The 144,179-nt window shown below is 40.3% G+C and overlaps 3 protein-coding genes and 2 non-coding genes across 6 annotated transcripts; 3 read left to right on the plus strand and 2 right to left on the minus strand.

The window, feature by feature from the left end:
* Positions 1-27,360: 27,360 nt before the first annotated feature.
* On the minus strand, positions 27,361-44,168 carry snapc2 (small nuclear RNA activating complex, polypeptide 2). 2 transcript variants are annotated; one of them, XM_076725294.1, is made up of 7 exons: positions 43,758-44,157; positions 41,775-41,948; positions 39,773-39,911; positions 38,710-39,312; positions 37,702-37,790; positions 33,177-33,272; positions 28,581-28,702 (listed from the first exon to the last, which is right to left on the minus strand). In XM_076725294.1, the coding sequence occupies exons 1-6, from the start codon at positions 43,971-43,973 to the stop codon at positions 33,186-33,188; spliced, it is 1,308 nt and encodes a 435-aa protein (XP_076581409.1). In that variant the 5' UTR covers positions 43,974-44,157; the 3' UTR covers positions 28,581-28,702; positions 33,177-33,185. The 2 variants fall into 2 exon arrangements, with proteins under 2 accessions (XP_076581408.1, XP_076581409.1); XM_076725293.1 differs by lacking the exon at positions 33,177-33,272 and having other exon boundaries at positions 27,361-28,702; positions 43,758-44,168.
* Positions 44,169-55,337: 11,169 nt separating this feature from the next.
* On the minus strand, positions 55,338-84,160 carry senp3b (SUMO specific peptidase 3b). Its single transcript, XM_076724862.1, has 12 exons — positions 83,811-84,160; positions 82,101-82,226; positions 79,169-79,873; positions 71,604-71,717; positions 69,012-69,123; positions 67,620-67,767; positions 65,965-66,012; positions 62,748-62,825; positions 60,389-60,526; positions 58,433-58,516; positions 58,166-58,216; positions 55,338-57,170 (listed from the first exon to the last, which is right to left on the minus strand). The coding sequence occupies exons 2-12, from the start codon at positions 82,186-82,188 to the stop codon at positions 57,060-57,062; spliced, it is 1,677 nt and encodes a 558-aa protein (XP_076580977.1). The 5' UTR covers positions 82,189-82,226; positions 83,811-84,160; the 3' UTR covers positions 55,338-57,059.
* An 18,177-nt stretch (positions 84,161-102,337) lies between these two features.
* eif4a1a (eukaryotic translation initiation factor 4A1A) lies at positions 102,338-111,552 on the plus strand. The gene is made up of 11 exons (XM_076724639.1): positions 102,338-102,423; positions 103,791-103,833; positions 103,955-104,087; positions 104,544-104,683; positions 105,737-105,905; positions 107,369-107,478; positions 107,766-107,909; positions 108,261-108,398; positions 108,719-108,808; positions 109,391-109,470; positions 110,025-111,552. Exons 1-11 carry the CDS (start codon positions 102,401-102,403, stop codon positions 110,167-110,169), a joined length of 1,215 nt encoding a protein of 404 aa, XP_076580754.1. The 5' UTR covers positions 102,338-102,400; the 3' UTR covers positions 110,170-111,552.
* LOC143317537 (small nucleolar RNA SNORD10) lies at positions 105,096-105,235 on the plus strand. Its single transcript, XR_013076682.1, has one exon. It is a non-coding gene; the product is annotated as a small nucleolar RNA SNORD10 (small nucleolar RNA).
* Positions 106,185-106,320, plus strand: LOC143317538 (small nucleolar RNA SNORD10). Its single transcript, XR_013076683.1, has one exon. It is a non-coding gene; the product is annotated as a small nucleolar RNA SNORD10 (small nucleolar RNA).
* Positions 111,553-144,179: the final 32,627 nt, after the last annotated feature.

Consider the following 144,179-nt stretch of genomic DNA (forward strand, 5'->3'; position numbering starts at 1 on the left):
ATGAAGTCGAAATTTCAATGAGTTATGATTTTAATTGTGTATACATGTTTGCTACATTCCCCTCCAGTACAGCAGGTGGCAGTATGTAGAACATGAGCTTTAACTGTATCTAGTGATGAGGAATCATTCACTCAAATGGCACCTGCCAGTAAAACTAGAAAAAGAAGAAGAAAGATGAAGCGAGAGGTATGGAGACTTACCCATACTTGATGAAGAGCAACATCGGTCAAACTCCTTTTTTTTCTAAAATATGTCACATGGATTTCAGTGTATCACAAGGAGAGAAAATCAATACGAGCTAGCAGAACAAATCTGATAAGTGCAAAGAGGTGCAGAAACAGGCTGCACCAATGACTGTATTTTGCTGTACCACTATCTGGTGGTCTTAAAAGTAAGGAGGACTGCAGAGTTTGTTACTTCTCCGTGAGTTAATCACTATGAGGGACACCTTTCGCATCATCATCATCCTCATCCTCATTCAAAATATTCTTCAGCTAGTTTCATCGGCATATGACAGAAAAGCTTGTGAATTGAATCCAGTCAATAGAAGTCAGTTCTACAAGTAGGCTAATAATTGACCCACTGTGATGAAGAAACTAGAAAGGTTACTGTCTTCATATGTGGCCTTTCCTGTGAGCTTGGAGGAGTCTGGCTATTCTCCTCTTGCCTTTGGTTAGCAAGGTTAGTGTATTGCACCATTCTCTAAAAAAGGACAAGGATGAGGAAAGTAGAGGAAAGGAGAAGAGGAAAGGAAAGGATAGATGAGGAGGAGAGAGAAGGCATTGAGTAGAGGTGGTACTGCAGCAGAGAGAGATTTTAATCAATTTAAGTGCCTTATATCTGACGTATCCTACTTCTTTCCTCTCCTCAGGGTACATTAAAACACACACACACACACCACACACACACACACACACACACACACACACACACACACACACACACACATTTACTCTCTTTCCGTGTGACACTCAACACTCATTGACATAATGCAGTCCTTAGCTCCTTATCCTAAACTTAACCTAACCATCATACCTAAATGCCTATCCCACCTCTTACCGTTACCCCCTTAAAAAACAGCTGATATTTACATTAACTATATATTTTATATTTTCATACATGCCAAAATGGACAAAGTAAGCAGTAAAATGGAAATCACCATGCAATTTTGTCCACTAAAATTGGTGTATGACAGCTCATTTAAGATGGTTGTCATAGGAATTCCATGGAATTCAGATGGTTGTCCAGGAATTCCACTCCATGAGTGATCATCCATCCAGTCACTAATCCATCCATATTTTTACAGTTCCCCAGTTATATTCAGATTGCCATAAAACATCTTTTTTAAACAGCTTTTTTGGTATAGTCAAAATGTAGTCTGAAGCCCTACATTCGTGATGCCCATGATCTGTCAGTGAATTAATACCTTGACTAAATTGCTGCCCCATAGAGTCAAATGTGGTAAGTTGCTATCGACAAGCGTGTATCTGTGGGCACTGAAATGCATAAAAAAACATCAGACAGAGCACAGTCTCGATTGGATTTAACCCACTGGGCATATGCACCCCGTGATTTCAGTCATAGCTGTTCTTGCCTGATTAAGGCTATATTAAAACTGGAGGAAAAAGGAGGAATATTTGATAATGTGCACGCACGCACGCACACACACACACACACACACACACACACACACACAAATTTGCAGCCAGTTCATCCTCCCCTGTCGAATTAATTTCGTACTGTCTTCTTCTCTTTTATCCCCATCCCTCTCACCCTCTCTTTCTCTCTCCATTACAGTGTCTGTCTCAGCATAATGGCAAACAGCTCTCAGAAAAATAAGGAGTCATTGCAGCACTGCTGCAGGTATATTACATAATCAATATGGTCTGCCCAAGAAGTGCAGGCACTGTTCACTTCCATCAACACTGCTGCATACTCCAACCATCTGCTAAATAGCCTAACCATACATTTATATATCTGTTGATTACAGAGTAGAAACCTGATGTATGCATTTTATTCCTTGAATTTTGATTAAAAACATACTGTAAAACCTTATTCTGGTGTTTAGACTGAATGAGAAATATATGAAACATACTGGAAGCTACAAGGACACAGTAGTTACACTGTTGTATAGGCCAAAAAACAAACAAAAAAACAAGCAAAAAATAGATCATGCTGAGGTGCTGTGAGTATTTCTCACTTTCAGATAAATTGAAAGACACATTAGGTAAGTAGTTAAAATCAGACATTTTACTGTTTATGTAGGTTGTAACATGTTATAAGTTACACACTGAGATGCTGCATAGAATGATAGTTGCTCAAGATCTTGGCATAACTGTAACGCTATCTATAGTTGACTTTATTTTGCATCTTTTTATTGTCTGTTTGTTCTTTGTTCTTTTTGTCTCCTTTTCATTCCTCCTGTTGTTACAAGTAGAATTTCCCTTGTGTGGGATCTATAAAGTCTTATGTTATGTTATGTTATCTACAAGGATAAGAGTGCCATCCACTGGCTGTTTACTGTACTGTACTGTCAGAAGAACTGCTGAGCCAACACTAAATGAACTACACACTGAATCAGGTTCAAAACAAGAAATGTTGCAGTATACAGTGAGATGCAAAGGTAGGCTAATGTTGTTTCATTTTGCTAGATACAGCTAGATTAGATAGATAGATTAATTATGCAAGCCAATGTTTTGTCACCATTCAGTCAGCATAACATTAGCTAAACTTATCCCAGTCACTAACTTCAGTTATGTAATGTATTGCTCCTTTGCCTTCATCCAGAGTGTTTTTCATCTGTCTTCCATGCATACTTTATGCGTTTCTGATGATAAACAATTGACAGATGACAGAGGACAAATGACTTGCGACAGTGACAGATAATAACAGCTAGTATGCTATCCTACAAAAATGGCAGCGCCTCCCCAGGATGATTCGCAATTCCCAGTCCTTCTAGAAAAAAGGACTACAACTAAAAAGTGGGAAAAAAATGACATTAGAAGAGAGTGTTGAACATACAGGTATGGGTAAGGTATAAGTACCCATGCTGCCAAGCTAATAAACTTTCCTGGGAGCTGTGAATTCTTGTTTTAATTTCTAATAGCAAACATAGTGCCGATTGTCTTAATATATATATGTGATATATTTATATTAATATATTAATAATATGGATAGGAAAACTCAGGCTGCGGAGACACCACTGCATTTTATGGGACAGCTGTGGCTCAGGAGGCAGAACTATGTGGATCGGTGGTTCGATCCCCAGCCCCTCCAGTTTGCATGTTGTCCTTGGGCAAGAAACTGAACCCCACATTGCTCCTGAAGGCTTTGCAATTGGTGTGTGAGTGTGTTTGTGAATGGGTGAACATTGTGGGTTGCTTTGGATAGAAAGCACTGCATTGCACCTGATTAGTAGGTTAACTCCTTGCATGGCACCGTCTGCCATCAGTGCATGAATGTGTGTGTAAATGGGTCAGTGTGATGTGTTATAAAGCACTTTGAGATGTCAGTAGACTAGAAAATTGCTGTATAAATGCAGTCCATTTACAATTGAGCTAGACAGGTAGTTCAGACATTAAGACGTAATCTCTTTATGAACACAACAGCACAGCACAAAACCTGTTTGAATCACTGAACAAATCAGAGATGTGGTTTCAGACCTTTGAATAAAAGGACTGAAACCAAGCTTCTTTTTTGTACTTTTCTTTCTTTTTTGTTTGCTGCAGTCCTTTTAGCCTTTTGGTACTACTGTGCTAAGCTCAACCATTATTACCACTTTCCAGGTGTAGGCTGACCATCGTGAATTTCCAAGATACTTCATGATTGTAGCTACTTAGGCGTTACTGCACTTTGGAATTAATATTAAGCACTTGTTAAATTATATGGGGCATCACTTCAGTAGATGAATTAATGAATCAAGTAATCAATAAATGAATTGTCACATTGTGGACAACGGGGCACAAAGAGGTAGCAATCTTAAACTGCTTGCTTAGGGTCAAAAAAATATTTTCTATTAATTCACAGAAGATAACCCTCAAGCTACTAAATCTGGAAACCACAGACTTGTGTGTCAAAAATTCGTGAGGTGATCATTTTCTGTAGACTCTTCAGTGTAATAAACAAGAGATTCAACAGACTCCAGATTAGACATAAGTAGTTGGACAATATATTATAGTTCAAGTACTTCACCAGCATCCAAAGAGGGGAGGAGCATAATTGTTGTCCTCATAATTATACATATTTAGTAGGTCATAATTTTATTACCTTTGTTGTCTCTCTGTCTACTTGTTGTAGAAATCCACTGTTTGACATTCTGCATATGCTGCCACAGCTGCAAGACTTTCCAATCACCCCGTTGAAGTTGAGGATACAGGAAATTTTCTAGGTTGTTTTTTTAATAATACTGAAAACAATGTTAAATTTTCAACATAGCAATCACAATAACAATTGACTAAATGTTAAAGGATATCATAGTGTTACACTTTATCCTGAACAGAAAAGTTAGCCACAATCAATAAACTCTAAGTGCTCAAACAGACCATGCTCAAAATCACCTATCACCATGCCAGTAACAGATTGGTTGTGAGAAAGAGGGTTTTCAGTAGACAATTACCTATGAAATAGGTAATCTCAATAGGATAAGAGAGATTAACTTCCTCTTTGCTGATTTTGAAGTTTTGTGCTTTTATCAATACATGAGTAGATATTTTGGTCTTATGCATCCACATGATCTGACCATGTCTGTGTTGTTGTGTGACTGAAATTAACAGACACTTTATAGAGGATGTAATGAGTCGAGGTCTTTCCCTATGTCTGTGTGTCCTGGAAAAGTTGCTAATATATCTGCACAACAACGGAACCAATGTGTGGAGGGGCTTAAAGAGGGGATCGTGTATACCCAAATGTATGGGACACTGGTTTGAGTGCTAGGATCATGTATTACACAGGTGCTCCACTGTTACACAGTTCTGAAAATGAAGGTTTTTAAGTTATTCTATGTTAAATGATTAATTAGTATTGCAAGTGTGTCCCGCTGGTTTTCACAATATGTTACATTGATGACAGAACACGTTAATATCCAATTGCAAGTGCGTAGCCTTCAAATATCACCCTTTAAAGTTGGAGGTCAGTTCTTTTCTCCACACAAAGGAAGTAATTAGTTATTAATGCAGTCTCTCAAAAGAGCACCAAGGAGTGACTTTCTTCCAAACATGCCTCCCACTCTTAAAGTGCTTGTTGGTGTCTCTTCAGTTTCAGTCATCCCTTCTGTTTTTTGTCTCCCCATGCTTTTTTTCTCTGCTCCTTTTGGGCTTTTATGCTTTTCTTTGTTCCTTGCAGCCTTAGCAGCCATTGGCCTGTTTTTGGCCATTTACTTTTCCACTTTAACTGAGAACTGAAAGCGTCAGACAGGAATACTACACTAAGAACGACTGCAAATATGCCAAGCCAAGTAGCATTAGTAAGTGCCATTGCATGAGGTTTGCCATACAAATAATCTATTATTTTGTAGTCTATAACCTTTGTGTGGTTGACAGTGTGGTTAAACTTTCTGGCTTTTCAAGACTTCTTGCTCAGAGCTCCAGCATCTATGCTCTGCAGCTTGCCACTTGCCGCAACAGGACCTGAACACGCTGTTTGGTTTTTGTGCAAGAATACGGACCCAATTGCTGAATGTCAGACAAAGAGAAAAGAGCTGATGAGAAATCATTAAGTTCAACGTTTTGTTTTTTTTTTCAATAAAGATTAGCAGACCAATTTTCAATTCACTTTTATTTGTATAGCGCCAAATCACAACAGAAGTTGTCTCAAGACACTTTCCATATAGAGCTGGTACAGACCAAGTTCATGAGCAAACACTTGGCGACAGTGGCAAGGAAAAACTTCCTTTTAACAGGCAGAAACCTCAGGCAGAACCAGGCTCTGGGTGGGCCGCCATCTGCCTCAACCCGTTGGGTGAGAGAGAGAGAGAGCAAGAAAGAGAGAGTGAGACAGACAGAGAGAGACAGACAGAAATGCAATCACAGTAACAATGACAGGGGATGTAATAATAGTAGTAGAAGTTGCAGTGGATGTCAGGCAGGGCCATGGCAGGAGACGTAGCTGTAATCCACAATCCAGATTCAGCCACTATCCATGGGAACCTGCGAGATCACAAAGCACAAAGACTCTGGGGAGGAAGCTAAGTTAGCAACACACTGTGGTAGGACATGAAAACGTGCAGGTGGAGAGGGAGAGAAGGACAGAGGAGCTTGGTGTATTTTTGGAGGTCCCCCGACAGTCCAAGGCTATAGCAGCATAACTAGGGTCTGGTCCAGGGCAAGCCTGAGCCAGCCCTAACTATAAGCTTTATTAAAAAGGAAAGTTTTAAGCCTACTCTTAAATGTAGAGACAGTTGCTGCCTCCTGGACAAAGACTGGAAGATGGTTCCACAGGAGAGGAGTGTCACAGGGTGTGTGTGTGTGTGTGTGTGTGTGTGTATGTGTGTGCCTGTGTTTGGGTTGTGGGTCTGCCCCCCCCCCTTGTGGCACGAGAGAGAGAGGAGGCGCCGTGAGGATGGTGGAGGAGTGAGGCGCGCTTCGCTCTTCCTCTCAGCTAAGTAACCTCTCCTTACCTTCATGACGTCAGATGCTATAATTTCCACAACTTATCCCAGTTGCCCCCCCCCCCCCCCCCTTTTTATAGTCCCCCCCCTTTTTATAGTCAATTTAATTGCTCTTCCTTTATTAGTTTGGTTTGGTGTGAACATTTGTTTGTTAAGAGTGTTTTTTTTGTTTGAAATTCCTTTTGATGCTTTTTTTTGGGGGGGGGGGCACTATGACTGTGCCTCGGAATTTAGTTATTGGATGAACATACTGTTAGAAGTCATCTACAGTCGGTTACAGCCGTCAGACTCTGAAGTAATGCAGTCCTTTTATATGCTCCCTACCGCCATACTTCTGGATGCAGCCAGGGCCAGCTGTTTTGCAAGAAGAGGCTGGCGAACTGTGTTTTTCTTAGACTTTAGTCCTGGACTATTTTAGCAAACATTTCATGTGTTTTAATTTAAATAAATCCTCTTATAAAGATTCTCTAGGCGTGCTGATTGGCAGACTGCTCCCTAGTAGAACTACAAAGAGAACAAGCAGGGGTTTCAACCCCGTTGCAGGAGTTTGATAGCTAAATGCTCTGGCTCCTGTTATGCTACAAAATGAGAGGTCCAATCACAAGAAACAGACGAGCAGGCTAGAGAGAGCAGGTCCGAGAAGGTATTCAGATCTAGAAATGAGGCCGACAGATAGGGTATAGGCTGGAGCACGAGGCCCAGAGAACAAGGACGGACACACAGACACACATACACACATACACACAAGACAGACAGGGGAGAGACAGACAAGAGACAGAAGGGAAGGGAAACACCAGAGCACACTATGTAGAAGAAAGGAGGTAAACTGCAAATCCCAACACACACACTGTGTGCCTGCTGTTTGGCCTCAGCAGTGTTAATTTTTAAACAAAAATTCCGACGATAAATATTCATTGACATCATTTTATTGCATGACTAAATTGTAACGACATAACGTAAATGAAAAAAATATTGATAACAAAAACACAGTGAAATATCTGTTCATCATGCCCTGACGACTAAAGACGAGACGAAAAAGTTGTCTGTGTTCGGGCACACAACCTGGTTGTTGTTTTCATTTTTAACCAATCACTTCTGCAAGTGCAAGTGAAATTCTCTCACTGCCCCATCTCATTGGATGTTTTTTCCCCCCTGCTTGGTTCATGCCAGGTGCATGTCAGGTGCCCACTGATAGATAATGACAAGGCAAGCTAACGTTCACATGTCATCTAAGCTAGCTAGCTTAAAGCCGAAAGAAACAATTTTAGCTGCAGCTGGCCTCTCAAAGATGAGTGCCTCATCTTCACGAGCAGGTGGGAAGCAAGAGGAGAAACAACCTCTCCAGTCAATGAGTAGGAATATAAGTTGGACCAAATCATTTCACAGTATTTGTATTTCTCAAGGTTGTCTGCAAATGAAGAGGGCAGTGTGCCATGTTTACAGGGTCTGCTTCACTGTTACTGTACATCCAGTCACAGCGACATGTATGCAGAAAAAAATAGGATGACCTGTGAGGAAACATAATTGTTTTATTGTACTTTATCTAGTACACTTTAGGCATTCATTTTTATATGATTTATAAAAGTATGGTAAGTCAGTAACACATTCTCAGCCTACTGACTCAAAATTCATTACAGTATCATGAAACTGTCTGAGAAAATCATGGCTAAAACATTTGACTAAAATTAAACAAAAACTGGATTCCACAGACTAAACCTTGAGGAAAACAAAATAAAAGACTAAAATGTGACTAAGGCTAAACCATCCATCCATCCATCCATTCCCACCCGCTTATCCGGGGCCGGGTCGCGGGGGCAGCAGTCTGAGCAGGGACGCCCAAACTTCCCTCTCCCCGGACACTTCCTCCAGCTCCTCCGGGGGGACCCCGAGGCGTTCCCAGGCCAGCCGAGCGACATAGTCATTCCAGCGTGTCCTGGGTCTTCCCCGGGGCCTCCTCCCGGTGGGGCATGCCTGGAACACCTCCCTAGGGAGGCGTCCAGGGGGCATCCGGAACAGATGCCCGAGCCACCTCAGCTGACTCCTCTCGATGTGGAGGAGCAGCGACTCTACTCTGAGCTCCTCCCGGGTGACAGAGCTCCTCACCCTATCTCTAAGGGAGTGCCCCGCCACCCTGCGGAGGAAACTCATTTCAGCCGCTTGTATCCGGGACCTCGTTCTTTCGGTCATGACCCAAAGTTCATGACCATAGGTGAGGGTAGGAACGTAGATTGACCGGTAAATCGAGAGCTTCGCCTTTCGGCTCAGCTCCTTCTTCACCACGACGGACCGATACAGCGACCGCATTACTGCTGCCGCTGCACCGATCCGCCTGTCAATCTCACGCTCCATTCTACCCTCACTCGTGAACAAGATCCCAAGATACTTAAACTCCTCCACTTGAGGCAGGATCTCTCCCCCAACCCGGAGGGAGCAAGCCACCTTTTTCCGGTCGAGAACCATGGCCTCGGACTTGGAGGTGCTGACTCTCATCCCAGCTGTTTCACACTCGGCTGCGAACCGTCCCAGTGCACGCTGAAGGTCCTGGCTCGATGGAGCCAACAAGACAACATCATCTGCAAAAAGCAGAGACGAAATCTGCCGGCTCCCGAACCGAACCCCCTCCGGTCCCTGGCTGCGCCTAGAAATTCTGTCCATAAAAATAATGAACAGAACCGGTGACAAAGGGCAGCCCTGGCGGAGTCCAACATGCACCGGGAACAGGTCCGACTTACTGCCGGCAATGCGGACCAAGCTCCTGCTCCGGTTGTACAGGGACTGCACAGCCCTCAACAGAGGGCCTGCAACCCCATACTCCCGGAGCACCTCCCACAGAATGACGCGAGGGACACGGTCGAATGCCTTCTCCAAGTCCACAAAACACATGTGGACTGGTTGGGCAAACTCCCATGAACCCTTAAGCACCCTGTGGAGGGTATAGAGCTGGTCCAGTGTTCCACGGCCGGGACGAAAACCGCATTGTTCCTCCTGAATCCGAGGTTCGACTATCGGCCGGATTCTCCTCTCCAGTACCCTGGAATAGACTTTCCCAGGGAGGCTGAGGAGTGTGATCCCCCGATAGTTGGAACACACCCTCCGGTCCCCCTTTTTAAACAGAGGGACCACCACCCCGGTCTGCCAGTCCAAAGGCACCGTCCCCGACTGCCATGCGATGTTGCAGAGGCGTGTCAACCAGGACAGCCCTGCAACATCCAGTGACTTCAGGTACTCAGGGCGGATCTCGTCCACCCCCGGAGCTTTGCCACCGAGGAGCTTGCAGACTACCTCAGTGACTTCAGCCCGGGTGATGCACGAATCGACCTCCAAGTCCCCAGTCTCTGCTTCCTCTGCAGAAGACATGACAGTGGGATTGAGGAGATCCTTGAAGTATTCCTTCCACCGCCCGACAATATCCCCAGTCGAGGTCAGCAGCTCCCCACCTCCACTGTAAACAGTATTAATGAAGAGCTGCTTCCCCCTCCTGAGGCGCCGAACGGTTTGCCAGAATTTCTTCGAGGCCGACCGGTAGTCCTCCTCCATGGCCTCCCCGAACTCCTCCCAGACCCGAGTTTTTGCTTCTACAACCGCCCAAGCTGCTGCCCGCTTAGCCTGCCGGTACCCGTCAGCTGCGTCAGGAGTCCTATGAGCCAACCAAGCCCGATAGGACTCCTTCTTCAGCTTGACGGCATCCCTTACTTCCGGTGTCCACCACCGGGTTCGGGGATTGCCGCCACGACAGGCACCGGCGACTTTACGGCCACAGCTATGGACGGCTGCATCAACAATGGAAGTGGAGAACATGGTCCATTCAGACTCAATGTCTCCAACCTCCCTCGGAATCTGGTCGAAGCTCTCCCGGAGGTGGGAGTTGAAGACCTCCCTGACAGCGGGTTCCGCCAGACGTTCCCAACAGACCCTCACAATACGTTTGGGTCTGCCAAGTCTGTCCCGCTTCCTCCCCTGCCAGCGGATCCAACTCACCACCAGGTGGTGATCAGTTGACAGCTCAGCCCCTCTCTTCACCCGAGTGTCCAAGACATACCGCCGAAGGTCAGATGATACGACTACAAAGTCGATCATTGACCTCCGACCTAGGGTGTCCTGGTGCCACGTGCACTGATGGACACCCTTATGCTTGAACATGGTGTTCGTTATTGACAAACTATGACTAGCACAGAAGTCTAACAACAGAACACCACTCGGGTTCAGATCGGGGAGGCCGTTCCTCCCAATCACGCCCCTCCAGGTATCACTGTCGCTACCCACGTGGGCATTGAAGTCCCCCAGCAGAACGATGGAGTCCCCGGTTGGAGCACTTTCCAGTACCCCTCCCAAGGACTCCAAAAAGGCCGGGTACTCTGCACTGCTGTTTGGCCCATAGGCCGAAACAACAGTGAGAGACCTATCCCCGACCCGAAGGCGCAGGGAAGCGACCCTCTCGCTCAGCGGGGAGAACTCCAACACATGATGGCTGAGCTGGGGGGCTATAAGCAAGCCCACACCAGCTCGCCGCCTCTCACCGCGGGCAACTCCAGAGTAGAAGAGAGTCCAGCCTCTCTCAAGGAGTTGGGTTCCAGAGCCCGAACTGTGCATGGAGGTGAGTCCGACTATCTCTAGTCGGTACCGCTCAACCTCCCGCACTAGCTCCGGCTCCTTCCCCCCCAGCGAGGTGACATTCCATGTCCCCATAGCCAGAGTCGTTGTCCAGGGTTTGGGTCGTCGGGGCCCCCGCCCACGACTGCCACCCAAAACACAAAGCACCGGCCCCTTCTGGTCCTTCCTGCGGGTGGTGGGCCTACGGGAAGGCGGGCCCACGTCGCTCCTTCGGGCTGAGCCCGGCCGGGTCCCGTGGGCAAAGACCCGGCCACCAGGCGCTCGCCTGCGAGCCCCAACCCCAGGCCTGGCTCCAGGGTGGGGCCCCAGTGACGCCAATCCGGGCGACGTGAACGTCCTTGTTTTATTTCTATCCATAAGGGCTTTTTGAACCGCTCTTAGTCTGACCCGTCACCTAGAACCTGTTTGCCTTGGGAGACCCTACCAGGGGCATTAAGCCCCGGACAACATAGCCTCTAGGATCATTCGGGTACTCAAACTCCTCCACCACGATAAGGTGGCGGTTCAAGGAGGAGATTATTTTCAGTAAGCAACTAAGACTAAACCTAAATTTAATATTATTTTTAGTAAGCGACTAAGACTAAAACTAAATTTGAAATTCTTGTCAAAATAACACTGGGCCTCAGCTAGTCTGAGAATGGATTCATTCTACTGGGGAAGCACTGAACCAGCTGCTTCATTAAACCTGCAGTGGTTCACATCTGGTTGCTGGTTGGCTTTCTGGGAAGTCTGTCTCATCATTAGCCTTCATAACCAAAGAAACAGTAGGAATTATCCAACTTCCATGCATTCTTTTTGAGAGTTGATGCAGATTTAACTCAGAAAAAAAAAAAAAAAAAAAGATTTTGTTTTTAGTGGTTTTAATGATGATTCATTCACTCATTCATCCATTCTAGTTGTATATGTGTATATATGGTTAGTGGTCCTTATTCATCTCTATGCTTAGCTAGTTGATAATTAAATTGATTTTTCGCCAAGTTGTTGTATTTTTGTGTTTCTTTATAACAAAGATGGAGATCATTCTAATCACACTTTACAACTTTCAGATATTAGAGACTTATTCATTTGATGTAATTATTTTTTCTCCTAATTAATCAATTAATTAAATTGATTATGAATTATCTCATACACAGCCAAAGTGTGTGCCAAATCCCAATACATCAAAAGATGCAGTCTTAAAGATATGAGCTGGAACTAAGAGAAGAGAGAGAGTCTCTTTCTAAAAATATTATGTGTATATGTGCCTTCCTACACAAGATCATTAGTTATATGTGGATACACACTACAGTCAACAGTGGGGTTGCTGTACATTAAGCTGATATGTAAACTTTTTACATCAGCTATTAGCCATTAGCTATACCAGCTTTTCCTTTACTGGGAATATGCAATTTCAATCCAAATCAGTCACATAAACTGCAACCACACTACAAAACAGTAGTTGAATTCCATTGAATCTCAGCTGATACATACAGCCTCCCTACCATTTGCTACAATAAGGCCTAAAATACGGACAGATGCCAACTAATCCAGCAGGAGGTCCTGTGGGTCAGCATAAATGAGGCATGCACCCCTAGAATGGTATGTATGTATGCATCTAAGTGTTCAACAGAATGGTGCATGGACTAAGTGTTCATGTTTGAGCTTACTGTGACCTGGGAATATCAGATTGAGGAGCCCCTGACAAAAAAGCCAACTATCAGATGCTTACCCACAAGGATGAAATGTAGAGGCCTTGCTTTCCACTTGCCTTGCACAGAATTCACACTGCTGGGCCTCACAGATCCAGCAAAGAGGAGAGCCAACCAAACCACATGGGAGACTGCTGAAAGAGACTCTGGATGGCTACAAATCAGAATGAGTGATCTTTTGTGTTTTACTATTCATATAAAATGCCAAATTAGCAACCCATGCAGGATCATTTGTGACTCCATATAAAAAGTGCTTGCAAATCGGTTTTTTGAAAAGAAATCCTGCATGGGTGAGGCTGTCTGAGGCTGCCCAGTGTAGGACCAAAACTGTGAAGCTAATAGAGCAGTGTCATAGGGAATGGTTGAGAGCTCAATGCTGATCCAAGAGTCTTTGCTGACGGCTTGGTCTCATCTTCTCAATTTTGGCACATTTCACTAACCAAAACAAACACCAGTATAGCAACACACGTAATCATTTGTGAAGAACGGTTAGAAAACGTTTTGCAACCTGCAAGGAAGCAGTGCTTGAAAATTGCTTTTTTTTGTAAACAGCTTCTGGTTGCAGACATGAAACAACCAAAGACCTGAAATTATATGACTAACGGTGTGTCCCAGTGTGTCACACGGTGTATTTAAGAGCTATCTCTTTTTTTCAGTATGCCAGTGAAAAGTGTTTCTCTGGCTAATTGTAGATGTATCTTTTTTAAAGTCTACAGCGTGAGACAGGTGTACAGATGAGATCCTTTTAGTTTAGTGGTCATGAACAGGTTTACATCCAGCAGGCAGTAAAGCAGCTTTCTCAGGGTAATTTCTAATAGTGTTGAGCAGGCTGTGTGTGCTGCTGATCCAAACCTATTATCTAATTGCTACTGCAGCAGCACTGACTCGGCATGACACATCAATCTCTCCCTCCCTCTTTCTCTCTCTCCATCCTGCCCATATCTGCTGTGTAATTAGTTTTTTCTCTATCCATCACTCACTGCTTACTAAGATACCCTCTCTGTACACACAGTATGGGCTTTGTGCACATTACCAGGATTTGTCATACATTTAACTGTTCTTTCAGTCACGATTTTCTTATTCATTTAGTATTTTACATGTTAATAATTTCATAATCCTTCCACCATTTGGAACGAATTACTGCCAAATGGTCTGTCAGGACTTGCACAGCTCACAAGGAAATGAGGAGGAGAACTCAATACTTAGAACCTGTTTCATGTTAACCCACTCGATAATATTTAAAATAAAATGAAAATAAGGATGAATACAGAAAATGCACAATGTAAGATGGAAAATAAAACTCACTGAGTAATAATAATGAAATAAAGTTGAGAGTAGAGTTCATAGAATTCATAAAATCAAGAAAAATACAACATTTCAAATGTGAGGCAAAGCGCAAGCAATAGTATCAGGCCTGTATTGGGAAAGTCAAGGCTAAATTGAAGAGATATGTTTTCAGCTTTATTTTAAAAACACCTGTCTGATATCTATACGTATTGTGTTCCATAGCTTTGGGGCATAATTGACAGAGGCTGCATCTCTGATTATCTTCAGCTGTTGCTGGGAACCTTCAATAAACCAGCGGCAGATAGAGCTGGTTTACTGAAGCCAAATAGTGAACAAGAGAGTTATCAATACTTGATCCTAGCAAGTTAATGGTTTTGAATACAAGAAGAGAGGCCTCAAAATCAATTCTAAATGTTACAGGAACCCAGTGCAGAGCAGGTAAAACTGGATGAATGTGCTCTGTCTCTATGCTCTTGGTTCTTGTCAATATCCCAGACACAGAATTTTGAATCAGCTGAAGTCTCTCAGTGGTGTTTGACGAGAGACCAGTAAACAGTGCATTAGAGTGATTAGGTCGGTTTGGAATTAAGGCATGAATCATTTATCAGCATCTTTTTGATTTATAAATGGTTGTACTTCAGCAATGTTTCTAAGGTGGAAAAATTAAGTGTTCATCACCTTGTTGATGTGGGACTTGAATATTAGATAAGAATCTTGGATTACAACAAGATTTGCAAACTCAAATTTAATCCAGGGATTTAATTATCGCAGATTGTCATAAATCATTTCTCTTTTTGTTTTAGTTTGTTTCACTTATGCCCTTGTTTAACTTTAAGAAATTATTGCTCATCCATTTAGTTATTGCTAAAAGGCAGCAATGGAATCTAATATTTGCAGCACCATTTGGTTCATCAGAGATGTAGAGTTTCATGTCATCCACATAACTGTGGAAACATACATTGTGCTCTTTGTCAACAAGTGTCAACATATAAGATGAGAATAATAGCTGCCTTGTGCACCCCCCAAATAGATGTCATGTTTCTCAGACACATGATCTCCAAGAGTGACATAAACCTTTTTTCCCCTCTTGATTTATGTTTTGAACCAGTTTAACACAAAGTCAGACAGACCAACCAACTTTTTAAGATGATTGATTAAGAGCTCAGTCGTATCAAATGCTGAACTTTGGTCTAAAGGAACAAGAATTGAGATCTTACTTTCATCTGAATTTTTATTTTATTTTAGTAAGATCAATTTCAGTGGTATGGTATGTTCCAAAGCCTGACTGAAATTTACACAGGATGTTATTTTAATTAAGAAAGCACAAAGAAATATGACAGGATAGTGGCATATTCATGTTCTTCTTCACTCACTCTACTACAACCAGGATGGTTTTCCATTCCAGAGCAGGAGGGGAAAGGTTATACTGGCCAGAGGACCAATCTCCCTCCTTCACTTCAGATTAGATTAATTTAGCATCAGCATTTTATCAAAGCCATTATTATTATTATTATTATTATTATTATTATTATTATTATTATTATTATTATTATTATCCATTCATTTTCTATACCGACTATCCCTTTCGGGGTTGCGGGGGGGGGGGGGGGGGGCCTCAACGGGCGAGAGGCGGGGTACACCCTGAACCGGTCGCCAGTCGATTGCAGGGCAACATATGGAGACTGACAACCGTTCATGCTCACACTCACACCTGAGGACAATTTTTAGAGTCACCAATTAACCTAATGAGCATGTTTTTGGTCTGTGGGAGGAAGCCGGAGTACCCGGAGAGAACCCACGCATGCATGGGAAGAACATGCAAATTTCACACAGAAAGGCCCTGCCCGACCCGGGGATTGAACCGGTGACCTTCTTGCTGTGAGGCACGCGCACACACACATATATATATATATATATACACACACACACATATAGTATATATGTGCATATTAGTCACTATATTTTATCATAGTACCATACCAAAAGCCCAGATCATTTGGGGGAGGGCTCAAGGGCTATCTGGTCAGGTGCAGTGTCAGAGGATGCAGGGTAGGCATCTGGACGTAGGCGGTTAGAAGTTAGTCATGTCTCCTCATCACCAGCTTAAACAGTCCTCAGTTGTAACTTATTAGGTTAAGACTCTGTAGGTCTGAGGATTGTACCCTTTAAATGGAGAGCTGGTCCAGTACTACCTGTGCAAGGGTGAAGCGGGATCTTAACAAATTCCAACAGGAGGCACAATAAACACCAACAGTAGACAACCGATTTTAAAATTGGCACAACATTAAGGTAATGATTTATGTCTCTCAGTGATCCACAGATCGATAATACTCCAACAAAAAATGTCTGGTAACATAGCAAAGGTCCAGATGATCCACTGCAGTAAAAATATTTAGTCCAAAACAGGATAATTCACAGAAAGATTCAATTTCAAATTAGCAGGTGATGTGCTCGTCTTCCACTTGTCTTCAGTTTTTCCCATTACAACTTAAGGAAATTTATCTCAATAAATATATTGTAAATTATCTTTTTTTTTTTTTAAGAGGACACCTTGATATGCTATCAGAGAAAACATGAAAATATTCAGTTTCTGTGGTATTGTTATCAGTTTTTATTGAACTTTGACCAAGGTAGGGCTTCATGGTCCCATTGTGTTTTAGTCACACATATAGTCATCTGCAGGCATCTATTTGCAAAAACAAAATTCAGGTGGAACAAAAACACTTCTACTTCAGTGTGTTCAATCTTCTATTACTAAATGGCAGTCACACATACAGTCATTCTGACTTTGACAAACCTTGCATGTACTCCAAATGGTTCAAGAACAGCAATCAATTTACTTTGTGTATGCCTTGGATAGGCATTTCATGCACATTTTTACTGGGCTGGTAAAGGGTTGACTCTACAAACTCTCCCGGGAATCTAATTTGGACCAAAGCAGTGTGTGCAATGCTTTTATTCTTTGAATATGGCTTTAGACCCCGAAGATATGAGGATGTCACATAATGCCCCATATCTTTGATATCTTTATTTAGTTATATGTCTAGATTTGTGTCTTCCTGTTTGTCCTCAGGCCTGTATATATAAAAATTGCAAGCCACAGAGTCAAAGTCATTGTTTGTGTCAACATATTTGGCCAGTTAAATTGAATTCAGATTCAGATGGAAATGGGATTTTAACATGATTAAGGATACTGATATGTGAACAATTAGTAGATAACAAAAACATCTAAAGTTCATGGGAGCCTGAGACCAAAACCTCTCTCTGTGGCTCATCAAATGATCTTTTGATATCTTTTCAAATAATCAGTTAACTTCATTTTAAACACATGTAGAAAAACTACCAAAAAAAATCAACACAAAGCAGCAAAAGATAGAGTGGTATTAAAATAAATGAATGTGCTAAATATATCAGCTTCACAGTTGTGCCTTTCAGTCACACAGACATTTTTAGCACCCATTCAAACCACCAGAGAGAAATGTACTCCCCCCTTCCAGTTCAAAGTGTTTTAGAAGCTCTGTATTATAGTTCTTCAGTCATGTGGACAGACAGCATCTGCAGCCTGACTGCAAGGCCCACAGACTGTATCTTTATCTTCACAATGGAAACATTCCCACACACATAGTGTATGTTTAAAGTACTGTGAAAGGCTGAGTGTAACAAATGACATTTACTGTTGTTACTTCCCAACATTTTGTTTTATGATGCCAGTTTTGATTTTATTGTAACATACAGTAAGTGGCCTTTTTACTTATGATAGCATTGCACATACTTGTTGGCATGTTTTAGCTCATACAATAGCTTTTCTTTCTTTCTTTATTTACATGAGTCTTTCTTACTTTCAACTGGATTACAGACAATAGTTAACATTCATTTTAACGGCATATGAAAACAGATGGCAATGACTTGTCTGTTATTTGAGGTACACAATGAATCACAATGGAGAATGTATCAGCTGTTAGCCTTTTCAGTTTTATAACTCTTGTGTAATAATGCAGTGTAGATTTCTGAAATTAGTCTGCGTTTAATTGCAATACTATGACATGATGACATAAACATAAACAGACATTACTGTGAAACCAGTAGTTGCATGAAAACCATGGAATACCCATTCAAAAATCGGAAATACTGCAGTATGCAAATGACACCATAAGTTGTAATATATTGCCTGAAACACATTTAATGGTCCTTATACTCATAAACTTGAATACTTTCCACAGAAATAGGAAAAATGGCAGATGAAAACAATAAATGAGGCACATCTTCAGAAAGAAACTTGGGAAAAGAAGTCATATTCTCCTATAATTAACCCCTCTGCACTGATTCCCCATAAAATCTAGAATTAAAAGCCTTCTCCTTACCTACAAAGCCCTAAATGGTCAGGCACCATCATATCTCAAAAATCTCATAGCATGCTATTACCCCACTAGAACACTGCACTCCCAGACTGCAGTCTTACTTATGGTTCCTACAATCTCCAAAAGTACAATGGGAGCCAGAGCCTTTAGCTACCAAGCTCCTCTCCTGTGGAACCATTTATCCAGTCTCAGTCCAGAGGACAGACACCCTCTCTAAATAGTAGGCTTAAAATTTTGGTTTTTAATAAATCTTACTGTTAGGGATGATTCAGGCTTGCCTTGGACCAGCACGTAGTTACAATGCCATAGGCTTAGACTGCTGGGGGACCATGATACATTGAAATCCTCTCCCTCCTCATCTGTATGCATTCATATCCCATTAATGCATTTTACTAACCTGGCTTCTTCCCTGGAGTCTTTGTGCCTTCTCATGTTGCGGGTTCCATGGATCGTGACTGTGCCTGGATTGTGGATCATGGTTGCGCCTACTGCCTTGACCCTGTGTGACTGCTGCTGTTACTTTATTAGTCATATTGCTATTATTATTAGATGCATGTTATTGTTATTATATTCATATAATATCATATCATATATTAATATATGCATATACTATCACACATGTACTGTATAGATGTAGTAATATTTCTATTATATACATAAATATACATATACAGTCATCATATATTAATATATACATATACTATTCTAAACTATTTTATTATTAATCGTATTTCTATTGTTATTATAGCTGCTGTTATTATCATTATTGTCCTTGCTGTGCATTTCACATGCTCTCTTCTCTCTCTTTCTCCATCTAAAGCTACCCAAAGTCTGCTTCTGCTCGAGGTTTCTGCCTTTTTAAGGAAATTTTTCCTCTCTGCCATCATAAGGTGCTTTGCTGATAGGGGGAAGAATATGGTCTAGACCTGAAAAATGTCATCAGATATCTTTTGTTGTGCTTTGGTGGTATAATAATAAAACTGAATTGAGCTTAACTGAAATGAAAATAGAAATGAAAAATGTATAAAACTTACATATAGAGCAACTGTACAGTAATATTAAATGTTAAAATGTGCCCAGTAGCTAACATCCATCCCAGCCACATTGTGCCACAACAGATTCTCTACATCCAAAGCCCCAGAGCACATGGACAAGTCCATGTTTTGTCTAGACATGGTCTTTATGGACATGTTCACAGCAGTATTAAATTTTTAAATTTGGTTAAATGTCTCATTTTGGGCACATTTACTTAAATATTTGTGTCAGTGTGTGTGTGAATCATGTGTGTGACGCAGCAGATTATGCTAAAATGAAACCACAGGGTCAGCCTGGAGGTGGGGTTATCATAAGTTAGTGTGGCTTAATATGATACAGGTTCACAACTACATAGCAGCAGACTAGGAAAGTAGCAACAACTTTCTGTTAACGATTAAATATTAAACATAAAACATCCATAAATTCACGTCGCACTGCTCAATGAAAAAAATAATTCAAACAATTCTATATGTACAGTTATTCTTAAACTACAATTTAGTTTAAATTTAAATATGGAATTGCCAAAATGTGGTCAAATGGAATGAGGCATTAAATGAGACATTAGTGACCCTCAGTGGTGCCACACTGAAAGTACACACTGTACATGACATGCTTCAGCAAATTTATCTCCACTGAGAGCAGTAAGAGTAAGGGTGGAGGCATAGCGATTTTTGTGAACAACAGATGATTTTGCTCAGGACCCCTCCTCCTCCCCTGGAGAATCCCTGACACCAACAGCTCCTTCCCCAGACCACTTAACCCTCCTCCACTCCACATCAGAGACTTCATACCTCCCACCAGTCCAACCCCCTGGTCCCACACTCCAGCCACTGGCCTCTGATAATGATCTTCCAGCCACACTTCTGGCCTCCTGCCCAAGAGGGGTTACGCCTTCACTGCTGGCCTCCTGTCTGACCTCCAAATGGGTTGCATCTTCGCCGCTGGCTTCCTGTCTAGCCCTCAGAGAAGTCAATTTCCTGACCTTTTTCTTTTCCTTGAGTAAATCCTTTATGTCAGGAGTAATCCAGAGTTTATTGTTGGAAAAACACTGGACAGTCCTGGTAGGTATGGCATTCTCCACACAGAAATTGATATCATCCATGACACAGTGTGTCAAAAAAGCTTCTCTCTAGAATCTCTAGATTTGTATCCACTCTCTGAAATCTCCTCTGCTGCCTCTGAGATCTCCTCTAAAGTCTTGACTTGTCCTTAAGAGGACTTGAACTAAAAAAAAAAACACCTGACCTATGAATGAGGTCAAGGTACAATTACCTTTTTGCTAACTCCATGAGCATTCTACATCATAGGGTAAAGTTGATCAAATCAACTTAATGCTCTAATTCACAAATTTGTGTTGTACAACATACGTAGTTCATATCGGTTTCATATTCATGATTTTTTTCAAAACCAACCATAATGATTAAAAATCAATTGCAGTTAAGGTGCATAATAGAAAACATAAATGCAAAAATGTTATCACTTATGTGCCTCTACAGTAAGCTTAATTTCTTGTGAACTATAAACTAAACATAGATAATCAACAATCAACATCAACAAATGCATGGATGATGTCAGCGTCATGAAGAACATCATCACCTGGGCCAACCAAAAACCCTGGATGACTGATGATGTACACAAAAGGCAAGGAACTCAGCCTTCAAGTGTGGTGATGAGGAGGCACTGTGAACAGCAAGAGCCAACTTGAACTGTGCCATCAGACTAGCAAAGCATGCCCACGGCCAAAAAATCCAGGATTTTTTCCATGACACCACCAATACCAGGAATATGTGGCAAGGCATATGGGCTATCATAAGCTACATGGTAGCCCCTCCTGTGTGTGATGATGACGCAGACTTCCTCAACGATCTCAATAACTTCTTTGGGAGGTTTGATGCACTAAATAGCACTCCTAGAGAAAGCCATTCCCCAGCAGGATGAAGAGGCACTTTGTCTTGACACAGCTGATGTGTGGAGGTCTCTGAGGAGAGTTAATTCACGGAAGGCCCCGTGCCCTGATAATATACATCATCATCATCATTCAATGACTACCAGCCTGTCGCTCTCACTCCCATTGTGATGAAGTGCTTTGAGAGGTAAAGGAGGCTGGTAAAGGAGCACATCATCTCCAGACTCCCTCTCATGTTCGACCCCTTCCAGTTTGCCTACTAACCAAACCACTCCATTGTGGATGTCATCTCCTCCACTCTCTACCTGTGCCTTGCAAACCTGGAGCAGAACACTCATGTGCAGATGCCATTTCTGGACCTCAGTTCAGCGTTTAATACTATCATTTCACAGCATCTGGTAGACAAACTGGGACCCCTGGGCTTCAGCACCCCCCTGTGCAACTGGCTGCTTGATTTCCTCACTGAAAGATCACTGTCAGTGCAGGTTGGACAGAACACCTACTGTGTCATCACCCTCAGCACAGGCTCCCCTCAGAGCTGTGTCCTGAGCCCTCTGCTGTTACTCTGATGACACATGACTGCGCTGTGGTGGTGGTTGTGAATGCAAACAGAGATGAGAAAACAGCTCTCTCCTTTGTCTGGTTCAGTTTGGGGGGAAGCTCAGGCTTGTTTGCCCCGATGGTCCATACCAGGGCCTCTTTTTTCCTCAGTAAGTGTGATACCCTTGAGCCCCTCAGTCATGTCCAGGATGACTCGCTTTCCCTGGCCTATTTCTGGAGCTTCGCCAGCAGCTTTTTCAGTATATACCTGGCAACTCCAGGCATATGCTGTGGCGACACCTGTGGTGACCCAGATTTTCAGCATGTGCTTCGTTGGCTTGCCGGGCATGTACTGCGAGAATTTGCAGCCAGGAGTGAAGAAAAGGTCAAAAGAGGATGCCACATTGTGGATTCTTGATATGGCATATCTTGTGGGTCCTGGCATCATGCCGGTGGGTGCCTGAATGTAGAGCAGCATCTCGGTATGAGATGGAGACTCAGTGTCCTCTCCACTTTCAGAGGAAGGGTCAGAGGCACTCACAGAAGTGGAGGACTCCAGTGAGCATTCTGTGTCAGACTCCCCCTTTTTCAGATGAGTCCTGCAGCTTGCTTGCAGATAAAGGCTGCATGACAATTTCTAAAGCCTCTTCTTTACTGAAACGCCACTTAATTTTTGCTCCTTCTCTTTGCTCCAGGTCTTTCTCCTTTTCCGCCCACTAATGAAATGACCCCCCAGCCAAGCTGCATGTTTATCTTTGGGTGTGAAAGCAGCCAGGTGCATAAACACACTAACAGGTGTTTTTGTTTTTGAGTACAGCAAAGGCAGGAGGCCATGTTTTTACTCAAGCACCTCTTCAAAGACACATGAAACACATCCCTCAAAAGATGTCCTTTTTTCTCCCCTGAAATGATCAGCGCGTGCGTACAGATTCACACACTAGTAAGGCTAGTAAAGCTCACACAAGCACTTTGGGGGCAGCTAAGTGGTCTTTTGGGTAAGATGACAGAGGGCACAGGTGTTATTCTATAGACCTAAGCAGCCTGCAAAATTTAGTCACATTACATTGATGTACTTGTGTTTCTGTGTTTCTAGGTGAGCAAATGTTGTGAAAAGTAGCGACACATGTATAATTCATGTGTAAGTTTAATGGACTATTGGTAATGCAAATATGAGATTTATATAGGAGTTTGCAAGTGAAATTAAACGAAAGAGAAAATGGAATTAAAGAAACCATTTTAAACTTTCCCTTTTGTGTCCAAGTGCTCAACAAATATTGAAGGCACTGCTGGGATGATTAACATTTTGCTTAGTGTGACTAGTGGAGTGTGTGGCCAGTGGGGCATGACTCTTCACATAATGGATCTGGAGGAGTTGGTGAGGACTTTGTCTCAGAGACTATGGTTGATGAATGATGAAGAAGGGGATGTTGCAATGTGTTATCTAATGACAATGTTGAGATCAGTGGAGCAAATAGCAAAAAATACTGACAACACTGATCCTGACAAACAGACAACAAGCACATCACAAAACAGCTGAGGGAATGGGTTTAGCAGAAACATATTCATAGCCCCACTTAGACAGTCAAGCTCTGTGGGATGAAGTTAGGGGCCTGAGTGAAAAAGTGAAATGTGTGTCTTCAACTCAAGCATATCACTGGACATGGGCTGATTGACTTGACCACAGCTTCCAAGACGTCAGCCTCACTGTCTCCCTTGTGTTTGAGGGTCTGTCCCTCTGTCCCTTCTCCCCAATCTGACCACAGATCGTGAATTCTCTCCTTTTCCAGATGAGATGTCTGTGCACAGACATTGACAATACATTTTGTGGAGCTGTAAATGTGGAAGCTGTGGTCAACTCAATCAGCCCATTCCCAGTGATATGCTGGAGATAAAACATGACTTGATCCTTCCACAGTAGAAAGCAAAGTGGACGGTGTTTCAGATATATACCACAGACTAGTAAATGTAGCACAAAAAGGTCATGAGTCTCCCCATAATGCCTTCTTTTGAGTGACTGAAGGAGAGGCTCTTACTTGCTTCAAGATAAGAAGAACATTACAGTTCGAAGCTTATGCAGAAGAAATTCTTGAGGTCAGATGGTACTGGGCTGTTAAGTGACCATACTGAGTTTCATCTTAGGCTTTACATTGATGATCAGCAAGTCACAGATGAAAAACTGATCTAAAGGATGAATGAGGAAGCAAAGGAGGAACACAAGTAGCAAAGTCCCAAAAGTAAATGAGCTATGGACAGAAATGCAAACCAGTCCACAGGGCAAAGGTGCAGCCAAGGCCAGGGTTCAAGAGCCATCAGCTGAAGTTGCAAAGCCTAAAAGCCATAAAGCACCAGCTGTCGGCAGTTCAAGAGACTCAGCTTTAGGAAACAGTAAGGCTGCTGAGAGATGAAATGGCTGAATCCCTAGGGGCCCACCTGTCAATTAAGACAGTGATATAAGAGGATGTAAAGTGTCAGGAGCAGAGTATGCATGACCAGTGCAAACACTAATTCAAGTGTGGTCAGTCAGGGCACTTTCAAGAAGCTGTAGAGGACAAAGGAGGCTTGCAGAGAAAGGGTCATTTATCCTTCAAAGGTATAATGGTACAGCAACTCTGACATTTGGCTCTTGTTTTTGTGTACTTTTGTTTATGTATACCCATAACAAATGTTAATAAATAATTTAACTTTTTGCAAAAAAAAAAAAAAAAAGAGCTTCAGATCAAGCTTTCTCTCTCCAACCCTCAACCTCCCCTGGTGATACCTCCCTTGGACTCACTGGACTCAACTCTCACATCCCCCACAGCACCCCCTCCACTAGCACCATCCCCTGCCTGACTGCGGGCCAGGTAAGAAGACAGCTGGAGATGCTGCACCTGGGCGAGGCTGCTGGCCCTGATGGCATTAGTTCCAGAATACTGACAACTTGGGCCAGCCAGCTGTCTGTGATCCTGGGAGACCTCTTCAACCTGAGCCTGGGCCTGCCGAATGTCCCGTTGCTGTGGAAGACATCCTGCGTGGTTCCTGTTCTGAAGAAGAAGTCTCCATCTGGCCTTAACAACTACCGACCAGTTGCTCTTACATCACTCATGATGGAGGTGCTGGAAAGGCTGATACTGGACCCTCTACAGTTCACCCACCAACCTCATCTGGGTGTGAACGATGCCATCATACACCTGCTGCAGCATGCTTACTCCAGTGCATTTAATACCATGCAGCCACTGCTCCTGGGTGAGAAGCTGCGAGTGATGGGAGTCGACGTGTCCACAATCTCCTGGATTACTGACTACCTGACAGACAGACCACAGTTTGTCCGACTGGGCAACGTTCTGTCTGAGACCGTGGAAAGTAGTACAGGAGTGCCACAGGGGACTGTTGTATCTCCTTTTCTTACACCTCAGACTTTCAGTACAACTCTTCATTGTGCCACCTACAGAAGTTTTCAGACAACTCAGTGGTGGTGGGGTGTATAAAGGATGGACGAGAGGAGGAATACAGAGCAGTGGTCAACGATTTTGTGGAATGGTCTGGTAGAAATCACCTGCTGCTTAACGTGGCCAAGATCAAGGAGATGGTGATTGATTTCAGAAGGAAGAGGACGACCACATAACCACTGTGTATTCTGGTGGAGGATGTCACAGTGATTGAGGATTACAAATACCTCAGAATGCACCTCGATAACAGACTGAACTGGAAAACTAACATCAACGCTGTTGACAAGAAGGGGATAAGCAGACTCTATTTCCTGAGGAAATCTATTTCCTGAATGTGTGTAGCAAGATGTTGAAGATCTTTTACCAGTCTGTTGTTGCCAGTGCACTCTTCTTTGCTGCAGTGTGCTGGGGGAGCAGGGTCGGAGCCGGTGACACCAACAGACTGAACAAACTGATCAGGAAGGCCAGCTCCGTTATTGGCGGCAAACTAGACACTTTTGAGGAAGTGGTGGAGAGGAGGACACTGGACAGACTGTTATCCGTCATGGATAACCCTGAACATCCTCTTCACCACCTCGTGGACAGACAGCAGAGCTCCTTCTCTAATAGACTGCTCCAGCTCCGCTGTCACAAGGACCGCTTCAGGAAATCATTCCTGCCATGAGCCATCACACTGTACAACTGTAACTTGAACAGCTAATCCACCAACCTCACAAACTCCTGTGTTTTATATATTACTTTTACATATTATCTGCACTACTGCAATATTGCACTCTTTATTATCTGAAACCGCACAAACTTTTTACTGTTTTTTGCTGTAAATACTGTTTATATACTTAGTTATATTGTATTTTTTTATTTATTATTATATAATACGTATTATACATTATAATACGTATTATATAACTATATATTTAGTTTTACTTAGTTATATTTTAATTATTATTCCTGTCAATAGTTTTTGTTCAACTTCATTTCTGGCCTTGAATAGAGCATTTGATAGAACTGATCAATTTTACAAATGTGGTTTGCACTGTATACTCCTTGTTGTGGTCAAGAGAGACCTCCTGTGGACATTGGAGTACTGCTTATAATACTGTGTAGCCAGCTCTTTTCAGCAGAAGTTGCTATTATTGTAGTAATTTCCTTGATTATTATTATTTTTTAACTAAATATATATTTTGTATGTATTTTGTTTTGTTCATATTACTTCAGATAACCATAATTTCACAAATTGATAACTGGCTGTCTATTCATACTGGAAATAGTATGTTCAATGTACACATCTACTCCTGCAAGGCATTACTAAGGATTGTTGACTGAGCTCCTGGACTGCTGCAGTTGTCTGGCAAAAGACTTTGGCCAGACTTGTGTATGTCAACATCTCTGCATAGATATTTCACACCAACAGTATATAAAGTAGTTGCAACGAGTGAGCTCCACCTGGATAAGCTGCAATATCACAATAATGCCAACATGTTCTCAGTGTTAATAATCTAATAGTATGGTAAACTATATGGCAATTAGGATGTACTTGTCTACATACTTGAAATCTGGAGCTGTTTTTCATTGTTTGAGACCCTTCGCTCTGATGAAGGAAACTCTAAATCTACAGCATGCAGTAATATTTTAGATAATGTGATTTGTTCTTTGTGGCACAGTAAAGGGAAGGCCTTTTCATGTGCCACTTTATTTCATGGCTCTGTAATTTGACAGAATTTCCATTAACTTCACTGGAAACAACATAATATGGTACTAATTATGGGGAAATATGAAATTCAGAAAGTACAGTTCCAGTGAAGTAGTTCCAGTTTCATTGTTATGAGTTTGCTGAACATGAAAAGCTCTAAAATGTGTCTATATCCTGTGTATAATTCAAGATACACAGAGGGTAGCACTTCCAGAAATTTGAATCAAATTTAATTTTACATTACACAGATCATTCCAAGAAACTACTAGGAAATTATTGATACAATATGAAAATTCTTATGTGTAAACTGTCAACTTTGCTAACCTTTAGTACATTAAAACAAAACCAATCACAATCACAAGGTAAAGAATTGAAAATTCTATCATGAGAACTCAGATTAGATCAGATCAGCCTGACAAGGCAATGTGATATCTGTGAGATGTCCTCTATGTTTCTGTTTACCAGCAAGGTGAATGCCAAGAACACTTGCTTCCTTATTGTCATCTGATCATGGAGGCTTAGAATTTGCACCAGAGAAGGTGCAACAGAGTAGAAAAAATAACCTGCACTCAGAAAAGTCAAATAAATCCCCTTCAACAACAAACGGAAAGAAGACTATGATGATGCTTTGTTGCCATCAAAACAATATCCACAGTATATTACTGGCCCTCATAGTTTGAGTCCACTTACCACAGAGTCAGTAGACTCTTAGAGTCTCTAAGAGTCTTCAGACTACAGAAAATGCATGTGATTTAAAGCAGCTTGAAAGAACTTTTTTTCATCAACACAGTAAAATTACTACTACTTAAACAAGAAACATATATGACAATGCAATGTGCATTGTATTTTTTATTTCTGTATTTTTTATTTTAGGCATTTTAAATCTTCCTTGCTAAAAGTGTATTTTTTCTATTTAAATCAGGAGCTCTCTGATCTGATCTGAATCTGACCACACTCAATGCCAGTTTTCGGTACTGTGCAGTTTCTGCTACATGTCCTCATACCTTAATGACAGAATAAGTTGTTTGCCAGTCTCAAAAAAAGCATTCAGCTTTGACACCTTCAGAACCAGACACCCACTTTGTGTTACTTTATTTTTTTGGTATGGTAACTGTGGCAAAAGGAACAAACTAGTAACCAATGTTCTATTAAGGACTTGGTCCTACAATGCCACTGAACTACTGCTCACATCTCCATAACATTAACTTAACTCTAAATTTGGAACCCTGACCTATCGGCGCATCAACAGTTTCAGTGGAATCATAAAAGGATTAAGGGGGAGACTGAGTTCCGTCACATCTATGTCCCTTGATTGACTAGATATGTTATTGTTCCCTGATGACTGGTTCTCAGCTTCATCTAGCTGAAAGTTCTTTCCTCCAGTGTCTGTGGCATCACTATTGTCAGCAGTCCCAGCAGTGCTCTGCTGACTGTTTGTTCTGTTGCTGTCTTGATCAGTTGGTACTTCTTTCTGAGCACAGAGTCCATCTTTCAGGTCTTTAAACATTTCTCTTGCAATTCTGGAGTCAGCAGGGGATGACAGCCATTGGTATACCTGCAGACATGGAAAGGAGGGCTGTGAGATTAATCCAGGGATAATGCTGCAAAAAATTAAACATATTTTTAGCCTACACTTTTGCAAGTTTATTACGTTCCAGTACATACTGCTTCCAGGAAATGCTGAAATTAACTAACATGCTAGTGATACCAGCTCCTCTTCATACTCACTTGCCTCAAAATTTTCTATACATATTACACTGTGCCCTGGACTGGCGCGTCAGATTGTTATCTGTACCATAAGCAGACATTATACTTGTGCTTGTTAATCTTTTGGTGCTATTCTTGTGGGCTGTGGAGCAATGGCAGACTCACTGCTGCAGTATAGTCGATAACTAATCTCCTCTGTCTGTGTGTGTTAGTGTTAATAACAGGCTCTTTCTCTCAAGCAATTCAACCAATTAATTTTACAAAATTTATGAGGGCGTAGAGGTCTTCCTGTTCTGGATCCTGTTGTTTATCAATTTTGTGAGTCAGTATTTGTTGATTTCACAAGAAGAGCTTGATGAACCTGTAAAGTCTTGGTTTGAGGTTCTACTTTACTTATTTCAACCTCGTTTTACAAACCAGATAATTTTGGTTATATGTCATTTAAAGTTTACACAGTTCCAGACATCAGGACAAATAGTCATTTTCATATAAGATATACTTTATTCCCCCCACAATGGGGGAAATTCAAACGTTGCGAGGTAGTTAAGAAGATGCATGATTTCCATAACTGGAAAATGTACATAAACTAGTACTGAACCAAGACAGTAGTATTGTTTGATGTAAACCCAACAACACTACCAAACAAAAGTAAGCCAATATGTAGAGATTTTTCAAATTGCATTCTGGCTTGTTGTCTTCTAATTAAGATAATTACATTATGATTTGGCAAAAGTAAATCATGTGCATGTTATCATGACTGTTATGTCAAAAAGTAACTATGAAGAGTGTCAATATGTTTGAGTTAAAGGACTGTTAACTAGGCTAGAGTTGCTCCCCATGCTGTGCCATTGTGTTGTGAGTGTGCGAATGGTTAATGCATGAAATGAGTATGAATGTGTGTGTGAATGGGTGAATGCAGACTTGTGCTGTAAAAAGCACTTTGAGTGGCACTAAATAAATGCAGCCCATTTACCATTACCATTCCTTAATCTTTGCTCATTCCAATATAGATGTCCCAAGTCCCAGTTCCCATCACAGACAGCAGATAAGTGTAAGCCGGCACATCCAGGTGGCTCCAATCACATTAAGAGAATAAGGTTAAAGAAGGATCCAAATGAGTCACTTGTCTTTCTGAAAATATCTCATATCAGATGACTCATTTCGTGATAATCAGGAATTAATGCTGTGATGTTTCATTATAATTGCCTAAATGGTACATGGATGCATTTGAAAAGCACTTTTCAAGTCTATTTTGACCACTCAATGTGTTTTACAACACAAGCCACATTCACCCATTCACGGATGGAATGGCACCAGGCACAATTTGAGGTTAAGTATCTTGCCCAAGGACACTTTAACTATATAGACTGGAGGAGTCAGGGATCAAACCACCAACCTCCTGATTGGTGGTGGACACCTCTATCTCCTGAGCCACAGCCAGGCCTAGCATATTAATACAGGTGTGTTCACTTTTAACTGAGGAAGACCATCTGCGGTTGAAATGTTACATCAATCATGTTTGTATTAATCTGTTTTTTTTTTTCATGTGCATAATTTGGTCTCCTACTTTTCTCTAACACTTCCTGCTCTCTGTCTGCTTAGTGTCAGCACAGTTCCTTGATCTACTGACTTCAGACCACTGTTCAAAATCACCCACTGCACTGTGTCATTAATATTTGTTGCTTGCACTATTTGAAAGCCTCCTGCTGTAGCTTCAGTCGCTATGATGGTATGAACAGATGCATATGGAGGAGTGGCTGCAGTAGGATAACAGAGTGCCAGAAGACCTGGGACCTGGGAAGACCAGGACTTTCCTCGTAACGGAATGTGCATGAATGCACTGAATAATAAAGTAGTGCAATGAATATATAAATATATAAAAGTAGTAAAAGTAATGATTATTCTCAAGCAAGAGTAAAAATTATGCTACATTAAAACTACACCAACAAGTAGAATTTACTCAAAGAAAAAAACAAAAAAAACTTAAGAACACATAACAGAGTAAATGTAACTCATTACTACCCACATTTGGTTACTCAAAAATCCCAAAAGTGAGTGCATATGCATCAGGTGCCAGCTTATTCACTGAAACTACTGCAATGTGCTCAAAATAACTCACATCAAAATAGATCATGCCTACTGGAATTACCACAAATACTACAACACAATAAAAAATCATTAGGCTACATCAACTCTGGCTGTGATCCTTCTAGAAAGTGAAATAAAGACGAAAAATATTTAAATACCAGTAACTACGGTCAAATCACCAAGAAACAAAAAACATAATATGCTCTAAAAAAACAGATTCATGAATTAAACAGTAACAATGGATGAGTCTCATCAGGCATGTTGTCATTTTGGTTTTCTCTTGTCATACTGTCATCAACTTGACATTAATACTGTAATTACCATGCACCTACATGCTTCTTCATTCAAGACCAAATTTAGCGTTGCTGTACATAGTTGGCCCTGATCAGTATAATCAGCAAATTACATGTATGTGATTCGATTAATTCAAACCATTTCAAGATACAATCATAACAGCAGGTAACATATGATTACAAAATTGAGGCAACTTTCCTATGAAGCCTCACAGTCAACCACTGATCAATAACACTCTGACAAAAATGCTCTTGACAAAGGTACAAATGATCCTATTCATTAAAATATTTAGTTCAAAACACAATAATGCACAGGAAGCATTATTTCAAATTAGTCAGCAGACATGTGCTAATGTACCACATTGTCTCGATTCTGACTCCAGTGAGCATGTATGCATGGGCATTATTGGTATCAAAATGGATGCTGCACTCTTTCAATTGACACCTCACTTGACCAAATTGGGTCTCCTATCTCCTGTCCACACCCGACAATAGCCAATGAGAGTCAGCACTGAAAAGAAGTGCTTGCCCCTCTTCTTTTGTGTACAGACTGTGGCAATTGTAACCGATTGTACAGATGACTGGTGCTTCATGGTGCCAAATAAATTAATTAACATTAAAGCCAAAACAAGGGACATTACAAATAGGGATTTTATATAGGTCTTGAAATGATAAATATAGTAAATGTCCAAAATATAAAGTTGGATAGCCTAAATTTATGCATAGACGGCCTAAATATAGATGGCTTAAATTCTTAAAGCGGAATTCTTTTACTTGTAATTCTCTGCACTTTGGTGTCTTGCTTAATAATTGCTTAGGATGCAGCACAGATTCCTTTAAACAAATGACAATGCATTACACTTTACTAATCACCAACAATGAAATATATATATATATATATATGATATGGATGAATGATAAAGCATGTATTATTATACATGTATCAATATATTTATCAATTTACCTAACAGATACAATGGTATTGTATCATACTACATGGACTATTATACCATATTATTTATAATAAAATTACTAATAAGAACAGGGCACCACCCTGAGATCAGGGACCAGTAACCAAATGGTGGTTGCAGTCTGACAAAAGGCCTGTTCATTCAATATGCCAATGTTTAAAATACCATATTAGCATTTTATATTTGTCAGGTGAACAGTGAATGGTTGAATTCGAGTACTGACCCTCACAACTAACACATATACACAAATAATCATAGGCAATTGCTCTTTAAATGTACACTAGCATTGATTTAACCTCAGCAATACTAATCAACAATCAATAATCCTTCAATCAATAAATATCTATTGTTCAACTACAACTAAAGGGTGTGTGTGAGCAAGCGAGCAAGCATGTGAGGGTGCGGGGGAGAAGGCAGAGAGAGAAGGCAAGGCGGCGGACGTGACTGTCAGTAGCTACGTCACATGAGGTTCAATACCACAAGGGTTTACAAAGAGATATGAGAAGCAAAATGGAGGACGTGCTTACATGTCTCTCTGACAACAAGATGGCGGTGAGCAGAGCTGAGTGTATGACTATGCTATCCTATGCTATGCCTGCAAGGTGTGTGAGTGGATGCCTGTAAAGGCACATGGTTGTGTTTGTGTATGGGTTGGTGAAAGAGAGAGGGAAAAGCACTCAAAGCAAAGCAGAGGGGATCCTAATGACTGTGGACAGAAACAACGACCATGTCTTTATTACACAGAAACCCAGTGTGTGAACTCAGCTCAGGGTTTGTCATCCATCCTTGAAGTGCAACACAAAAAAAAAGCCTGATGGCGTGGGACACACAATCAACCTAATATATTTAGCACACAGACACAAGCAGCAAACACAATGATTGAGGTATCTCAAACAGCAGCAACAGGACTCGGTTGTCCACTCATTTTACAAGAAGTGAAGTGTAAAATAATGACAACAATGAAGCTTACAGTTGCCACCTAGTAGGTTCGGCGGTGCTTCTTCAAGCACAGGCGATGACGGGGGCTGATGTGTTGCTTTGTTGGTGGCTGAATGGGTGGCTGGTCCTTGTAAGCAGCAGAAAAAAGAGTGGAAAGTGGACTTCATTTAGTGGGGTTACCTATGCTTTTCTTTCTCTAAGAAAACGGGTGATCCATGTCTTCCTTCTGCAAGCAGTGAGATTGCTGGATACACATACAGCTGATTGCTTTGACAGAGAGAATGGCGTGGAAGTTATCCTTGTCTTTCTTGAAGAAAAAAGGTGGCTGTGGTGGTCTCTTTCTTCTGCAAGCAAAATGTGATCACTGACTATATACACAGCTCATCTCTTCCACGATCCAAATGTGAACTCAAACAGCCTGCTACTCATCCAGTGAGTTATAAGACTGTTGCCAAGGCTAATTCAAGTACAAACATTTGATTAGGCATGACACACCTTCTATAGCAACTTGACGTCACAGTGGAAAGACAAGGTAGAGCGGGGTGCGTTGATTCTTGATTGTGGTGATGTCATGGCCATGTCTTGGGGATTCTCCTGAGTCCTGGTGGGTCACATCCAATGGGAAACCAGGATTTGGATTCAAATCGCATCTTGCACTCAGGTGAGATTTGCGAGGCCTGACAGGATTTTCAGCTTTGTTCTTCATCCCAAGTTGTTTGTCATGCTTGAGTTTTACATATAGGCCTTTCTTTGTTTGGGCTTTTAGTTTTACATGCTCTTTGTTTATCCATGTGGTGAGGTCCCGACAAAGTCACATCAATAATGCTGATACAGCGCATCAGAAAGCACTGTGTATTTAAAGCATAAAGCATTATGAATGCATTATAATTCACTATGAATTCCCAGATAATACACTATAGATAACAATTGACATAACCCTAGAAAAGCATATGTAAAATATAGATTTTTGTGGTACTTGAACTTGGTCATGGGTTAGGCTTCATGCTGTGGTTGTATTGTGTTTTGCACCTATTAAAGGCCAGATATAGTCCTCTGCAGGCATCTATTTGCAAAAAACAGCAGGCACTATTAGCATCCTGGTGTCCAATAATGTTATTTACATCCAAACCATGATCCTTTCCTAATCCTAACCTAGTAGTTTTGTTGCATAAGCTGTACCAAGTAGCTGTCTTGCCTTAACTTAAGCAAGTGAGTTTGGTTGTCTAAACCTAACCAAACTGCGACCAAAAAGATTTCACCATTGAACTCTAATAGCAATATCCCCAGACTCCCTTACAAAAATTGTGCAGTTACAAGAGTTGTAGGGTGAGGAGAAACTTAATTAACTTTGCAAAATGGCAACAGCAAATTCTTAATCTTTTGTGGCTTCTTGTAAATTCGGCATTAAATGCAATGCACTGTTTTGTTCCTGGTAAAAAACGAAGTTTTTCGCAAAATCATAATCAACCTGCCTGTTACTTGTAGACAGTTATTATGTCTGAAAGTGTGTCTTAACTGCCAGCTGTTTGAACACACTCTTTCAAGTGATTTCACCATTTACACTTAATTTACGAATGAAGACAATTTATTGATGGTAAATGTCCCATCTTAGTAACCAATATAGGCTTTGCTTTTGTCACGCATGGAGAAGGTCTACAGACTTAGAAAAAAAAGGAGGACGTAAGGTCCAATCACAAGTGCTCACTCGAGACGCATGTGGAGACACATTGTAATACCATAACCTCTCCCTCGCTCTTTCTCACAAACACACTTACCAGTGTGTGAATAGCCTCTCCTCTCGGAGCACACTGAATCAAAACACAATCATGCACAGGAGGAAGGACTGTGGTTGGTCTTTTCCCGTAGAGAATACGGCTGGCCAATTTCCTGAATAGAATCAATCTGGAGTTCAAAAATGGTTAGTCTCATGAAAAATAAGTTAGACTGATAAGTTAGTCTATTTATGTTCTCAACACAACGCATTCAATTTCAGAGACCCAACCCCAAGTTATTAGCGGGCATGTAAGGATAAATGTGGTCATGTGAGGCGTCATATGCAAAATGCAAGCTAGTTGCCACTTGCATTTTGATGTGCGTCTCTTCACTGTGTTACAGTTCCCGATGCTTGGACTGGGCCAAACAGGAAAATATATTTGCATTTATTTGACACTATGTGAAGCAATGTAATACTGTGCTGTATATATGTTGTTATTTGTTTCACACAGTGTGAAGTCAATCAATACATTTATAGTGGAACATCTTATATATGGTGTTATTTAATAATTTAAGAACGCTTGCATGTGCTGTCAACTACAACCAGAAATAGAATCTAATTCCATGAGAAACACTGTTGAGTGCAATGCAGACCTGCCAACCTTGTCAAAATATTTTGAGTACCACTTGTATTGTGCGGCTTTTTTTCGCAGACTTTTGCAACTCCATTGCTTTGCACACAGTAATTTCCCCATTCACTGGATGGAAATCAGTTATAAAAAAACAATAAAACCTATATTTTATATTACAGTACCTTTAATAAAGAAAATATAGACATTTTGCACTCTGTAATTACATTCTATAACTATTTCTTAACATAAATATCCAAACCCATCAACAGAAAACCAAAAAATGCTATGTCCTTCTAAGCCATGTATATACTGTGTCATGACAGCCTTTCAATGGAACACAGAAACACTTTCAAAACATAAAAATGCTGTTAACAAACCAAGGAAACTATATTAGTTAAATTTATTTTATTTTGTTGACCTTGACCCTGATGCCCTTTTAATTACAGGTTTTGCATCAGTCATTACTCCTTCCTGGAGTGGAACTTGCTCTGGACTGTTTTGCCTCATAGGTTGCTGACTTTGCCTTCTTTAATAGAGCATCACTGAAACCCTCCATGTGACAGATGGTCCCTTTTGCAACAATGCTCACCTTTCTTGTCACCAAAGCACTGATCATGTCAGTGTTCAATTCTTATTTAGCTAAAATTAATTAATTAATAATAATAATAATAATTATTATTATTATTATTAATTAAAAAATATTTTAATATGTATGTAATTAAAATGGTAATAATTTATTTTGTATATTGCAATAGGTGTATTTGTTTTCAAGAATGTAATAATTAAATTGGCTTACAGCACATATGCACACATCACCGGGGCTAATTTATATATTCACATCATAATTGCACACTGTGCAAAATGCATGATGAGGAACTTTAGAGGGTTGGAAGCATGGCCACTGTTCTTAATATTTACTCAAAAACTTCTGGGGGACATGGACCCTCTTCTTTTTGGCAGGTCTGCTGCCCTGTCCCTCCCTGTCTTCGTCTTCCTCATCTGCCATGATAGTGGTTGCAAAACTTGCTGCAAAAGATTTGTTGGCTACATTTTTAAACTGTATAAATAATCACATTCCTCCTTATATACAGGCCTACTCTATCTGCAATGGATATATATAAAGGCTAAAATACACACACACACACGCACGTACGCACGCACGCACGCACGCACGCGCGCACACACACACACACACACACACACACACAAACACACACACACACACACACACACACACACACACACACAGATGCACTGCTGCCTCTTCTTTCTCTTTTTTCTTTGACGATGCATTAGGGTCATTAGAGGAACGCAATTGATAGATTTGCTAAGAAAAAAACCTTGCAAATCTTTTTTTTTCTTTTTTTCACTTAGACTTTGGCTCGAATGTTTCCACAGTGAAAGTAACCTTATGCGTAATGGTTCACATTTACCAAAAGCTGACAGGTCCGCTGACACACTTACCTTTTTAAGCGCCAACTGCAGCGAGTGGGGAACAGAGGACGGAGAGGGAGGCAGAGGGCAGGAGGAGGCAGGGAGGAGGGGAGTGGGGGGATGTTACGCTATAGGTTCGGCAGACTCGTTACTCTGCGCTTTTCTACCATGATTGGCTGAAACTGCTTCACCACGCTGCTGTATCGTGTTGTCAGACATGAGTACCGCACGTGCACATTTGCCACAGAACTCACATGTCCGCAGCTTTTTGCGTAGTTTAGAGTCAGTAGTTTAGATGTCAAATTGCTTCCTTGCTACGCAAAATGGCAATGTCTGCTGACTGAGCACGACAGTACTGAGCTTGTATGATCTATTGGAACTTGACCCAGCCTGGCAGTGACAGTGAAAGCTGGAGATAGTGTTCAAACCTGGGTTTCCCAATGAAACTAACTCTATAATGCATCTAATCAATAGAAACTGTTTTTGTCTCTGTCTCTTTCTTTGACTTTCAAACTGTTATTTTGGGCCATAACCTCTGACTTAACTGTTTTGAAAACAAAATCCCCAGACTCCCTCACAAAAATTGTGCACTTACGAGAGTTGTTGGGTGAGGAGAAACTTAATAAACTGCAAACTAAAGCAAATTCTTAATCTTTTGTGGCTTCTTGTAAATTTGGCATTAAATGCAATACATTGTTTCTTTCCTTCTAAAACAAAAAAGAAAATGTCTGTACTGTGTTTCCAGTGAGGAGCTAACTAGTGTGCAGACAATTTTACCTGGATCAAATGTTTGTGGAGTTTGCTGCAGTCCAGCAGGGGAAGCTCCTCTGGCAGAGACATCAACAGATCCAATACGATGGCACTCTCTAGAGGATACAATATTAGAAAGAAAGAAAAAAGATTAATTTTAATACAGCAGTAAAGGAAAGTCTCAAAGTTTAAGTTACATGTAAGAACAACATGAACAACTACACTAAAATGGACGGTAGCAAATACATTAGAGATAAACAATATTTTGGTGGCCAATATAGTGTTCACCAGTAAATAAAAAAATTTAATTACTGGTATTGGGGATGGGATGCCCCTTGATACCTGGTTCAGAGGGGATTGCTACACAGGTTTGCCAATAAGGGTATAAGGCCTGACTTAAATTCGTGTGAATATTGGGACTTTATTTTTCTTTCGACTTCAATTAGAATGACAAAATTATGGATTTGGGTCCAGCTGAGGGAGCTCTTTAAATCCAGCTTGACCAAGTGCATGCCCTATGGACCCATCCGTAAATAAAGCCATGCTGACCCATTATTCACAACACTGCTGTATCAAAGAAGCAGTGTGTATGTTGGGTTCCACAGCAAAAAAATAACAAACTTAAACTTAACTTAAAAAGTGATAGCCTTATTACATCTTAAGAAAATGAAGCTGTGATATTACAAACAGGATTACAATAAATTAATGTAATGTATTGTATTGCATAGTATTATCTGTTTTTCATATTGGTACTGGCCACAACAAACAGACAATTATCGTTATGTACTCCAAAATTCCATATTGACACACCTGAAACATAATGCTGGGGTTCTATTGTGACTTGTCTAACACAAAAATTCTTAAATAAATTCCATTTTAAGAAAGAATAGAATGCTATAGGGGATAACCTCACTAATGGGGTGTTGTATGTTGAATTGTTGCATCTGACTGAAGGGGATTTGTTTACGTATCTGCCATGATGTTAACATTAAAATACACTTGAAGATGACACCAAGCTGTGCATCTATAGCTCACCCATGGGGGTGAGATTACACTCCTCATTCGGCTTGTGGATGACACTCAGGTAGCGATAGATTCTCTCAAAGTCCACTACGCACTTGACGCCAACCATCCTGGGACTGTCTTTTGTGGCATATTTGCTGGTGCGTCCAAACCTGGTGTGCAATACAGCAGCAGCTGTGGACAGTGGCGGTGTGGAGCAGCTGGAGTTGGCTGAACTGGAAGAGGCAGCAGAGGATGGTGTAGTACAGGTGGTGGAATCGGTGATGGGGTGTTGCTCGGAGGGCTGCTTGGTAGTCTGGATTACAGAACTGCCAATACTCTGACTTTTTACCACTGCTGCAGGGCTAGAACTGGGTCTGACTTGTCCTGTAGCTGGAGTCACAGTCTGTGGGAATGTTAAAGGTGCAATGAGTATTCTTGCTGCATCTGGCTGACAGGAGGTGGCAGCAGACTGAGTGGTGGAGGTGGCAGTGGGTGAGGTTACAGATGTGGTAGAAAGTTGTTGCTGGGGTGGAGGGATTTTGCTGTTTGGCACTCTAAGCACTGGGCCCATGGTTGGTGCTGGAGTCTTGACTACATGGGGAGGCTGAGCTGTGTTGGTTCCAGGATGTTCACCTAAGGGGGAAAAATGTTATTGTTAAAGCTGTAAAACAAACTTTTATCACAGTAACATGGAAATAAGGAAGGAGGAATAAATCTGATCAAGGAGTGTCATCTTTGCATCAGAGCTCATGTTTGAAGTGACTGTTAACATTTGTCAATCAAATGACCACAAAGTGGCTCAAAATGATTGACTCATAATGAGTACAGAGACAAAAGTGACTATGAAGAGACAACAGGACGACACAGATACTACATGAATAGAAAGTCACTCTGTCTGAATGTTTATAATATTCTAGGGTTCTGTGTTTGACACTTTCAGTTATTCAGTCTTGGAACAAAAACAACAACAAACAAACAGAAAAAGCTTTTTTCCTGCATAACACTGTCTCCGTCAGAATGTAGTGCATCTGTCCTGGCAGCTCATCTTTCTTGTCCACCAAATTTCAGTACATTTAATAACACAAAGGCCTACCTTGGACTGGCAAACGAAGCATTGGTCTCAAAGGCACGGTTCGACTAATAGACCTGTCCTTGTCCGTGGGTAGTCTGTGGACCTGGGGAGGGTCACAGTTCCTCAGGGTGCGAGGTTCTGTGGATGAGACTATCAGCATCTGAGAAACAGAGGAAGAGGAGGACAATGTGAGGAAACAGGCCTGGTCATTTGACCTTTAACAAATACATCCTGACCAAAATGTCTCCAAGCCCAAAACCCATGGTGCAATAATAACTGGCAATTACATATTATGAAGTCAGAACAGTATACAGTCAACAATTAGGAGGCAGCGTATTGAAACAGTACTGACTTCATTACAACTGTATCCTGAATGACTTCTTAACAAAATGCTCTGTGATTTTTTAAAATGGGAACTCACTGTATTAATTGTTATTGTTATATTTTAACAATAAAATATAATCAATAAATAGGCTAAGAATGATCAAGACTAATGTAATCTGAGATCATACGAGCAGTCACAAACATTACTTAAAACACTTTTACAACACTGATTTGTCATGAGATACACTGCAGAAACACAGCAGCTGAAAGAAAGGGGAGGTCATAATATCCTTGAGACCCAGGCTTTTAATGTGTCCTCTGTAGTGGACATTTGGTTTTGGTTTATATCTTTTGACTCATTTGCGCTACCCTACTAAGTCCTGGTGTGCTCAGTAGAGGACATCCTGGCCTTTCCAATGATATTTCATGTGTTTGGGTGGGATGAGGGAAACTTTGTTTTCATGTTGAGACAAAATGGAGACTGCAGCAAAACACAAACACCAGGAAAAGAGAAAAGATAAATCAAATATTGTTCAGATATTGTTTTTTAACTATGTTAATCATATATTTTCTTGTTTATTAACATGTCAGGAATCCTAAAATTGGAGTCAGAGATCAGTTAAACTTTTTGTTAGGTAAATAATAGCAAAGTCATGAATGTTTAATAATGTCAATTTTGTTCAGCGGTTCAACAGAAGATACAGGCCAAATATTCAGTTTCATTTAAAAAATGAATTGACATTCTTGTTTTCTTGTCAGCCTATTATGATTTTGTTGTGTTATGGTGAAATCATTCTGTTGTCCACTGCAGTGAACATGCTGTAAAAATATTTTTATAGAATTCTAAATTGAGAGTTGTTGTTTAAGCTCCAAAGAGGCAGGAAATCACAAAAAAAATTAACTGAAAGATACTTTTTTTTCCTTGGTTCTCAGGAGGATAAACAGTTTCTGGATGAATAAATGTTAATATTATTGATAAAAGGGAAGCCTAATGAAAGAGCAACGAGAATGTTGAGCTTTCATGTTTAATCAAGAGTCATTATTAACACCATTGAGTGAATCATGTTCGAGAAAGCAGTTTAAAAACACACACGTACAGTACTGCATAATGCTGTTAGAAACTGAGTACCAGTACTGCATAATGCTGTTAGAAACTGAAACCAGGCAGACAAGGCTCAGACAGTTAGTAAATTTTTATTTCTGACTGACCTACATTTACACTAGTTGTAGAAATTGTGAAAAGGAGACATGTTTGGATCTGCTATTTAGGAGCTTCAATGTTACATTAAGGGCACAATAGCCATATTCAAGACAGGGCACGCAAACTGTGGCAGAAGGGGCAGTACAACCACCCCGTGGTATCCATGGTACTGACTGTTTGGCCATAGTAAAATTCATGTCTTGAAGAGAGTGATGAAAGATTCAAAGTGGGGGTCAATGATTTCAGAAGTGAGCAGGAACAGTAGTTTTCCTTATCAAATCACTTCAGCCAGCAGGATGTTTTTTGAAAGGAAAAAAAAGTCACAGGCAGCAGAGTCACATTGTCTGGAACAAGGCAAAGATGAATCCTGCATTTTTTGATCAACAAAAAATTTTGTGTTATCCTAAATTTTATCACACCACTTTGAGAACAAAAAAAAACAGAAAACAAAATGATAATAACAACGTTATCCAGCCCAACATTGCAATATTGCAGTACCTGAGAGAAAGCAGTGGAAATGGGTTGTTCAAGGGTTCCAGCCACAGCAGAAGCCATTTGTGTCCACACCTCAATGGGCTTTCTGACCCTCCTCTCCTCCCATTGCTTCTTTTTCAGTTTAAAGCTTGCACATGAAATCACTTTGTTCTTCAGAGATTCCACCACAGAGTGGACCTAATGGAGGCAAGGGACAGTCCACAATGCTTTACATACAGTACATAACAGGCCTGTGAAAAAACGAACACACATTCAAACCATTCGAACATCTATTTTCACACATTATGTCTATAAGAGATCAAACTGAGACATATTATGTGTATTGGTATATTTATTTCAACATAAACTACATACCTATACATTGTAAACAATTAAAGTTGTTCTATAGCATGTTGTATTATTTGCTTGTTTTTGCAAATCACAACTGAGTGCAAGATTTGATTTGAATCCAAATCCTGGTTTCTCATTTGACAACACCTAGCAGAATTCAGGGACAATCCCTGCAACATGGCCATAACATCATCAAGAATCAACGCACCCCACTCTAAATGACCTTTCCACTCTGACGTGAAATTGCTACGGGGGTGTATCATTCCCAATCAAAGGTTAGTACTTTAATTAGCCTAGGCAACAGTCCTTTAACTCACTGGATGAGTGACAGACTGTTTGTTTTCATTGAACACAATTGGATCCTCATAAAGATCAGCTGTTCGCGTAGCCAGTGATCTCACTTTTCCTGCAGAAGTAAGTCCCAGATTTAAAATTATTTCAATTAAGTCGACTCTCCACTCTTTCCTCCGCTGCCAACAGGGATAACCCTGCTGTAAACTGCCTCGAAATTGACACAACGTTCCTATCATCTGGAAGAAAAGTTGGACACACTGGATGAACTGAAACACACGATAGTCAGTTCAAAAGTGATGTCAAGTAAGATGCTGTTGTCTGGGCAGAGAAAGATTAATGATAGTGTCTGACTGTACAGTTGATTGTTGTATAAGTTTTACTGTATTGATGTGAAATTAATGGATCCCCCAGTCCTGTTGCTGTTTGAGATACTTCAGTCATTGTGCTTGCTGCTTGTTTCTCTGTGCCTGCACCATCTGGCTTTGTTTTATTTTGGGTTAGTTTTCTGCCACTGTGGTACTTAAGTGGCACTTTATCAGTTAAAAAAGCAGTGCCACGGCTGACGAACTCTGAGTTGAGCTCACACGCCAAATTTCTGTGTGATAAAGAGACACTTGCCATCTGTTTGTTGCATATACCTAGACAACAGATGTTTATTGATTGAAGGATTCTTGATGGTTCATCAGTATTGCTGAACCTAAAATAAACACTATTGTACATTTGTTGTAGTTGTTTGTGCATATTATTTGTGCATATGTGTTGTGGTAACAGCTGTTATGAGAGTCAGTGCTCAGATTGAACCCTTCCCTGTTCATCTGACAAATACAAAATGGTGTTTAGAACATTGCCATTTTAAGTGAACAGCCCCTTCTGTGAGACTGTATTCACGATATGGTCATTAGTCCCAGATCTCAATGTGATGCTCCATTAATTAATATTAATAATTTTATTGCCATTAATGCAGTTATTGGTATCAATAACTGTCCTTGACGTCTTATTTTAAGATCATGCCCCGGTTGTCACTGAGGAGCTGAAGAAATAAGTGAAAATTACTCAGAGGCCAGGAACATTTTCATCCTTGACTGTTACAGCCGCTCAGAGTGGTCGTACATTTGTAGCTGAACGTTCATACAGAGTCTATAAATCTAGTTACCTTAAGGGGAGTAGACATATATATAATTTCTAAAATAAAATGACCGACATTATGCATGTACATGCTATCAGCCTTCTATCACGTTTATTAGAAAACAATGTATAGAACAAAATGCAACAAGCTGAAATGCATCTTTAGCGAGGTGGAAATTGAGTTTGTCTGTAATATCCCTCCAAAGCATTGAGAACAGACCTTACTGTAACACTTACCTCTGAAATGGATCGAGTTGGCACATTTTTTTTCAGGAAAGCGTAGTCGACGTCTCCGTCGCCGGCGGCGGTCCTGCTGAGTCTTTTTAAGGCATTCAGGAGCTTCTTCTGTTCGGCTTGCTGCCACGTACAGACAACTTTGCCTGAACGCTTCGGTACCGATTCAGGTTTCAGGTTGCGATCTGGTTTATTTCGTGTGCGAGGAGGCGGCTTCATCACTCAAGTTACTAATTCAAACCAAGCTGACGTAACAATAACCACAGTAGACTCGCAAGGTTCAACAGAAAACTCTGGTGAATTCGTCTCTCCAGTGTGCCTTTTCCTTCCTGAATATAAACGTACTTTAAACCTTAACCCACCTGTGCGACTGAAGCAACGACAGTGATACCACTTCCGGTGCAATATTTTCATAATAAAAGCTTTGTGTCATTCGGTTTGATTCAAAATTTTACTCGGCTGAAACTTCAAACATGGCCATTTTCTTCAAAAATAAATAAATAAATAAAATGAAATAAAGTAAAATAAAATAAATATTAAAAAATTCACGGTGTTCAAATATAATTGTTGAATGCCTCTTGACTTTTGATCAGGTTTTTATTGGCATGTGAGCTGTTGTTATCAATAAGATTTATTTTTCTCACTTTTATTGAAAGACACAATAAGAAATTTGAGAGAATTGACCGTCCATTAACAATTATCCCGAAAATTTAATTATTAACGTCATGGGGACTTGCATTTTGTCCCCATTAAAAGAAGTTTTAGTCTGTCCTGAGGACATTGACACAATGCATTCCGAAGCCCCTTCCCTAAACTGTCATCACAACGTAATGCCTAACCCTTACCCTTACCCTGATCAAAAGCTAATTCTGACCTAACCCTTTAAACAAAGTCTGAACCTCCAAACAGGCCTTTGAAGTTGCGGGGACTGGCCAAAAAGTCCTCACTCTATAATTAAAAACTTCCTCTGGTCCTCACTATGTAGAAAATACAATTACACACATCTTGTATCAGTTGTATTTATTTATTTGAAGTATACAAAATGCAATTAAAATTAAATGTTGATCTAAGTTACACTTTGTCACTTTCATTTGAAGGCTACAGGCCGTACTGCTTCCGGGTTGCTATGCAAAAAACAAAATAAAACAAACAAACAAACGAACAAACAAAAAAACGTTCGCCTGTAATACTCTCTAGAGTTGTTTTGTCGTAGACCGTGCTCATGTCATTTACCTCCTCCTGTCCCGAATGGAATCTAGCAAACACATAAGCGGTTATGCGCCCCGTGAAGTTTTTGTTTTCTCCTTCTACAGGAAATCAGTGGTCGTCGGGCAATTAGGAGGTCGGTAATATGCCTGAAATGTTTGTATTGATGACTTTCATTCAATAAAAATCATATATATATTTAAGAAAAAAAAAAGGAGGTGGTGGTTCGATCATTGACCTCTGCAGTCCACATGGTGAGAAATTCCTGGGCAAGATACTGAACCCCTGAACTGCCCCCGATGCTGCCCCATCGGTGTGTGAATTCATATGTACGTCGCTTTGGATAAAAGCGTCTGCCAAATGACTAATTGGATCTGTAATTACAAAGGTAAAAAGTACACGAGATTTACAGGAAAATATTTAAACGGGAGGAAAGTGGGGAAGAAGGCTAAAATACGAGAGAATCCTGGGAAAACGGGAGTTGACAGATATGCCTCTCGTACAGCAGGTGGCAGTATGTACAACATTCTTCTTCTTCTTCTGGCTTAATGGCAGTTGGCATCCAGCTTATTGGTGCATTACCGCCACCTTCTGTTCCGGAGTGTGGACCAGACAGTAGACTTACTCTCCACACCCATCAGCTACAACCCCCTATTCCTTTAACCCTGCTTATCCATCAGATTCTATCATAAACCCCTGTCCCCCTCAAGAATTCTATCAGTGCCCTAACCTGTGCCCTCTCTCCCATACTTAGCATTACTCCTTTTAATGTAAATTCCTGTATCCCTAAGTCCTTCATCTTATTCATCATCTCCTCTCTCTGCACCTCATACCTCCTACACCTCAGAAATTCATGCTCCACTGACTCCTCCTCCTCCTGACATCCCTCACACAGGCCTGTCTAGTGCCTCTCTGGTGCCCTATCAGTTTCTATGTTTTATTTAGTGCACTATGCCCCAACCTTAACCTTGTCAACACAATCTCCTCTCTCCTGTATCCACTGCTCATCCTCCCACCTTTAACACTCTTTTGAATTTGATAAAGATGCCTCCCTTTCTCCTCTCCATCCCACCTTTCTTGCCACATTACATTTTTCTTTTCCCAGACTACACTTTTAACTTCTGCTTTGCTGATTCTGAGCTGCATATCTACATTTCCTTTCATTAAAGCTCTCTTAGCCAACTCATCCGCCCTCTCATTCCCCCTCACCCCTACATGCGCTGGAACCCACAGAAACTTTACCTGACCTCCCTGATGAACTATTCTTGTAATTGACTGAAGGACTTAATACAGTATGTCTTGACGACTGTTTGAATGGAATGACCTTAAGCTTGCTAGCACTGAAGATGAATCTGAACATAATCAATGCCTTATCCAGACCAGCTTTCTCCACCCACCGTAACGCTACCAGCACTGCCACCATTTCCACTGTGTACACTCCTAATTTATTAGATTTTCTTCTATTAATCCCAATTCCTTTTGCTGGAACTGCCACCCCAAATCCTGTCACTCCTGTCTCAGGTTGTTTAGCACCATCTGTGTATATATGTGTAAAATCACTATACTCTGTCATTACATCTAAACGCACTCACCAAATCAACCATACCTTTTTCCTTCCTTTTAGCCTCTAACAAATACCAGTCAACCTCAGGCCACACAAGCATCCATGGAGCCACCTCTGGATAAACTACCGTTGGACTTACATTCAAATTGAATACTCCAAATTCTTTTGCGATATTATTCGCTTCTCTAGCAAAGTTTTGTCTGTGGCTCCTCCCATCCTCCCAGCACTCCTGCAAGACTCCCTTCGTGGGATGAGAATTATTGTGCCCCTGCAAATTAGCCCAGTAGTTCGCCACCAATTGCCTTCTCCTGATTTCTAGAGGCATTTCACCCAATTCTACCTGTAGGGTAGGAACTGGTGAAGTCTTAGTTGCCCCACTACACACTCTCAGAGCCTGTGCCTGGATAACATCCAATTTGTTTAATAGAGACTTAGCTGCTGACCCATAGGCCACACTGCCATAATCAACCACAGACCTTATCAATGCTATAGCATAGCATTGATAAGGTAACGCGCAACATGGCAAAAGCTATGTCGGAGTTTGGTGTCCCAAGTCTGCCCTGCATGGCGCACACCTTGCAGCTCACAGTGAATGGAGGTGCCCTGTTTCAGCGCAGCATTGCAGATGCACTGGCCGTGGGGAGGCGAGTTGTAGGCCACGTCAAGCACTCACCGCTTGCTTGCAGTTGTTTGGAAGACATACAAAAAGAACTCAACGTGCCTGTGAAAAAGCTGCAACAAGACATCCCCACCAGATGGAATTCCACCTATTATATGATGCAGAGTCTGGTGGAGCAGAAGAGGGCTTTAAGTGCATATGCTGCTGATTATGAACCCTACTGGAACCCTTTGAACAGCTAACCAAGGACATCAGCTCTGCGGAGGCCACTGCTGCAGATGTCATCCCTGGTGTGGTGTCCCTGACATGGCTGCTTGCCAAGATGGATGAATCAGACAAAGGTGTGCAAACAGCCAAACATACTCTATTGGAAGCTGTCAGTAAATGCTTTAATGGTGTGCAAACTGAACTTCTTTATGCAATAGCAACCATGGTTGATGCTCGTTACAAAGACTGTTATTTTGACCCGGATGAGAAGGAGGGAGCACGGAATATGCTGCTGAATGTTGTGGATGAAATGGCCAGTGTGGGCAATGATCAGTAAAAAGAGGCTGCTGGTGCCAGTGCAGATGACCCGGGGCAGGAGGACCAGGACCCCCCATCTACGAGGGCCCGATCTGGGAGCCTGCAGGACATGTACCAGAAATCCTTGTAGAGAATGATGTCACCAAACAAGCAACTACAGGCGAAACAGCATCACAGGTGAGTAAATAATAAACTTTATTAGAAAACTTATTTTATTTGCTGAGTGCTTCACATGAAAATGTACATAAAGTGAATAAAATAAACATTTGGCTGTCAGTGCTTTGAAGAAAAGTAAGTAGAATTATTTTTGTTTTTGTTTTTACTTTTTCTTTAGGTATATGCATACCTGGGAGAAGCCACCATCCCCAAGAAAACATGCCCTTTGAAGTACTGGAGGTTATTATTTTATAAAATATATCTTATAAAAAAGATCTTCGGGAACTGGAGTCCCAATTTCAACAGGGATGTCATTCTTTCCTCCTGCAGCTGCAATTTCCCTCAATCCAAGAGGCCAGATTGTAGGATTAAGAAAACATCCCAATCTTTGCTTTGTCAATTATTTGATTACAGGCCTGGTCAAGGGGTTGTTGCTGCTGCGACAGTATATAAGCACTTAAGTGTGTTTGTGATCGATTACCTTGTCAACTACCTGCCCTCCTCACTCCTGTCTTTGTGTGCCCAGGTGCCTACCTTAATGCTCCAGCCTAAACCCTGTCAGTCTGTTGTCGTGAGTAATCTGGAACTGGACCCCCCTTTACTCCCGTACAAAAATGTAACAGCACAGCCAATCTCCTTTCCTCTCATAGAATCTTGTTAGCTAAACTTTGAGTTGGGTCACAAATGTTTTTCGGTTAATGATCTTGATCTGATAAATGAAAAGTGCTTTCATTTTATGTTTTTAGTTGAGATCTGGTTAAACACTACAACTAGTATCGTAACACTGGTTGAGGCTTGTCCTCCAAATTCTAATTTTTATCAGTCAGACAAAACAGGAAGGATAGCAGGCATATTTTTTCTACAGTTTGTGTGTGTGATGACATTAAAATGGGTGAATTAACATTATGTGAATATCATGCTCTTGAGCTCAAGCCAGAATTATCAGTGCTTTGTTGTATCAGCCACCGAGATATTAATTGCTGTTTATGTAGGAATTCTCTGAGCTGATCAAAATTGGTATCACTTGATATGACAGATTAATCCTGAATGGAAACTGGAATATTCATATCAACAAAAATAACTCCAAACACAAAGAGTTTGTGAATGTAACCTTTATTTCCTTGTAAATGCAGCCACCCATCAGCATGGAAATATTCTGGATAGGGTTTAACATTGACAAGGTTTCAGTTTTGAAATTATGTATTTGTGATCATCACTGTGTTTTGTACTGTCAGCCTAATCATAACAAAGACTAAAAGGGAATACTGGGTTCAAAAGAGGGTTTCCTAGATGACAAGTCTGATGCAAAGTTCCGTAATATTGTGCAATTATTTGAGTCACACAGTTATGATTGTTCTTTAAATGACATGGTTTAACATTTCAATAATACCATGTCATCTTCCTTAAATACTGCTGCTCCACTAGAGGTCAAATAGAGGTGGACTGACAGAAAAAAAGTTGGTCTTTCAAAAGGAGAAAGTTTTAAGTCAGTCTTGCAGATCATGTAAGAAATATGACATCTGTTTTTGAGTTACATAAGGGACCTGCCTTAGTCCATTACTATACATGCTGCCACTTGGTGACATCCTTAGAAAGCACAATGTATGTCTCAATAGTTATGCTGATGACACAAAACTGGACATCTGTGCTGCACCAAATGATGTTGCAGTTAAATTACAATTACAATTAGTCATTTGGCAGCCAGTTTCATCCAAAGTGAGGTACATATGAATTCACACACCGATGGCGCAGCATTGGGAGCAGTTTTTTTTTGGGTTCAGTGTCTTGCCTAAGGATACTTCGGCATATGGACTGCTGAGGCCAGGGATTGAACCACCAACCTCCTGATTGGCAGATGACCACTCTACCTACTGAGCCACAGCCTCCCCAAAATGAATGGCAATATTTTTTTGAAGTAAAACAAAAAGAAATGCGTTTAACAATCTGGGGAAATTAACTGTTACATGTCCTGGTGTTATCCTTGATTCAGATCTACGCTCTAAGTCCCAGTCCCAGGCTTCCTGTAACATTTACAAATGATTTTAAGGTCCTCCTCCTTGTATTCTAAGTTTTTAATGGGCTGGCACCAAGTTCCTGAATCTGGTGAAATAAACCACACCCATTTCCACTTTTCTTCTTTCTTTTTTTTTAACTGCAAAATTATGGTTGAGGTGATGGAGAAAGTGGCTGAGGCCTCACCACCCTTGCCCCTTCCCTCTTCATTTTAAGTGTCCCACTGACTCAAAGTAACGAGGGCACCACTCACCCGAGCTGATTCTCTTCAGCTCCTCTTTTTTCCTTGAGGAGAGCCTTTATGTCAGGAGTAATCCAAAGTTTCCTGTTGGAAAACACTGTACAGTCCTGGAAAGTATGGCATTCTCCCCACAGAAGTTGATATAAACCATTAGACAGTGTGTGAGATTGTCAATGCCTTCTCCATGAGCATCCCAAAGTACTTCCCACGCAGCTGTATCAAAACAGTTCATCAGAACCTCATCAAACTTGGTGGACAATCCTTTCACTCTAAGAGTGACCGTTGGCTGTCTGTATTTGAGAGGTTTGCACACAGGTGGGAGTTGCACCAGGTTGTGATCACATCTTCCCAGGGGAGGGGGAGGTGATAAGTTCTATGCCTCCTTGGTGTTAGTACAAAATAAATCCAGTATTTTATTGTCTCAGATGTAGCATGTAACATATTGAGTGAATACAAGCACAGTAATTGTGTCCATCCCCAACCCCCATCTCAGGCATACTGTTTGCACATTATTCATTATGTTGGTTTCTGAAATTGTATTACCCATAGAATAGTCAATTGAACAGCTGCTCATAAGTCTGCTCATTAATGTAGGTGGCGCGCACATCTCACTGCTAGTTCAGCCACCGGTATAGACAAAAATTCATACATTTGAGAAAGCAATGTTTACATTTTTAGATGTGTCTCGTATGTGATATTTCACTTTTGTTCTGATTATGTTAAGTTACACAGAACCGCTGAGTCATCGGACTGTGGAACAAGGATTGTGGTTGTGGTGGTGATAATAAAGATGTGAAACACCAAGTAGTAATAGGGAAATTCCATCTTCCTCATGGTATTCCCTCTGGTGCCGAGTCAGCGCTGGTAGCTTGTCCATCTTTTCGGTGAGGGATCACACATTCCCCTTGATCAATTATGAGCAATTAATTTTTACAAGGGGCCACATGAAACCTGAGCTGTGTTGGAGGGCCAAACCAACAATAACTTGAACTTAATTCTGCTCAATAAAAAGCAGTAAATTGTATATTTCAATTAGCTGCTGCTGGTAATCAGAAGAAAAAGGATATTCTGTAAATATGTACAGTGCTTAACAAATCTATTAGACCACCTCCTGAAGTAAGGTTTATGCCACAGCTGCCCTAAATTAACAGTATTGGTAATTACCAAAATTCTTTTCTATGTTTCTGTAATGGTTAATACACCAATATGTAGAAGCTCTTTAACCGAAATGATATTTGTAATGCTAAAATATATTTATTATTGTTATCCATGAATTTTCAAATTTAATGATTTACAAAAAAACTGAGAAAATAGTAAAGCACATTGGTTGAATGTCATGCTTGATTAATTTCTGACTTCTTAGAGAAGCCCAGTGAGCCGGCTCAAATTTGGGTTTAAAAAGGTGAATTCAGTTTGAAATTCCCCATTCCTGTTCAAAATGGTAAAACGTCGAGAGCTCACTGAAAATGAAAGAGTCCACATTAAAGCACTTCATGATGCTGGATGGTCTCTGAGACAAACAGGGAAAGACATAAAGTGTTCTCACAGTGTGGTCAAGTATGCTTTGGAGTCAATTGCCGAAACTGGCACTTACAAAATGCGCCAAGGAAGAGGCAGGAAACAAAAGTTAACTGAAGCAGATGTCAGACACCTCAAGATTTTAAGTACTAGAGACAGAAGGAAGACCACTGCTGATCTTCAGGCAGAGATGAATGCTTCTAGATCAGAGTCGGAGAAAGTCTCCAGAATGACCATAAGCAGACGACTGATGGAACAAGGCTTGGCAAGACCAAGGCTTGGAAGAAGCCATTATTGCGGCCTGCAAACATCCAGAAACGCCTCAGATTTGCCAGGGAGCACAAACACTGGACTGTTGATGACAGGAAGAGGGTACTCTGGACAGACGAGTCCAAGTTTGAACTCTTCGGTCAGCATCATTGTGTTTATGTCCGCAGAAAAGCTGGCGAACCTTTTGATGTCAGATGCATTGCACCCACAGTGAAATACGGTGGCGATCCCATTATGGTATGGGGTTCCATTTGTGGAAACGGCGTGGGCAAATTAGTGAAAATCGACAGTATCATGAACTAGACTGTCTACCACAACATCTTAGTGCATTGTGGAATCCCTTCTGGACTGAATCTGATTGGGCGTGGGTTCATATACCAACAAGACAATGACCCCAAGTATACTTCAAAGCTGTGCAGAGACTATTTGACCAAGAAAAAGGAATCTGGAGTACTGGAACTGATGGACTGGCCAAGTCAAAGTCTGGATTTGAATCCTATTGAACAAATTTGGGATATTCAAAAATTGATCACACAAAAGTTTCATCTAAAGCAAGACCGTGAGACATACATAAAAACAGCAACAAGAATGCAAGCTGTTATCAAGGCCAAAGGAGGCCATACAAAATATTGCGTTTTTTGGTTATTATGTGTGAAAAAGGACTATTTAGTTGTTTCAGTTTGTTATTTGCCAAATAAATAACAATAACATTTTTAGTTTTAAACAGTTTTTTTTAAAGATTTCTAAAATATTTATGTTTTCTCGTTTTTATGACAGGTGGTCTAATAAATTTGTTAAGCACTGTATATAAATATATGAAATTGTGGTGTAGGTCAAATACGAAAATACTCCTATAAAAGTAATGAACAGTAAAAACAAAAACAATCATTACATCAGTGTTTCATTTTATTTTTAACATGTTAATCTTATACTCAATCAAATACTGAATACTGTGTTTTGCAGTATGTTAAAGAGAAGCAACTGATCAACTCTATACAAAAGCAACATGTGCTTTAAATGTTTTTCAGTTCATTTTACTTGTTCAGTGGGAAAAATCCAGTCTGTCCTGGGCTTGAACATGTGCATTGAAATCTGGCTGAATGTCTGAGGTGGACATGCGGAGGACAGCTGAGAGGTGATCATCAGTGACAGAGGATCTGTATCTGGATTTATTGAACTTCATCTCTGAGAATGTCTGTTCACTTACACAGGTGGATCTAAAGAGGACTAGAATCTTCTGAGCATGCCTCCTCATGTGTGGAAGAGTAGAACTCTAGCAATGAGACTGACCTGACGTGCTCTGTCAGAAGTGTGTCAGACTGCAGGTAAATGAATTCCATCTATGGATGTGCAAAGTTTAGTAAAAAGTCCTTGTTAATTTTGAAGCTTAGCTAGCAAAGAATCTGACTCCTTTGCATGCTCTTGATCAGACAAGTTCTTGTATTTTTCCTCGTGTTTGGTCATGTAGTGGCGATTCAAACTGTAATCCTTGAACACAGCGAACTGTGTACCACAAACTAAGCACACGGCTTTACCTTTGACTTCTGTAAATAAAAATTTAGCAGTCCATGTCTTGTTGAAAACACAGCATTCGGTATCAACCATTCTTTTTTTGGCATGAGCTGACATTTTGAGGGCTAGCTGGCCAGCATCACTTGTACCTGTTCACCCACGCATGTGCGTTCCTTACATAAATTAAAATAAATAAATACATAAAAATGGCACGCTTTTCAAAATAAAAGCAACACAGTTGTATTGCATGTACAGCATAAATGCTTTTTCAATTTATGTTCTAATTTACGATTGACCTCACGTGGGGCCAGACAGGGATGCACTAAGGACTGGATGTGGCCAGCAGGCCGTAAAATGCTCAGCTCTGTCCTTGATGATCCTAATGCAGCATCTCTTTATGCTCAGTTTGGGGGAAGCATCGGGTCTCTCCCCAGTCAAGGAGTACTATCAGCTGATCCCCGATGTAGACAGTGGGCCCATGGCTACACTTGGGTTCCCCGGAATGCAAAAACCAGTAGAAAAGACAAGGCAAAACTCAATGAGTTCAATGTCCATAGTGCATGGACAAGTAAAAATGAGTAAATGCATGTCTAACGTATTTGTGGGAGGGATGGAGGATACTTAAAGCTGCAGTAGGTAAGATCGAGAAGAAAGCAGACTTAGCCTGAAAATTTAAATCAACAGAAGTTCCATGTCACTACCCCTCCCCGTCCGCTGCACTCATGCCCTGCCTCCAAGCCCCTCCTCCCTGCGGCATCTGCATGGCTGCCGTGACAACCAGTAACATTAGCCTTAGCATTGAAAACAAGCTAACTCTGCCCAGTCGCTACATCACAGTTGCTAACATACTGTACGCACTGCGGAGTGATACTGTAACAATCACCATATTTGCTTTATGGTTATTTGTTGTCTTAGCCGTATATGCTGTTGTTGGCAGCGGCAGTATGAGCAGTTTCTCCTTTGCAGGTGGCTGTTGCTCCGCCATAGCTTTCACTAGCCTCCTGACGCTGCTCACAGAGCTGTTTGAGTGAGCAGCAGCCTGCAGCTTGAGCAGGGGGGGCTGTTCACAGCCTGTGTGAGTAGTGATTGACAGATGTCAGACTTCAGATGCTCCTCTGGCCCTGATTGGTTGTTTTGTGTCTGGCGCGGTAGATTCTTGCAAATCGCAGTAGGAGCAGTAGGTGGGACCAATGGAGCCATTTTTTTTTTTTCACAGATTACATGTTTCATGTATTGCTAGGGACATAGGGGCATAGGGACAGTTGTAGCAAATATGACAAAAAATTACTTTTATACAAGTTAGATACTGCAGCTTTAACGGTGAGAAAGAGCTGCTACAACAGGCTGCCTGAAATTAATCTGAATAATTGTAAAATGCATGCGCATTTAAGTGTTTTTATACGAAAACTTGGACACTGAGCTTGCAGTTATTTATAAATACAGCATTTCATGTAGATAGATGATTTTTTTCTGCTTGAGCAACAAAAACGGGTTTGATTTGTATTTGTCAAACACTTTTCCCATGCACTTGACTTTAGAACACGTTTCCTCACCATAGATGCATACTGTGTAATCACCACATTCATGGTTTGATTACCGTCAGGAACCTTCTTTTATTATAATATTATATAATATGTATTATATAATACATATTATATAACTTTATACTTAGTTATATATTAAGAATTGCTGTTATTTCATGTTAATATACTTTTACTTTTTATTCTTTGAGAACATTTGTTTCTCTTAGTTTTATTCTCATCGTTATTCTTCTTTATTGTATCTATTTTATGTTTATGTGTATGTTTAACCTGCTGCTGCAACAAAAGAACTTCTCAAATTTGGATCAATAAATTAAAAGTCTAAGTCCAAGATTTCATCAGTGTCTTTCTGTTCCTGTATTTCCTATTTCTCTTATGCCGTCCACCTATCAAAATACATCATATTTCATAGGTCCATCATGTGTTTGATAAATCTTTATTTGCAAAGTAACTTAACTAGAACTGTCAGAGAAATGTAATGAGTAAAAAGTACAACATTTCCATCTTGGAGTTTAAGTATTAAATGGCTTGAAATGGAAATTCTTCAGTATCAGAATTGTGTACTTCAGTACAGTACTTGAGTAAATGTAATACTTTACACTCTACTGCTGGAGTCAGGCTAACATGTAGATCATCATGTCAGTGTAACAACCTGATGCTCACGCAGTGGCATTGATAATATGCACAATCACTTGTTTGCTGTGTATTTTTATTTTTAGCAACAATGATCCATGTGAGAAGACATATAAAACTGTCGACTCTGTTGCATCAACTCCTATTTGGAAGAAAAAAAAAATATTAAAAACACACAGCTTTCAAAAAATTTGTCTTTCGTTATAAAAAGAGGAGGGTACTGTAACTCCATTGTGAGTATACTGGATCTGTTGTGCAGCAATCGTGGTCCTCACCAAAATGGCCATTAAACTTTCAAAGAAATACGAACCAGAGGATTTCTTTTGTACTTATTCTGAAAATAACACAAATTAGTAGTCCTCCTTTTAACACAATTTGTTTAAAGCAATAAGCATATCAACACATTTACTGACAGAGATAAAACACAGGAAAAGATATATGTAATGTAAAGATACCCCTTCTTGGGCCAATATGCAATTCTGGTTTGTTTGGGCATTGATTCATGGATGCAGATCCAGTCTCCCACATGTTCTATTTATGAAGGGAAGAGTGATGGGGGCAACGTTTCGGCAACAGCAAGTATCCGGCACAGGGGTCAATATGTGATGTGTTCCAAAGATGCTGTGTAAATTCTGAAATGTACTAGAATGAGTGTTTTCTGATGTCGACATGCCTCAACTATGAAGTTCCATTTTCTGCATCACTTTAAATTCACCTATACATGTAGGAAATTGTTTAATATTATACATTGGAAATGCCACGTCGCACTGCAGTGGCGAACATTATGTGCTGACTACATAGCGTCATCAACTAAACATTGGCTGTAGCATGGGGGAGTGTGTTTGATGTTGGATGCTTCTCTTTGTTTTCAAAAGACGACGACTGAGAGTTTCACACTTGACATTTGATATGGAACACAATATACATGGACTAGATGGATGGAAGGCATGGAAATCCACTGGTACTATTTAACCACAAGCTTACACAGACTGGTTCAAATAATTCTGCCGTACACACACGCTACCCCTGCACTCAGTGCTCAGGCTTCTTACATGAAAGTCGTTGTCAGGTTTGACTAACTCTGGTCCAACCCTTCATCTGGACTGGATTTAGATATCTTCATGATCTTCTTCATGCTCCCAATCAGAATGAAAAACACAAGTGGACTACAACAGGATGGAAGATTAGCATATTCCCAGAAGGAAAGCTAGTCTTGGCCTCTTTCAACCACAAAGGAATAACGATGACGTGGAAACTAACTCAGAGTTTTCAAAGGGTGGAGAGAGGGAAGCAAAGTGAGACAAAACAAAGTGAAACAATGACATCACCTACAAAAGAAGAAGTAGTTTCTCTGGTTGTCAGCAGAGAAAAAAATGTTTTAGAAAAGTTTTTCTTTTTCCAGTCAACCATTTGCTCCTCTTTTCCTCTTGTTATATCATTGTCCCTCCATCTTGATAGGGTCAGGGGTGGAACAAGGGTGAGATGGCGGCCGGGGTACGGCTGTGGGTCACAGAGTGAGCTTGCAGTGACATAGTTCTTTGTACATTTGCCTCCTCAGTCGGGGCATATCCTGCTGGCCAAAACTGAATGGCTGCCCTAGTGCCAGACACTTGCAGTACTGCAGAATGGTGGAAGGGAAATGAGGAGAAAACAAAAAACAAGTTATTGACTAGCAGGAAGAACAAATGAACAACACATCTGTAATTCACATTCACACTGCATAGCACAAGTCAGTAGGTGTGTGTTCCTATGATGCTGAGCTATCAGCTTCATAAGTAAATCAGCATGCTTGGCTGGCTGATGCTACTGCAAGACAGCCTCCAGCCACTCACTGGAGTAAGATAGTTGATGCGAACAACATATACCTTAAGTGCAGTAGAAACAGTCCTTTAGGAACAGACAGCCTACTTCCCCAAACAAGCAGTGTTGGTTCAGTTAACAAAACACACATGATGTAGAGAAAAAGCTTACAGTCTCAAAACCACATCCTATGCCATCGTTCTGAGACTTCCACAATGGATGAACAAATGTTTGTGAATGAGGCATTGAGATGACAATCCAATTAATTGTGTAGCCCTAACAGTATGAACAGTCATATCTGTTTATAGGTCCAGAGTGTAGGATTTAGCAGCATTAAGCAGTGAGGTTACTCATTGCAACCAACTGACTCCCCCGCGCCTCACCCTCTTCTATGGTGGGCTCTGAACACGTGAAAGGCACTCTCGAGTCAGTATTTGGTTTGTCTGCTCTGGGCTACTATAGAAACATAGCAGTGCAAAATGGTAGACTCTGTGGAAGAGGAAGGAAAATAAAACACGAGTCTTATTTCATGTGATTATACACTAATCAAACGTACTTTTACTGCCATATTCTGCCAATAGATCTGCCTAAATCTTACACACTGGACCATTAAGTGAAAGGTGTGTATGGTGTATATAGCTTTCATATTTATCTCATCTTAGATTTTTTAAGATACATTTATAGTTTAATTTTTATTTTTCACACAATCACATTTTTCCATTGCTTTTCACTGTTAAGTTGCTTTAATAAGTGACTTTCCCCAAAGTGGGATCAATGAAGTTTATCTTAATGAAGAGAGCAAAGGAATCTCACCTGTAGCACAAAGGCCCCACAGTCACTGTCATTGTTTTGACGACCCACATTCTGCAACACACATTGGACAATGCATTAGAATTCCCAGTAAAACTATTGAAATGCATATTTAACACAATCATGTATCTATGACTTGCAGCAACAGCAACCCTGTTGCCCAAGAGTGATCATCAATGTTCTTTTTTTTTTTTTTTTTTATCTTAGTCATTGTGAAATGAGTAACCTGAATCTTTGTCAAAGCCAAAAGCAACAAACAAAACATGTCACCATTTTGAAAAAGCCTTTCCATCCTGTCAAAAAGTCTTGTTGGTCTTTTTTGATGGCCTCCGCTTGCAGATACTTGAAAATGTGCTGGAAACAACAAACAACACAAGATTCAATTAAATGACTACAGCGATAAATCAAAGTAAGACACGTCAAAGGCTCCTGTGCTTCATTTTACCACATTATTCTTTGTCTCTGTGACAAACATAAAAAAACAAAAAAACAAAAAACAAAAAGAAATGTTAGAAATAATGACAATTAACAAATAGTGTACAGTATAATGAGTTCATTTTAATACTCCATACATATCCATAAACTAATTCAGAGCATCTCAAAGTCCAGGCCTCATTCCAGATCTGGACTGAATGGCAAGTCAATCTGGACCCAACCCATAACTAAGTAATGGACAACTGGTGAAATTCCAGTTCCAGTTTTTCTTTATACCTGAGTTTGGCTCGAAGGATTTCATTTTTGATTTGCTGTGTTATGCTTTTGAGTAAAACCCAGTCCTGCTGTTGAGAGGCTTTCTGTTTTTCTCTGAGGCTGTGCATGTAATCTAAGGTTTTGAATTTGGATACTTCTTTAAAAATTTAACAGGGATAGTGTCAACGTCTCCACATTTGGAGTACAGATCGTGCTCTAGATCTTAATGTTGTTAGACCATCTATTGTTGACATACATGCAAATCCCTCCACCCCTCTCCAGAACCCCTCCCCGGCCTCCCTCTTGTCCTCTGTTGGATATGTCAACTGTGGGTTTTATATTGAGCACTGACTGCCTCCTTGGTGGAGGTCTGAGAGCTTTTGCTCACAGCCAAGTATCCTATGGAAATTATGGATTTTCCAGGTTTTCTTTTAGGAGTCTATTTACACTGATATGCCCATAAAAATTACATAAATTTTGTAAGACAGTGAAAAAAATAAACAATAATAGGTTCATTAGGTCTGAATAAATTGTATTATTTTTCTATTTTAAAATCTGGCTCCCACAGTGTCTTTTTTTTTCTGGCCCTTGGACAAATGTAGGTGAGGAGCCCCCTGTTATGAATAAGCTACAACACGTCATGAACTGTTATATGTTCTATTTTAATTTGATTCAATTGATTGATCAATAAAATTGTTAGTGATGTTGAATATACAGTGTAGCTGGAGATCATTCACAGTGATCCTGTCCCAGACGAATGTGGCTTATTTCATTATTGTCGACATTGTTGTCACGGCAAGTACTGGAGAGAATACTCTTTGTTGTTGCTGCACACATTAAGGTTACACTAGAGAATTTGTTATCAGTACCTAAATAGAAGATACACAATGTCTTTCATTTTCTCTTTTGCACAACTTCTACAATTAGTGTAAATGTGGTTAGAAATAAATATGGACTAACTAAGTCTTATGTGCCTTGGATTTGTGTGGCTCACTTTGAATAAAAGTCAGATGCAGACCTACGAGAAATGAGTCTGAGAACCCCTGAATTAAACCCACTACAATCAGAACAACTGATTACAGCAGTGAGGACAGTGCACAGTAATGTGCACTGTTTGCCTTGCTAAAACTAGACTAATATATACTACACAAAGATGGGACCTCGTGTCAACAGTGTTGTCCAAGTTATGAAATGTTAAGTTTATTCAGTAAAAGATGTCACACAAGTGACACACTGACTTGTGTATTACCCCCCAATAAAGCAAAGCTCAGTTCAGTATGAACCAAAATGGCAACTCCACTCAATCTTTAGTCATTAGAGACTACACATTGCCCAGCCCTTTAGCCGTCACATCAGATCAGTTATATGACAGCAGTCTACCTGGATACTAAATAGAAATCTTATTTGTAGGTCACATTGCAACACTCCATTCACAGAGTGTCTCTCATGGCTTTTATATTTATTTATTTATCTTTTTTAAATAATAAATGTAATAATCTACTAGTGTAAAGGCTTGGTGCTGCTGTCCAATCCTACCTTTGGGCAGCGTCTGTTGAGGGTCCGCTGAGAGTCAAAGTAAGTGATGGCTCGACGAGGAATGTCAACACTGACCAACGACCAGTGGACCTCCAGGTGGATGGGGATCAATAACAGATCCTTCTGAAAGATGTCAACCTGAAAAGGGGAAAGGACAAAATAGTAAAAGGAGGGGATACGCTTGACAGAATTATTCCAGGCCACCTCCTACCCATTGAAAGTACAGAATAAGTGGAGTCAGCATTGTTCCACTTCCATTGTTTGCAGTTTAAAGCCACCTAATGAACACCAGAGGTTTGTGGACATATAGAAATAGCTTCACCAGGGGAATCCCAAACTTGAACATGAACCACGAAGGGATTGCGCTCTTGTCTTCACTAGGGCCGAGAACACAGAAAAATGTTGTCATGAGCTAGGCAACACAAACAACAAGACCACCAGATGATGACAACACCTCGCAGCCGGACCCAGAACTGGAGTTGGAGTCAGAGCCAGAGCCTCAGCAAGTTCTGGTCTTTCTTTGTCTATCGACTCATTCGCTATTGCTTTATGTAGGAGGAATATTGATGTGGCTTTCATAAAGACTTACAATTCACAAAAAAGACTGCTACATGTTAAATGGGAAACTAGCACCTTTTCAGGAATCTATCTCAGAACATTCTCAACAACTTCAATGAATTTGGCTCTTTCTCCAGCTATAAAATCATTTGGAACAAGTTTAATCCTCTTTTACTAAACAACAGGATGGTAATGTCATCAATGTGTGGTATGATATCATTCAAATAAGAAATTACTGTTATTCATTATCTATACTTGGGCAACAGTATACACGCTTCACCATGCAGAAATGTCAAAGATGACAATGAGACAACCTAGCATCTAGCATTGCTGCCATTAAAATGAACGTGCTACACCATATTAATTTCCTCTGTACAACAATCCTGCTACCTCCACTAATGACATTTTGGAAAGGACCTGATTCTCTCATTTGCTGGTACATGCTGGAACAATAAGCATCCTCGGTAAAAATATTCTACCATGCAAAGCACCAAATGCAAAGGTGGTCTAGTTCTGCTTTACTTTAAAATTTATCACATGGCTTATAATTCATGCTTTCTTAAAGCATGGACAGACGCAGTCCTACGGTTCCATGGAGAAAAATGGAGCATCAACTAACTGGAACTTAAAGCTGCAGTAGATAACTTTTAGAAAAGTAATTTTTTGTCATATTTGCTAAAACTGTCCCTATGCCCAGACAGCAGTACATGAAACATGTTGCCTGTGGCTCCATTGGTCCCACCTACTGCTCCTACTGTGATTTGCAAGAATCCACCGTGCCCGACGCAAAACAACCAATCAGAGGAACGTCTGAGAGAGTGTCTGACATCTGTCAATCACTACTCACACACGCTGCGAACCGCCCCCTCCCTCTGCTCAAGCTGCCGGTTGCCGCTCAGTCAAACAGCTCTGTGAGCAGCGTCAGGAGGCTAGTGAAAGCTATGGCGGAGCAACAGCCACCTGCAAAGGAGAAACTGCTCATACCGCTGCTGCCAATAACAGCATATACGGCTAAGACAACAAATAACCATAAAGCTAAAATGGTGATTTTTACAGTAACACTCCTCAGCACGTACGGTATGTTTGTGACTCTGATGTAGCGACTGGGCGGAGTTAGCTTGTTTCCGATCCTAAGGCTAACGTTACTGGGTGTCACAGCAGCTGCGCAGATGCCGCAGGGAGGAGGGGCTTGGAGGCAGGGCATGAGTGCAGCAGTGAGGGAGGGGGAGTGACGTGGAACTTGTTTTGGTTCAAATTTTCAGGCTAAGTCTGCTCTCTCCTTGATTTTACGTACTGCAGCTTTAAAGACTGTCAGACCTTGCTTTCTTAGATCACAAGCTGAAAGAAGTCTATGTTAACCTTTGGTCCTATCATCGGCAATATACTAGCCAACCTTAGGCGAGAAGAGGAACATTTAGGTTATACTAAAATATGGCATTTCCACACCTCAATATGGCACAACATTCATATACCACAACCCTGATTCCAAGAAAGGTGGGATGCTGAGTAAACAGAATGTGTTCCCGAGCCCATGTACTAATATCCTTTATACAATTGTATTTGTGGTGAACTTCAATTCAGTATAATATTATTAGGTTTGGATGTCAAAAAGCTCATAACTATCAACTGCTAACTGATGTAAACTGCTTAGCAAATAGGGGCTCTCTGTTAGCAGGGATGGGACATTTCTGCTTTTGTGGGCCCACTTTGTGATTCAAACTGACAAGATGGCTACATATTGAACCAAACAATATAACTGAAAAACAGTTCCAAGTGTGGAAAGGTTCTGACAGGCACTTACATTTTTCGTCCACCGTTTGACTCCTTCATAGCCTTTTGTCCGTAGCTTATCATAAAAGAAGCTGTTGAAAAAGTGAACCTGAGGAAGAAAAGAGACAAGAGTAAAAATTGTGGCAGATAACCGAAAATAGTTTTCATGATGCTGCAAGTGTCCACTTTATCGTATGTGATCAAACATGTCATCATTATGGACCCATCAATGTCTAATGATGAGCATTTTAAAAGTGAATTAAAAAGGTGAACAATTAAACACCCCTGGTCCTGTTTAGGCAGCAAAGTGGCCCGTGAGGCATTTTGATCTGGCCCATGAGCAAATTCAGAAAAACAACAAAAGCAACTAAGAAATACAAAGAAAAAATGACATATTTTCTGTACTGTGACAAATAACATCAACTTTAAAGACAAACTTTAAGTGAATCAATTCTGGATTGTCAATATTCTATAACACCATCACCAGAATTCTACAAAGAGAGGCTGAGCTTACAGACCCAATTTAACTTAACTTCTCTGGAAAGATTGCCATTTAGATCACAGGGAATCTTTTACAAGCAGGACTACAAGGGACGTTGGCTGCTTGGCCATCAGCTGAAAAATAGGACTGCTTCATGTTTAATTCTGGAAATGCAGATAGGTTTTAGCAGAAGTTGCTTGCTGCTTGGAGCCTGCCTTTCCCCATATGATTTTGGTTGGAATCAGAATCTGGAATCAAAATCTTACTGTGAATCCTCTGTCCCTGCCTTGTACTTCCAACCTTTGAACTCCACCTAAGAAATATGCTTTTAGTTCAGGCATCGCTCCAATTGCAAAGCTTTCTCTCTCTTGCATCCACTTGTAATGATCATATATTTATCCCAGCTCGGACAGATTCTGGTTGGGGCAACAAGGGTCTTAGATGCTTTGTTGGTGGTCTTTTTGGTAATTTTAACAACCTACACAACAAGTCAATTCTGACAAGCCTTCCTTAACCCTATGTTGGAGGTTTTAGGAATTGAAATTCAACTTTGTGCACTTGTAGCAATATTTGGGGTCCGTGCTGAAAATGTCATGAAAAACAATTTTAGGTGTGGTTTAAGTTATTGATAATCAGCATCAGAGCGTTATAAATCTGTGCATTTAGCAAACGTCAGTGTCAAAACTAAGGAATTAGGGATGTATTGATATCTGTAATATCGCGATAATAAACATGCCGCGGTATTACCGCAGACAATAACGATATAAAAAGATAGGGCTCTAGGCAAAAAACTGAAGCAAACTGACGAGAACAACATAAAAACTACAAAGACCATGATCCTTTGCGCTTGCCCGTGATCCTTTGCACTCCTGCCTGCAGCCTGTGCCGTGCAAAAAACAAAACAAAACAAAAAAAACACACAGAGAGACCGAAGGGAGCAGTGAGATGTATGAGAACATGGAGACAGAGAAGGAAATTGAAATCGCGGATGCTCCTGCAACGCTGACGTCGGACGTGTGCAAATATTATGGTTTCTCTGTATCAAAGAATGACACAGAGAAGGTAACCGAGAAACACAGAACAATGTGCAAACACTGCCATGCTGCCCTGACATACATATCAGGGAATACGTCAAATATGAGAAGCCACATCTTAGATCATCACCCCGGAATGTTAAAAGAATCTGCAAAGAAAAAAACACAGCTAGGCCAAAAGACTCTCCATGAATCATTTGTGGCCACACTTCAGCCCAACAGTGCCAGAGCCCAAGCTATCACAAGATCCATCGCCGAATATATAGCGAAGGACCTATGGCCGTTTTCTAGTGTGGACAATGATGGCTTTAGGCAATTAGTACAGACTTTGGATCTGAGGTATAAAATCCCATCACAGCCATACTTCAGTCAAACAGTGTTGCCAGCTCTCTATGATGAGACAATAGCTGAAGTTACACAGAGTCTCAAGAAAGCAGAGTCCGTCTCACTCCCCACAGATGGGTGGACTTCACGAGCGACTCAGAGCTGTATTACTATTACAGCACATGTTATGACAAGTGAATGGGAATTGTGACGTCGCAAATTGTTACTGACAGTGTCGCTAACATTTCGCGACGTCAGAATTTGCAGGATGTGTGGAAAGTAATGGAAATGTGTGACTGTCCCGCACGAAGCGGGACATCTGGTAACCCTAATCATAGTAAACCACATAACATGAAGACGAAGTTATATTAATGCGCATTTTCGCACACAGAGAGAGATGCCGAAGCTTCAGAGACGGAGAGAGTTTGAGGTAGCTGGTCATGTTCTGATTTAGAATCCTTGTCTTTAAACCTGTTTTTCTCAAAATTCTGCTCCAAAAAAATCCTACTGATCAGCTGACTTTGAGTGATCATAACACTTGATACAAACCAGATACAAAAATAATGAAAACAGATTTGAAAAGAGCTTGAAATAAGCTTCCAGGTGATAATAAAATCTCCAAAAGGTAAAATTTCGACATGTGACTGGTTTTCCCAGATCCCGTTACAATTAATCGCAGTGGTCATAAATGTAAATGGTTAACATTTGGGTTGCCCTTTGTTTTTTTAAAATAGAGAGAAATAGGTAATGTGTGTCTTACTACAACATAACTTCTCACATTTTGGTCAATAACTTAGTGTATATGATAGAAGAAAATGTTTGCCCCTGAATCCTTGGATGATTACACACTATTCAATGACATTTGGTCATTATTTTGAATGTCGTCCAAAGCTTTTACAACTTTTCACAGTTAAAGACAAAGCGGTTGAGTTGAGATACACAAAAGCTATTAAATTTTGTTATAATATGCTGTTCTGTTTCAACTCACACTTGGGTTGTAACAATTCTTTTTACATAAACTCTCATTAATCAAATTGGCTTTGAACTGTCACACCAAATATAGTCTACATGTTCACGGGCTAGCTCTGAGTTCTGGAAGATTTTTTGGGGAAATTCAAAATTTGTAACTCCATAACAAATCTCAAGAGAGGCCTTTGTTTCATGTTTCCTCCTGTCCTCCACACTTTGTAAACTTATTACACACAATGGCACTTGTGCTTTAGGAGTTGTGTAATGCTTATATGTTAAACAATCTGATTGAAATTTGGCTGTAATTTGACATTAGCTGCTAGTATGGCTCAAGGTCCAGCAATCTGAGATTGACAATTCCAGTGCACCCCCCTCCCACCAATGTTTTTGAAAGGGTATTAAAGGGTTCCTTTAATACTTTTCTTTTTTAATTACCTTACCTTTTCTGGCACAAAGTCCATGACCAGGTCACCATACATGTTCATCACCTGAAATAATTAACAAGAAGAAGATACCATATGTAAAGACACATCTTGACAAAGGATTAATCAGTGAGCAGTGATCACAAAACGTGGTATTTAACCCATTTAGTCCACTTACTGTTTAAGTTTAAAAGAACATCTCTGCCATCTGAGATCCTTTGCTGTATTTATAGGGACTAAACTTAAAGTTTGGCAAGAAGTATGACAACTGTACTGATCTTAGCATGAGGACGAGGACAGTCATAAGGGACGGTCAGAATGCAGTGTAGAGCAGCTACTTTATAATAATATATTAAATAATTATATAATAATAATTATATTAAATAATCAGAAGTCACTGTAGAACTTTTGTGTACCCCCACTGTCTGCCTCACAGTGCTAACAATTTAACTTGGCAGAGAGGAACGTTTTTTCAGAAAACAGCCATTTTAGTATTAATATCATTGGAACTATTGCCAAATGGCAGCAACAGTCTACAAAATGGTATAATCATAACATCCAGTGAATCTCAATTCCCTTAATTGCATTCACATTTCCCTAACTTGCACCTTTCCTCGCCACAGGTCACTTAAGTCCAGTAAAGACAGAGGAATCAAGGAAACACATTTTTGAGAACTGAGCTGTCCTCCAAAATGGTCATCTGAAGAAACGCAAGTTTCTGATGACGACAGCAGAAGTCGGCTGTCAGTTGGCTTTAACAGCTCTATAGTGACTTCTGACAGTTTGGAGTCTGTTTATGTCTATATATTCCCCATCCAAATAATGAGTTTCTCTCTGTGTATTCCCCCTCAAAATAAATTAAAAAACATCTACACATATGCATATTAAACATAGTGTTCTGTAGCCCATCTGTTCTGTCTAGCCATCAGATTGCTCAAATGACAGTTTACAAGTTGACTTCACTGTTCAGTGAATGTTTCTAAGACATTTCTACTGGCAGAAATTGCAGTCTTCTTAATTTATTGATAATTTGTGCCTAAATATGAGAATTTCTTGTAATTCGTAGTAATGACAGAGCAGCATAAATGTTTTATGCAAAATTGAAAATCAGTTAAATAATATATCTCACATCAAACTAGTTTTACAAAATACTTAATGTAAGACACAAAGTGACCACCAACTGATCTTTAGCGGTTCACAAAAAACATTCCAGGAGAATGTTTTTATTGAGTAACAGCATATTATTTGGCACTGCTTTCAAGACACATTTTTAACAGTCCTGAAGATCCTGAGTAACAGGTGCCCGTACATACATTCTACATACACACTTTGAATTATTTAACAATGCAAAATCCTGCAGCCATGATCCTAATTAGCCATATGCTTCATCATACATTTTTCTCAACACAATTTTTAGCATGACATGTCAGGATAAATACAGGTGTAAATGAGAACATTAAACTGACTGCATTCCATTTCGATGACCTAGTTCCAGAGTCCTGGTATTGTGTATTCAGGCTCACTGTCATGGCTTACCGGAACACTTGATGGAACTGAGCCATTGTTAACAAAACTTCATTTCACCTGTGCTTATCCTGCTATAACAAGCCAAATGCCACGGAAAAGGTATACTGTGCTAAGACCATAGTGTTCAGAAGTTTGTAATGCAGTACCTGGTCATTGAGCCAGTTCTGTCCATACAGAGTGCCGAGGTCATCCATGGTCAGAACATGGCGTTTGTAGTTGACCCTGAATGTTTTAGCCAGGGCTGATCCCGATGAACGCTGGAAAGATTGTATTAGGTGCTGGACCACTGCTTTCCTAATGAACAACAAATCAAACAAACTGACACATTCCTGTGCAATATACTTAATTTACTTACAAAGGGTCACTTTTAATCAATCCTCCAGATCCCCTAACGAATGTCATAAATTATTAGATGGAATGTGGAATTCTGCTGCCTATTAACTTACAATTCAAAATAGCCAAAAGAAAGGAGTTAGGCTGTAAATCTCATTTGCTCACATGCTATATGTGAAATGCACAACACAGTCAGGACTTGGTGAGAGTCTGTGCATGTGCATAAGCATGTGCATGTGCGAGAGAGAGAGCGCAAGAGAGAGAGAGAGAGAGAGAGAGAGCGAGCAAGCAAGCATATGTGTGTCTGTAAATGCAGGTCTTTCAGTTAGATTTCAAGTTTATTCGGAGGATACCCTATTTATAACCGATCATGGTACTATCACCTGTTACCAATGAACCTCTAAACCTGTAGATGTTCCAAAAAGGTGTTTTCAGAGCATTCCACAGCTTTCCCAGTCTTCATGTCCAAAGTGTTTTGAAATGTGTTTCTGGCATCAAATCCAGAATAAGTATAAATTTACAAAAATCAATGAAATCAATGAGGGTTAGGGTTAGATATTAATTATAATATCTTAAGACAACCCTATAGCTAAATAATGTGAGCTACTGTAAAGTGGCACTGCCCTGACCTGAATGTAACACAACATTTTAAAACAGTAACATACACTGTATTCATATATCAGCTGAACAATACTGTAGGGTTTCAACAATTAATTGGTTAATTAATTAGCTGTCAACTCATTTGATAATCGATTAATCTGTTTCAGTATTTTTTTAAGAAAAATAATTCCAGCTTCTTGCTCTGGTTCTTCTCCTCTTTGACAGTAAAGTGAGTATCTTTGGTTGTGGACAAAGCAAGACATTTGAGGATGTCATCTTGGGCTTTGGGAAATCAACATTTTTCACAATTTTCTAACATTATAAAGACCAAGCAATTCATCGATTTGAGAAAATAATTGACAGATGAACAATGAAAATAATTGTTAATTGCAGCCTTACAATACTGCATCTTTTTCCATACAAGGCCAATATTAATGCCAGAATTATTAGTCCATAAATGATTGAATCGAGGAAACAATAAATGGCAACCATTTGTGTTTTACCATTTGTGAGAAAACTACTTTTCTCTGTTTCATATAATTCAAGTCAAGAAAAGGACGGTTATATCCATAATGATGGTACAGTGAGTAAACACTGTGGCTGACCTGTGTGGCTGTGAGAAGCTGTCACTGAAGATGTCCTGAAGCTTCTCCACAATATCATCCACATGGATGGGGATCAAACTGCCATACTGCTGTAGAGACTCTTCAAGAATGCCTTGAGACAGAAGAAAGCCATAAGACATTAAACCATTATCTGCACAGCAAGCTGGACAAGCAGTGTTTCCCCTACCATTGTATATGCCTGGCGGGCCACCAGGCCAAGGAAACCCCCCGCCAGGCCAAAAAAAGAAAATCAATATGCCAAAAATAAGCCACCTATCCATTCATTCATAAATCAATAATCATTTACATTTAGGAGCACCTCTGTGCAGCACAACGTGAGTCAACCTGCTTCGTTGCCTAGTAACGATGCGAGTACCGCTGCTGAGAGCGCGGGCATATTTTATGGGATGTTTAAGGTTTGTAGCTAGCCAACTATGGCGTCACTGAAGAAAAGAAAAAATATTGCGGGAGACAGACAACTTAATATGAGGAAGTGGTCTGTAAAACTGCTTCAGATACAACGCCGTACATGAAGACCTTCAGGGATCACCTGCAGCAACTTCACCTCTATTTTAGCAACAGCGCTAATAGAACAGCAGTCCTAAAGGCAGCAGCCACAACCCTGGGCATCTGTGATCTGAAGGTGGAGGTAAAACAAACCTTGACTTTTTTCCCAGAAGAATTAGAGATCACAGACATTTACATTTAGGGTTAACTGTGCTTTCTGCAATGTTCTGAAATGTACAAATTATTTCTCCACAATAATTTCTAGGAGGTGAAAGACACCCGCTGGCTTTCTGAGCACCAGGCAGTAGCCAATCTAAGGAGGAATCTCCATGCAGTGCTTACAGCCCTGGCAGAGGAGATGGAGCACAACAAGTGTCCTGTGGCAAAAGGACTGTACTCCTTTTGTCATCTGGCAAGGCTGTCAAAAGTTTTCCAGAAGGAGGATGTTAATTTCCTTGCTGTGAAAGACCAAGTAAAATTATTCCCCATTGTTCTCTTAAACAAAAAAATGATTTATGGACAAGATTTAGGTGTGTGGTTGTCACATTGCATCCTAAATTCCACTGTTTTTTTTTCCCTCAGGTGCCAGTCACAATTGAGACACTTAGTAAGATTAAAGAGGCAGGTGACCATCAGCCTCCTGGCTCAGCCCTGTCTGTACTACATCACGACCTTCACAATCCCAGTGGGCTCGGATTGTTGAATATTCAAGCTGAAGAGGAGAGGTAGAGGAGAGGCCAGCAGTCCAGAAATCCTCATCCTGAAACACTGGATGTATTCTGGGAACGATTTTGCACTCAGGTATTTACAAGTATTTGGAATGTTAACAGTATTTGTCATTACTGCCAAAAGAAAGCTGCAAATACAAATTTAGTATTTGTAAATGATCAATTATCAAGATAATCCAGACATCATATGTTTTTCTTTAACAAGGTGATGGAGCCATATCTAGAGCACCTTACAGCTGAACTAAATAAACAGTTCCAACAACTGCACATCCTGGGGGCATTCAGTGTCCTGGGTCAACAAGCAGCCAAGAACCCAGACCAAGATGTTCCTGTAAGTCACCTTAAGACCCCTGCTGCCAAGTTCCCTCTCATGGATGAGGAGGCACTTCTAGAGGAATGGCCTTCATTTAAAGAACACCTTCTGACTGGTGTACTAAAGGTGAGAGACATTTTACACAGCTAGCCTTGTCTATAATCAAGTATCTTATTCATGTGCCTTGTCTTCTGCTTAATCTATTTGTAGGACGACAAGCCTCAATTGGCTGTCATGAATGAGGTGGCATCAGAGTATGGTGAGCTTGGTCAGCTGGCAGTGTGAACTGTGAGCGGGATTTCTCGACCATGAACAGGGTACACACATCTCACACACATCAATTCCATCAATGGTCCCCCTGTGGCAAAATTCCCCTACCACCATGCCTTGGTGAAGTTCTTCTCTAAACCGAGGAAAATCAAGTGCAGCACAGAACAATGCACACTGTGTGGTTGAAGTGCCAATGTGTAATCAAGCATGTTACATTTGTATGCAATAAATGCACCTTATTCAGTCACCCTCTCCTTGTGATCTTGAATACAGTCTGGGTGAACAAAAATTTGAATGTGAATATAATAATTGCAGAATTGCAGACTGCTTGCCGTGCCACCTGACTTAATCCAACTGTACCAATACACCATCCCACGCGTCTCGTCTGTTTAGGGTTTTTTCGGTGGGTGCCACCGGGCCTGAAAAAAATTCTAGGGGAAACACTGACAAGCATACTATGGAGCCCATTCAAGAAGCATCCTTTTTCATTTTAACATTTTTTATATTTTCTGCGTGTAATTCAAGCATCTAACAAACACAAAAGCCTAAAAAGAAAACCACTCTTTTCTCTTGCAGTTTCAAGAAAATCTTGAAAATGTCAAAACCTGCGCCCAGAGTCAAAGACAAAGGTGAGGGAAACGATCTGAAAATAATGTGGACAAAATCCTGTTAAACACAAAAACAGGAGTTTTAAATTTATCTGATGTACCTGCAAACAAAAACAGTTTAAATTCATATGACAGCAAACATGAAACAATTGTCTCTGATCCATACCAGTCACACAACTCATGTGTTCCTCAGTAAGCGCCAGCTCCACTGGTTTGACCTCCACATCCCGTCTCCCTCTGTCCTCTTGCTTGTCCAAAGAGCAGCCATTTATCTGTTTATCTGCCAGAGAAAAGGATAGAGATTACACACATGTTGTTCTCCTTCATGCAGGTTACACTTTGATGACAGTAAATAAACCTTTACCAACTCCAATCTCCTCCATGCTTAACAATTATATAATGCAATGCAGCATGTCATCCTGGCTGTTTTAATTGGTCAAGACCAAGTTTCATTTCCTGACGGGATTACTCTTTATATCATAGAACTTTGAAGGTTTAAACGCACAGTGACAAAGCCAGGGCTAACTGGTTTCCCTGCCTCCACCTTCCTGCTAAGATAAAGTAAACACTTTGCCAGCTTATCACTCATTTGTCAGTAGTGAATGTGCAGTGATTAAATTGATAACAGGTTTCCTGTCTAACTTTGGGTAAAAACCAGACAATAATCCTTGATAGCACGACTTAAAGGACCAGTGTGTAGTTTTTGTGGCATCTAGCAATGAGGTTGCACATTGCAACCAACTGATTACCAGACTCCGTGGAAAAGGGCCCACTCCCTCTGTAGATATAAAGAACTCATTCTAAGGTTACGAAAACATGATAGTTTCTGACATGATTTCTGCCTGTTAAAAGGAAGTTTTTCCTCACCACTGTTGCCAAGTGCTTGCTTGCATAAGGGAATTGTTGAGTCTCTGTTGGGAAAGAGTTCAGTGCTAGCTCTATATGGAAAGGGTGACAACTTTTGTTGTAATTTGGTGCTATATGGAAAAAATTGAATTGAATTTTAATTGATATTGTTTTACATTTAACAAAACCCATGTGCAGACCCAAACTAAAATGAATATATCTGGGGCTCTATGATTTCTGTAATGCAGAGAGCAAGGACAAAATCAGGAACTTTGATAATAAAAACAGAGTCAGCCATAAAACGCAGAATGCCACGGAAATTGCCAAAATATGGATACGATTCTTAAAAATCTTGGTTCTTGCAAGCATTAAGCATGTTTTCACAGTGTCAAAGCTGAATGAACAGAAAAAAACTATGCTTCCATGTTTTGGCGTAACACACAGACATGTCAAAGGAGTTCTTCTGAAAGAGGCAGACAGACAGCGCACTCGCAAAAACTCATCACTTCAACAAACTCTCAGCAGTGCAACCACATCGGCAGATACAATACACTAGTTCACTGAAGACTCCATGGCTGTATGCATAGAGTTTCTCATCCTGTTGGTAAAAAAACTGAGAAGTGACATCCGTTTCTGGTCAAGCATTGTAAACAAGAAGCAGTCTCATCTGTGAGAGTGGCCTCCGTCAGACCCGGTGTGTCAAGTTGTGTATGGAGGTTGGAAGTTGCATATGGAACAGTTGCTGTGTTAGATCAAAGTTATTGCTATGCATTAAATTATGAACATTTTGTTATTAAACCATTGAAATTTTAATTATCCACCATGATTACTGATAACGAAATGTGCTTAAATTGTGAAAAACAGAATTCAGAAAAAAATTAAACTAAAAACAAGGGATATGTGTGTATCAAAGACTAATATATCTAATTTCTGCACCATAAAACTATTTAAAAAAGCATATCAATGAGCTCCACTGACATGTTCCTTTATTACCATGTTTACGCACCACCCTTAGGCAGCCTTATGGGGCAAAAAACACTCCACTGACACAAAACTCAACCACAAAAAAAGTGTCTTAAAACCATCAAATCTATGTGATTTATCAACATACAAACAACCAAGACACTAAATCAAAGCTAGCAAAAGACAAAATCAAAACAGAACACAAAATCCAAGGCTGAGGGGCAGTCAGACTAACAGTCCCCACACCATACACCTCTCTTCTGATGCCAGCACAGGAGCTTTTTAAGCACGCAGAACTACATCAGATGCACCGCATTCAGCAATCCGATCTAGCACACCTTGGCAGAGCTAGAGAGGACAGGAGAGGAAAAGGGACAAACAACAAAGTGAACACACAGAGCTGTAACAGACCCACCCTTCAACCAATGAAGTAACTGTCTGTCATAATCACATACAAGTACAAAAATATTCAACGGTCAACATGGCACTGATATAACAGAATTCACTGTGACAAATTACCACTGTTGGGATCTCACCGCATGGAGGAACGAGGGCATGCCTGCATGTAAATCCAAAAGCCAGAAACAAAGGCCTGTATGCAGAATGCAATGCCCAATAACAGACTCAAAATACCGCCAAATCCCATCATAACTTGCAAATCACACCTCAGTATAAGATTTGTCTTGAATCCAAATCCTGATTTCCCATTGTATGAGACCAACTGGGACTCAAGGGAATCCCCATGACATGGCCATGACATCATCAAGGATAAAACAATAGGCGCTCCCTGCCTCAAACTGTCATTCTGCAATGATGCAAATTGCTACAGGGGGCACATAGCTTCTACTCAAACATTTTTATTCTTAAGTAACCTAGGCAACAGCCCTTTAACTCGCCGGACGAGTAACACACTGTCTGTGTTCACCAAACATGGTTGGGTCCTCAGAAAGATCAGCTGTTTGTATATCCAGTGCTCTTACTTGAATGGCAGAAGGAACACACAGATTGACCTTTTTCTTCAAGAAACACAAGGATAACTTCTAAGCCCCTCGTTCTTTCACTTACATCGGCTCTCAGCTGTTTTACTCCGTTGCCTTCAGACCATTGCCAAAGACCATCATGCAGAATATCCATGGCTGCAGTCCACATCAGGGGGTGTTTGGACAGAATCCAAAATGTCCGTGTTAACCAATAAACCTCTAGCTTTTTTAGAAGCTACAATGAAAAAGGGAACGGGTGGTCTCTGCTATACATACATCGATAAAGCCTTTAACAGAAGCAGAATGTTCAGAAAGAATACAGAGAGCTTTGCAGAGAAAATTACATCACACTGATGAGAAATGTGAAATTGGTGACAAAATGTACTACAAACTAGAGGTCTACTGATAATGAAAAAGCCGAATGCCAATTTATCAGCCAATACCACTGCCACATTCCCAGGCTCTGTCAGATAGAACCACATATGTGAATAACAGAGACCGGCACTTTTATTGCTCTCTTTGTGGATTTCCACGTCGTTTAAGTACTGCCTGTGAACTTGATGACTGTTTACATTCCTTTGGATACTACAACCTCAAAGTGGACTTGCCTGGCTCACACAGCGAGGACTGTTAAGTTGCTTGTGCCAGTTCTTTTTTTTGGTGATCTTTTTTTTTTTAATGAAAAAAAAGTACAAAACATTTGTCTTCACACCACATACAATTTTTTTTCCCCTTCCCCTTCTTATTCCCCTCCCTACACAGCGAGTACAAACAGAAAAAAAGAGAAAATAAGAGACAAACAAAATCACTTGTACATTTTAGGCAGGTAACAATATAAAGAAACTCTATATCCCTCCCACCCTCCCTATGGTGACTCCCCATGAACCTCCCACCCAGGATTTCTCCACCCAATAAAAATAATAACAGAAAAAAATCAAGGTTGGCCGCGCTGCACCCTCTCTTTAACTAACTTGTGTGCTGTCTCCCAGGCCTGCAGAGTTTCATGGCTGGCCCCATGTATATGGGCCACAGACCACTCCATCAAGATAATTTCAAGAAATGAGTTGGCCCAATGCTGCCAAGTCAAGGAACGTGGCGGTTGCCATCTGACGGCCAGCATCTTCTTGGCTGCAGTGAGGCCAGTCCATAGAATGCGCCTATGTTGCAGGGACAAGTTTAAAGAAAAATCGTCGTTAAGCAGAAGCAAGGCTGGGGAGACTGGGATCCTGACCCTAAGAATGTCACTCAAAGTGAGAGACACTTCCTTCCAGAATCTAACCACACCCGGGCATTCCCAAAAAACAAGCCTTCTGGGGGTGAGGTACATCCTATGAACATACTTATAGTGTACCAATTGATGGTTGGGGTTTTTGGATGCATCCATAAGATTTTTCCACACTGTGTCCCAGCAAATCTCTCTTTCATTTAAGTCTTTCAAATCTCTATTCCAAATAAACTCTACTGTTAAAGATTTAGGGCAACCACCCTAACCACCCTTATGTAGAGGGTGTGTGGGGAGAGCTACTACCCACGGAACACCGCATGCCCTCATAGCTGATCTTGTAAAACATTCCCCTATTCTTCCAATGAGGAAATGAAAAGGGCTTATTACCAGTAAGAAGTGAGAAATTATTGAAAATCAGTGTATGATTATGCCATGTATAATCTGTGCCAATATACTTCATCACAGTACGGTAAGATGCGAGTAAAAAGAGGTCCTAATCGTAATTTGGCATTTTTTAATGGTATGTTAGCATACACAAGGTCTTGCAACCTGTGAGGTAGTGCAAGTCCTCAATTGGTCTTCAAGAAACAGAGGAACTTGATTTGAACCATGTAGATAGAGGGTGTAGTACATAAGACCAGAAGTAGATTTTAAAATCAGGAAGAACTAGCCCCCCTTGTGTCTTGTCTCGCTGGAGAGTTGTGAGTTTTGGATACGGTCTTTTTCCTTTCCATATGACTTTAGAAACTAACTCTTTTTTTGTCCCAATAGCCTGACAGGGGAGCAGGAATGTCCACATCGATCAGCCGTCCATCATTATCATCCAATACTCAGTAAAAATAGGCAATGAGATGGGGATTACTGCTTTCTAGTTGGTGATCGCAATAGTGCAACAAACACCAAACCAGTCAAGGCAGATGGCTGCTCACCCAGAGCCTGGTCCTGCTTGAGGTCTCTGCCTGTCTAAAGGAAGTTTTTCCTCGCCACTGTCACCAAGTGCTTGATGTTGGGTTTCTGTAGATAAATGGTCTGGACCAGATTGATATGGAAAGTGTCCTGAGACAACTTCTACTATGATTTGTGCTATATAAATAACATTTAACTGAACTGAATTGATTTCTTTTGAAGTGAGGTGAGCAATTTGACTGGAGCGGGGTGAAACCTAAGTTGATCACTGAGCGATATTGAGTGGAACGTCCTGAACAGCTTTGAGCCGGGGAGCAGAGGGAATGAACAGCTCTGTAAACAAGGAGCAGAAATTCTCACTGCTCCATTCCACCCACGTGCTCTGTAACCTACACACCAAACATCCACACGCTGACAGCCTGCACATGATGCAAGAGGAGGAAGAGATTGTTTTCACCTATTCCAGTTTTCACTCCAGACTTGCTGTAGACAACTTGCTGCATTGCTCCTTGGAAATTCTTTGTACTACTCTATTGATTGAATGGATGTAAAATGATCTTGTTTCCAGAATAAGAAACCCTGACAATTTACTTTTTGTGGATCTCCATACTGTACAGTCTCTTTTTATAACCTAGCTAATGATTCCACCTGGTGGAGACTTCAATACATTACAAGGCAGTCAAACTGACCAAAAAGCCTAATACAGTACTGCTTTACCAGCTGCTATAGCAACGATGATCAGTAATCAGTATCAGTGACAAAAAATGTGATCTGTGCATCCATACTTTTAGGCTTAAAATGAAATGTGCGAAGGGTGTGTGTGTACATATTTACTTACTAATAGAAAATTAATGTATGCCCTTCCCCTCATTTCATGTAACACTTTCAAATATAATGTTAGGTTGGGGGAGTGGAGGGGGAGGGACACACACAAAACAAACAAGCAAAAAACAAACAAAAAAACAAAACTCAAAAAAACTCACTTGACTAATGCTTACTGTTTCAGTTCAGTTGTGTTCAATACCAAATTGTATTTTTTAAGCCAAATTTTAAGTCACTGTTCTCTCCCCATAGTGGCAGTGGTGTTTGTCAAACATGGAGCAATCTGCATTATTTAAGACTGAGAAAAGTGAAAACAGAAAACAAGGCTTGACCTGTAAGAAAGGTTAATACGCAAAATGACAAGGGAAATTGATGACAATTGGAAATTGGGGGCACAGATGAGGAAGAATGATAGGTTGCAGAATGAAGCAGAGCAAAACACAACTGGAGGAACAGGGTGGTACTGAGCTGGGAACTGATGTCCCTCCTTTCGAGGATGCATGGAAAGACAAAAGGAAACCATGCGAGCAGAGAAGACACAAGGATATATGTTTTTAGAGAAATCAGATATCCTTTTCCCTGACGCGTCGTGTGAAGCCACGTCAGTTTCTGATGATGGCATCAGCTGATCACAGCTGGATCAGCTGTCAGTCGGCTTTAACAGTTGTAGACACTTTTGATGAATTTGTGTCCGCACACATTTGCATTGTGCTTACACTTGTAAAGGCACACACTTTTGAGTGACAGAGCAGCAGTGTCTTCATTCTGGAGCCTGTTATCTGTTTAACAAACACCTGCATATGAAGTGACAGTACTATGTCCTGTGTCCTGCTCAGAGGCACTGGACTGATTTCTACTGGCAGTTTTAATATAACTAGGTTATATTATTTCTTTAGTCTTTACATCTGTATTTATTGACACTGATACTGATTGGGAATTAATAATTTAAGAACCCAGAACATGATTATGGCGTATTTTGTACACAGGAAATCTTTTAATGTTTCATGGAGAATTATTAAATAATTAATATGTAATCATATAAAGTTCTACGCTAAGGAATGAATAGCCTCAGATGTGACTGAATGGAAATGACAATAAACGATGAAAAAAATGTTACTTGCTGATTGACAGACTCTCTTACTCTCTCTGACTTTAACTGCATCCATAATAAAAATTAAAAAAAATAGATAATGGGGAAATAACAGACTGTGAAAGTTGTGCTTTTGTTGTTCAGACCTACAATTAAGACAGACTGGTAAACAAGATGGTGAATAAGAAAACAAAATATAAAACTTGGGAATGATACACTTGAGTTTAATCTTTTATCTGTCTTTATTCTGGTTTAAAATTCAAGTGATGTTGTGATGTAACAGATTAGTCCTATCAGCTGCAGTGCCCAATCAACAACTGATATCCAAAAAGGGGGCATGTCAGAGAGTAAAAGACTTCTGTGAAGGTTACTCTTGTGTATCCTTGCACATGGCTCCTCAGAGATCACTCCTCGCTTCTCAGAGTAGAAATAAGAGTTTTGATATGGCCTCTAAGACTGCAATGACTTCCAGTTCAAGCCAGCAGTGAGGAAATATGAAATACGAGCCTTGGCATGTACCCTCAATATCCTCTTTGCACCACCGATGTTTCTTGTATTATGTCCTACCATGCTGAAATCAAGTATTCGTGTCCAAAAATGTTGACTAATTAATTGATTAATTGAAAAATAATGGACAGATTTATCAGCAATGGAAGTAATCATTGGTTGCAGCCCTAGTAGCAATTTCAATTATTTTATTTTGTTTGTATCTTATGTTTTGGATGTTGTTGACCTTTACTCTTTGTTTGAATTGCACGTTGTAACTTTGTTTTGAACAGCGCTATTTTAAAAAGATTTACTAAAGGACACACCAACACATTGTCTTTTCATGTGATTTGTTACATATTCTGTGCACATCAACTAGCCTTCTTTATAAGTGTAGTGTAGTGTATCAGTACCTCTCTCAGACTCTGTGAACATTCCGTTGTTGCTGTCATCCTCTCCATCGGTGTATGGTGATTGCTGATACCTTTTTATCCTCCTCTGCTTGCCGAATAGACTGTACCGTTGCCCTCTCCTGTTCCACCTGTGCCCTTGGGAACAGACCCACTGGGCCCGCTGGCGCCAGCTCTTCCAGTGCTGGGTGAGCCGAAATCCAAGGCCTCCATGGGATCGCAAATGCTGCCAACGCCTCAGCCTCCTCAGAGCCCGGTACCTGCTGAGGTGGGACTTTAACAGGTCCCCTGCTTCGACCTGGGAGACAGTATCCTCTACAGTGATATCTCCACCTTCCTCTACCTTCTGTTGAGGTCCATAATGTTGGTGTTCTTGTGAATGAGGGTGCTGGCTGGACTGGGAGGGAAAGTCTGGAATTTCCCACTCCACCTCAGCCTGGTCTCCTTCCTCTTCCACCTCCTCCTCTTCTTCCTCCTCATTGTTATCCCAACCCTTCCCCTCAAACTCACCCTCGTTCTCCCCGTCAAGATTGTTTTCTTCTTCATCATCATCACCTATTGCCTCAATCCTACCCATTCCATCCTCCTCCTCATCGTCTACATACTCTCCTGTCCACACCTTCTCTTTCTGCCCCAGTCTGAGGTGCATGGGGCTGGGTACACTGTGTCCTGACACTGGGACTATGAGGTGGTCTCCAGGAATCCCGCCTAAACACAAATATAACAAATATGAATAACTGGCCTTCATTTCAACTAAATATTACCCACTTTGTTTCACTTAACACAGCAACATGTTCATCGATAATACATGAACACCAAATTACCACAATTGAAAAACTGGTACTCGGAAATATCTGGCACATTTACTTGCAAAACAAGTTAAACAAATGATCAATTATCAAAATAACTGCAGATTAATATTCCGTCAATCAACTTTAGTTACCTGACAATTTTGAAAGGTAAACCTAATTAGATTTGATTAGAGAGTGGAAAGGATTCAGATTCAATAAGCAGACTGGAATCCTTTTAAATTATTATTATTATCTGGATTTGAAAAAACATTACCAACCCCCAACCCTAATACTGATTATGCTCCCTAAAACCTCAAGTGTGCATAGTGGGTATATTATTTAATTTTTTTTAATATTTATTCCAGTTAAGATGATTTGAAAAAACAGAAATAAGGTAAATGGACTACACTTAGATAACACTTTTCAACTGAGAAGGGCAAAACACTTTAAGATTGGCTTTTCATCCACCCAGTCTTGCTCTCTCATGCACACACTCACGCACGCATGCGTGCGTGCGCGCGCACACACACACACACACACACACCCCTATCTCATGAATGACTGCAAAATATTTTCCTGAAGATCAACATAACACTGATTCAATTAATCGATACATCGACTAACAGAAAAACAGACTTGTTTAGAAAAGATTTTGATAATCAGTTATTGATTTAAGTGATTTTTCATGCATGTATAACAACCGATTTGATCTGAGCTTACCTCATTATCTTTATGGGCTTTAAGAAACAGTGATGGCCATTTTCATCCTTTTTAGACATTTTTTTTATACCAAATGATTTATCAGTCAATAAAGAAAATAATCTGCAGATCAGTCAATAATGAAAATAATCATTACTTGCAGCTCTAAACACAGCTGATATGATCATAGATTTTGGACTCTCTGGGCAGGGCTATGCAGTGTGCCATTTGCGTGTCTGTGCAATTGCCGAGCCCATATATCACCAGTTCCCACAATTCCTGATGCTGCGCTATTGGTACAGCGATGCCCGGGATTAAAAAATGACATAATTATAAAACACATTGAAGTTAAAAGATTAAGTCAATTTCTGACAGGCTTCATGATTCTACAACATTTTTAGCGAAATATAAAATTTTTCCTAGTTTACAAGTCACGCATTAGATACAAAAAACATACAGTATATCCGGTGTATTAGCAGGGTTGCATAGAGTTGCACTGTAGCATTTACATATTCTGTTACAATTTTGTGCAACTGAAAATGAATGCCATTGGGTTAACGTATATGCAAGAGAAATGAACACTACAAATTTAGCTCTAATCTCATATACAGTAAATGTATATAAAAATTGATGATAATTGATAATCTTACTGATATACTGTATAACAAATACAAATTTTCTGTATTTTTTCTTTATCTGATATAGGTTAAGTTAGCTTAACTTAGTATCAGGTCAGTCATGATAAAGTAAGGATTACTTAATGTGACATATCAATGTCATTAAAATGTTGGACAATAAGTTTGACCTTGTAAAATATTATTCCCTGTTTTTTGTTTTGGCATTTCTTGCATTAGAACATCCAAAAGCAGCACAAAAGTCTGCCATTTTCTTGTATTTGAACAGGTAAGAACCTGGTGGCAGCAGAGGCATGTCACAAACTAGATGCGTCATCTATTATAGATATCTATAAGCGAGTTGAGCTGGATGGCATTAGAAAATGGAGAGGTATTGTCAAGTTACCATCAAACCCAAAAACCCAAACAAACCCACAAGGAAGAAACAAAGAACTTAATCTCTGCCCACAGACCCTAGCTGTGGCCACTAACTCGAATCTCTGGATTTCAGTTGTTCATGCCTCTTTAAGTGATGAATTGCACAACTTAAGGTGGTTTTCAGAGACAGCAACACACAGTTTCTACTCATGAGTCAATCTATGCACAGACGAAGTTAATATACTGCCCAGTCTCTGCGTCTCTTTTTCTTAAAAAGGACTATGTGTCAAGACAATTTGCCGTAAAAACATTCCAAGGGCAAAATGCTTCATGTGAAGGCACCCTTGGCCACTTATCATCAGACTCATCACATTAGCACCTATAATATTATTCATAATGATGCAAACCTAACTATAATGAAAACATAATATTGACCAGAAATAAAATGCCTACCTCCTCCAGTGTCGTCCTGCCTCACAGCGGTCAGACCCAGGTCTCCCTGCCAGCGGTTCTGGGCCAGGCTACCGCCACTGTCTCTCATTATCCACGGACAACCCACGACCTGCGCCAGCTCGTCACCTACAAAAAACAAAAACAGTCTACAATGGAGGTTTACATACACACACAAACACACACACACATTCACTCACTCTCTCTCTCTCTCTCTCACACACACACACACACACACACACACACACACACACATATATATAGGAGGTATAAACTTAGCTCAGAATTCAGTTTGTTGAACTGAATTTGGAAATTAGTTAGAGGTGTCACACAGTACCTGCTTGCTGTAACAGCATGGTCAGTCAGGAATTCAGCCTGTGTTATGTGTCTTACAGACCCAGTGAAAACCACCTCAGGAGGTCAGAGCAAACTCCATTACTTTCTGCATAAATGCAGTGAGTTATCTTGGGAGGAGAGAATGTCACTTTAAACTCCACTCCCTACAGTCATTTTGGTAATTAGTAAGATTTAGTTGAGTCACTTTCCTCCTCCACAATATGTATCAACATATTTCTATGACATGAAATATCATCACATCCCTAATTTAACTCGATATCATTTAATAATACAAACACAAGATCTGGTGAAAATCATTATAATTGAAATTTGGGTTCAATGTAAGACCTAATATTTCACCTGTTATCCATCAGTGCATTGCATCTTCAAACATATTGTGTAATGAGAAAGATGTCTACATCATGAATGACAACAGCATTAACAACCGGTAAAGAGAGGAGTAGAGCAGCACAGTGAGTGAAATATATTAGTTTGTTTATTTCACTCCAAGCCAATTTTTTAAATCAAGACAGAACTGTTCCCACTGAGCTACACAGTCCATTTGGTATTCAAAACACTCCTCATCCTTTGCAACTGGCACAAATGTCGTTAACTTGTATCACTTTTCCTGAAAAAAGTTATACAATGGGCAGCGGTAGTGACCTATGACCTGCCAACGGAACATTGATATGTGTTAATTCGCAAAACCATGGAGCTGCTTTAAAGAGAACTGAAGCCATCTTCTATAAGAATGGAGTTTAATCGTTTAACTTGATGTTCAAGTCCTTCCACATGCAGACAAATAACCAAGTTACTGTATTAACTCCAGGACTCTTGTTACCATGTGCACCTGATGGGAGAGCGGATATGTAATTTAGCTTGCTAGCTAAACTGAATTAATTAACTGCAACAACGAACAGCTAAGAGATCAACTGAGAAACTGGGTAAATTATGAATTACAGTGAATAATTCCATGAGGCCTGTGTACTTTGCAAGAGAGTGTCTTTATGTGCTGCTTTATGAAGAGAACAATTCTTTCCAGTGCAGGAAATAGTTCTTACCAAGGCTAGCTTGTGTGCGTTGAGAGCTAGCAGCATCATCGTCACAATTTCACTACTTAATCTAAAGTAAAAATCAGTCTAATTGCAAATCTTGTTTGGTAAATAAGTCTGGGTAGCCGAAGCTCACACCACCATTAAGAACAATATGAAATTCGTCAATAATCTGTTGTCTACCCGTGCTAAAATTCTAGCTGGTTAGCCATGTTGTCGTGAGCTAGCTAAGCGTCAGCGGTAGGCAGATACCATGTTAGCAACAACATAAAATACCATCTTACTGTATTCCTTGCATAACTAGGCGTTGTAATTGTATGCTTACCGTTAACCTGCAGATTTATATGACTGTTTGTTCAGCTTCCTCCGACCGAAAGTTGGGTGGGTTTAAATTCGTATGGGTATCGAACCGAAACAAATGCTAATTTGTGTTAAACCTCATTCAAAGAAGTCAGGTGTGGAGCAGCTAGATGTCACCTCTCTACGAACTTTGATTTCGTCAAGGTCTTCCGGTTCAGAGACAAACGCAAATACTGAACAGAAACGGTGGATTACAGTCAAACGATTTACATGAAATCGAGGAGGAAGAATCTATATCAGTTTTACTGGGTCTATCCGAGGGATGCACTGGGCCGGATCACTGCAGATTTTTCGCTCTCATGTCAACTTTTTTTTCCCTCAACTTTATTGATAACAGTCAAATTCAAACAATAGTAATATAGCAACAACGTGTCATGGAATTCTGTTAAGATGTGTAAATAATGATTAAAATAAAGAAAAAGAACTGTGCAAGAAGCTTTTTACATTGAATTATGCACATAATACATGGGGAAAGGACTAAATGAATTAATTAATAAAGTAAGTTGCACAGGTAGTCTGTGAATTTATGTTTGAAATATTGTTTAAGTCTTTGTTGCTTTTCTATTTTTCAGTTAAATCAGATAATTCTAATAGAGGTTGGTATCACTTAGAAAAAAAAGTCAAGTATGTATGTGGAATTTGTCACAAAATTACACAGTTGTCTTACAAACCTCACATTTTTCAAAGTTATTTTCAGAATAAATGAAACTACCATAAAAACCTATTTTGACCTGTTTTTCTAGATAGAAAGTTTGGAATACATGTTTTGGAATAATACAATGGAAAACTAATTGAGAAATTGTTTCTTTGTTTAGGCTACAGAAATCACAAGAATAATTCATACTCACTTTAAACCATACTAGAATGTGCTTTACAGGATATAATTTATGTCAAATTTTAAAGCGTCTTTCACCTTATTGTTAAAACAATATTGTATCTGTGCATTTTTCCAATTCAAGTCACCATAAACAGAAGATCAGAACATTTGCAGTGGGGGAATATTATTCTCTACAAACGAATTTTGGATTTGCTCATTTCTACATTTTTTTTATTTAGGGCATTTAAATCACTAGTGAAGCTATTTCTTCTCCAGTCTGATACCTCATGATGAGTTTTAGGATCATGAGAATACAATACATACACCAATATATTCTATCAGTGTAAAAGGTCATTCAGACTTTACTGAAAGTGTTATCAAGAAATTATTTACTTTACAAGGTTGGGTAAGCAGAAGTATGCAAAGTTTTATAAAAAAAACAAAACAAAACACGGTGACAGTACAGTGAAATATTGTCAGGATTATTAATATTTTTTACCAATTGAGGACATTTCTCTACTCTTTTCTGAAAAACCCTTAGTATTTATTTCACCACGTTCCATTCGTCTTAGTCTTGATATATTGAAATTTCTCCTCATAGATATTATCTAGTTGTGTCCGTGCTTTGGTTAATTCCAATAGTTTGTTTGATGGTAGCTCTAGCTTTTTAGAAAAAAAATCCAGGATTTTGTAATTATTTCTTTTTTCATTTTGATTTGAGCAATCTTTTTTTCCTCAAATGAAGTAGCCAAATTTCTAATTTCAATCTTCCCACATTGCTGAATATACTCACTTGTCTTCAATATTTCTTCTTATTAAGTTAATTTCTATGTATTGTTTTATTTAGTACATACTGCATTTACACTGTAATTGAGATGGCTTTGTGGTCAGTTAACATTACTGGATTGATAGAGACTTCCTTGTTAGTAATGTCATTAGTGATAAGCAAGAAACCTTTGTTCCAGTAAGTAAATATTCTTTGGTCTGGGTTTTTGTGCCACCAAATATCTATAACATCCAAACTTAAACACACTATATAGTTCATTAACAGAATCATTTGTTGTTGGTGGCTATCTGTCAATTGTTTGATTAAAGGTGGTTTTGAAATCACCTTCCCAAATAACTTAAGCAAAAGGGAATGTTTACGTTAGCTGGGCGAACATTGAACGAAGGATAATGTCCACAAGCAAAATAATCCACCTCCCTTCTCCATCAATCTCACAATTTGGAATGTGACTTTTGAAATCACATACCAGTAAAGCAACCCCTGCTCATCAACTGCACGCATGAGAAAACCGCATCTTTTCTACACTGACACCTTTAAAATTCCAGCAGGGCCTTATCCTGTTAGTGGCACCACAGGCAGCCTATATCAGAAGTGGCACTCGTTCAGCTGTTGAGAGACACCTCCCTCAATTTGCCGTCAAATTAAGGCTGGGCGGATCGTCAGCTATAATTATGTTCATACTTTTTGGTTTTTTATGTTTTTTGTAATTATTTCCACCTCCGAGGTTATAATTTCACACATGTAGCCAAATAAAGGGGAACAAAAATCAGCAGTTATTAATAATTACTTTCTGTGCATGGTTTGTTGTCGTAACGGGCCAGCAAATGTAAATCTCTTTTAGGATGCTTGTTGAGCAAGAGCATTTTGTTTTTCATTATTTCTGCCATGGAAGTTAAATTTTTGCTCTTTTAGCTAATAAAGGAACTAAAACACACTCTTTTATAGTAATTTATAATAATCAGTTACAATGATGAAAAACAAACCCTCTGTTTTATTATTCCTTAAAGAATATAAAAAGACATGTAGGCTCCATTATAAATATCAAATGGAAATATTTTAATTGCAATGGGTCCAGCAGGGGGCCTATGATGTCTTTCAGCTGAGTCAACACCAGTTTCTCAAAGGATTTCATGACCACAGACATCAGGGTGACTGCTCTAACGGGTGGGTCCTGTGTGTTGATGTGGGCCCATCAAACCTGTAGTAGAATATATTCAGGTCATTGGCCAGTTGATGGTTATCAGCTGTGTGGGAGGATGGTCCCCTGTAGTTGGTAATGTCCTGCAGTTTCCTTCACAATGATGGAAGGTTGTTCGCTGAGAAGCTGTCCTCCAGCTTTTTGGTGTTGCACCTCTTTGCTATTTTAATCACCTTTGTCAAAGTGTTTCTGGCTTGGTTGTAGAGGACTCTGTCCCCTTCTGTAGGACTCCTCCTTAGCCTGGTGAAGCTGGTGTGCAGAAGGTTTTAGTTGGCACACACAGGTCCTCACAAAACTGGTGTAAGATGTCACATTGTCAATGAGTTCATCCAGATCTGTCGCAGCAGCCTCAAAAACACTTCAATCACTACAGTCAAAGCAGGCCTGTAGTTCCAGCATTGTGTCAGTGGTCCACCTTTTCACAGTCTTACCTACAGGCTAAGGAGATTTCAACTTCTGTGTCTAGGTTGGAAAAAGACAGACCAAACAGTGATCACTCAATGAAAAGTGAAGAAAAAGTCTGACCAGTAGATTTACCCATGTATAACAGTTCCTCCCCACTGTATTGTATTGGAGAGGTACAGCTCAAAACACAACAAACAAACAAAAACAAAGCTGGTACAAGAGAGCGTAGCACTGAGGCGGCCATCTGCAGTGCCATCTTGGATCTGTAAAGTGGACAGAATTCAAATGCGATAAGGGAAACTACACCGGCAGTCTATTATATTAACATTTACATATCAGCATGCTCCAAAGTGGAATAATATGAAAATTAATATGAAAACAGCATTAGACATTTCATTTCAAAGACTTAACCTGCTGGACAATATTCAAATGCAATCAGGGAAAGCATCCCCAGACAACTATATTGCATTTTCATTGACATCATGTTCTGCAATGGACAATATTCAAATGGAAATGTAATCTGTCATTCCTCTCATCAAGACATGTCTTCCGCTAGAATGTCACTTGCTCTCACTTAGTTCCCTCTAGTTGGATGCTATCCTATGCAATCAACATTGGCATAGTTTTCATGATGTTGGTAAGATTTACCACAAATAAATGTCAGCCATGCACTTTTACCTGCACCCACCAGCAAAAAAGAACAGATTCAAGTTGGACATATCATGTTACATCCACAATTTTGAGTGACTAATTAATCCTATAAATGAGCCTAGCAGCCTAGCTTGATGTCTGTAAAGTTTTTTTGACTAGATTGAAAGACAGATGGAGTCCATGAGAAAGTCAGACAAACCCCATAGACCCCATATTTCAGACATGTTAGAGCCAATACTGAAACTGAGACCTATCAACCCTCCCATTTTCCCTAGAATTATCCCTTATTTTGCCCTTCTCTCCAGCTGTCCTCCCGTTTAAATACTTCCCCTAAATCTCGTATTTCTAACCTTTCTAAATACAAAGAAGCTGACAGAAGGCACAACCACCTATTTGAGGTTAGTCAGATATCGCTGTGTTGGTGACACTGCTACAAAATCATAATGATCCAGGCCCGTCATTCCAAAAGAGCAAAAAGTGACAAGGTCCATGGAGGGAGCAGGACATACTTGATGGCTGAGTGAGCTATGCACAGACTTTCGACCTGTGCTTTGTGTCCCCTGTGGAACTTACTATTGTGCTGCTCATGTTTTATTTTCTGTGTTCTGTCACAGTTTTGTTAGGTTTAGGCATCAAAACAACATGGTTATGCATAAGAAAAGATCACCTTTAACCGGGTTGATTCGGTGTCAGAGACCTGAGAAAACACACACACACACACACACACACACACACACATCACGACATATGCTAAATAAGCTCTCTATTTAACAAGTAATTCATTAAGCCACAACAATTTCTCTGTGAGAAGGGCAAAGAACTGGCTGAACCTTAACACATCCCTCTCTACAACTCCCCCCCACCAGCCAACCAACCGCTCTCAGTACCACAGCACGCCAAATCACCAAATACAGGTAAGCACACTATGACATGCAAGCACACAGGTGACATCACACAAGAGGAGGCAAGTGCACCCTGAGCAAAACGTTATTCATCATCCAATTTCACTCTGGATTACTGCACACTTGATTTCACCCAACAAGAGGCAAGGTGATTAATTGGGCGGGACATGTACCACCACCTGCCTATCAGCTAACTTCCTCCCAGCTCCTCCCCCTCCCTCACAAATACACTGCTGTGGTGGTTCTATTAAAATGTATAAACGTCATATTTAATCAAAGGAAAACTAGACCAGGACAATAACGCACAGGACAAATTACATAACACCAATTTTCACATTTACAATATATCGTCTACTTAACTGGCCGGTTGGCCAAGACCCTCCCCCGGGGTCTAGGCTTGTGGCACTGGACCGACCCGGCTCGTGCACAGCAAGAGCCCGTGGGGGAGACGCCGGTCCAGCGCTGGAACAATGGAGTGGCTGACGGTGTGGCAGATGCTCGCACTCAAAGCTGGGCAGTGGTAAGGCACTCCTAATTCCCCGTTCTCTAGCTATCAACCGCCCCATCACAAGAACAACTATTGCCTACTCTACCTGTCTTCACTGCCAGCAGCCCTAAGCAGCTACAAATGGCCCTCACCCTCCTACCGCGAGTGCAACAGTTGCTTGGTCGGGAAAGCTGCCCCAACATCCTCAAGCTTCGCTCCTCAGACACACACTCCCGCTTCCTCTGCTCCCTCTTACCAGTTCACCTCCCTCCTAATCACCTGCAGCTGAGAGTCATCAGTTCACAGTCACCAGCAGCAGCCACAGTTTGGAGCAGGTGAGACTCATCAGTATCTAATTGTTGTCTTCCCAAGGCAACCACAACCTCAGTTCACTACAATACAGCTACACACACATCATGATGCATACAGTCTTCATCTCATCATTTCTATATTTTGCTTAATTTCCCAGGGTGTAAAACCAGGCCCTATGAGTTTTCTTCAAATAGGAGCACACTATGCAACAACATAAATGGAGAGTTACTGGATCTGTCTGTTCTCAAAGTGCCAGGGATCTACAAGGATTTCACCCCTGTTTCTGCACTATGGCTGTCACCTGTGAGGTGCCAATCTATTCTCGACAAAGTCTGAATAAAGAACCATGACATTAGGGATGAGCGAGTACACCACTATCTGTATCTGTAACTGTATCTGTTCAACCATCTAAATTATCTGTATCCGTATCTGTACTAGGAGTGGGCGGGGCCTAAACCGGACATGGGCATGGTAGTAAATCGGAAATCCTTAATGGGTGGGGCTTAAATCGGTACATTATTTTAAGTCTGAAATTGATATACAATAAAAATATTAATATAGGTTACTTTGTGTGTTAAGCTATATGTGTGTATGTGTTTAAGTGGTCTGTAAGACTGTTTATTTTTTAATGATTTGTGTGAACTTGGTGATTCATGCAAACATCCAGTGATGGCAAACACAGAAATAATATGTCAGCCTTGTTCACTGTATTCTTCTCAAAAGCACCGCGTTCAGTACGAGCAAAGTTTTCCAACTGACTTTATATCACCAGCCAAACAAAGAGCAAGCAGACGGTATAAAAAAAAAAGTGACCGGCAGTGACCGACGCGACACCAGCTGTTTTCAGCTCTGTCTTGTCAAATGCACCACGTACGTTACGAAACAAGTCGTGAGAACAGAGCAGAGCATGAAGACAGTCAGTTACCCAATGAGGATTTTCCTTCAGCATGAGCACGGATATTGGCGAGTTTTACTTGTATCATGCTCATACTCGTCAAAAATGCTCATCTGAAACGAGTATCCAGCTCATCCCTACTTGACATATTAATAAAAATGAAGGCTTGAAGTCACACTGCTACAACTGGTACTGCTACTACAGACTACAACCATCTGCATGCATGTTTGCTCATAGTGAACATCAACAGCTGCACTTAGAGTCTCTTGAGGTCACCTGGGATATGGGTCACACAGTTTGACATTGATTAAGGAGACCTAGACTAACCTCCTCACACCTTGGGGAAATATGCCATTTCCGCTGTGGAAACCTTCAGGTTTCTGGGATCCACTGTCTTTCTGGACTTCAAACATAGCCTCAATCATCAAGAAAGAAATGTACTTCCTGCATCAGGTCAGGAAGTTCAACCTGCCTCAACAGCTGCCGATCCAGTTATACGCTGAAATAATCCAGTCTGTTCTGTGCATATTTATCATTGTCTGGTTTGGGTTTGCCGCCTAACAGGATAAGAACAGACTGCAATGGACTATAAGGACTGCTGAGAAAAGCATTGGTGCCAGACTTCCCCTTCATTCAGGACTTACACTCCTCCAGCCTGAGGAAATGGGCAGGAAGCATCACTGCAGACCCCTCACATCCTGAACAAAACCTTTTTCCAACTTCTCCCCTCTGGTTGGCACAACAGATCACTGAATCACACACAAAAACAGCTTCCTCCCACAAGCCATCACCCTGATGAACAGTTAGCCAGTCATACAATGTCACTAACCCTCTGACACCAAACCATCCACTGACTGGCCATTTATCATCCAGTTATGCACAGTTTTAAACATATATATTCATCACTCACTGTCACTGAGTGAATGTTAATCCCAGCACATTGTATATATTTATTACCTCACCATTCTTTGTATGTATTGTTTATTTTATATTTTTGCAATATTTAATTTATTGTTTCAATCTTATGTTTTCTTCTTTTTTGTCCTCCTTGAGCTGTATGTTTTCTTTCCATGCAAGTAGTCTGAGTGCAATGTTTAAACCAGAGTCAAAAACCTTGTATGTGCACACATACACCAATAAATTGAATTCTGATCTTGATCTAGTGACACTCTTGTGTTAAATATTGATATTTTCACAATTCTATATAAAAAAAATGTATTAAATAGTTATACCACTTCATTATGTCATTGTCTGATATCACTCTGATGCTGCTTAGATCTTATGAGGAAGTGTAACAAACACGAAATGGTGAAAAACAGAGGTTTGTAAACAAAAACCATGTAACCATGTAGCCAGATTTTTTCTCACATTTTTAATTTGTGAAGTAGTCTAAATGTTCTTTATATTGTTTAAAGAATAATAAAACAGAGTATTTGTTTTTTTCATGGTTATTACTGATTAATTATGAATAATACTAATACTACTACTTCTAATAATAATAATAATAAGAAGAAGAAGAAGAAGAAGAAGAAGAAGAATTCTTATTATTATTACTCACTCACTTACTTTGTATAGCACCTTTCATACAGGAATTGTAGCTCAAAGTGCTTTACATAGAAAAAACAGAATGGACATAAAACCAGATACAAAATTAATGTAAGTGTAAATTACCATAAAAGTAGTTTAAGATGGTGCTCCAAGAGTGGCAGCAAGTTACAGCAGCTCTGACCTCTTTTAAATTTTTTTGTAAGGGACATGGGACAGGGAGCACCATCATATGCAAGGATCCTGGTTGTGGACTTCAGTTCTGCGTTCAAAACCATCATCTCAGAAATCCTCCACTCAAAAGTCATCCAACTCATTGTGCCTGTCTCCACCTATATGTTCTTTTCCTCTTCGTGACGCATTTTTTGACTGATACGACTTATACTCCAGAGTGACTTATAATAAAATGGGAACATGAGACAGTGTGCCTGAAACAATCAAATATCTGCCATTATTGCACAGGATCATAACTCATGAAAGGTGGACACTGAAGGAAGAGTATTGTGTTGGGTAGATTGAAATTGTTAGGAACCTATTTGACATGACTAATTGTTCTCATGGATTGTATTTTATGTCATTTTTTTTATTTGAAGTGCATTGGCTACTGAATGTGATAAATTTAATGCGATATAGGCACCTCTTGTCAAGTTCAGGAAAAAAAGAAATTGAATTCAGGGTACAATGACGAGGACATGCAGACTGAGAACCTGTTCAGCATGAAGAATGGTGTTTTTGTGGATTGTGTTGTTTTAAAATTTTCAGTTACTGAATGTGTTTGATACTGCATTGACTTTAATAAAAGACAAATTTTGTAAGGCATTCACTTGTCCAAGACATTTCTGTGCTCGCAATTTCCAGGGTTTTCATTCTAAATTCTACAGCTCTATAAAACATTTTACAGTAATAAACTGTGAACTGTGGATATTACAGTAGGAACACTAAAATAACAGTATCATGCAACAAACTGGCTGACAGTATTCTATTGTAAAGTTAAAAATTATACAGCACAGTACTGTAATTTTTTTTTACAATAATAAACTGTTGTTATAAGATTATGGTGGATACACTGTAGAATAGTAGTTTCTTGCTTGCAACTGTAGTTATATGGGTTTCGTGCAAAAACACTGCATCAGCTCTAAGTCATTTCAAATGTGATAACACTTTTGGTCTTTTGATAGGGCTCCCCGTACCTTTAACATTCCAACTCAAAAACCTTACAGAAGAGCCAATATGTGGGACCCCAGAAGTGTTAGTAGTAGTAACCATATCAGGCAGAAAGAACGAAGATGAAGCACCCTGAGACCCCTCCGAAGAAAGAAAAGAAAAAGAGAAAAATAAAGGTGTTGGGTGGGATGAACATCCTGAATGCCAAACCATTTTTGCTGAATAAGTAAGACATCAGGGTCTTTTTGACATACTGCAGATTTTGCTGTGGTTTGCATACTTCATACCACATGCTGCATTTTGATCAAATCAGTATGTATTAAAAATATGGTAGGTATTTTTGAATATGGCCATTACCGACAATGGCTCTTCAGAAAACTGTGAGTAACGTCAAGGAGACTACATTTTATACAGTCTATGGTGTTGACAAGGCAATAAAGTGAAGGAAAAAAACGGAAAAAATAGACGCATCAAAAATGAAAAAAAAAAGCAGCATTTGAGCATCTGCCGAACTTCACTCTAAAAAGCTTGCATTATTGGGAGCTAAGAAATAGTTTAAAGGTTCACAGACATTTTGTGCTTGAACTTTAACTATGTATACTGCAGTTTTGGGAGGGACTGTATGAAGACCAGTATAATAGTGTGTAAACTGTTGATTTGTAGCTGTAGCTAGCTGGCTTAAACACTCACTAAACATAAAATTGGCTACTATAATTCTGCACTGTCTTAGCTTCTATATGAAAAGCAACACTTTGATATTGTATGCATAGGATGATTTATTAAAACAACTTCACAGGATAAATATTTGATAGTATCTATCAGACAATCAAATTGTGAGATGTAATGCCTACTCACAGCATTAGAAGCTTATTTACTCTGCACTGCTCATTCGCTGTTGGTGAAAAGAAGGAAAGAAAAGACCATCACGTGTGGTCACTAGGTACATTGCAATTTGCATGTCTTAAACCTTGATTTTTTTTTTCATTTTATTATTATTTTTCTTTTAAATCTTTTGCCATGACGCATCATACTCAGCCTCACCCTGGATGTGTGGCCACAGTTTCTGTGCATATGGAGCATTGAATATGACAGAAGAATTAAATCGAAATTCAAATTTCTTCTTTTTAAATATGAATAGATTGTCACATTCATTCAGCCTCTTACCTGCTGCCAGTGTCGTCTCATCTGCTCACCTGCTCTGCCAGTAGTTTTCCACACTAAGCCATGCCTACCTGTCCACTCACCTGATCACACACCTGAAGCTCACTGCAATCAACCCAGTACTTAGCTCCCCACACACAATCAGTGCCAGATTGTTCTTCGCAGCATGCAAGACTCTCCAGCATTTGTTGTCGGACTGATCTCTTGTTATCAGACCTGCCTATCTTTGACTTCCATTGATCGCCTGCTCCCTGGTAAATACCTTAGCCGTCTGAGTTTGACTACATCTGCTGTCCTGTATTTCCTGGATCTAAGACGGTGGCTGATTACTCCATTGATTTCTGGACTAAGGTTCACCAGAATGACCAGAATTCCAAAGAGCTTCCCAATGCTTCTCTGCACAGGCTGGCTGAATATGTGAAGGACGAGTTGGACCTTCGTGTGCAGGCGCGTTGGTAGGAGAGACACCGTGGTTCATCTGTCCACCAGCAGTCGGTCCGGTCCCGGGAGGCTCCTGTTTCATCTACCTCCTCCATCCTCCTGACACCTTCGCAACAGGGACCCAAACCCATGCAGCTTGGCTGCACTAGATTGACCCCTGAGGAGAGATAACAATGCCACCAGGCCAACCTCTGCCTGTACTGTGGCCAGGCTGCTCACCTCGTCTCCCGCAGCAAAAGGGAGGGCTCACTAGTCACCAAGGAGGCACTGGTGAGCCACATCTCCGCACCATCCTCCTGCCTTCAATGACCCCTGTTCCAATCCAAACTCCTCCTCCTGGAAGGTGCTCACACTCTGGCTCACATCCTGAAGTCACCACACATTCTGCTCATCCTGGGATATCCCTGGTTATGACGTCATAACCCCCACATAGATTGGGTGTTATGACGAGGGTCATCCTGGGATTGAGTCCCTCATGCCACCAGCTCTGCCTCAAGAATGGCACAGCCCCTCAGCATGCTCTTACCTTGAACTTCATTCTTGATCTGACCACTGTGTCACCAGAATATTAAATTAGAATAGATTAGATTAGATTAGATTCAACTTTATTTTCATTGTCAGTGCAGCATAGAGACAAAAAATCTCAGGAAAATCACAACTAGAAGGAGGTTTTCAGTAAGGCTAAAGCTACCTCCCTGCCTCCAAATCACTCTTATAACTATGCCATTAATCTGCAGCCTGGCACATCTCCACCCAAAGGATGCCTGTACTCCTTGTCTGCTCCAGAGAGAGAAGCCATAGACACTTGTATTAATGACTCATTGGCGGCCAGCATCATTCGTCCACCATCTTTGCCTGCTGGAGCAGGGTTCTTCTTCCTTGGCAAGAATGATGGGAATCTGAGACCCTGCATTGATTATGGATTCTGATTGAAATCACCATGAAGAACCACTACCCCCTTCCACTTATCTCCTCTGCCTTCGAACTCCTCAAGGGGGCCACTGTCTTCACAAAGCTCGACCACTGCTACGCCTACCACCTGGTTCGGATTCAAGAAGGGGATGAGTAGCAGACAACCTTCAACACTGGACACTATGAGTACTTAGTGATGCCATTTGGTCTCACCAACGCCCTAGTGGTTTTCCAGGCACTGGTGAATGACGCACTCTGTCATGCTGAACTGGTTTGTGTTTATGTGGTCAGTGTGTGTCAGTGCTGGGGCCTCTTTTATTTTCTTTATATCTTCTCCCTCTTGGTTCCATTCTCAGGAAACACGGCATTTTATTCCACTGTTATGCTGATGACAGCCAGATCTATGTCCCTCTGAAAAAGGCTGATTCATTCTCCCTTAAGCCACTGTTAAATTGTTTAGATGATGTCAAGGCCTGGATGGCTCTAAACTTTTTAAATTTTAACGATAACAAGACTGAAGTGATGGTCTTTGGTGGCACATCGGTGACCCCCCCAGTCAATCTGGGTTCCTTGGCACAGTACGCCAAACCTATTGTCAATGACCTGGGGTAAAGCCGTGGTGAGAACAAGCTTCTTCCAGTTAAAGCAGCTGGCAAAAATAAAACCTTTTCTCCAGAGACAGCACTTTGAAACAGTAATCCACGCCTTTGTGACCACATGACTGCATTACTGTAATGCACTTTATATCGGGGTTAGTTGGTCCTCCATCGCACGTCTTCAACTGGTACAGAACACAGCTGCACGTCTTTTAACTGGAACAAGGAAGTTTGAGCACATTTCACCAATTTTAGCTTCACTCCACTGACTACCCGCCCATTTTAGAATTCATTTTAAAATTCTTTTATTTGCTTTTAAATCTCTAAATGGTCTTGCCCCATCGTACCGCTCTGAGCTTCTGCACCCCTACACACCCACCCGATCTCTTAGGTCAGCAGACCAGCTGCTCCTGAGGGTTCCCAAAACTAGGCTGAAGCTCAGAGGGGATCCGGTGTTTTCTGTTGCAGCTCCAAAATTGTGGAACGAACTGCCGCTACACATTAGACAGGCCTCTTCACTGTCTAATTTTAAAACTCTTCTTAAAACGCACCTTTTTTCTTTGGCTTTTCACACCACTTAGGTTGTTCATTTTATGTGCACAGATATTTTATCATTTTATCTTCTTATCTTTCTAATCTTTTATTTATTATGTTTTATTGTGTTTATCTTACTGTACAGCACTTTGGAAACCTTTGTGTTTATTTAAAATTGTGCTTCATAAATAAAATTGGATTGGATTGGATTGGATTGTGTGTTTGGGTGTCATTCTCATATTCTCCCGGTCCTGAGAGGAGCACTCACTCTCCATCAAAGGCAGAGAAATGTGAGTTCCATACCATCCCTGTTACATAGATACAATTTTTTGAAAAAAGAGAAACAAGTCCATATGACATGAAATCACTCAGTTATAGATGAGAGGGGGCATCCTAGCTATAATTAATTAACTAATTCATTAATAAGCAGAAAATTGACAGGGAGAAAAGTTTCAAATTTGATCCTTTTAAAGTGTGTGTGTGTGTGTGTGTGTGTGTGTGTGTGTGTTTTTTAATGTTCAGATTTAAGGTAAAAAAAAAAAAACTGTTCGCCTTTCATGTGTTGAAAAATAAAAATCAATTTTTGTATTACCATCAATACTACATTTTTTATTAAATATTAATTCATATTACTTCTGTGTTGATTTTTTTTAAGAATCAATAACAAAATATAATTATTATTGTAGGGCAGCACGGTGGTGCAGCAGGTAGTGCGCGTGCCTCACAGCAAGAAGGTTGCTGGTTCGAACCCGGGGTCGGGCAGGGCCTTTCTGTGTGAAGTTTGCATGTTCTTCCCGTGCATGCGTGGGTTCTCTCCGGGCACTCCGGCTTCCTCCCACAGACCAAAAACATGCTCGTTAGGTTCATTGGTCTCTGAAATTGTCCGTAGGTGTGAGTGTGTGAGTTGTCTGTGTGTGTGTATGTAGCCCTGCGATCGGCTGGCAACCGGTTCAGGGTGTACCCCGCCTCTTGCCCATTGCTAGCTGGGATAGGCTCCAGCCCCCCGCAACCCCGAAATGGGATGCGCGGGTAAAGATTGTAAGATTGTTATTGTAAAAGTCCAGAACAGGGATTGTCAAAGTTATTACTCAAAGGTCAACGAAAACATTTAATTAATTAATTAACATAACATCTCTTGTGATTGGGCCAGCATGAAACTGATGCAGACAAACCTGAGACAGTTTATTCATATTTATTTCTGACCTGGACATATTCTTACAATTACATTTGTACTAGTTGTAGAAGCTATGCACTAGAGAAAAGGGGACACATCCTGTTTCTGTGATTTCAGAGTTGATAGCAGTTTCTCTGGCGTAACGTTAATATATGAACAACAACACACAACACTCTCTCTACCAGTTAATTCCACCATAACAATGATGTCAACCATAGGGAAATAAACCACATTAAAACCACATTCAAGTGGGAACAGGATTGTTGTGAATGCTCTCCATCTATACTGCATTTTCAAAGCACTGACTGCTGGATATAAAAATGTATTTAGAAATAGAAAATGTCATACACTTCATGATTTACTGTAGCCTATTCATAACATGAGGTATAGCAGGGATCCTCAGTTGCATTATTGTTTAATATTTTCACTTTCTTATTTTTTCACTGGAAATCCACATTATAACTAGATAACGGAACTAGAAAATGCTCCCAGACCTCCAGTCAGTTAATACAAAACTCACAACCCAATGAATGAGTCTTTATTTCTACAAAAACGACTCTTCTAGGACTCACTAGAACAGTTTTTTGGATCCCAGACCCGCTGCCCATTCTGAGCCCACATAATTGTCTTCTATGTTTGGCTTGTGTTTGCCCACGTCTTACCCATATGGTTTGACCAAGTAGGCCTCATATGCATTTACCTTTCTGAAAGCACTTGTTGGGTCCACAGAGTGAGAGAGAGAGACAGTGAGAGAGTGAGCGAGTTCATGTGGTTGAGCGAAAGAGAGGGAGTCTGACAATATGGATAGAAGTGTCAACATGATATAAAAACTTTGTTTGATCATTAAGCCTAATATTACCCTACAATTCTATGGTTTATCAGTCAACAGAATGAACACAGGTGCAGCTTAAAAAATTCAGTAAAAGTTCAATATTTTTTCTCAGTTATTTCAGAAAGTGGAACTCATATATAGATTCATTACACAGTTCACAGAGTGAAATATTACAAGCCTTTACTTCTTGTGATTTTGATGATTATGGCTTACAGATAACGAAAACCCATAATTCAGTGTCTCAGAAAATTAGAATATTGTGTTCAATATTGGAAACTCATGGTATCACACTCTAATCAGCTAATTCACGCAAAACACCTGCAAAGGTTTCCTGAGCCTTTAAATGGTCTCAGTCTGGTTCAGTAGGCTACACAATCATGGGGAAGACTGCTGACTTGACAGATGTCCAGAAGACAGTCATGGACACCCTCTATGAGGGTAAGCCACAAAAAGTCATTGCTAAAGAAGCTGGTTGTTCACAGAGTGCTGTATCCAAGCATATTAATAGAAAGTTGGGTGGAAGGAAAAAATGTGCTGGGAAAAGGTGCACAAGCAACAGGGATAACTACAGCCTTGAGAGGATTGTCAAGCAATACCCATTCAAGAATTTGGGGGAGCTTCACAAAGAGTGGACTGAGGCTGGAGTCAGTGCATCAAGAGCCACCACACATAGACGAATACAGGACATGGCCTACAAATGTCGCATTCCTTGTGTCAAGCCACTCCTGAACCAGAGACAACCTCAGAAGCGTCTTACTTGGGCTAAGGAGAAAAAGAACTGGACTGTTGCTCAGTGGTCCAAAGTCCTCTTTTCAGATGAAAGAAAATTTGCGTTTCATTTGGAAATAAGGTCCAGTGTGAAGTTTCCACAGACAGAGCTAATTTGGGTGCCATGGTATTACTGTGCTTGATTGGCCAACAAAGTTGCCTGACCTGAACCCCAATAGAGAATCTATGGGGCATTGTCAAGAGGAAGATGAGAGGCACCATACCCAACAATGCAGACGAACTGAAGGCCACTATTCTGTCCTCAGTGTGTGTGTCTGTACACAAATTGACAGATAGCTAACAGGCTTCAAGAGAAAGTCGGAGGCTGGAGTAAAGCTGAATGCTCTTTACTGTTGTCGTCATTCTCATGAAAGGATTTTGTAAAACTGAAATGATACAGAAGGAGCACCAATTACTGGATGCTATATAAACAGTTATAATTGATTAAACAATAACAAGTCCACAGACATAGAAATATGTAAATTATCTAAACAGCTCAAAAAACACCACATTCAAGTGGCCTGTAAATAGTAGTACATAACCTGTAAATATTGCAAACGATGTACATAAAGTTCACCAGCTCAAAATATTACTAAAAACAGCACTGGCTTACTTGCAGCAGGAAAGCCATCAGTTACAATAGGAAACACTCAGAGCTAGCCCAACACTGCAACACTGTGTTCACATACAAGTAAATCAAACATTTAAATATAATATAACCAGATGAATTACATAACACTTGTATGCTATTATCAACTGTAAATGCAAACACAACTTACAAGCGATGCTTTCCAAGGCACAAACAGAGGAAGGGAAGACAAGAAGCTGCAGCTGCAAGCTGACCACATGTAACAACTTCCTGATTAGAATCCCTGAACTATGACCTGGCTGTGTCACATGACTAAAACTACCAATGAAACATTAGCAGGAGCTAAAATGGAAAATAATGAATAGCTCCCAAATGCCCACAAGGGAGAGAAAACACACAAAGAACATGACAGCCACTATCAAAGCAACCTGGGCTTCCATTACACATCAGCATTGCCACAGGCTGATCGCCTCCATGCCACACCGCATTGATGCAGCAATTCATGCAAAAGGAGTCCCATAGAAGAATAGAGTGCATAGAAATGAACATGCTTACAAGAAAGGCTTGCAATATTTCACTCTATGTGTAATGAATCTATATTGAATATTTTTCACGATATTCTAATTTTTTGAGCTGCACCTGTATACTGCAGATTGGAGTCTCTATACAGACAGACCAATGTGTGTTCAGGTGTTCAACATGCAGTATATTTGTAGTACTAGTATTGTAGGACCCCTCCCTAGAAATGTAACTGCTATGTGGTAATGCAGACTGCAACAATTGTGACTGATCTGCTTGGTAGCATCTCATTTCCTTCTATTTTGGAATTTAGTTGAATGAACATGGACCAAATTATGGAGAGATTAACTGAAGAAGTCTGTAATAATGTACATTTGTATGACTCTTCTTTGGCACATCACAAAGACTGCCAGATGGCAGCAAATTCATGGAAAGAGATTTCTACAAACATCAGTTTGGACACCATGGAATGTACAAATAAGTTGCAGAACATGAGGGACAAATATGTTCGCCTCAGAAAAAGACTATTGTTCCAAATTTATGAGCTCCAACTCCAACATGATCCACTCATTTTCAGTTGCCATTGTTTGAAATACACAAAGGAAGTACATGAAGAAACTTGACACAGTCGCACAGAAACCCCACCACCAACTGGCGTTTTGATGGTGTAATCGCAGATGTGTTTTTCATCTGCAAATTTCCTTGGCTGACCACTGTCTACTATCCTCAACGTTGCCTGTTTCTTTGTGGTTCTTCAAAAGAGCCTGAACAGCACATCTTGACACCCCAGTCTGCTTTGAAATCTTTGTCTGCGAGAGACCTTGCTGATGCAGTACAACTACCTTGTGTCTTGTTGCTGTGCTCAGTCTTGCCATGGTGTATGACTTTTGACAACTGTCTTCCACAACCTCACCTTGGTATCAGAGGTGGCTGGCTTGGCTGTTCCTCACCCAGTTTTAAGCCTATTACACAGCTGTTTCTGTTTCAGTTAGTAACTGTGTTTCAACCTACATATGAAATGGATGATCATTAGCACTTGTTTGTTATAACTGGTTGATCATACACCTGACTATAATCCTACAAAATCCCTGACTTTGTGCAAGTGTACCTATAAGAATTGATGCTGGCAAAGGGTAGTAACACCAAATATTGATTTGATTTAGATTTTTCTTTTGTTCGCTCACTTTGCATTTTGTACATTGATAAAAATAAACAATTATTATTTCTATTTTTGAAAGCATTCTTAGTTTCTAGCATTTTTTCACACCTGTCTAAAACGTTTGCACAGTACTATATATGTATTTATAAAGTATATATAGTAATAATAATAAGAATAAAACTAAAATAATATAGGAGATTAAAAGTTGTATAAATTTCAGTATATTATCTGAAATAGTACATAAAAATACTGCATAAAATTATGAGCAGTGAATAGTGTAATAATATAATTTAAGTAGTATATTAATATTATATGGTAGTGCATAAGTAGCACAGTAATAATAAAACAGCAGCTACCCTGTTTTCCTGTATTTGTTTAGAAATCATTCTTGACCACTCAAAAATTGCAGTAACGTTACTTAAAAATGCCCAAGGCGTAGCCCGGGTGAAAGGAGCTTGATTATCTCTCAGACAGTATGCTTCTAAAATGTAAACCCCGCCCTCTTAGCATGCTTACGGTAAAACAATCGTGCACTAGTATGGCCGCTACGATCCGCCCATTTTTATATGGCGTAAAAATTGACCAATCAAAAGCATTTGTGGGCGGGATTACAGCTAAATGACGGCGAGCTGTTGCAATGAGAGAGCCTCTTTGTGTGTTGTCAACGTATATAAGACATTTCTGCCGCAGTGTCTTTCTTTGGAATAATGTCGGCTGAATACGATAATAGGTGAGGAAAACTTTTTTTTTGTATCCGCATTTAGCGTTTTACGGTTTAATTTGCTTATTTGCATCGATATGTTTTCTTTATTATGGATGACTCGTGGCGATGTAACGTTCGACACTGAGCAAAGCATGCTGCCCTTACGTGCTCGTCTAACGTTAACGCTAAGGCCTGCCGATAGTTTGCTCAGACTAACGTTCACAGGTCTTCACATTTCCTAAACCAATACGGTGAACTCAAATATAAGGATTTGGCAAGTTTTAAGTATACATGACTCCCTAAATTGTAGCTCACACGTTTGTTTTAGGTTTCATGAATACGGGCGACCGTTGTTAGTCCCGAACGTAACGTTAAGTAAATTAAATGGTAACCGGCGCCTCGGGTAGCACGTGAACGAGCGTGGTCCAGGCCTTCACGGTTTTTCCGCTTTTTTGTTTCTGTCGTGAAAAGCTTCACTTAAATCTAAGGATATATTGGAACCGCGGAAATCGCTGCTTGTCACATAGCAGAGGAAAGGTCTTAGATTTTGCCGAATAAATCGGAGGATATTCGTTGATTTTGTACAAGGAGCGCACATGGTCGTGGTAGTGTTAAGCGGCAGCTTAGACAATGCTGGTAGAGTAGGCCGCTGGGTACTGTTTCCCCCTGAAGCCTTTCCCCCAATACCGCTGGCGGTGAACGTATATGTTATCCTCTTGAAACAAAAGCCTGGCACGTGGCGGTGTACGCGTCGTTAATGGGTTTCGCTGACTTGACAAGTCTAATAGGCCACATAAAGACGAGCAGGGCCTGTTGGCATTGGCTATAGGGCCGGGACTACAACCAACTGAGCTTTTCTTTTCGCTATTGTGTATTTTGAATTTGAACCATGTCTTAAAAGCCACCATTCCCTATCCGTTCATGTTAAGAAAGGAAATATAGAAAAGTCGCATATTGTAGGCTATGCTAGCCAGTTGTGGCCGTAATTCCCATCGACTCGCTTCCGACTTCCGAGACCGGACTGAGGAACGACCATCTTGAATATATGTAGTAGAAATGGCGGACTTCTGAGAAGGCGTTTGTTCTGGCTCTGCCTATTGATATACACATTCGGATCTATAGACATACACACATACATACATATGACACACACACACACACACACACACACACATATATATATATATATATATATATATATATATATATATATATATATATATACACACACACACACACACACACACACCCCTTATCACGTTGATTGTGGAGAGGACTTTTTTTTTTTTTTTTTTTTTTGGTTAAAAGTCAGGGAATGTAGAATTCTGGTCTGAAAGGAGTAAGTTTGCATGGAATGCCTGCACTGAATTTCTTCATTGTCTTGTCATCCTCAGAGACAATGGCCCAGAGGCCATGGAGCCAGATGGGATCATTGAGGTGGGTTCCCTAAAGCATCCTTGCTGCTTTAAGATTTCTTATATTTTACTGTTGCATGGTGTCAAATAAGCATGAGCATGAACTGTTTTTTTTTTGTTTTTTTTTTCCTCGTCCCATTCAGAGCAACTGGAATCAGATCGTGGACAGTTTTGATGAGATGAGTCTGCGTGAAACTCTGCTCAGGGGAATTTATGCCTATGGTTTTGAGAAACCTTCTGCCATCCAGCAGAGAGCCATTGTCCCTTGCATCAAGGGTAAGTGTGGTGTACCTTTTTCAAAGAAATTTCAACTTGTTTTGTATGTGTCTGTACATTGTGTTCATGCCTACTTCATCATTCCTTTGGATTTTTATAGGGTGGTTGCAAAACCACCATTGACACATTACTGCTATTACTGCCTCCTACAGGAGTGGAGTGATTAAAGCACCTACCCTACATGTTACTTGAGAAAGAAATTGTAATATTACTTAATTGTCATTGGTTACCTGTGTGTGAGACTGTAGAAAGTCAATGTAGGTTCCTATTACATGACTAGTATGGTACACATACTTCACAGACAGTGTAGTGGATAGCCTTCCAATATTTCCACTCTAAATGGAAAATCTACCCATATTTGGTGCTTGGAATACTTTAATTTTGGGCCCTGATTTTTGGTTTTGGTGTAGAGACATTGTAGTTGACTCAATGTGACGTGTGTCTGTTTGGTTTTAGGTTATGATGTGATTGCTCAGGCCCAGTCTGGCACTGGGAAGACTGCCACCTTTGCCATTTCCATTCTCCAGCAGATTGATGTGGACATGAAAGACACTCAGGCTCTGGTCCTGGCTCCCACAAGGGAGCTAGCTCAGCAGGTGGGCTCACTGTCAACCGTAACTGTGGACAACTGCATTGAAGCTGTATTTTTGGGGGTTTTGTGCTTCATGAAACTGATCAAGATTTTGGATACAAAGCACACCCAGTCTGATATTTGGCTCTATCAGTGTGCTTGCAAGGTCATGTAATTACATATCTCTTGGCAGGTTTGATGCAACAGTCTCACATACTTGACTACAATTAAGGGGCTATAAATTAATCTGAATGGGATTACCATTTGTGCTGAATATTAAGTAAGGAGATGGAAGAAAGATCAACTTCACTAGTCATTCCGCAAGACATGGATCACACCAGGCATCCAGTTTTGTGCACTTGAGATGGTGTCTCTCTACTGTGACATGCATGCAAATGTATGAAGACCAATACATGGTGGTACCTATAAGAAATGCTGTATAATGATGAAACCCATGCGTGTCAGCTGACTCTGTAAACCCCTGCTATGTTGTTGCTCCAGTTGGCGTTTTGCTAACTTGAGTCCTTGGCACAGCAGGGGTCCAGCAGCATGATCTGAAATCACTAATTCTGAATACAGCACCCATTGCACTTGGAGTCAGCTACAAAGTGTTGAAAGTCGATAAAGGTAACCGTACCTGCAGTAGTCTCAAGCTGAATCCAATATGTGCTGGCACAGCACTAACTGATGAATTTCACCCGAAGAATGTCTTGACATTTGTACTCTGTTTCATTGTTAACTTTCTCAACACTGTTATGTATAGGACATGACTAAACAGTCACTTATGGACTTTTTTTTTTTTTTAGACAAACACCCTTTCTCGGGCCCTGGTTGTGTTGCACCAGCTTTTGACTGGAATCCTTAACATGTCCATCTTTTTTTAATGGCAAAATACATATTTGTCAAATGGTACCTCAATCAAATGCAAACCTATAGCCTATGTAACATATGACATGCCTTTTTTTGATATTTGTTTTAGTTGCCTTAAACAGGAATCAATTAAATGTTTGCTAAATGTGTTTTTTTTTTTGTGTGTGTGTGTGTTTTCTTTTTTTTTTTTTCTTTTTTTTTAAAATAGATCCAGAAGGTGGTGCTGGCCCTTGGTGACTACATGGGGGCCAGTTGCTATGCCTGTATTGGAGGGACCAGCATTCGCAGTGAAGTTCAGAAGCTGCAGGCTGAAGCCCCTCACATTGTGGTGGGAACCCCTGGCCGTGTCTACGACATGTTAAGTCGCAGAAACCTCTGTAAGTCTTCAAAAGCAAATTAATTCTAGAAAATACTGAAACTGCCTCTCGGATTAATTTCCAGAATATTGACTATTGTGGTATTAAATTGATTATATGGTATTATATGGATATGTGAATCTATATTGCAGAGCCTGTCATCCACTTTTATGCAGTTGCTTGCTGTATTTGTGCTCAACTGAATATGAAGTGGGGAGATGGAAGATGCGATCAACTGATCACATTTTGAGATGAATCAAACCAGCCTTACAGCTTTGTGCACAATTGGAAAGAATTGCTGTGTAATGATGAAACCCATGCATGTCAGCTGACTCTATAAACCCTGGTGTGGTGTTGCTTAGGTAGGCGGTCTACTAGCTTGAGTTCTCAGCTCAGCAGGGTCCAGAGGCAGTATCATGACCCTGATTCCAAACAAGTTGGGAGACAGAGTACAAAACAAATAAAACTGTTTGGTAGTTTGCAAATCCTTTTGAGATGTACTCAATTGAAAACTACAAAGACACGTTTTACCACCTCTTAAGTAATCCTTATTCAGAAGTTTATGGCAGCAGCTTGTTTCAGTAGAGTTGGAACTGAGCAACAAGAGGTACACCACTTAAACACGTGATTGTGAAAAGGATATTAAGACATGAACTTGGGAACAGAATTGTCATCAGTGAAAACAGATGTTGTTGTCTGAAAGTGCAAAACTAAGTTCAAAGGAATATTGCATGTACAAAGCCTTTTTTTTTCTTTCACTCAAAAGAAAAACTTATGCAAAGCTTGTTTCTGTTTTGAATATATCCACTATTGTGCAGAGTTTTACTCAACAAATGGGACTCTTCAAGTATGAAAATAAGATGTCTGCTGTCACTGTCTGTAACTAACACAAGTTGCTACGATTTTGAACTGTGAGCATTTAAAGCAAGCACAGCAGAAATCCCACTGGAAAGTTGACTTGTGAGGATTTATAAGACCCTAACACTGCCTGCAGTGTGCTCAGTCTATTTCTTGTAACTCTGCAAGCTTGTTTGTGTGTGTGTCAGTGTCACTGTGCAACTCTGCAGGACCAACCAAAGAGACTATATGTGTGCATGCACGTGCACACACCCTTTTCAGCTAGCCATCCACTACTAAAACCCAGACTGTAATAAATGTATAGTTTGCTTTTGAAGAAGAGTAATCTATAGAGGCCAAGGTTCCCTCTACTCCTATCTGTAGTGTTGGTGAAGGACTGAAAGTTCCTTGGTAGAGAAGCCCATCTGCCCCCCACTGTGACTGGGTTTAAGTCCTTGACTCGCAACTAATTGGCAGATTACACGTATTTAGAATTTTTAAATTCAACATTTTGTAGTTATTCAGTCTGAAAGCCCAAGAGTTAAGTAAAGTATTCTTAGAACCAGCCTCTTGAAACATCACACACAAGAATCAAATGTTTGTTGTTCCCTGGTTTATTACATTATTTACTCCCCCCCCCCCTTAAGCTTCCAAGTTCATCAAAATGTTTGTGCTGGACGAGGCCGATGAGATGCTTAGTCGAGGGTTCAAGGACCAGATCTATGACATCTTTCTCAAACTGTCAAGCAGCACACAGGTAAGAGCTGAACATGTGTGTTACTGAATTTTATTCACATGGTATTCTGACATTTTTAAATTCTCACTAGAGGTGAACTACTTGTCTGGGTTGGACCCTTGACCAATTTTGAAATGGCTTTACATTGGCCTGTAAGAGCATGCATATGGACACTTATATTTGGAGTGCAGATGAGCTACAAACAATAAGCTACCAGCACTAGGGGATGAAAAATTCCACATTTATGACTTCAAGAAAATGGTGAGGTCTGATCATGTTGTAAACAGCCCTCTCTTGCCTTTTTTGAGGTTGTCCTACTGTCAGCCACCATGCCAGCTGACGTTTTGGAGGTCACTAAGAAGTTCATGCGTGAACCCGTCCGAATCCTGGTAAAGAAAGAGGAGCTGACCCTTGAGGGCATCCGTCAGTTCTACATCAATGTGGAGAAAGAGGTGGATTAACATTTTCCAGCTAATATGGAGTTGAGTCCTCAAACTAAACAACTGAAATGGAGGATTAATAAAGTTAAATTTGTTTGTGTATTTGATCATTAAAAATGTAGTGTAGTCACAAATGGAAAAAACAAACAGCAAGTGCACTCAGTTGCCAGTTTATTAGGTGCGACTAATCCAGTTTAATACAACAGCTTTGCAGTAAATCTTTCATTTTTCTGGTACGCAGTTGTTTGAGGACTGTGCTGTGTGCTATGTATCAATGCTGATTCCTAACAGACAAAATGCATTTAAGATTTTTTTTTTGTTTGTTTGTTTTTTGTTTTTGTCTGACTTGGTGGTGGTCCTTAGGAGTGGAAGCTGGACACGCTGTGTGACCTGTATGAAACACTGACAATCACACAAGCGGTCATCTTCATCAACACAAGGAGGAAAGTAGACTGGCTCACTGAGAAGATGCATGCCAGAGACTTCACTGTTTCTGCTCTGGTAAAGGCATCGTTTGTCATTTCTATATAAATTCAGTAACGCAGCTTTGAATCTTGTCTGAGGCTGTCCCTTGTGAGGGATCCTGTTCTATTAACAGTTTCATAACCTCCATCTTCTGCCTAAATCTGTTTCTGTTTTTGTGTGCAAGCTTTGTTCATCGTATAAAGAATTATCACTTCACTGTTGTGCTGGAAGTGTAGTTGACAAGTTTAGTCTTGTGCGGTCTTTGCTTTAATAGCAAATTGGATGCATTTCAGTGTGTTTTAGGTGTCTTGAATTTGACTTGGACTCCACTTGTATTCTCTAATCTTGCCTTTTAGCACGGTGACATGGACCAGAAAGAGAGAGACTTGATCATGAGGGAGTTCCGCTCTGGCTCCAGTCGAGTTCTCATTACCACTGACCTGCTGGTATGTGCAATAACAGCCCTTTACACTGTTTGCTAGAATCCTCTGTGGTCTTGCTGATTGTCAGAAGCTCAAGTTGTTTTCCAGCAGTATCAGAAACCGTGTGGATTGAGTAATAATCTGTACATAATTTTATTTTATTTTTTTGTGCGGTCTTCTCAGCTAGCCATCCACCACTGCATTTGAAGCCAGACTATAACAAATGTATAGTTTGCTTTTGAAGAAGAGTAATCTATAGAGGCCAAGGTTCCCTCTCCTCCCATCTGTGGTGTTGGTGAAGGACTGAAAGTTCCTTGGTAGAGAAGCCCATCTGCCCTCCACTGTGGCTGGGTTTAAGTCCTTGACCCACAACTAACTGGCAGATTACATGCTCTAATCTAATAATGAATCAGGTGTTGCTTTGTAGACTTTAGGTCCTTTTATCCATAAACATCCCATTACAAAAACATTACATGGTTCATTTGATGTGAATGTCTGTCTGAAACAGAAGAAAGTTGGAGCATGACTTCAGTTGTTTCCACTCCTTTGTGCTATATGGATACAAATGATTGATTTGTGATTAATGGTCATTATGTTCCTCCTCAGGCCAGAGGTATTGATGTCCAGCAAGTCTCCCTAGTCATCAACTATGACCTGCCGACTAATAGAGAAAACTATATCCACAGGTAAAAGCGCAACTAAGAGTGCTAAGTATCACATTTCAAATTTGCTACTTAATCCCTTAAGTACACGGTGACTGAAGATTATTTGGGTTTTTAATTACAAGATGCAACACTGTTACTGCTTCATTTGAGGGCTTTTATTCCTTATTGGTAACGAACCAAAGATGTATTCCCTGTCATGTTGTAGGACCGGTTTTCTTTGGTAATCATATTGACTAATATCATTGACATGAACAACATTTAAAAGTTGAAAACTTTCATGTCAACCAAGTCATACTTGTCAGCCTTTGAAGGAAATTGAAATCAGATTTAATAATTGTGATGTTGCAGTCAATTTCATAGTGTTTTCAAACTATGTAAACCCAGCTGTCTTGAGTTGTCTGCAGTTAACACATAAAAGTTGTAAATCTGTTAACCCTATAATTCTTCTCTTCCATCTTGTATGACACAAACATGATTCCAAATGCACTTGCCTCATGCTCCTATTTAGTGCTGTTACATACACTTTGCTCAATTCAATGAAACTGATTTGTTTTTTTCCCCCTCCCCCTTGTCAGGATTGGTCGGGGTGGTCGTTTTGGCAGAAAGGGAGTAGCCATCAACATGGTGACTGATGATGACAAGCGAACCCTGAGGGACATTGAGACGTTCTACAACACCAGCATTGAGGAGATGCCCATGAATGTGGCAGATCTCATCTAGAAGAATCCACACACCATTTGTCCACCCCACCCTACTTATTTTAGAAGATGAACCTTTGTTTCTTATACGATCTGAATTCTAAGAACTTTCTTTTACTAAATTACACCATGACTTTACTCTCTCCATTGGAAAGGAAGGGAAAATGCAGCCATTATACCTTCCTAATGTTTGAAATGGTTTTTGGCCATCTTGGAAAGATGAATTTTGACCTGCTTCATCTGCATACCGTAGTCCGTTACCTAAACTCCTTTTGCAGCAAATCCCTGTCCTCGTTAGCGTTAATTTGAACATTTCCGTACTGATGTTTTGCAAAATGCGATCTTTAACTTAAGTGAGTTTGTAACTGGATCTCATAATTGCAAAACATAACTGCGTTTCCAAAAACAATTTTTAAGAAATGACAAAGTTGATGTTTGAAAGGATACTAGTTCCGACTGTTAGCAAAAGCTTAACATGAAATCGTAACACGGCTTAATTGATAACATACACAATGCTAACATGAAAATAATTGAAGCTTTTGTGAAATGTGGCTGTGATTTGTACCTGCAGTTTCACCAGGTGCTGCACTGCTTAGACTGCAGTTCAGTTTGGACTTGACACAACCATGATCTTAATGAAATGGGAAGTGCTGCATTTGACCAGATCAGTATTTAAACAAACTTAACACACATCCATGATCATGTTAAGAACAGAGGTTTTGGGGCTAGAGCACACAGGGCATATTCAATAAAAGACTTGTATAGTAAAATCCATCATGAATGAGTTGTTTACCATTTTGATCCTTTTACTGCTGTTTCATACATATATATTTTCTATTGCTATTGTACATACTGCTTGACTTGTACAGTCATTTGTGCAGTTGCATTCAGTTGGAAGTCTCACTGGTGGACACAGATGTTTGGAGGAAACCAACGGTGAGTGCTGTGGAGACTTTCCACCCTGATGACCTGGTTGAGATTTCATCTGACGTTTTTGTTTATTTAGATTTTATTTTTAAAGTAAATATTGGCTTTTAGATAAGGTGGTGGTGACTTTTGTAACCTACCTCACCAAAAATGTTTTTGGGCGTGGAAGGGGTCGTCATCTGCTATGAAAGGACCAAACTAGAAATGAAGTATATCAATCCCTATTCCCCAAATGTCTACTCTTTCTAAGCGCTATCATATAAAAATGTCTGTCATGGGGTTTGGTATCTGGTTTAGGAGAACTGTCATGTTTGGGGTGTGTAATTAGTGCTATTTTTAAAATGAATTTACGGAATTGTTAACCTTTTTAAGACAGAAACAGTGTACCAAGTTTTCTACATTGGATTCTGTATAGTATTTATTTTAATGGTCTTCAAAAAAAAAAAAAATAAAAGTTTGTCCTTTTTAACAGTGTAAACTGGCCTCTCCATTGTTGAATAGAATGAAAGCTTTTATGGCCAAATCCATGTGTAGAAAAGCTAGTATATAATGGATATACACCATCAAGAAGTTGATGGCTGAAGCACTGGTTTTGTTGGATTGACACATGCCTGTGCTGCAATTGCTCAGAAACCTCAACGCCATAGTTGCCGACATTGATAAACTTACAGAGGTGTAATATTTGTTACCAAGTATTTGACTTCAGTTTTCATCATTTGGTTAAAATGGGGTATTTGATCATTGTGGGTCTGACGGAACCATAAAAAAACTTGAAATGCCATCAAACCTCATGATTCTTAAAATAATTACATCCTCATCAGTGACAGTAACTTAACAGTTTTCAGTCTGGACTTGAGAACATTCTAGCATGTCTTTACTGATTGTTGTCTTTCCGCAATAAACTGAATTATATCAGTGTCATGTCCATTCAGTAACATGCGACCTTTTGTTTTTAGATAGCTCATCACATCTGTGCAAAATCCATCGGTATAAAGGCAGTGACTGACAACTAATCCTACGGAGCCTTGAAGTCTTATCAAGCTATTTCCTTTGAAAAGCGTTCTATTTCACGTGTGGATCATACAGTGGGTCAAAATGTTACAAATGATAAAAGTATTAGTAATAGTTAATATCAAAGAACAAGAAAAACTATCAAACATGACCATGATTTATCCAAGCAGCCAAAGTTCTTTTATATATATGGAAATTATAGGAAATTCTAATTATATTATTGTAGATATGCTGCTCAATTCCTGTGAATCTCCTACAGTGTACTTGTAATGTTGCTGCATATTATGAGTCAGAGAAAACCCGCATGGTGTTTTTCCTGAACAAAGCAAATGATCTGAGTACCTTACAGTATTAGCAAAATGTGGGTGAGATTTGGATGCAAATCAACCTATCAGTATCAATAAATAACAGACTATTGCATTACTTAATATTCAACATTCATTCAAGTAGCTATTACAGTATTTAAAACTCATAGTTCATTTACATATTTTAAATCCTAGTCCTTTATATTGGAAAAATTAAACAGTGTTTGGAGTCATTCCACTAGGGGGGAGCATTGTTCTTGCTTCACTATCTGAAAGCATCTCAAACTGGGGGATGTATTTCCACTGTATCACATTTTATGCAAGATCATATTCAGGAAATATTTTAATCTGGTGGAACTTTTATCATTTAGCTTCATGACAGTATTTAAAAATATGTAGGATCAGAGCCTCGGAGCTTCTTCCCAACAGTATACAGACAAGCACACACACACACACACAGCATTCTAATATCAACATTAATGTCCGACTTCCACTCACTTTTGGTTTGTCAGGGACATGAACCTCAGTCTCCTGCGTGAAAGTTGTGTGTATGACCCACCACTCTACCCCAACTTGTTTGCTCTTTATCCTGCGTCATGTTGCTCTAATATCGCCAGGGCTGGGTTACAGTGGAGTTAATTGAAAGCCATATGTGTGTCATTCAGACCCTAAAGGGTACCTAGTGATGTCGAGTGGAGTGACAAAACGTCAATATTTGACTGCCTAGGAATTAGACCAGGCTCTTATTGTAGCATATCAATTAACATGAGATCAATTAATCTGTAATGTTCCTGCAATCCAAATATCTAAGTCATGGATACACCCTACTGTGTAGTGACCATGCCCCTGTAACACTTACATGACATACAACTAGTCTACAAACACTCAACACATGATGGCGCTTTAACACATCTCGTCTCCAAGACCCACCAACTCTTCTGTAGAAAACAAGGACAGGAGTTTTAAGAGGTATACCAATTTCACTCTCCATTTCTTAGAAAAGAGGAAAAAATTGAACAAGAAGCTGAATTGGAACAAAAAGTGAATAATTTAAAAACATTAATGCAAGCAACCCATCAGAGGAAACCCAGAACAAACTAAGAGAGTGTCAATTCCAGATAAATGAAATCATGAATAAGAAAACTAATTTCCTTATACACAGACAATAAAAATTTCACCATAATGATGACTCTGGTAAATACTTGGCAAATCAAATCAAATTAAATAAAACGAAAAATAATTTAGGGCGGCACGGTGGCGCAGCAGGTAGTGCGCGTGCCTCACAGCAAGGATCGCTGGTTCGATCCCTGGGTCGGGCAGGGCCTTTCTGTGTGAAGTTTGCATGTTCTTCCCGTGCATTTGTGGGTTCTCTCCGGGCACTCCGGCTTCCTCCCACAGAATTAGGTTAATTGGTGACTCTAAATTGTCCATAGGTGTGAGTGTGAATGGTTGTATGTCTGTATATGTTGCCCTGCAATCGGCTGGCAACCGGTTACCCCGCCTCTCGCCCATTGCCAGCTGGGATAGGCTCCAGGCTCCCCCGTAACCCCGAAAGGGATACGTGGGTATAGAAGATGAATGAATGAATGAAAAAAAATTTACAATAATCTACATCACTAAGGACTAAGGACCAAAAGAAATAAAATCTTCAGAAAATTTTCTGCCAATCTCCACTGTAAGCCAACTTAACACAACCAAACCAATATATTTAATTCAACAATAACACAGGACGAACTTAAAACTTTCCACTGCCCTCAATCTTATGCTTAGTAACAGAGCATCGGGACCCAATGGCTTCCCTGCTGAGTTCTATAAACACTTCTGGTCCATCCTAGCACTGCTCTTCCACAGACTGATAACTGAAAATAAATTAATTAAATAAAATAAAAAATCAAGACTGTCAGCAAACATGAACAAAGCTACAATTTCACTCCTTTAAACCTAACAAAGGCCCAACCTTACCATCAAGTTAATTGTACATTTCTCTCCTCAATGTGGACATAATGTAGAAATCATTACCTAGCTCACAGAATACATAAAAGGACATTTCTTTTATGTATTCTGTGTATTCATAATTAATTTCAGATTTATCAAAGGTAGAAACTTATTCAGTAACACAAACAATCATTTTCATGCTTTAATGGATTATTCATCAGCTGGAACAATCATAGCCACCTTGGAAACAGAAAAAGCCTTTGACAGAGTAAACTCCTAATCCCTCATAACCATATTTCAAAGATTTGGTTTTTGGGATTTATTTATTAACTGGGTCAAGATTTTGCATGCCTCACCTTCAACCACTGTTATCACTGATGGACAAAGCTTCACATTACACAGGTGGATAGGCAGGGATGCCCATTCTTTCCCTCCCTACTCACTATTTTCATTGAGCCATTAGCTGCTGCCATCAAAGGAAACCAGTGCACATCATTAGATTAGTCTCTATGTGGATGATATATTCCTATTCCTATAAAACCCCCATTCATTGCTACAAGAATCAGTTAACTGACAGAAGCATACTCTAAAATTTCTGATTTCTCCATTAACTGGAATAAATTTTCCATCCTTTCATTACATAGTATCAGCTGGGATGCAGACACCCACACAGCACCTATCCCTTTATCCACCTATTTAGGCATGAATGTTTCCACCAAGCTGTCAGAACTGCTCAGACTCAACATCACGCTACTACTCAAAACAACAACCTTCACCACTGGATGAACATTCCACTTGTCCATTATGGGCAGAATAGCCACCCTAAAAATGACGAAACTTCCTAAAATACATTATCTATTCACAATAATTTCTGACTCAAACCACCCACTCCTGGATCAATCTCTATATTCAATTATTAAAAACAAAAGAAAGACATGAAGCAACAAATTTTCACCATTACTCTCTGGCAAATCAATTTCAATACATAAAATGGATCCACCCGAGTTATCCAGATAACACATGGCTAGATATAGAGCAAATAGTTTGTAAAGACATGCAGATTTCAGATGTACCTGTTCTCAGTCAGTCAATCAAATGCCATCCTTGTCTCAAAACATTAACAATTAGTAGCATCTCTGACAGCCTGGTGGAAATTCCACATTATCACAAACACCTCCTTTGCACCACAGAATAATACTTTCATCTGGGACAATCCTGACTTTCTAAATAACAAGAAACCACTTCATTTCCACAAATGGTCTGAAAAAAGGCATTGCACACCTCAAACACATCCTGCATAATGATATGCTGGTTTCATTTCCCCAATTGGTCCAGAAGTACAGCATCAGGACCAATCAATTTCTGAAATATGTGTAACTTAAATCATCCATTCAAGCCAAATGTAGCTATATGGCCACCAACCTTGACCTTCCCCCCTCAAACTCAGAGTTTATTACCATCAATTCCACAAAATATACAGACTAATATCACAGTTTGACAAAACACTACATAAATTCAGTAAAATGGGAATGCCACATATCCATCACTCCTGATGCCGATTTCAGAAACTTTGAAAATTTGCAAAATCATCTATCTCATGACAAAAATGCCAACCTACAACTCATACAATATAAGATATTCTGCAGAATTTATTTCACCTGGCAAAAAAATGTTAAAATGGGATTTTATTATAGTGACACATATTATATGCATATCTACTGCCATTGTTGATTCTGTTCCCGTTAATTCTATTATATATTATTTCTTTATGTTATATATATATTCTCTGTTGATATAATAATAATAATAATAATAATAATAATAATAATAATAATAATAATAATAATAATAAACAGTAGACATATTTCATCAACTTCCCAAACTGATAACCTCCTGCAATATGTTTGCCACCTGTGGCTTGGGAGGTAGAGCGGGTGTCCACCTGCTTGGGCAAGATGCTGAACCCCAAAATTGGCCCAGATGCTGTGCCATTTGTGTAATCTTGTTTTTAACTTATCTCCCGCCCTATACTTTCCCATAATTTTTTTTTGTCTGTGCACCATATAGACTGCTCAAAACACACACACACACACACACACACACACACACACACACACAACAAGCCCACATCAGAACCTATATAACACACGGTAGCTGACAGCTAATCTTGTTCTGTTTTTCTGAAATTCTGTTGGTGTAGTCTTCCTCGTGTACCTGGGCTCACCGACACTATGTTTTGGATACAGGACTGAAACTGCCAGCATCAAAAATAAAGAAATATATAAATGACTCATTCATATCAAAATTAATGCACTATATATATTAAAATAGATGGGGATAGGCATTTATTAATTCATAAAATGTTATTTCTGTTTTAATTTGATTCAGTATTTATTTACATTTGTATGTATTTACTTTCTCATTTTATTTTCCACTTTATTCTATATATTAATTAATTTATGTATTTATTTCTGTATTATTTCAAACTTATTTATTTCTATTTTCTGTTTACATTTCTTTATGCATTTCTGTTTCATTATACAAATGAGGGGACTGTCATTCAAAGTGTGTTATGGGGTCAACTTTTCACCTGGACTGATCAACATCAGAGTGCATAGATTAAGTATACATGCCTTGCTCCCACACAATGGTGGCCATTTGAAACAGTCTCAGGCTCACCACTGTCACACTGATCTCATTTATAGCTGCTTCTATTAGGACTCTGATCTGGATCATATTTTATGGAGAAAATATTTTTCTGGTTTTTCCCTCTGATGTCCTCCAGCTGCATCTCAACTCTTGGTGATTTCCGGTGTTCCCTGATGGACAGATAGCATTATTTGTTGCTGAAGTAACCACTTACTGCTGCTAACTGTAGCCGCTGTCAGCTTATTAACTCAGTTAGCCATGTGGCTAGTGGTCCTACTAGCTGAATATCCCTTCTGCCCCACTCCGTACCAGCACTCCCTGCTACGTAGGTGTATGGGTGTCAGAGTCAAGCAGAGGATCGCGGTCATATAAGAAGCTGTGTTAACTTTTTACCCCACCTTTCTACTCATGTTTAGGCTTTTGTGCCATTTGAGGGAAACTTCAGGGTGATCAACTTGGTCCATTTGGATGCTCAAAAGTTTCCATCAGTTTTGTATATGGTCAGTGTAGTCCATTTCACTTGAAACAAGGCTTTAGATTCTGTACTCAGAGGGAACCACATTCATTCCCCTGACATGGGATACAAGTGGGTGTGGCTCAGCAGCCTAACTGTCCAGACAGTGACAGATACTGTAAAGGTATATGATATAGAGGAAGGTTGGCTGTCTGTTTCTCTCACTGACAGGATACATATTGGCATGAAAATGAAAGAGCAGCCCTCACACTTCCCTCCTTGTCAACCACTGAAGTACCCTTGAGCAAGGTCTAAACTACTGTTGCTTCTGTCACTAGACAACAGATCAGACTGTGTTCCTTGGGAAGCTTCTGGGTATGAATGTGAAGGCCACCCACTCAGATCCAGATGTGATTGGTTCACATCTGTGGCTGAATATTTCATTCATTTTAATTTGTTGTCCATCCCACAAATATCAGCTTACAGCTTGCTGTTCTCTAGAGTGATGTATTCTGGTGCATACTTATCTAAAATAGAGTGTGTGCATCTTAAGAATGAAATTCATATTGTACAATTCTGCAGATCACTAGTTATGTAGAGTGGTGGAAAGTAAAGGTGTGGAGGTCAGCAAGGTGGATGCAGGAGAGTTCTTCCTCAGTCATAGATGGTTCAGTTTTTAACACTGGCCACAGTCTTTCCTGAATTTTACTACACTATAGTTGAGATGAGCAGATTTTGTAAGAAAAAATGGTTTAAAGCTGGAAATAAACAACACAGAACTTTGTCATTGAATGTAATCTGGGATTTGCTGAACTGAGAATCATTCAGCACCCGAACCAATCACAAGACTCAAGACTCACAAGACTGATTCCGTGACTTGCTTATGGTTTGTAGATCATGAAAAAACATTACTTGTCTTGCAAATTTGTTGAATACTAAATATATTATATTAGAAGAGCAACGCAGCTCCTCATCTGTGTGGAGAAAATAATAACAGACATCTTCCACTGTTGTATCGTTTTATTCTGCTGTTGAGTTTTAAGGCGTTTGGTAATCATAAGTGTTGTGTGACTGCACTATCTGCGGGACTGTCCCTTAGCACATTTGTCTGGTAGAAATGAGTCTCTGCAAAATATTATTTTATGAAACCATAAATCCTTGTCTGTTTGATGATGATGGAGCATCAAGAAAAATCCCATGTGATTTAGTATTATGTAACCCTGCGGCAATCCACATTGATATCACAGGATCCACAAATCTTTGACAGTGACTGCGTTCTTTAGCATAAATTGCTTGAGTACAATGCTCAAGGATTACAGCACACACGTACAAACTTTTTCACATTAAGTGGAGTTCAGCACTTTACCTCTTTGTTCCTTTTGCACTCATTTTGTGTGTTATGCGATACCACACACATTTTAAATACTTAAATGCTACTACACAGTTTGACACTCCAGGGAAAATAGAACATGGGCTGTGCCATACATCCAGGCTACTGGTTACAGCAAAGATGGAACAAAATTTCACCAGCTCTTCAAGCTATTTTTGTGTTGAGCTTCATCCATGTACAGATCGAAAACACATCCTATCTCAGTAATTAAAAGTTATCTTCGGTGTTCACCTACAAAAACAACATGATGAGTGTTGGAAATGTTACAGAATAAGTCATAAGGCACACACACACACACACACACACACACACACGGTTTTCTTTCAATGCTTGTGAGGACCCCCACTGACATAAGGTGTTTCCCTAACCTTTACCATCACAAGTAAATGGCTAACTTAAACCTTTTTGGTGGCAAGGTATGTATGTAAGGTATGTATTATGGCTTTTGCTTTGAATATCACACTGTCCTCATTGACCACAATGATATTAAAGGATGAGTGGGAGACAGACTGATCAGGGGAGGGAAGACATGAAATTTTCCAGGAAGTTTTAGTCCAGCCAAGTGTTGTTGATGTTGGAATAGATTCCCTGGGCACCTGTAGGTGTCAGCAGGTGTCTGTGTCTAATGCATGTGGCTGTTGCTTTGATGGAGGCGAGTGGGTCAGCTATAATGTCTTCTGAGACCCTCATAGTCCCACATAGTCAGACCACACCTACTCCAAGTACACTCCAGTTTGGATGCAAAGAATATTCAGATCTGGCCAGTCTGATCAAATCCCCAAACCAGCAGAGTAGTCTAGAAAGCTGTTCATTGTTGCTCAGAGAGTGGACGGACATACCGCTGGATGGCTGGGTCTGCTACCTCTCTTCCCGCTAAATGTTCATGGGTGGTGTCTTGAGGTTGCCACGGCTGCTGGTAGATTCTCCTGGTTAGTTCTTGTTGGTATGTAGGCTTGATGACACATTTTCCACAGAAGTTGCCACCTATTACATTCATGATAGTAATTACAATTGGTGTGGTTGTTTTGATTATAAAAAAAAAAACAACAACAGCAGTTTCCATCAACTCCAACCCTCCATAACTCCTCCTAATGTCCCTGGTGTCCCAATATGACATCCATCCAGCCTCAAAACATGTTATGTCTCTTTGCTTTTTCGTTTTGCTCTCAGCCTAGGTGGCCCTTCTTCCAAAGGCACTTTCTCAGTCATGAAGATACCCTGTGCCCATCCCCCAATTGCCCAACACACATACACACTCCTGCTACCCATTGCACCCCCTGTTGGGTGTTGGATTGTGGGGTTGAGAGATAGTGGGGTGGGGGGATTATGCAAGTGTGAGGCTCATAAAAGGCCTGCCACGGCCTTTCTGTTGTGTGACGGATGGCTGGGAGGCTGAACAGGCCTGTTTTGCATGAGAAGAGAAGCCAACAGAGGGGAGAAAAGAGGTCTATTCAATGAGGCCTGTCACCCAAAACCACCCTCCTGCACCGACTCCTCACACCCCACCCTTCATCATCCATTCCTTCATCCTTTCGTCCATCCTCCTTCCTTGTTCTCCCTCTCCATCTCAAACTCCCTTTCTTCCTTCATTTTGTGGCTTTCATTTGCCCGTCTTCACTGCTTCTTTCTCACCCTATAATCTACACCCCACCCCCACCCTGCTGCCCTCCTTACTTCTTGATTTCATCCCACTTAATTTCTGTTCATTCAGATTTTCCCTCCTTTCCATCAAGCTGTTTTTATCTCGGGGAGTTCCATAACATTTGTATCCTCTCATTACTTTGTGGATATTGTCAATGAGAAGCTATAATGGAAATGTCATTATCAAAGCTTTTTAACACTAAAAGAAGTCATGTGACTTGATGCTCTGATATGCTGACTGAGTCCACATTAAGGTCAGCAGGAGATATTATGTCATAATTAAGTTAAAGCTGTATTCAGTGATTTTTAGCCACCAGGGAGCAGAAAATCACCACAACAAAGAATGCCATGGTTTGTAAAGTGAATATGAACATTTTAAATGCCTATGTATCCTGCAGACACAGAGCAACTGAATTAATTTAAAGTCATGTTTGTCATGATGAACATTAAGTTCAATATTCACTCTACTTTTCGCTCTGGTTTGGTCTCCACCAATTCCTGAGAAAAAAAAATTCAGTCATCATACAGCAGCACCAATGACAAGTGTGTTTCATTTGACATATGGATGACACGCTGGCAGTAACTTTATTCATTATTAAATCTCTTGACACACTGAAAGAATAGGTCAGTATTATTAATCTGCAAATGTTTCTGTTTTTTTTGTTTGTTTGTGACATACAGATGCAGTCACATGGAGTACTGACAGATCTGATGCATCATCAAATGCACATTGCATGAGCTGGCCTCCATGACACAAACAACACACTATCATCAGCAATGTGTATTAACAATTAACTGAAAATAATTAAAGAGACTGATCACTAATGGGTTTTCACAGAATAGTTGACTAGTTAATTGTCAAAATCTCTAGTTGACACTGTGCATTGTAGACTAATGGTTCATCTGTGGTGCTATTTGTAAAAAGCCTCTCAGTTCCATTTGAGCACTCTGCTATTTAACTTACCCCCATGGTGCGCTTGCCTACATTATTTAAGTTTTATGAGTTTTATTTGAGACCTTTTTTGATGAGAATTGATGGTTATTAAGTGATAAAATGTGATACTGTATATCTTAATCAACCACTCGGCTGCTGTTTAGGAATAGTTGATGACCACTAGAATGAGTGCCCTGCTGATGACTCCCTCAAACTGAACCCAAATAGAACATTGTTTTTTGATTGCTTACCAGCATCCTACAGCTAATGTTAATGCTGAATCTACCAGTTGTCTGCTGTACACCAAATTCTGTATGTGAGAGTACTTGAGTTTCACAGTTTAATTGCTCATAAGGCACACACTGATGTAAACCAAGCAGCAAGGCCTTGTCAGGGGGTCAAAGAAGACCTAGACCAGCTTCCCTGCTGAAAAAAAAAACAAACAATAAAAGCTTTGCTGGTCAGCTTGCTGGTCTTGCTAGTGACCAGCCTAGAGTGTGTTTTGGGCACACTTTTGCTGATCTTACTGGATACCTGTTTGTGTGGGGCTAGTATTATCTAGGGACCTATAGTAATATATAAGAATTGTGGAGGTTGTATGTGTGATCTTGATCTTATGTAAAACTGCCATGTCTGTAATTTTTAAAGTAAAAATTCCATTGCCAATTGCCTGCCATATTTTGCTAAACAGAGAGGTCATGTGATGATATTAGTCCTGTGCAAATCAGCACCTTGGTGATCTGGGGTTGTTTTTTTTGTTTTTTGTTTTCTGTTGTCAGACAATTGAATAAGTATGGAATTTGATTGCAGCTCATAATATCCTGAATAGCAGTCAATAGCTGTGCTACATTTAGTACATACAATTTTATTGTTATAAAATGTGTGACAATAGAGATCTAAATGAGCTGCAAATGTGTATTTATACTTGCAGAAAGTGAGCAAATCAACTCTAACATATTATTAATGTGGCTGCTGAAGAACAGACTCATATCGTGAGGATATCACATACTATGTGTTAATACTTTAGCTTTAGCATGTGTTTCAGCACAATTTTGCTGGTATTGCTGGTGGTTTTTGCTGGTGAGGTCTTAGTTTACCTGGAAAGGATGAATGATCATGGTGAATTCCATCCATTGCCAACCGCACAAGATGACAAATTAACTACCCTGAAACAAACTATGTGAAAGTGAACAATAACTGCAATTACCACAATACGTAGTAACAACAATAATAACTGTAATAAAAGCAGCAAACTGTTACTGATAATATAACAGCGTTTCAGCAGGTTTCAACAGGTTAAGTTTAAGTCTTTAAGACCTTTTTGAGATCACTGTGAATGCAATTAAAGGATTTGAAGGAAAATCAGATTAAATTCCAGTGTGGTGTCAAATAGCTACACCTTTCTGTACAGTTTTCAATTGTTTATAACACATAACATGGTAAGAGGTAACCTGCACTTTCATTCATGTGTTAACTGTCTTTACTTTAGTGTTACTTCACTTTATATAAATAATTTCAATGCTTATTCCGTTCTAAAAAGTGCTACAGATTGCATTTCTGTTGATCAACTGTTTGAAGCAAATATTTCAAAGATTCACAGTTTTCATGTTCCAAAATTTCAATATATTATTCAATTTTTTCTTCTTCTATTATAGACATCTTTGAGTTTTGGACTGTTGAACAGTGAAAACATTTTAATAATAAATAAAATGCATAGTACGGTGGCACGGTGGTAACACTGTCACCTCACAGCTAGAAGGTCCCTGGTTCGAATCTCGCTGTGGGAGCGCCAGGGGCGTGTCCTCCACCTCCTTCACCACACCTTTGGTGCCTGCTGCTCGAGGAAAAAAAAAAAAAGGGCCTTTCTGTGTGGAGCTTGCATGTTCTCCCCGTGTTCACCTGGGGTATCCTCCATTAAAAAATACCCCCACTAAAAACATGCAAGAAGATCACCACCTGACCAATGGTGACAAAAAGAACTGGGTCCCCGGGCGCCGGTCGGATGGCAGCCCACCGCTCCTGGTCTGCCGCGGAGGAAGGACGACCAGGATGGGTTAAAGGTGGAGGACAAATTTCACCAGTGCATGGTGTGTGTGTGCATGTGAATGTATCTGTGTAACAAATAAAGTGGATTGTCCCTCTGATTCTTCTTCTTCTAGTAAAACACACACACACACATGCACACACACACTTTGGATCTTGAAAGTTGCGATGGACATTCATTGTCATTTCTGACATTTCATAGCCCAAATAACCAATGGATTAATCAGGAAAATAACTACCAAATTAACTGATAACGAAAATAACCATGATTTGTATCGCTACTACTATGTATGTATTTATTTTACTTTATATACTGAGTATCTTAGCTACAGTTACAACAGTTGACAGTTACTTTAGCAACAAGTAAAGCTATCTGTCCATCATAGCTATATAATAACTGAGAGCTGAGACAGAGCACCAGGACATCAAAGCAGAAAAATGTAATACATACAGAAATAAATACATGAATGACTAATAATAATAAACTTGAAATAATCGATAAATAAAATAGGAAAATTAAATGGGAATGTAAATAATCTAGTTAAAATGTGGATAAAAGCTAATTCATACAAATATCAATTTATGCCAATTTTATGAATTCATGCCAACATTTGACTATCAGTATTATTTTTGGTGCATTTAATGACATTAATTCATGGATTTAGTCATTTATTTACAAATAAATAAATGATTCAATCAATAAATTAATTAATTCATTTTGATAGTCTGGTGATGAAATGATGGCATTGTAGGTGGGGGTAAGTGGTGTTGTACACCTCCTCCTCAGTTATATAGAGAGTTAAATAGAGAAACCCATCCTCAACAGCAGAGGAGGCCTAATACACCACTTATCCCCCACCTACAATGCTGTCCTTTTATCCTTCCCAAGGAGATTTAACAACTTTTCTCCATTGGCCTCAACCTTGACAACTGTTGCTCACATAGCCAGCCACATCCAAGTAGTTTCAACCCCTGTGATATCAACCCCAGAGAGGTTAAATACCTGGGACTCCCCACCAGCCAGTTAGAACTGAAGGCAAATTGCAGTTGCAATATCACAGTGTAATGATTTGGTCTTTTCAAGTGATTTTATGTGTTCTCATCCTGTGATCTTCTATTGCACTTGTGTAACCTAAGTGAATGTCCTTCACAGCTCAGAGTTGTAAGATAACATGACTGGTGAGAGCCAGTTTTGATAACAGAAGGCAGATGACACTTTTCTCCTCTGTCAGTGACATCTGTTACATTAGATACACGCCTCAAACAACGACAACAATCAATTAAACAACTTAAACAACACACACACACAGATTGTTTATTTACATGTCGAGGACAAGACGTGAACAAAGCATGATACGTCCACTTCTTGGAAAGTGGCCAATTATATTCTGTAACGTATGTCTGTTTATTGTACGGGATTTGGTCAAACCCAACAAGATAAATGTGAACTTTTGTCTGAAAACTGTGCTCATTCTGACGGAGCTCCTGCGAGAGCGCTGTCATTCTGAGACCAGTGCTGCTGTGCTTTACCTGTGACCTCAGTAAATACTTTGGCTGTGAACTGAAGATTGCTCCGGACTGTTCTTGGGCTTCCAACAAAAGAATTAGGGCTAACAATTTGGTACCGTGACCTGGATTGACTTACTCTGAGACCGTGTCCGATTGATGACCGCCGGAGTTGATCGGAGAACTTTTTTCAGACAGTTCTAGGCGCCTAAATCAAAGGTATGCAGAAACTTCTTTTCTATCAGAAACTTCTGCACATTGGACTCACTAAATTAAAATTGTCTGATTAATGCCATCCTCTGATTGCTAAAATCTTAGTAGTTTGATATTAAAAAGTAAGCTGATTGTTTATTAACTGAAAGGTCACATGTAAAGTATAACTACGTCGTCTCTCGTGAGAGAAAGTGAATAAGTGTCCTAGTGTTATTTAAATTGGCTAGAATAAAAAGACACATTGTATTTTAAATTATTAAAGGACATTTTTGATTCCAGGGAAACCTGATGGCGGGAGAATATTGATTGTCCCGATGCTGCGTAAGGCGATGCCAGGGAAAGCCTGATGCCAGGGAAAGCCTGAAGCTGCAACATTAGGTGAAGACTTCCTGATCAGAAGTGTCAATTATCCCTGTGGCATACGTTTGTTATGAAATTAGGGTTTTCCGGCAAGGCCGAGAGACAGGCTCCGGCTGTGCCGTTAAAAAAGAATAAATGTTCATGAGGACACAGGGAGACGTTTGTTATTTTTCATGCAAATGTGGGGTGGTTTCCTACTTGATTGATATTTTGACTGTGAAAGTGTAGTGTATCAAGCAGTTTAGACTGATTGAGAATTCCTGCACTGAAACAGATCTCAAGTAGTACTGTAAAAGGGGGGCCTTGGAATAGTTTAGAGGGGATTTTCAGTTAAGGTGTTACGAAGGTTGGTGAATTAAAATGAGTGAATAGACTGGGAGAACCCCCAGTGATCAAGCGCAGAGTACTAGGCTCTGTGTAGAAGCTTCTCGACTGGGTCCTCACTTGGGCACTGCGTCACTCACCCTCTCTGAATAACACGTGTAAAAATATTTAAAGATGTCACAGAAAGTCATTGATAAGTGGAAGGACTGTAAACCCGGCTTCTTGAGGTCGGCATTATTTGAAACAGTGACCAGATGGCAGAAGCAAGTCCTGAAAGAGGAAGAAGAGAGAGGAATGGATAGAATCGTAAACTGGGTGGGGGAAATGCAAAGGAGGGGAATGTTCGGAGAATGTGAAAGCGCTCCGCCAAAGCTAAGCGATTTCAGTATGTTTTTGAAACTGGTGACAGGGAGTAGAGACCAGGCAAAAGCAAAGTTACATGAGGCAGGAATACTGCAGAAAGGCAAAGCGAAGAGAGAAGAAAAAAGGGCAGAAACATTTTTGGCAAATTGTCAGTGTTTCATAGGAGAAGTCAAATTCTTCATTCGGACACTGTCCTCTGCACAACATCAACTTCCAGCTACGACCTTGACTTCTCCAGAGACACAGTTTCTGAATGAAACTGCGCAACAGAGCACTAATCAGAAATCAGAAATCAGAAAAAACTTTACTGCCAAGTACGATTTTTCACATACCAAGAATTTGTTTTGGTGAAGTTGGTGCATGACACATCTACTAAAAATAAGCTATTAAAGAAGTAAAAAATATAACAATATAAATATATATAAAGTCTGTTTTTGTTTGTTTGTATTTTTTTTTTTGTTTTTAATCCTTTCATCACCAGTACTATACTGGAGCCATCCAGTCCAGTTGCCTCGTCTAGCACATTTGACGCATCATCCCTACAAACCCGATCGTGTGCTCTACCATCCCAACCCACCCACGTCAACGGTCAGAACAGTCTAGGGGCCATATGTACTGGTCCCTCCGTACATGGCCTAACCTCTGCTTTTGAGCAACACAAACTGCATGATTGGAAAGACCACGCTGACCAGTTACACTGTCTTAACCTGTCACGGCTCGCAACCCAGATATTGGTAATATTCACACTTGCTCAGACACCCATCGATGACCTGAAATTTCCCCTCGCGGGACAAATAAAGGAATATTGATTGATTGATGTCAGTATCAGATGCCACTGATAACAGCAACTTCCACTGGAGGAGGCACTGTTGCCACCTACACTCCGTTCTCCTTACAGGACACTGCAATGATTAAATCTGGCTTGCTAGACATAAACAAGGGGGGCGCTCAGTGGATCAAGGCTTTTTTAGAAGCATGTGCTGGAGTAGTCCCAGCTCTAGGTGATTTCAGATGAGTGTTCACCTCATGCATGTCACTGTCACACATGTTGGCAGAAGTCGAGCCACTCAGCACAACAAACAAAGACCTAGATAATCAGCCCTTACATCATCTGGTACACCTGTTGTGGCCTGTCATTTGAGAGAAGTTTCCTATACAAATGAGATCTGCTGAGTTATGTCGCATTCGACCAAATGCAGATGAGAGAGGCACTGCATATTTGCTCCGGGTGAGAGAACTATGGCAGGACAGAATGGAGAAGACCCAGTTGTTAGTGAGACTATAGAGATGCTTCTTAGAGGAGCAGTACAAAGCTCAGTGCCTCACGCTGTGCAGACGATGTTAAAACAAATGGTTGGTTTACCAAGCTTGTCGTACACTGTATGGGCAGCTCATGTTATCCAATATGAAGACGACCAATGTTTCTATGCCTGAGCTCCTGTTCTTGTGTGTGTTCTTAATGCTGGTCATTGTTAACAAATTGTGATCAGTTGAGTGATGAAGTCAAAATCTCCTGAACAAAGAGAATCCTCTCCAGTATTGTGATTAATGCTCTTGATATGAAAGTAATGTATTTGACTTGTTTTATTATTTCAATTATTTTATCAGTTGACTTACTTTATTATTTCAATTGTTTTATTATTTGTATTGTTTTATTATTTCAATCAGTTATTTGTATTGTATTATTTCAATCAGTCATTTTTTATTTATATTGTTTTATTATTTCAATCATTTTATTATTTGCTTTATCATTTCAATTGTTTTATTGTTTAAACTTTATTATTTCAATTTCTTTATTATCATTACTTGAATTAGCTTTATTATCTTAATGTTTTATTGTCTCCACATTTTATTATTTCCACAGGCTTGTGCAATGAAGAATTGCTTGCTGCTGATTAATGCAATGAAAATCAGCTTACACATAGTTGCTCACATGGCTGCTGGACACAATGACACTTAATTGCTTTATTTTTAAATGTATTTTCCTTTTTTTGCAATTTCAATTTTCGTAATTTCAATTTTTATCACATTTAGCCATGTAATCTTTAAGAGTTACAGCCAAATTCCTTTTTAATCATTATAATAGAAAGTAGAAAGTAAGAATATTTTTGTAGATAATTTCGATCAGCGATCAGTAGTGTTTTTCTACTTTATTACTAGTCGCAATGTTTGTTGGACCGAAGTCCTGCAGCTGCCCTCACCCATCTGGGTTACATTTGGGTTACAAAGCCACTAAAAGGCGCCGCTCCTCTGCTGTTACCGACACCAGAAGGCCCAGGCCCCTGTCTGTCCTACACCGGCTGTCCACTGCGGGTTGACTGGTTCTCGCCGTTTAACCATAGCACAGTTTGGAACAGACAGTCTGGGACCCACTCATGGCAGTTTGGGATAGCGCTTTGTCAGAGCGACGATGGCACAAAATCAGGCATCTTCCATGCTGCCTTTGAATAAAGAATTGATGTCATAGACTATCAAAATCTCAAGTCGCATTAGACCCGTTTAGTCTCTGTAAGAAATTAATACTACATTCGTCTCCTCATTTTCTTACATTAATTTCTCACTATCGCCAAGTTCACTCTTTTTATTATTATTATCTTTTTAGCTATAGCTTCCACTTCTAATCAGTGATTTGTGCTACATCATATAATCCATATTATTTGTCATATCATTTGTCATTTATGTCTATTCTCATTTATTGTGCTAATTAAGTAAGACTTTTCATTGAAGTCAATTGCCAGATAGTGTCTGGATATATCACTGTATGGAGACCTTAAGCTTCTGATGATGAAATTGATTTACCATTAGTTTATTAATCATTACTTTATCAGCATTGTAAGAACAGAATACATAAAATCCCTCATTTTAACTGACATATCAATCACGCCTTTCCAGGTGTCTCCATCATTGCCCACGTGTGCGTTGAAGTCCCCCAGAGGGACGATGGAGTCCCCTACCGGAGCCCCATGCAGGACTCCACTCAGGGTCTCCAAGAAGGCCAAATACTCTGAACTGCTGTCAACAGTCAGAGTCCCCCCCCCCCCATAACCCGAAGGCGCAGGGAGGCGACCCTCTCATCCACTGGGGTAAACTCCAACGTAACGGCACGCAGCTGGGGATTTGTGAGTATCCCCACACCTGCTCGGTGCCTCACACCTTGGGCAACTCCGGAGAAGAATAGAGTCCAACCCCTATCCAGGAGAACGGTTCCAGAGCCGACGCTGTGCATAGAGGTGAGCCCCACCAGATCCCACTGGTAGCGCGGTAAGGTGATGGTTCCCGGAGAGGCAGATGATGCAGATGATCTGGTCCTGTTGGCATCATCGGTCTGTGACCTCCGGCACTCACTGGATCGGTTCGCAGCCGAGTGGCTGGGATGATGATCAGCACCTCTAAATCTGAGACCATGGTTCTCAGCAGGAAACCGATGGATTGCCTATTCTGGGTAGGGAATGAGTCCTTGCTCCAAGTGAAGGAGTTCAAGTACCTCGGGATCTTGTTCACGAGTGAGGGGACAATGGAACTTGAGATTGGTTGGAGAATCGGAGCAGCGGGGGCGGTATTGCGTTCGCTCTACCACACCGTTGTGATGAAAAGAAAGCTGAGCCAGAAGGCAAAGCTCTCGATCTACCGGTCAGTCTTTGTTCCGACTCTCACCTATGGTCATGAGGGCTGGATCATGACCGAAAGAACTAGATTGTGGGTACAAGCAGCCGAATTGGGTTTCCTCAGGGATGCCCCCTGGGTGCCTCCCCAGGGAGGTGTTCCAGGCACGTCCAGCTGGGAGGAGACCACAGGGAAGACCCAGGACTAGGTGGAGAAAGGTGGAAAGGGAAGTTTGGGGTCCCCTGCTGAAGCTGTTGCCCCAGCGACCCGACCCCCGGTTGAAGATGAGATGAGATGAGATTAATTGACATAATAAAATCATGTCAAAAGGGGGAAATGTAATGATTTGGTCTTTTCAAGTGATTTTATGTGTTCTCATCCTGTGATCTTCCATTGCACTTGTGTAACCTAAGTGAATGTCCATCACAGCTCAGAGTTGTAAGATAACATGACTGGTGAGAGCCACTTTTGATAACAGGAGGCAGATGACACTTTCCTCTCTTTTCTGTCATACTTTGACTGTGAACTGAAGATTGCTCTGGACTGTTCTTGGGCCTCCAACAAAAGAATCGGGGCTAACAACAGATTGCAGGATTTTATGCCACTTCAGCTTTCACTATATATGCATCTGCATATACAGATGTGCCATCATCATTGCATTGTAGTTTGTAGAACATCCACTGGGAACCCCCTCGCTTTGAAATGATCTGTCAGGGTCAAAATTTTTTAAAAGTTGAAAACAGAGTCAAAAAGAGGTACAGAAGTCCATGTAAATCCTCTAAAAATTTTTCATTTCAGTAAATTATTTTCTTAGCCTGCTTGTTCCTCTTCATGTGAAAGAGAGACTATTATGAGCCTTGCTTGGCTTTTGCTGACCAGTCCAGCCTGGCCAGTCTACCTGGGTGACCATCCAATTAAACCGATGATGGATTATGAACGGCAGCATATGAAACCAGTGGCGGTTCTACGAGGAGGCATACAGTGGCCGCTGCCACTGTAAAAATATATCTTATCAAATATATCCAGTTGCCATTCTATTTTAATACATTTTATTTATTAAAACACATTTTTGGAATTTCCCCTTGTGGGACTAATAAAGGAATATTGTACTGTAATATTGTATTTTGAAATTCAGTGATCTATCCACAGAAACTCAGCCCTCATGTCCTTTCTATCTATCGTTATTTACTCTTTAAAATGTATATTTTTTAAAAATATGGTTTTATTCAAAAGGTATTTTACTGTCCACATACGTAGACACCATGCCACAAAGGACCACACCCAATGTATTATGTATGGGCAGCATAGCCATGAATATGGTGGGGCATGTTTCATATGATGTCAGATCACATCCTAAAGGAATAATCATTTCAGAAAAGATATGGTTAGGAGTTTGAATCTGTTTTTCCTTTAAAGTACACATCCAAAGTATTAGCTATACACTTCATAACCCTACTCACAATGTATTCTGCATGGGTAGCAAAGTAAAGAGACAGGTGAGACATGTCAAAATCCATGTCAGGTCACATCCTTATGGTGTATGCTTTCAGAAATTATATTGTATAGGTGGTTGAATCAGTTTCCCTTAATGGTACAAGCCCAGAGGTATTTTATTGTGTATGGGTAGCATAGCAGTGAGGGGGGTGGGGTATGTCTCATGTGATGTTGGATCACATCCTAAGGGAATATACTTCCAGAAAAGATGGTTAAGGTGGTTGAATCAGTTTTCCCTTGATGTTACAATGGCTCAATACATACTTGACAAAACAACTTGATTGTGAGTCTTTATTGAACCAAAGTAAAAATGATTTCTGCCATTTGCATAAACTGCTGCTTTGACAACCTAAGCCCCCCTGCTGGAACCTCATGCCACACCTTTGCACCTCAAGGCAAAATCTCTAGATCCGCCACTGTATGAAACTGACAAGGGTCAGTTTCATTTCACTGCAGTGTTATATATATACAGTGTACAGTCACTATGCAGTGACTTTATCCCGAAAAATAGGTGAGGAATAGACGACATGCAGAGCTAACGTACAGAGAGGTGGGACTATTTTTTTCACAGTGGGGCTATTTTATTAGATAATATGTATTTCTGTTTAATTAAAAACTACATGAAAATTATTGTGTTATCATCTTTCATATTGCCATTATTGGTAACCACAGCTAAGGGGGTTTTTGGAGAGAAGAAGAACGCCCCTTAGCTGTGGTATAATGAGCGCATATCACGGCCTGTCGTGATGTATTGCTTAAATAGAATCGGTCCAAGCACAGAACCTTGCGGAACTCCATGACTAGCTTTAGTGTGCACAGAAGAATCACCATTTATGTGTACAAACTGAAATCGATCTGAAAAGTAGGAAAATATACCAGCCCAGTGCACTTCCTTTATCTCCAATGAAGTGTTCCAGTCTCTGTAATAGGATACCATGGCCAATGGTGTAGAATGCAGCACTAAGATCTAACAAGACCAGTGCAGAGACAAGTCCAAATTCAAAAAACAGATTCAGTTCATTTGCCCATTCTCAGCCTCCATATTCAGGGCCCCTCCCACCATCACTGCAATGCCCTGAGATGATTTTCAGGCCTCTCCAAACTTCTCTGGAGTTGTTACCGTGCAGGCGCTCCACCAGCTGTCTCCTGTAGCTGTCTTTGCCTCTCCATAGCTCCCTTTTCAGGTCCCTCTGCACTCTCCTCAGCTCATTTTTGTCCCCTGATCTAAAGACCCTCTTCTTCTCATTCAATAGAGCTTTCAGTTCCAGGGACACCCAGGGGTTGTTATTTGGGAAGCACCACATCTTCCTGGTAGGCACAGTGTTTTCCACACAGAAGTTTATGTAGTTCGTTAAAATGTCAATGTCCTTACCGTGTGGACTGCACAAACAGTGCCATACTGGACTCTTCTGACCATCCTCTCACATACCTTATGGTTGGTGGTTGTTTATTCACCGAAGATATGTATGTAGGGAGCAAATGAACCAGGTTGTGACCAGAATGGCCCTGCGGGGGGAGGGGTAAAGACCTGTAAGTTTTTCCATATAGTAAGTCTAGTGTTCTGTTGTCTCTGGTGTAGCATTTAACAGTGGAGGTGGGAGAGTGGAAGACAGGCAAGCGCGATTGAAATCTCCAAAAATGAGGGCCTGGGGGTGCAATGTCTGCAGCTGTGAAACCACAGTATGTGAGGGGATGTACACAGTTATCGCAACGACGTGGAAGAACTCCCTCAGGAGATGATATGGCCGAATCCTGACAGCTAGTAGCTCTGTGTCTCTTGTGCAGCGCTGTTCCTACTGATGTGCTTGGTTACACCATCTGCTGTTCACAAACATCGCTATGCTTCTTACCACACTCTGTCATTCTCTTGTCCGCTCTCAGCAGTTGAAAATTGTCCAGCATAACATGCAAGTCCAGCATGAGTTAATTCAGCCAAATCTCTGTGAAGCACATCAAACTACACTCCATCTTCTCCCATTCCCCATTGTAAGAGATGGTATGGATAGTTTATGCTGTCTTTTCTTCTCACGGTACTTCGCCCAGCTCTGAATCCCCTCCCCCTTCTCCTTATTGCCACGGGGATCTCCGGTCTTTCCGCTGGGAGTACCTTCGTGTTGCAGAGTGCATTCAGCTGTTCCTGTGTGTAAACAATGGAGCCGTGGCTGAAGGGATCTCCCGATGCTTTGAGAAATCCAAGAAAGAGTAGAAAGCAAATCACTAGTCCCACCAATTGTACATCCATAAGAACGCACGATCAACCGAGACTAGTGATGGAAGACGGAACATGAGAAATGCACAAAAACACAGTAAGGCAAAGACAAATGGTCAGAGCTGCTGTAACTAGCTGCCACTCTTGTGTTGCTATCTTGGAAAGCATATGCAATTTATGACATCAGTATAAAGCTTTAACAATATTCCTAAGGTAACTTTTCTGTGTTTCTGTGATGTAAGCAAAATTATCAGTTGTAGTGATATATTGATGAAGTCAATGACATTTTTGTCAGTATAATATTATAGAGGCCATATTTCTGTTGCAGATTATACTGCACCTGCCAATCTTTTTTTTCAAGCTAGGACCCAAAGTGCTGCACACAGACACTGAGACAGGGAGGTTTGAAATTAACATTGTCTTTTAATTAAACAATTTCCTAATTTTCAAAAGTGCAACAGACCAAATAGACAATCCCACAGCTATTTTGAGCAGAAAACAGGCAGGCAGGAGAGGAATCCAGACTTAGCACTCACAACCAAAGAATTCATGTGAAATTCCAGAGCAGGGCTGGAAATCAAGGTGAGGCAGGTGAGAAATGAGAGTCAGAAATGCAGGCAAGCAATTGTACAAACAAGCTACTAGAACAACTAACTGGACTGGACTAACAACACAGATGTCCTGTATAAAAAGGGCTAAAGTCTCTCCATCTGCTAAGAAGACTGAGGTCCTTTCGAGTATGAAGGACACTTTTTATGACTCTGTGGAGGTATTTACAATTTTCTATGCAGTGGTCTGATGGGGCTGTGGGAGCTCTGGACAGAAAAAGTCTGAACAAACTGGTGAGGAGAGCTGGCTCTGTCCTGGACTGCCCTCTGGACATCATCGAGGAGGTGGGTGAGAGGAGGATGCTAGCCAAGCTGACATCAATCATGGACAACTCCTCTGACCCCCTGCATGAGACAGTGGGGGCTTTAAGCAGCTCCTTCAGCAACAGACTGCTGCATCTACTGTGTGAGAGGGAACGCTACTGCAGGTCCTTCATTCCAACAGCTGTCAGACTATTTAACTTCAGCATTATTTAACATAGCAGTGTGTTGATGTTGTTCCCCATTACACCATCATAAACCTACTGTTTGCACTACTGTTATTTAGGCTAACATGCTCATATCCATTATATCTTGTGGAATATTAATTTTTTAGTATGTTACATATTATTTCTACTGTGCAATAGTACAAACACTATATTTAATATCCATATCTGACTCAATGAAATATGGCAATTGTAACGGGCTAGTGGAGGACCCAATTGCAGTGCTGGCTGATTTACGGGGAATATGGGGAAACGGACAACTGGGGCAACACTGAGCCATACTGAGCAGAGAGCCGGCTCAGACGGAGTTAGTGTGAGGAGAGCGGATCGAACGCGGAAATCACTGACAGATTTCAGCGTGGTCGAAACCACTCTCAGAGGAGCAATATGCTCTTTGAAACCACCGAGGCGGTAAGATCTGCACACCCACAGACACAGGGCTTGGACGGAAGGAGTAGTCAGGAACAGGCGAGATCGGACACTGGAGATCAGTCTGGAAAAGAATGCTGGAGAGTGTGGCATGACGCAAAGACAATCTGGCAACTGGGAAGAATGACAGCGTGGCTTAAATACCCTCCTGATGAGCCTAATAGGCTAGGTGTGCAGATGGGCAGGTATAGGGCGTGGCTGAAGAGCTGCAGCACAGGTAAGTGCTATGCTGGACTGTGACAGGCAATTGCATTTTTCATGGCAACAGTGTTCTTATACTCTCATATATAATGTACATATATGAAGTGATTTTTATATTTTATTTTGTATCCTTTTCTATTGTCTTTTTGATCTTTCTATGTCATCTTTCTATGATCTTTTGTCTTTATTCTTTGCTGGCTGTAACAATTTGATTTCCCCAGCACGGGATTGATAATGTTTTATCTTATCTTATCTTATCTTATCTGATCTTATCTTATCTTATCTTATCTTATTTTAGGCAGAACATTCACCCCCACATAAAGATTGAAAAACCACTCCAGCCATGTGTGCCCCCAAAATGGGAGAACACTCCCTATTGTAAGATTATTATAGCACTATTACTTACAGTTCAACTTGAAGAAGTCATTCTTTATTGTCATATAAAATCACACTCAGTACAACAAAAGTGATACTTGTTCTGTACATTTAACTCATCCCCAAGGAGCAGTGGGCAGCCAATGTGCAGCATCCAGGAACCAACTCCTGCTCTACATCAGAACCCTGGTCAAAGGCACTGACAAGAAAATTAACCTAATATATACATCCCCAGAGGAAATCTGTACAGGCACAGCAACAACATGCCAACTCCACACAGGAAGGCCCTGTTCCAGCCAGGGATCAAACCCAGGACCTTCTTCCTAATACAGACAAAAGCATAGTTGAGCCATGGGCTCACCAGAATCTCCCACTGTGACAAGCCAATACGTGGATGAAGTACATGGTAGAGCCCTGAACAACACAGAGCCACTGCTCTAGATATGTGGATGGCTCATGGGTCATAACCAAAATCCAAGAATGATAGATGGTCGAAACCTTATCAGTGAAGAAGGAAGCAAAGTGTTCGGCTGTGAGCAATGTTGAGTGTGGAGGTGGTGGGGGGTTGAGTAGTGAGTTAAAAGCAGAAAATAGTTTCCGAGCATCTTTGGCGCTACTGAATTTCTCCTGATAATAAGAGGACTTTTTCAGATGGGTGGAGAATGTAGACAGGAGAGTCTAATAGTCTGTGAGGTCAGAGGGATCTCTGGTTTCTCTTCAAGCAATTCCAGTTGCCGGTGCCCTCCTCAGATAACCATGATCTGGGTGACTGAGAATTAACACATGACAAAGCAAAACATCCTTGTTTTCTTTGTGACCAAAGACTACATTTAATAATATTAGGGAAAACTCATTTTATTGACTGGAAAGTATCTTCACACTTACACACACAGGCCAAATAAAACTTGGACCAAACAAAATCCCAAATATTTGTTAAGTAATTACTTTGAATTTGAATGGATGATAGGGAGTGAAAGAGTGGCATTAAGGTGTAAACTACATTTTACAAATACAGTAAGTGGGACTTTGATGAAAAACTTGACAAACCAAAGGCCAGGTGTGTCACATCCGTCAACTCCTAACCTGCTGCCACTTTCCCTCATCTGCTCATCTGCTCTGCCTACACTCTTCACCTGTTCGCCTCGCCCATCTGCTCAATCACCTGACACCTGACCTGGGACTCATCACTAATCGGCACTATACCTAATGGGCTCTCACTCACTCACTCACTCACTCACTCACTCACTCAGTGCCAGATTGTTCTTAGCCACTCCAGCAATTACTCTCGGATAGATTTCCTGTTATTGACCCAGCCTGCCTTTGACCTTGCCTGCTCTCCTATGCCCTGGTAAAGTCTTTCGTCTTTTCCCCTCTGAACCTGATAACCAGTGAGGGTATTTGTTGGTTGACAAACCAGACTATTCCTGAGGCCAGGAACAAAAGGCTCACGTGCTTTGCAGTTCTGTCAGCGCTGCACTTGGATCCTGGTAGTACCTGTTACAAGGTGGTGAACAACATAGCCGTTTCTGTTAATCAAAGCTGAGAGTCATGGTGGGAGAAATGGAAAAATGAAGGACTGAAAACTGCTGCTGTCTTTAGGTCACCTTTCCAACTTTGACAAGTGGAAAAAGAAAATTTTATGTCAGCCAAAATATGGAGAGAGCACAGCTCTCCAATGGATGGAAAGAAAGGAGGAAACCCACCTCCATGTTGGCTTTTTCTGTGTCTGATGCGACACACACAAATTCAACATGTGTACACAGGCATAAAGTAAGAGTGTGTGAAGGGTCACAGCTAACTGAAAAATTCCAGTGTCTTTTCATTTAATCTGAAGCCACAGAAGTAGACAAAGGAATAAAGAAAAGCTAAGAGTGTGAGTAGTGGTGGATTGTTTTTGAAAGGGAAAGGCTAGGGGAGCGTAGAGGAGGAGGAAGAGGAGGAAGACAGGGTGACAGCAAGGTTTGGAAGAGATTCCACACAAGGTTGTCATGGAGATGAAAATAGGAGACAAGAGCCTCACAATTCTCAACTACACTGCATTTCTTGAAAAAAAACAAACAAAAAAAACAAAAACGTGTTATGGTTTGAGGCTGTTAGCTACTGTTTCAAGCTGCTATCAAAGCAATTTTTCCACATCTTTTAGCACTACCTAGAGGTGAAATTTTATCAAATGGTACAGACCTGTTCAGCAACCACATCCCTTTGCCTTTGCTGAGTTTGGTGACCATGGAATATTAAATTGAAGAGATACAGCAATAAATATTATGGTGTTTTTTTTTCTAATGACCACAAGATGGGGCTATTGGTCCCATGCTATAATAGGCACCTGTTCATAAAGTATGAATACTTTTGGTATGATTGTTGAGATTTCAACTTCCGACCATTCCTTCTACAGAGTTCCATTATATATTTTAATACTTAAAAAACATTTATAGAACAACTGAACCATGTTAGCATGAAGAAAACTAATGGCATTCATCTCCTATCCGAGATGCAAGTTTTGACATTTGAACAAAGTTTCTACAACAAACAGTACAGAAGCAGATAGATGCCAAAAAACAGTGAAATAATAAGGAATAAAGAGCAAAAATAACAATAGTGTGAGAGCTGTGTCAGTCTCACACTATTTAGTCACAAACACACAGTCTTAAACATTCAGCAGCAACATGCACACACAGATCTGCTCATTAGACTCGCTGACTGAATTAGGAAAACCCACTCTGAAAAACATGCATAATTCTTTACACTCTCAGACACAGAATAACACAGTACAATCACCTCGTGTCCATCATCAAACATTGCTCACACACACACACACAAATTTATAACTTTGTCATCCAAGTGTGAGGACATTTGGGTTGTTCATCAAGTTAGCAACACCAGCAACCATAGTCAAATGCCTGCTGGGGGCCAGAGCAGGCGACGTCGAATCAAATTTGAAACTGCTGGCTAAGGATAAGTGTAAATACAGTAAGACTGTTATTCATGTCAGCGGCAATGACACCCGGTTATGCCAATCAGAGGTCACTAAAATTAACGTGGAATTGGTGTGTACACTTGCAAAGACGATGTCAGACTCCGTAGTTTTCTCTGGACCCCTGCCAAATCTGACCAGTGATGACATGTCATCATTCAATCGCTGGCTGTTGAGGTGGTGTCCAGGAAACGGTGTGGGCTTCATTGATAATTGGCAGACTTTCTGGGGAAGACCTGGTCTGATTAGGAGAGACAGCATCCATCCCACTTTGGAGGGAGCAGCTCTCATCTCTAGAAATCTGACCGATTTTATCTATGAACCTAACCCCTGACAACTCAGAGTTGAGACCAGGAGGCAGAGCTGCAGTCCTACATGCTTCTCTGCGCTTCCATTAGAGCAGTTACCCACCCAACACACCATAGAGACTGTGTCTGTCCCCTGGCCATATAAACTAAGAAAACCAAAAGTACAGAGAAGAGGAGTTAAATGTAAAAATCTAATAAAAAATAAAACAATCACTACAATAGTACAACATGATAGGAGAATTAAATGTGGACTCCTTAACATCAGATCTCTGTCCTCTAAAGCTCTTTTAGTAAATGAGTTAATATCAGACCATAATATTATTTATTTTGTCTGACTGAAACCTGGCTGTGTCCTGAAGAGTATGCCAGCCTAAATGAAGCTACTCCTCCGAGCCATATTAATACTCACATTCCTCGAGGCAGTGGCCGAGGAGGTGGAGTTGCAGCCATTTTTGACTCAAGCCTTTTTAATCAACCCTAAACCTAAACTTGACTATAACTCATTTGAAAGCCTTGTTCTCACTCTTTCTCATGAAAAATGGAAAACAGTGCAGACAGTTTTATTCGTTATAGTATAGCGCTCTCCTGGTCCTTACTCCGAATTTATAGCTGAGTTCTCTGAGTTTCTATCAGGTTTAGTCCTTGAAGCAGAAAAAGTAATTATTGTAGGTGACTTTAATGCACATGTCGACTTTGATAATGACAGCCTTAGTACTGCGTTTATCTCAGTATTAGACTCGGTTTCTGTCAGAATGTACATGAACCGACTCTGTTTTAACCACACCCTCAACCTTGTTCTGACATATAGCATTGAAATTGAAGACTTAATAGTCTTCAATAATCTGACCATCATTTAATAACTTTTGAATTCATATTACCAGACTACCAGCCAGTAGGCAAAAATTATACCAGACTCCTGTCTGAGAGTGCTGTAGCTAAATTTAAGGATATGATCCCATCAGCATTTAATTCAATGCCATGTCTCAATGCAATAGAGGATTCCTATGCTAAGCTTTGTCCCTCCCAAATTGACTACCTGGTTGATAGTGCTACAGGTTCATTGCGTATGATATTTGACTCTGTTGCCCCCCTAAAAAAGAAGATAATAAAACAGAGGAGGTTAGCTCCATGGTATACCCCTCAAACCCGCAAATTAAAGCAAACTTCACGAAAAATAGAAAGGAAATGGCGTTCTACCAATTTGTAAGAATTTCGGTTTGCCTGGCAAGACAGTCTTAAAATATACCGGAAAGCCCTCCGCAGTGCCAGGGCAGCCTATTACTCTGCACTAATAGAGGAAAATAAAAACAATCCCAGGTTTCTCTTCAGCACTGTAGCCAGGCTGACAGAAAGCCATAATTCTGTTGAACCATGTATTCCTTTAGCTCTGAACAGTAATGACTTCATGAGCTTCTTTAATGATAAAATTCTTACTATTAGAGACAGAATTCATCAGCTCCTGCTGTCAACAGGTGCTGTTTTGTCTTCAGACACAGAAACCGTAGAAACTGTTATTCAACCTGTCGCAGTTTTAGACTGTTTTACACCTGTCGACCTTCAACAACTAATTTCAATAATTTCATCATCAAAATCATCAACCTGTATTTTAGACCCCATCCCGACTAAGATGCTTGAAGGAGTTTTACCTTTAAGTGACCTTTCCTTATTAGACATGCTCAATCTGTCTTTATCAACAGGCTACGTACCACAGTCCTTTAAAGTAGCTGTAATAAAACCTCTACTTAAAAAGCCTACTCTTGATCCAGGGCTTTTAGCCAACCATAGACCGATATCCAACCTTCCCTTTCTCTCAAAATCTCTTGAGAAAGCAATTGCTAATCAGCTGTGCGACTTTCTCCACAAAAATAGTTTTTTTGAGGATTTAAAGTCAGGATTTAGAGTGCATCATAGCACAGAGACAGCACTGGTTAAAGTTACAAATGACCTTCTAATTGCATCTGATAAAGGATTTGTCTCTGTACTAGTCTAATTGGATCTTAGTACTCCATTTGACACCACTGACCATGGTATCCTATTGCAGAGACTGAAACACTTCATTGCTGTCCTAAACTGGTTTAAATCCTACTTGTCAGATTGCTCTCAGTTTGTACACGTTAATGACATGTACAAACTGTGCTCGCTAAAGTCAGATATGAAGTTCCGCAGGGTTCTGTGCTTGGACCAATTCTATTCACCTTATATATGCTTCCTTTAGTGAAGATTATCAGGAAGCACTCAATAATTTATCAATGAAGCCAGAAGAAACCAATCAGTAAACTAGACTACAAGCATGTCCTCAGGACATAAAGACCTGGATGACCTGCAATTTTCTGATGCTAAACTCGGACAAAACTGAAGTTATAGTACTTGGCCCTAAACATCTTAGAAAGTCACTTTCTGATGACATAGCAGTTATGGATGACATTGCGCTCCAGCACCACTGTAAAGAATCTGGGAGTTATCTTTGATCAGGACGTGTCCTTTCACTCCCATGTAAAACAAATTTCAAGGACCACCTTTTTTCACCTACGTAACATTGCAAAAATTAGGCATATTTTGTCTCAAAATGATGCAGAAAAACTAGTCCATGCATTTGTAACTTCCAGGCTGGATTATTGCAATTCCTTGCTATCAGGCTGCCCAAATTCATTGCTGAATATTCTCCAGCTGCTCCAGAACGCTGCAGCATATTTCTCTGCTATTAGCCACTCTGCACTGGCTCCCCGTAAAGTTCAGAATAGAATTTAAAATTTTCCTTCTTACTTACAAAGCCATAAATGGTCAGGCACCTTCTTATTTTAAAGACCTCATAGTACCTTATTACCCCACTCAAACACTGCATTCCCAGAATGCAGGCCTACTTATTGCTCCTAAAGTCTCCAAAAGCAGAACAGGAGCCAGAGCATTTAGCTATCAAGCTCCTCTCTTGTGGAACCATCTTCCAGTCTTTGTCTGGGAGGCAGACACTGTCTCTACATTTACGAGTAGGCTTAAAACTTTCCTTTTTGATAAAGCTTAGAGTTAGGGCTGGCTCAGGCCTGTCCTGAATTGTTGGGTCTCTGTAGAAAAAAGATCTCTGCCAGTACCAGCCCTATATGGCAAGTGTCCTGAGTTGTGTCCTGATTTGGTGTTATACAAATAAAACTGAATTGAACTGAATTCATCCTTTAATCTAGTTTGTTTTGAGACTTTTCATTTCACACTGCAGCTGTGGAACTTATGAATGTAACTGCCATAGCTGACATGTGCCTCTCCTCCAAAATGTAACAACCTTCAAGACTACGGTGGCTACAGATACCAGGAAACTGTCCTCTGCAGAAGAACAACAGCATTTCAGCATTTCATTTCAACAACTGTATGTTCACAATGAAGTGACAAAGCCTCCGAGGGACTGTAGTAATTATGATGGGAGCAGATGGGGAAATCAGGTGATTAAGTTTAGATGAAGTCAGGTTACAGTGACAAGGTCACAAAGGGAGGAAGCCAGGGTGGATTTATGAATCAACAAAAGGTCAGACTTTAAGATGGGACACTGTTGTTGCCATTTTCTGTTTCAGGCAGTAAACTTTTTTTAAGAATGACCATGATTGTTCCATAACCTTAATAATATGGGCAATATTGTAACTATGATGACAAAGCTTCCTTAACCCATACATAGTGGTCATTTTAATTTAAACCATGGCCTTCCCCTAAACCTCACCAGGTTATTTTTGTACCAAAACCGAACCTTAACCATGGGGTTGTCACATCAAAAACAGATTTATTTTTCAGCTTATTTTGTTATGGGTTTAAAGGGAGGGTACAAACAAAATGATATGGACATCAAATGAGAAAAAGCTTATATACAACATAACTGTCAGAAACAGACTCCAGGAGGATGGCATGAGGGCCCGACGTCCTCTAGTGGGACCTGTGCTCACAGCCCAGTACTGTGCAGCTCGATTGGCATTCGCCAGAAAACACCAGAATTGGCAGGTCCACCACTGGCCCCTGTTTTCTCCACAAATGAGAGCAGGTTCACACTGAGTACATGTGACAGGCATCAAAGAGTCTAAAGATGCTGTGGTGAATGTTATGCTGCCTGCAACATCATCCAGCATAACCAGTTTGGTGGTGGGTCAGTGATGGTCTGTTTTTTTCTTCTATTTTTTACTTTGGATTTTGAATCCTGCCCTCAATGGGTTGATGATTTTGGTTTTCACTGACTGCTGTGTCATCATTTTGTTCTCAACAAATTATACAGTGTACATCAGCAAAGATTTCACCTTGAATAATTTGTTCATCATCATCTGATGTGTGATTTAAATGTTCCCTTAAAGGTGCCATATTATGAAGCTTTTTCAATAAGTTACATAGGTCTATGACTTCCATAAAACATGTTTTTGAAGCTGTTTGCTGGAAATAGCTTTTAGGAAAAGATTCTCGCCTCTCTCTTTTTTCCTCCCTGTTTCTTTACCTTTCAGAATGTGCTGTTTCTGGTGTCTGTAGCTTTAAATGCAAATGAGCTGCTGCTGCCCCACCTATGTTACCATGGTAACGGGGAGAGCTTAGACTCTAATGTAGCACAACCTGTGTGAAAGTAGCGGACATGGCGGCAATGAACAGATCGAATGCTTCAGTAGTTCAACCATACATGTTCGAGCCTGAATCGGATCCTGAAGAAGGAGAGGAGGCTCCTACAGAACCTCAGACTCAGAGAATTCAGCAGGACGCTTCTGAATGACTAGTCAAAAAATGTCTTTCTATTTTTTTCTCTTCAATACGAGCGCCCCCTGTACAGGGGGCAGCGTGGGATGCCCGCAGTTCAGGCGATCAATGCTCACGCTAGGAAGCGCCAATCCTAACTTGTAGCATACCAGAATGACAGGGAGAAACTCAGCTAAAAGCCTCTACCAAGTATCGCCGCTTAAACAAAACACGATTCATACAGCAAGAAATTGTATGCGTATGTAACAAAAACACGAAAATAGCGTATGTGCACTTTAGTGCAGCTGCTGATTTCACCACGTCACGCAAACCACACAAGCCTGGTATCGTATGAAAGCAGAGAATCCGAAGGTCCTGATTGTTTACAGAAAGAGGAGGGGATTTCTGGGGGGGGGGGGCTCTTCATGCAATATACTGTCTCTGGGGGTTACCTCCTGCTGGATCATCATTGGTGTTTCTATAGGGAATTTGGGTGCTGCCCCTCGATTCTCTTGACTCTAACTAGTCAATAGAGGTGTCGACCATCAAATTCGACTACTGGGTTGCTGAGACATTGACCGGTCTAGCTGCGCTGCGTTAGATTC

This window comes from Chaetodon auriga, chromosome 24, assembly GCF_051107435.1.
Source record: "Chaetodon auriga isolate fChaAug3 chromosome 24, fChaAug3.hap1, whole genome shotgun sequence".
NCBI lineage: Eukaryota > Metazoa > Chordata > Actinopteri > Chaetodontiformes > Chaetodontidae > Chaetodon > Chaetodon auriga.

Coding starts and splice junctions, on each gene's coding strand:
- snapc2 (XM_076725293.1), bottom strand. CDS start 43,973: ATGAAGCCGCCTCCTCGCACACGAAATAAACCAGATCGCAACCTGAAA. Junction 41,949..43,757: donor CAACTCGATCCATTTCAGAG/GTAAGTGTTACA, acceptor TGCCTCCATTAG/GTCCACTCTGTGGTGGAATC. Junction 39,912..41,774: donor TTTCCACTGCTTTCTCTCAG/GTACTGCAATAT, acceptor TCTGTTTCTCAG/ATGCTGATAGTCTCATCCAC.
- eif4a1a (XM_076724639.1), top strand. CDS start 102,401: ATGTCGGCTGAATACGATAATAG. Junction 107,479..107,765: donor AACTGTCAAGCAGCACACAG/GTAAGAGCTGAA, acceptor GCCTTTTTTGAG/GTTGTCCTACTGTCAGCCAC. Junction 108,399..108,718: donor ACTTCACTGTTTCTGCTCTG/GTAAAGGCATCG, acceptor CTTGCCTTTTAG/CACGGTGACATGGACCAGAA.
- senp3b (XM_076724862.1), bottom strand. CDS start 82,188: ATGAGAGACAGTGGCGGTAGCCTGGCCCAGAACCGCTGGCAGGGAGAC. Junction 62,826..65,964: donor TGGACTTTGTGCCAGAAAAG/GTAAGGTAATTA, acceptor TTTCTTCCTCAG/GTTCACTTTTTCAACAGCTT. Junction 60,527..62,747: donor TCAAACGGTGGACGAAAAAT/GTAAGTGCCTGT, acceptor TCCCCTTTTCAG/GTTGACATCTTTCAGAAGGA.